This window comes from Schistocerca cancellata, chromosome 6, assembly GCF_023864275.1.
Source record: "Schistocerca cancellata isolate TAMUIC-IGC-003103 chromosome 6, iqSchCanc2.1, whole genome shotgun sequence".
Lineage (NCBI taxonomy): Eukaryota > Metazoa > Arthropoda > Insecta > Orthoptera > Acrididae > Schistocerca > Schistocerca cancellata.
In genome coordinates, this window is record NC_064631.1 from 324,522,588 (window position 1) to 324,636,194 (window position 113,607).

At 40.5% G+C, this 113,607-nt stretch overlaps 1 protein-coding gene across 1 annotated transcript; it reads right to left on the bottom strand.

Moving 5' to 3' along the window:
• Window positions 1–6,309: 6,309 nt before the first annotated feature.
• Window positions 6,310–108,452, bottom strand: LOC126191412 (uncharacterized). The gene is made up of 8 exons (XM_049932281.1): window positions 108,345–108,452; window positions 90,533–90,614; window positions 50,763–50,860; window positions 50,443–50,571; window positions 49,780–49,908; window positions 48,936–49,064; window positions 32,040–32,168; window positions 6,310–6,481 (listed from the first exon to the last, which is right to left on the bottom strand). Exons 1-8 carry the CDS (start codon window positions 108,424–108,426, stop codon window positions 6,378–6,380), a joined length of 882 nt encoding a protein of 293 aa, XP_049788238.1. The 5' UTR covers window positions 108,427–108,452; the 3' UTR covers window positions 6,310–6,377.
• Window positions 108,453–113,607: the final 5,155 nt, after the last annotated feature.

Below are 113,607 nucleotides of genomic sequence, written 5' to 3' on the forward strand. Positions count from 1 at the left end.
ATCTTACTGAGCCCCCTGTTTCTACAAAACAGTTACGCCACTCATTAACTGTAGGCCAGTGTACTTTCCATACAAAGTACGCTGAACTGTTGTCACCGACTTCGATTCTTCAAATCAAAACACACAGATAGCATGCTCAGGACTTTGTGTGTCCCCACTCCATGGACTGTAATTTTGTCTCGCAATTGACATGTTTCACCCAAGTCTCATCACCGGTTATGATTCAATCCAGTAATGAATCACCATATTTGTGGTGGGCCTCCAGAAATGTCAACGTTGCCCCAATTCACTATTCTTTATGGTGCTCTGTAAGCATTCTGTGCACCTATCATGCACAAAATATGTGGTAGCCTAGCTTTTGAGTGACAATTTCAAACAAAAAAGTCCATGAAACTTGTGGAAAAGAAAGTGAAAGCTCCGTTATTGTGAAGCGACAGTTTTCATGAATTGTTTCATCAACTTTAGCAACAAGATCGTCAGTCAAAAAGCTTGGGCGTCCACTCTCTCTTCATCATGAAAGTTGGTTCAGCCATTTTTAAACTGAATGCACCATTTTGAGACAGAACATTCACTCATGTCATTGTTTCCATACACTTCGCAAAGTTCACAATAAATTTCTATAAGTTTTAGGTTTTTTGCCAACAAAAACTGTATCACAGACTGCACCTCACAACTGGCGGGATTGTCAATTGCAGTGCACATTTCAAATCTGAATATCGGAAAAACAAGACAGGCAGAGACATTCCCACTGTCATGGATGGAGGCCGACTGAGCTGCCATGCAGGCACATATGTACCAAAATATATGCAATCGGTGTGTACCTAGCAGCATCAAATGGGAACATTCCCTACTTTCTGAACAGCCCTCATATATGAGATGTGTTCAAAAAGAACCAAATTTTTAAAATAGTGTGCCAAACAGCAGGGAGAGTGTGCTGTGGCTACAAAGTGCAACTAGTGGCAGGTTTAGACAACAAACTGCCATTTGTCTCACATCACTCAGACAGTTAGCAAGCAAACCATAGCCACTGAAGTAAGCTCATGTACACCCTGCTTACCAGATTAGTGCAATGAAGGAACTTGAAAAACAATGTGTGTGTGTGAAACTTTTCTACAAATTTGGGAAAACTTTCAGAGAGATATGTCAAATGCTTAGCCAAGCATATGAGGAGGAGTTTATGAGTTGCACACAGTGCTACGAGTGGTTCAAACGCTTTCAATAGGCCAGAATGCCAGTCTGTGATGATTTCAAGTCTGGACGTCCATCCACATCAACAGATGATGGCCATATTGATAGCATTCATTCTATGATTCATGGAAATCATCATTTAATTGTTCAGGGAGTTGCTGAGGTGGTGGGCACCAGCATAGGATCATTCCATCAAATTTTGAGTGAAAAACTTGAGACGCATTGTGTCAGTGCAAAATTTGTACCATGTTTGTTGATGAAGATCAAAAACAGACCCATGCTGAATTGTGAGAGGAATTGCTTGCTGCTGTTAATGACAATGAAAACTATCTTAAGAACATCATAATAGGCAATGAGATGTGGGTGTATGACTGTGATGCTGAAACAAAGATGCAGTCATTGCAGTGGGTGGACAAAGAGTCACCTCCTCCAAAAAAAGTGTGTGTGAGTTGGTCAAAGATCAAGGTGGTGATGTTTGTGTTTCCTGATTACAAATGCATTTTCCATCATGAATTTGAGCCACATGGTCAGATGGTAAGCAGGGAAGTCTACCCCAGGGAACCCTAGTGTGCACGAGGGATGCTGTGTGCAGGAAGAGGCCTGAATTGTGGGAAAACCAGAATTGGATGTTGCATCATGACAATTCACCAGCTCGGGAGTCACTCCTTGTCTGCAGCTATCTAGCAAAACACCACATTCACATTATGCCCCATCCACTGTATTCCCTGGACCTAGGCCAAGCAGAATTTTTCCTGTTTCCCAAACAGAAAAACATGCTGAAAGGACATCATTTCCAAACCATAGAGGACATACAGGACAATGTGACAAGAAACCTGCATGTCATCCCACAAAATGAGTTCCAGGAGCCATTCCAAAACTGGAAGAAACGATGGGAAGGGTGTGTTGCCAGTAGAGGGGGCTATTTTGAAAGAGACCGTGCTTGAAATGTTATACAATACACAATAAAGCTGATTCAGCAAAAGTTTGGTTCCTTTTTGAACACACCTCATATGGTCAGATGCATGTTGAGCACACCATCCAAGAGGAGAGCCTCATTACGACCAGTTATGGATGACCCAGGACTCTGGAAATCAGAAATGTAACACATTCCATGGTACTGTGGCAAAATGTGTGTTGGTCAGACTACCAGGGTGGTACAGGAAAGCTGCACAATGCATTAGCATCAATGGATAAAGAACAACATACAGTCAGTTGTTTTATATTGAGATCTAGGTATACAATTAACTTATAAATAAAGCTGGCAGTCTCCATCTAAGTAAGGTATGGGTCCTACATAAGTGTACTCTACGCATTATGCCATTGTGTTGGAAGATCTGCTCTTACCATACCAACTGAAGAGGTAAAGGCACACCACAAAGATGAGCCTAGTCTGCATCAGCAGCATCCTGATGAATGCCTGTGGCAGTGGTACAGATACTGGTGACTGTGGCTCATGTCCCAATGATGTATTTTCCCCTCCATCTCACCAGAGAAGCCACTCATGGGCACTGAATGACCAGACTGATAACAGAAAGGAAGGGATATAAAAACAGTATCCAACTGAAGGCAATAAGTTATCAGGATTGCCTGAGAATGGTAACAAGTCAGATTTCCTAAATATTTCACAATCTTGGTGAAAAGAAGGAGTGTTGCCTGAAAAACTAAAATTAGCCATTGTTAAACCTCTCTACAAAAAAAGGTGATAAACAACTAGTAGAAAATGACAGACCACTCACTTTAACTTCTGTTTTTAGCAAATTAATTGAAAAAATAATTTTGAAATATATGTTAGAGCATTATAATAAGCACAACATCCTGGGGGATTTTCAGCATGGTTTCAGAAGTGGTCGTAGCACCATGACTGCAACACTTCAATTTATGCTGAAAGCTCTTGATAAAATTGATGAAGGCATGCAAGTAGCTGGAGCTTTCCTAGACCTATCAAAGGCTTTTGATAGGGTTGATCATAAGGTACTTCTGTCAAAACTGGCTAGAGATGGCATAAGTGGAAAACTATTGCACCTCATCACATCATATTAAAAAAAAAAAAAAAAAAAAAAAAAAAACAGAATACAGTGTACCTCAATCTCACACATTAATGGAGAAACATTAAAAAGTTATACATCAAGGGCCAGGAATATTAAATTTGGTGTGCTTCAGGGATCGATAATTGGTCCCTTCCTTTTTATATGTTACGTTAATGACTTCCCAAAGATAGTAAAAAATGATACCTTCATTACAATGTTTGCAGATGACACTTCAGGACTTTATTGGGGAAGTGATATTCTTAATCTCTGCTTATAGGTAAAAAATTTATAGATATTGCAAAGGAAAAGTTTGAAAATGACTATCTAAAAGTCAACTTACAAAAAACAGATATAATCCCCTTCAATGTTGGTGATTTGCAAACTTGTATTGATTCTCAAGATAGTAATATTTTAAGGGAAATCTGCAGTGAGTGTAAATTCCTAGATATATGCATAGATTGCAAACTACTATGGACACAAAAAATTGACAATGTATGTGCAAGGCTATCATCTAGCTTATATGTTTTAAGAAGAATAGCTCCATACATCAATACCCAAGCAATGAGGATGATGTATTTAGGTTTAATACATTCATTTCTAGCATATGGTGTTGCATTGTGGCGAGGGGTTTCCAAAACTCATGTAGATCAAGTATTTAAACTCCAGAAAAGAGCCTTGAGAATATTAGGCAAAAAAGATGCTAGAACATCATGTAAGGGATTGTTTATAGAATTTAAAATTCTGACTATCTATTCCATGTATATGTTTGAAACAATATTATTAACTGTAGAAGATAAGAAGTATACATGTCATAATGCAGAAATTCATGATCACAATACTAGAAAAGTATAAAATTACCATATGATACATAGAAGACTGAAATAAAAACAGCAAACAGTCCATATATTGTTGTTGTTGTTGTGGTCTTCAGTCCTGAGACTGGTTTGATACAGCTCTTCATGCTAATCTATCCCGTGCAAGCTCCTTCATCTCCCAGTACCTACTGCAACCTACATCCTTCTGAATCTGCTTAGTGTATTCATCTCTTGGTGTCCCTCTACGATTTTTACCCTCCACGCTGCTCTCCAATGCTAAATTTATGATCCCTTGATGCCTCAGAACATGTCCTACCAACCGATCCCCTCTTCTAGTCAAGTTGTACCACAAACGTCTCTTCTCCCCAATCCTATTCAACACCTCCTCATTAGTTACGTGATCTACCCACCTAATCTTCAACATTCTTCTGTAGCACCACATTTCGAAAGCTTCTATTCTCTTCTTGTCCAAACTATTTATTGTCCATGTTTCACTTCCATACATGGCTACACTCCATACAAATACTTTCAGAAACGACTTCCTGACACTTAAATCTATACTCGATGTTAACAAATTTCTCTTCTTCAGAAATGCTTTCCTTGCCATTGCCAGTCTACATTTTATATCCTCTCTACTTCGACCATCATCAGTTATTTTGCTCCCCAAATAGCAAAACTCCTTTACTACTTTAAGTGTCTCATTTCCTAATCTAATTCCCTCAGCATCACCCGACTTAATTCGACTACATTCCATTATCCTCGTTTTACTTTTGTTGATGTTCATCTTATATCCCCCTTTCAAGACACTGTCCATTCCATTCAACTGCTCTTCTAAATCCTTTGCTGTCTCTGACAGAATTACAATGTCATCGGCGAACTTCAAAGTTTTTATTTCTTCTCCTTGGATTTTAATACCTACTCCAATTTTTTCTTTTGTTTCCTTTACTGCTTGCTCAGTATACAGATTGAATAACATCGGGGAGAGGCTACAACCCTGTCTCACTCCCTTCCCAACCACTGCTTCCCTTTCATGTCCCTCGACTCTTATAACTGCCATCTGGTTTCTGTTCAAATTGTAAATAGCCTTTCGCTCCTTGTATTTTACACCTGCTACCTTTAGAATTTGAAAGAGAGTACTCCAGTCAACATTGTCAAAAGCTTTCTCTAAGTGTACAAATGCTAGAAACGTATGTTTGCCTTTCCTTAATCTTTCTTCTAAGATAAGTTGTAAGGTCAGTATTGCCACACGTGTTCCAACATTTCTACGGAATCCAAACTGATCCTCCCCGAGGTCAGCTTCTACCAGTTTTTCCATTTGTTTGTAAATAATTTGCGTTTGTATTTGGCAGCTGTGGCTTATTAAACTGATAGTTTGGTAATTTTCACATTTGTCAACAGCTGCTTTCTTTGGGATTGGAATTATTATATTCTTCTTGAAGTCTGAGGGTATTTCGCCTGTCTCCTACATCTTGCTCACCAGATGGTAGAGTTTTGTCAGGACTGGCTCTCCCAAGGCCATCAGTAGTTCTAATGGAATGTTGTCTACTCGCGGGGCCTTGTTTCGACTCAGATCTTTCAGTGCTCTGTCAAACTCTTCACGCAGTATCGTATCTCCCATTTCATCTTCATCTACATCCTCTTCCATTTCCATAATATTGTCCTCAAGTACATCGCCCTTGTATAGACCCTCTATATACTCCTGCCATCTTTCTGCTTTTCCCTCTTTGCTTAGAACTGGGTTTCCATCTGAACTCTTGATATTCATACAAGTGGCTCTCTTTTCTCCAAAGGTCTCTTTAATTTTCCTGTAGGCTGTATCTATCTTACCCCTAGTGAGATAAGACTCTACGTCCTTACATTTGTCCTCTAGCCATGCCTGCTTAGCCATTTTGCACTTCCTGTTGAACTCATTTTTAGACGTTCGTATTGCTTTTTGCCTGCTTCATTTACCATATATTAATGGAGCAGAATACTTCAATGCACTGCCAAATGAACTGAAGGTAATAACTGGAGAGACATTCAAGAAACATCTAAAATCGTAACTCTCTGAGCAGTGCTTCTGTAGCCTATTGTAGAAACTAATATCTAAAGTATTATTATGTCAAATGATTTGGACTACATTCTTAAGTTCATATTATAAAATAAAATTAGATTGTATACTGTTGTATTGTACTACCAATTGCTATGCATGTAATTACATGTTTCATGGAAATTAAATTACAAATTACCATCTGGCTGAACACCAAAGAACAGTTCAAAATCATCATGTGCCAGGAAAATCTAAACTCACACAAAAGAGCAAATCCTGTGCTGCCCACATTCAAAAGAAGTTGTTTATTTATTGTTTTTAATCAGAGTTATATGTAACCTGCAAGACGTAACTTTCACTAGCAACCGCCACTTCATATGGAGGTGGTGCGACTACTTCATATGGAGGAGGTGAATCTGCATCTGCAATTAAAAAATAAATTCATCACTACACAAATAAAAAACAAAAATCGCAAATAATGTGTACATGGTAATAATAAAGAGAACTACACCAGCATACAGAGGTTATCATCCTTAGTAACAAAGACTTAGTTCTAACCAATATTTTTGACTTAACTCTGTTAACACTAATATTCCTAACAGTTGCACAAATGACTACAAGAAATGTGAAGCTGAGTAGAAAATCAGGAACTACTGTGCACCACTGACCCAGTGATACAAATACAAGGCAAAAAATATATTCATTATGATAATTTCAACACTATGAAAAAATTATCACAAGTCAATAAAATTTTGTCTAAATGTGATTTATTACAATACTAAACTGAAATTAAATGTACTGAGCAATAAAACACATTCAAAATCAATTCTGGGAGAATTGGTACCTGATGTGATCAGACTCAGGTCCCAAGATCAACTTTATTCAGTACCAGTTAAATATCATTCATAAACTGCTAAATTCTATTCATGTCCATTAGGGATATCACACAGGTATTTGCAAGGAAAGGAGGTGGCAGTATCCATCAACTGAAGACATAAAGTCTGTTAACAAGTACTTGATTATGTTTTGCACTTCATTCAAAGATGTTTGAACAAATGGATGTGGCAGTAAAAGCTAACAAAGCATTGCCAAGACAGTTCACTACAAACATAGTTACACAAAAAATATAAAAGATCTTAACATTTGAATTGCATCAGGCTGTAGTCATAAAAGCCAATGACAGCAATATTGGTGTAATAATTTATAATGACATTCAAAAAAAAAAACTGAAAATTTTTCTGCAGATAATAACATAGTTCAAATCAAGAAAAATCTTGTAAATGAATTTCAATCAGAAATAAGGAAAAACGCTGACACTAGTTGTGTTCTGTTTGCAAATAAAAAAGAGAAATATAAATGAAAAATGATGAATCTGTCTATTCCAGAGCTATTATTTATTTATTTATTTATTTCTTGTTCCGGTGATCCATGTAGTGACAGTATCACAGGATATGGAATGTGTCAGAGATCTATGGTAGCACATAAAAACAAAACAAAATGATTTCATATTACAGTAACTTAGGTTCTACTACAGAAAATCAATTTTGAGAGATAAGTAAATATGATAATATAATAAGTGTTACAGACAATAAATATTGCTAAATATGTGTTCACAAGGAGAATAGTCAGGATTACTAATGTAGATTTGGGCACTTATTTGCATTTAACAATAAAAGAAATGCTAAACATTGTAGCTCAGGAACTCTTCTATCATATAAAATGATCCTTGTAATAGGAACTGTCTTAAAGTTTTTTTAAACAAGAGCTCATCTTCTATCAAACACTTAATTCTTGAAGGGAGGGTGTAAAAAATCTTGCAGCCAGTGAAATGGACTCCTTTCTGTAACATACTTAGATTTGCCTGTTCATAATGGATATCATGTTTTCTTCTCGTCTCATGACTATGATATTCACCATTCAGTTTAAAAATTGATTTTTCTTTCCTTATGAAGCACATCAAAGAGAATATATATTGTGCAGTGGATGTAAGGATTCCAGAGATTCCTGCATGTGGCTCTAGGATGGACTCCATACATGATCCTTATGGCTCTTTTTAGTGCACACAGTAATTTTTTAGCCAGTGACTGATAAACCCAAAATATAATTACATATGTCATAATGGCATGAAAATAACCACAATAGGATGAATTCATACTTTCCACACTTCTATAAGAAGAAACAATGCATAATGCATAAGTAGCTGAACTCAATCTTTTGCATAGGTCCAAGATGTTGTATCTGTACCACCGTTTAGGATAAGGAAAGTCAGTTTTGTGCAATATTCAGAGTATGAGTTACAGCCAGGTGCAGGACGGATAGCAGTAAGTTATGCATACCAGCAGTTGCAAAGACAAATAGAGGCCACGGTGGCATAGAACTGCCAGAGAGGGCGCACACAGCAGTTTCCATGGCACAAGTCACAGGCAAAAGAGAGCCACTGGCCAACATAAGTGTTATGCATACGTGATCCGAAGCGATGCACTTGGCAAAACAGACACCCACAGCCGAGTATAAACAGGTGCCGTTTTCTAATGAGATTTATTCAAGTGTGGCAGTTCTCGTGGATGGCGGGGCGTGTCACACCGCCGGGCTACACGCAGCAACAGATAGGGTGACAGCCTCCATGTCCACGGTGGGTTGTTTGTTCGACCCTCAGAGGCTGATGCGGGGTCCACAGCCAGCCAGCAGAGGGCCACTCTTCGACTCGCTACCACGGGCAGTCGTCTTGGCTCCTGACACACGCCGGAGACTTCTGAGGCGAGGGCCGCAGATTCGGGTGCCAGATCGCAGGTGGTCATTGCCGCCACATTCTCAGCTATGCCACCAAGGAGTCAACGAGGATGGCGGCCACTGAGTCAGCTGCTGACGCAGCCATCCTGACATCATCCGAACTCAGCGGCCCAGCCAAGGCCAGCAAACATGGCGTTGCATTGCACAGGCTGCTGGGGTGTTTCCTCGGCATTGCGGGGCCCTGTGATGCAGACTGTGGTGAACAGAGCACTGTAGTCTGAGCAAATAAATCATTTGGAAAGTTCTCATTGAGTTTTAATGTGGCACCTCCTGGCACCCACCCACTACATTTGTTGTCTTCCCCCTAGATTTGGTCATCCTGATACGTTCAGTGGCGGAAGCCGCCACAACATTTGGTGTCAGAATAGCAGACGTCGTCTGTCCGGTACAACGTTTGAGCCCACCGCCTGCAGTACAGTTACAAGATGTGGTGAGTGCTGACAAAATTGTTCTTTTTGAGTGTTGGACATATTCTTCTTTTTTGTTTTTTTGAGTACACCTCCTGGCAAGCCACATTTTAGATGTTTTGTGTAGGCATAGTTTTTTTTGTTGTCAGAATAAGTGTTAGTGTATTTGGAGCAGTAAGATTTATTATTTTCTTTTTCATGTCATTTAATTACTTTTGCTTGGGTTGGGATGATACTAGTATGATGATACTGAGTTGTAGGAAGTCGGGTTATTCTTGTACTAATATATTTGTTTCTGGACTAACTCGGAACAAAAGCAACACAGTGGCAGAGTGTCAGAACCAGAACGGTATGGATTTTGATTGAAAAGATAGCACAATTAACAGCAGACAATACGCAGTTGAGAAATGAATTAACATCTAGAAGTGAGCGGGAAACCGCATCTGATCAGTCATTGTTGCCTAGTGAGCAGGAGATTGATCCAGTTGCCGTGAGTCTGATTATTCTGTTTTCTGGCAAGGCATCTGAGGATGTATATTCATTTGTGGAGGACTTGGAGACTTCAGCAGTGATGAGTGGTTGGTCTGATGAACAGTTGTTACATATAGCCAAGATTAGATTAACAGGTGAAGCGGAAACATATGTAAGGTGTTCTGAGGTCTTAAGGAAGGCAGAGGAGTTTTAAGCGAAAAGGAAAGACCAGTGAATCTGTACATCAACTCACAAGGAGAATTTGGGATGTTTGGAAATGGGTACAAAAGGCGAATACAAATGCTTTGGAAAGGCAGTAAGACACAGTAAAGGGGAAAGGAAGTTTACCACAGTATAAAGTGGGGCAATGGGTAATGCTGTCCAGCCCCTATTAGCAAAAAGGGAAAATGAAGAAGTTCCTCACGAGGTATCAAGCGCCATACCAAGTTGTTGAAACCACATCTCCCATTAATGTTAAGCTTCAGATGACAACTAGAACAAGGATAGTACACATTGGGCAGTTACGGTGAAAGGGTTGCCTGGACGTGATTCCAGGCATGTCACAGGAAGGATAGAGGGAGTATTGTAAGCCTGCTGGGGACAGCAGTCTTTTTGAAGAGAGAGGAAGAGTTATGGTGATCCCTGTTCTCAGGTCACTGAAAAGAGAAGTGTAGTGTCTGACGTATGTGGAGTGTTGTTGGAGGAGAAATCAAATGCAGTTCTGGAGAAATAAATGCATCTGCATAAATTTTGCGGCAAAGATGTAGTAAATATGTGTTGAACAATGTCAGTCATACAATTTCTTGTTTAAATTTTTTGTTATCTACAGTGTTGGAACAGGAAAGTCATGTTTATTGCACCAGTTCATATAGTGTAAATTTAAGGGTGAAAGTAGTCACACAATCATTGTTGTGTTTGGATCAAAAATAGTGAATGCTGGAGGAAAATCTGTGAAACTACAAATATGGGACACATGCACGGTGCAGTTATTTTTAGCCAGGGGAACAGGAGTAGACTGTCCTAGGGACATCATGGAGCCAAAATTGAGCTTGCAACGGGTTGAGGGGAGTGAAATTTTAATCAATGGAATGAAGTTTAACATAATAGGACCAACCTTCCATCTGCCAGCATCAATTTCAGGAGTTGCGCAATTGAATGTTACGCAGCCACAGCTGTACTGGCCAGAAGCCACTTTACAGTTTTTGCCAAGGCAGAAACCTTGTTAAATCAAACTCTGGAGCCAGGTCTGTTGAGATCCATAAACCAGTTCATTTTAGAGCAAGAGGGGTGCATATCAGCCGAACAGCTTGTGCAACATGTTGCTCAGTATAGGGAAAGGCAATGGCATATTGAGCACCTCTGTGCCAAGAGTCATCACCACCTTAACTTTGTTATGTGTTGTTTTCTTTCTGATCAGGTGGAAAGCTAATTCCAAAAGGGAACCATGGATAGTCAAAATCCCAGTGGATTGGATACTGAGGGTGTGAGCTGAGTAGGTAAGGGGTTGATCGAGCAGTGGTCATCCAGTAAGGAATTTTTACATTCTGTTTCATGTCATGGTTTAAGAGGGCATTAGACCACATTTCAGTTTTCTAGTAGTAAGGAAATATGCCATAGATGCCGACCCAAAGAAGTTAAGAGCTAGTTATGGGTCAACCCGGGGACCAGGTCTTTCCGAAGGGGGGAATAATGAAGCGTCACCACTGTTTAGGATAGGGAAAGTTAGTTTTGTGCAATATTCTGAGCACAAGTTACAGCCAGATGTGGGTCAGATTCCAGTAAGTTATGCATTCCAGCAGTTGTGAAGGCAAATAGAGGCCATGTGGGCATTGAACTGCCTGAGAGGGCGCACTCAGCAGTTTCCATGGTGCATGTCACAGGCAGAAGAGGGCCACTGGCCAACCTAAGTGTGATGCATAAGTGACGCAAAGCAATGCGCTTGGCGAAACAGAGGCGCACAGCCAAGTATAAATAGGTGCTGTTTTCTAATGAGATTTATTCAAGTGTGGCAGCTCTCCTGGATGGCGAGACGTGTCACACCGCCATGCTAAGCAACAGATGGGGCGACAGGGTCCCAGTCCACGGCAGGTCATTGGTTCGACCCTCTGAGGCCAACGCCAGGTCCACAGCCAGCCAGCAGAGGGCCAATCTTTGGCTCGCTACCGCAGGCAGTTGTCTCGGCTCCCAGAACACGCCGGAGACTTCTGAGGTGAGGGCCACATATTCGGACGCCGGATCACAGGCGGTCATTGCTGCCGTGTTCTCAGCTACACCAGCGAGGAAGAAGTAGCAGCGGGATCAGCCTATGGTTCCCCGTGGAACATCGTGGAGAAAATGAGGACAGTGGCTGCTGAGTCAGCTGCTGGCACAGTCATCCCAACATCATCAGAACTCAGCGGGCCAGCCAAGGCTGGCACTACACAGCGTTGCATTGCACAGGTTGCTGGGGTGCTTCCTCAGCGTTACGGGGCTCTGTGATGCAGACCGAGGTGAATGGAGCACTGTAGTGGAAGCAAATAAATCATTTGAAAAGTTCTCGCCGAGTTTTAATATAGCACCTCGTGGCACCCACCCACTGCATTTGGTGTCTTCCTGCTACATTTGGTCATCCTGATACGCCGCCACAATAATTTTGAGGTATCCACTCTGGTTATTACCTGCTCACCTATTTTTACTACTATTTCCTCATCTTTGAATGTTGTGTAGAACTGAACATAGTTTGCTTTAGTGTAATTTATAGAAAAGCCATTAATGTTAAACAAGTTCACTGTTTCACTTAAAACATTATTTCCTGTTTCCTCAAGTTTATCTACTGAATTATCAATTAGTAGTGTAGCGTCATCTGCAAAAATGATGAATCTACAATATTCCGTACAGAGAAGCAGATCATTTAAAAAGATAACAAAAAGTAGGGGGCCCAGAACTGAGTCTTGGTACACTCCACATGTGATGGTACCCCATTACAAAAATAATGGTACTCCATTTTAACTATCCATTACAACTTTCTGTTTCCTGTTTGACTGGTATGAGTCAAGCCATTTCCCTGATGAACCACTTATACCGAGATGTGCAGCTTTTTGTAAAAGAATCTGATCACTGACAGAGTCAAACGCTTTTGTTTGGCCACAAAAAATCCCAGCTACCTTTTTTTTTTTTGTTGATAGATTCCAAGACTTTGCCAGCAAATGCAAATATTGTGTCTTATGTTGACAAACATTTCTGAAATCCAAACTGACTTTCGCTGAGGATATTTTGATCCCTGAGATGTTTAATGAGGAAAAAAAATATTTTTATCATGTATAAATGAATGGATGAAAATGGGGAAGAAATGGCTTTAAATATTTTAGTTATTTACTCCTTCAGTACGAACTTTGTTGTAGAACCCCTTTTTTTACGTGTGGTAATAAATATTCATTTTGACAGAATTAAGCACATTTAAAATTACGTGAACTTTAGCAACCCTCTCATGCTGATAAATTCAAACTAACTGATTAATAACATTTATGACTTTGAAAATTATTTAAATTAATTTTTTTTTATGTATTTCAACCTTGGCACATATTTTCTAGATACAGTGGGTTTTTAAATATTTAATGAATTCTTTCCCGGCGTTAGCTATGGAACACAAGACTGTCTCTGTTAGCATAAAATGGTTAAATATTGCCAAGCCAACCTGAACATTTAATTATCATTGACAAAACACACTTCACTATACGTTTAAGTTATTTGTTTTAGAAATTGAATGAACCAACAGATTAACAACTTCAACATTAATTATCTGCCTATGAATGCACAAACGTAAAACCAGTAATAAATTCAGTCAGCCTCAGGATCGCTGTAAAAGAAAAATATTTCATAATTCACTGCTAATTTTACCTGTTCCTGATTTACGGGTTTGGTTAACTTTATAGCGGAACAATTTTTATTAAATGTGACGCTGCTGCAAATCATTCGGTCGTGGCACAGCCCAGCAACACCAACGATAATTGCTAAAAATGCTGAAAATTCTTTAAAGAAATATTATAGATGACACGGGCAAGCTAATTTACATTAGTAATACACAATTTTGATAAATTATAATCTATTTAGACCATAACAAAAATTAAAATTACACACCTTTATAATTTCTCCTCTAATGGCGGCTAAAGATAGATACAGACAAAAGAAGTCTACTCATTCATATAATGCTACGTTACAGGTTCCTCTCTCTCTCAGCTCTTGAGGAAGACAACAAAGAACACACACCATGCAGTGCTATTTATATTACTGCTGACCATTAACATCTCTTTGTAATCCTACAACATTATTCTCCTCTGTGGCTATATTTTTCATTTTTTTTTTCATCGCAGATATTAACATATTTCGTAATTACATTATGAGTATAGAAACATTACAACATACGTGTGAAGCTGGCCATTGGCGTGTGACGGAGCACTTCCTTTCACGCCGATCACCTGCCGCCCTACCTAAAATCTCTTTCCTCATTACCTTAGCCAAATTCATCCTGACCCACAACTTCTTCACTTTTGAAGGCCAGACATACCAACAATTAAAGGGAACAGCCATGGGTACCAGGATGGCCCCCTCGTACGCCTTCTTGGTTACCCAGACCTGCCAACCCAAAGTTTGGTACAGATTTATTGATGACATTTTCATGATCTGGACTCACAGTGAAGAAGAACTCCAGAATTTCCTCTCCAACCTCAACTCCTTTGGTTCCACCAGATTCACCTGGTCCTACTCTAAATCCCATGCCACTTTCCTTGACGTTGACCTCCACCTGTCCAATGGCCAGCTTCACACGTCCGTCCACATCAAATCCACCAACAAGCAACAGTACCTCCATTATGACAGCCGCCACCCATTCCACATCAAACGGTCCCTTCCCTACAGCCTAGGTCTTCGTGGCAAACGAAACTGCTCCAGTCTGGAATCCCTGAACTATTACACCAACAACCTGAAAACAGCTTTCGCATCCCGCAACTACCCTCCCGACCTGGTACAGAAGCAAATAACCAGAGCCACTTCCTCATCCCTTCAAACCCAGAACCTTCCACAGAAGAACCCCAAAAGTGCCCCACTTGTGACAGGATACTTTCCGGGACTGGATCAGATTCTGAATGTGGCTCTCCAGCAGGGATACGACTTCCTCAAATCCTGCCCTGAAATGAGGTCCATCCTTCATGAAATCCTCCCCACTCCACCAAGAGTGTCTTTCCGCCGTCCACCTAACCTTCGTAACCTCTTAGTTCATCCCTATGAAATCCCCAAACCACCTTCCCTACCCTCTGGCTCCTACCCCTGTAACCTCCCCCGGTGTAAAACCTGTCCCATGCACCCTCCCACCACCACCTATTCCAGTCCTGTAACCCGGAAGGTGTACACGATCAAAGGCAGAGCCCCGTGTGAAAGCACCCACGTGATTTACCAACTGACCTGCCTACACTATGAAGCGTTCTATGTGGGAATGACCAGCAACAAACTGTCCATTCGCATGAATGGACACAGGCAGACAGTGTTTGTTGGTAATGAGGATCCCCCTGTGGCTAAACATGCCTTGGTGCACGGCCAGCACATCTTGGCATAGTGTTACACCATCTGGGTTATCTGGATCCTTCCCACTAACACCAACTTGTCAGAACTCCGGAGATGGGAACTTGCCCTTCAGCATATCCTCTCTTCTCGCTATCCGCCAGGCCTCAATCTCCGCTAATTTCTAATTTCAATCTGCCGCCGCTCATACCTCACCTGTCTTTCAACATCATCTTTGCCTCTGTACTTCCGTCCCGACTGACATCTCTGCCCAAACTCTTTGCCTTTACAAATGTCTGCTTGTGTCTGTGTATATGCGGATGGATATGTGTGTGTGTGCGAGTGTATACCTGTCCTTTTTCCCCCTAAGGTAAGTCTTTCCGCTCCCGGGATTGGAATGACGGTTGCCTCGGCAGGAAAGAGGGAAGAAGAGGGAAAAACAAAAGGATTTGGGTTTTAAGGGAGAGGGTAAGGAGTCATTCCAATCCCGGGAGTGGAAAGACTTACCTTATTGGGAAAAAAGGACGGGTATACACTCGCACACACACACACATATCCATCCACACATATACAGGCACAAGCAGACATATACAGAGGCAAAGATGATGTGACTTACCAAACAAAAGCGCTGGCACGTCAATAGACACACTAACAAACACAAACATACACACAAAATTCGAGCTTTCACAACCCCTGGTTGCTTCGTCAGGAAAGAGGGAAGGAGAGGGAAGATGAAAGGATGTGGGTTTTAAGGGTGAGGGTAAGGAGTCATTCCAATCCCGGGAGTGGAAAGACTTACCTTAGGGGGAAAAAAGGACAGGTGTACACTCGCACACACACACATATCCATCTGCACATACACAGACACAAGCAGACATTTGTAAAGGCAAAGAGTTTGGGCAGAGATGTCAGTCGAGGTGGAACTAAAGAGGCAAAGATGTTGTTGAAAGAAAGGTGAGGTATGAGTGGAAGCAACTTGAAATTAGCGGAGGTTGCCCTCACCTACCTAATCCTTTAATTACACATCAACTCAGCCAATGAACACACCCGTCAACTCCTATCCTTAATAAAAGTCCTCAATCTTTCCTCTCCCACATCCACACCAGCTGTTCAGAGCATCCCCCTACAGGTCAACTACATATTAGAACAGCATGACACCCTACGCCTTAAAAAAACTATCCAATCTCCTTGTTTCCCACCTCTGGAAAGGCAACTCACAAACCCTTCACAACCTTTCCAGCAAACCTCAACCTCCTCTCGTTGCACACAAACCCAGTCTCTCCCATCTACTCAATCTCCCACTTCCAGCTCCACTCCCTCCAAAACCTCAAAATTCCAATCAACACAATCTGGAACCACAACACCCTAATTCAGTAGTTAACCTTTCCTCCAAACCTCTCTCCCAATCCGAAACCTCTGTCCTATCCAAAGGCCTCACCTTCAGCCCCACTCCCAGATTCAACCAAACAGCCCTCGTCAAAGATTTACTGTCCTACACTCATACTCTCTGCTGGAAATATCACTTTGCCATGAAGAAAAATTATCCTAATCCTTCTCCTAATGATCCAGCTCCCCAAGACACTATCCAAATTGAACCCTGCCTGGAACAGTTCCGTCCTCCATCACCGTGAGACCCACCTCCTCTTCCTCAAAATCACCCCCTCCAAACCTTCCAGGAATTTCTGACTTCCAGCCTTGCCTCTCAATCCTTCATAAAAAACCTTAATCCTACTCCCAACATCACCACTGCTGAAGCCCAGGCTATCCGTGATCTGAAGGCTGACCGGTCCATCGTCATTCTTCCGGCGGACAAGGGTTCCACAACGGTGGTACTTGATCGTCGGTAGTATGTGGCTGAGGGCCTGTGTCAGCTTTCAGACAACACCACATACAAAGTTTGCCAAGATAATCCCATTCCTGATGTCCAGGCGGAGCTTCAAGGAATCCTCAGAACCTTAGGCCCCCTACAAAAGCTTTCACCTGACTCCATCAACCTCCTGACCCCGCCGACACCCTGCACCCCTACCTTCTACCTTCTTCCTAAAATTCACAAACCCAATCATCCTGGCCGCCCCATTGTAGCTGGTTACCAAGCCCCCACAGAACGTATCTCTGCCTACGTAGATCAACACCTTCAACCTATTACATGCAGTCTCCCATCCTTCATCAAAGACACCAACCACTTTCTCGAACGCCTGGAATCCTTACCCAGTCTGTTACCCCCGGAAACCATCCTTGTAACCATTGATGCCACTTCCTTATACACACGTATTCCGCACGTCCAGGGCCTCGCTGCGATGGAGCACTTCCTTTCACACCGATCACCTGCCACCCTACCTAAAACCTCTTTCCTCATTACCTTAGCCAGCTTCATCCTGACCCACAACTTCTTCACTTTTGAAGGCCAGACCTACCAACAATTAAAGGGAACAGCCATGGGTACCAGGATGGCCCCCTCATATGCCTCACTTAGAGGAAGCCTTCTTGGTTACCCAGGCCTGCCAACCCAAAGTTTGGTACAGATTTATTTATGACATCTTCATGATCTGGACTCACAGTGAAGAAGAACTCCAGAATTTCCTGTCCAACCTCAACTCCTTTGGTTCCATCAGATTCACCTGGTCCTACTCTAAATCCCATGCCACTTTCCTTGATGTTGACCTCCATCTGTCCAATGGCCAGCTTCACACGTCCGTCCACATCAAACCCACCAACAAGCAACAGTACCTCCATTATGACAGCTGCCACCCATTCCACATCAAACGGTCCCTTCCCTACAGCCTAGGTCTTCGTGGCAAACGAAACTGCTCCAGTCTGGAATCCCTGAACTATTACACCAACAACCTGAAAACAGCTTTCGCATCCCGCAACTACCCTCCCGACCTGGTACAGAAGCAAATAACCAGAGCCACTTCCTCATCCCTTCAAACCCAGAACCTCCCACAGAAGAACCCCAAAAGTGCCCCACTTGTGACAGGGTACTTTCCAGGACTGGATCAGACTCTGAATGTGGCTCTCCAGCAGGGATACGACTTCCTCAAATCCTGCCCTGAAATGAGATCCATCCCTCATGAAATCCTCCCCACTCCACCAAGAGTGTCTTTCCACCATCCACCTAACCTTCGTAACCTCTTAGTTCATCCCTATGAAATCCCCAAACCACCTTCCCTACCCTCTGGCTCCTACCCTTGTAACTGCCCCCAGTGTAAAACCTGTTCCATGCACCCTCCCACCACCACCTACTCCAGTCCTGTAACCCGGAAGGTGTACACGATCAAAGGCAGAGCCACGTGTGAAAGCACCCACGTGATTTACCAACTGACCTGCCTACACTGTGAAGCATTCTATGTGGGAATGACCAGCAACAAACTGTCCATTCGCATGATTGGACACAGGCAGACAGTGTTTGTTGGTAATGAGGATCACCCTGTGGCTAAACATGCCTTGGTGCACGACCAGCACATCTTGGCACAGTGTTACACCGTCCAGGTTATCTGGATACTTCCCACTAACACCAACCTGTCAGAACTCCGGAGATGGGAACTTGCCCTTCAGTATATCCTCTCTTCTCGTTATCCGCCAGGCCTCAACCTCCGCTAATTTCAAGTTGCCGCCACTCATACCTCACCTGTCTTTCAACAACATCTTTACATCCACCTCGACTGACATCTCTGCCCAAACTCTTTGCCTTTACAAATGTCTGCTTGTGTCTGTGTGTGTGCGGATGGATATCTGTGTGTTTGTGAGTGTGTCCCTGTCCTTTTTTCCCCCTAAGGTAAGTCTTCCCGCTCCAGGGATTGGAATGACTCCTTACCCTCTCCCTTAAAACCCACATCCTTTCATCTTTCTCTCTCCTTCCCTCTTCCCTGTCGAAGCAACCAGGGGTTGCGAAAGCTCGAATTTTGTGTGTATGTGTGTGTTTGTTTGTGTGTCTATCGACCTGCCAGCACTTTTGTTTGGTAAGTCTTATCATCTTTGTTTATATATATATAGAGGGAAACATTCCATTTGGGAAAAATATATCTAAAAGAAAGATGATGAGACTTACCAAACAAAAGCGCTGGCAGGTCGATAGACACACAAACAAACACAAACATACACACAAAATTCAACCTTTCGCAACCAACGGTTGCCTCATCAGGAAAGAGGGAAGGAGAGGGAAAGACGAAAGGATTTACAGGTTACAGGACTTCCTGTAACCCGGAAGGTGTACACGATCAAAGGCAGAGCCACGTGTGAAAGCACCCACGTGATTTACCAACTGACCTGCCTACACTGTGAAGCATTCTATGGGGGAATGACCAGCAACAAACTGTCCATTCGCATGATTGGACACAGGCAGACAGTGTTTGTTGGTAATGAGGATCACCCTGTGGCTAAACATGCCTTGTTGCACGGCCAGCTCATCTTGGCACAGTGTTACACCGTCCGGGTTATGTGGATACTTCCCACTAACACCAACCTGTCAGAACTCCGGAGATGGGAACTTGCCCTTCAGCATATCCTCTCTTCTCACTATCTGCCAGGCCTCAATCTCCGCTAATTTCTAATTTCAATTTGCCGCCGCTCATACCTCACCTGTCTTTCAACAACATCTTCGCCTCTGTACTTCCGCCTCGACTGACATCTCTGCCCAAACTCTTTGCCTTTACAAATGTCTGCTTGTGTCTGTGTATATGCGGATGGATATGTGTGTGTGTGCGAGTGTATACCTGTCCTTTTTTCCCCCTAAGGTAAGTCTTTCCGCTACCGAGATTGGAATGACTCCTTACCCTCTCCCTTAAAACCCAAATATATATATATATATATATATATATATATATATATATATATATATATATATATATATATATATGGTTATAATAGAAGGAAACATTCCATGAAGGAAAAATATACCTAAAAACAAAGATGATGTGACTTACCAAATGAAAGTGCTGGCAGGTCGACAGACACACAAACGAACACAAACATACACACAAAATTCAAGCTTTCGCAACAAACTGTTGCCTCATCAGGAAAGAGGGAAGGAGAGGGAAAGACGAAAGGATGTGGGTTTTAAGGGAGAGGGTAAGGAGTCATTCCAGTCCCGGGAGCGGAAAGACTTACCTTATGGGGAAAAAAGGACGGGTATACACTCGCACACACACACATATCCATCCACACATATACAGACACAAGCAGACATATTTAAAGACAAAGAGTTTGGGCAGAGATGTCAGTCGAGGCAGAAGTGCAGAGGCAAAGATGTTGTTGAATGACAGGTGAGGTATGAGTGGCGGCAACTTGAAATTAGCGGAGATTGAGGCCTGGTGGATAACGGGAAGAGAGGATATATTGAAGAGCAAGTTCCCATCTCCGGAGTTCGGATAGGTTGGTGTTAGTAGGAAGTATCCAGATAACCCGGACGGTGTAACACTGCGCCAAGATGTGCTGGTCGTGCACCAAGGCATGTTTAGCCACAGGGTGATCCTCATTACCAACAAACACTGTCTGCCTGTGTCCATTCATGCGAATGGACAGTTTGTTGCTGGTCATTCCCACATAGAATGCATCACAGTGTAGGCAGGTCAGTTGGTAGATCACGTATGCCAACCTATTCATGGGTCGCTTAGAGGAAGCCTTCTTGGTTACCCAGGCCTGCCAACCCAAAGTTTGGTACAGATTTATTGATGACATCTTCATGATCTGGACTCACAGAGAAGAAGAACTCCAGAATTTCCTCTCCAACCTCAACTCCTTTGGTTCCATCAGATTCACCTGGTCCTACTCCAAATCCCATGCCACTTTCCTTGATGTTGACCTTCACCTGTCCAATGGCCAGCTTCACACGTCTGTCCACATCAAACCCACCAACAAGCAACAGTACCTCCATTACGACAGCTGCCACCCATTCCACATCAAACGGTCCCTTCCCTACAGCCTAGGTCTTCGTGGCAAACGAATCTGCTCCAGTCCGGAATCCCTGAAGCATTACACCAACAACCTGACAACAGCTTTCACATCCCGCAACTACCCTCCCAACCTGGTACAGAAGCAAATAAACAGAGCCACTTCCTCATCCTCTCAAACCCAGAACCTCCCACAGAAGAACCACAAAAGTGCCCCACTTGTGACAGGATACTTTCCGGGACTGGATCAGATTCTGAATGTGGCTCTCCAGCAGGGATACGACTTCCTCAAGTCCTGCCCTGAAATGAGATCCATCCTTCATGAAATCCTCCCCACTCCACCAAGAGTGTCTTTCCGCCGTCCACCTAACCTTCGTAACCTCTTAGTACATCCCTATGAAATCCCCAAACCACCTTCCCTACCCTCTGGCTCCTACCCTTGTAACCGCCCCCGGTGTAAAACCTGTCCCATGCACCCTCCCACCACCACCTACTCCAGTCCTGTAACCCGGAAGGTGTACACAATCAAAGGCAGAGCCACGTGTGAAAGCACCCACGTGATCTACCAACTGACCTGCCTACACTGTGATGCATTCTATGTGGGAATGACCAGCAACAAACTGTCCATTCGCATGAATGGACACAGGCAGACAGTGTTTGTTGGTAATGAGGATCACCCTGTGGCTAAACATGCCTTGGTGCACGACCAGCACATCTTGGCGCAGTGTTACACCGTCCGGGTTATCTGGATACTTCCTACTAACACCAACCTATCCGAACTCCGGAGATGGGAACTTGCTCTTCAATATATCCTCTCTTCCCGTTATCCACCAGGCCTCAATCTCCGCTAATTTCAAGTTGCCGCCACTCATACCTCACCTGTCATTCAACAACATCTTTGCCTCTGCACTTCTGCCTCGACTGACATCTCTGCCCAAACTCTTTGTCTTTAAATATGTCTGCTTGTGTCTGTATATGTGTGGATGGATATGTGTGTGTGTGCGAGTGTATACCCGTCCTTTTTTCCCCATAAGGTAAGTCTTTCCGCTCCCGGGACTGGGATGACTCCTTACCCTCTCCCTTAAAACCCACATCCTTTCGTCTTTCCCTCTCCTTCCCTCTTTCCTGATGAGGCAACAGTTTGTTGCGAAAGCTTGAATTTTGTGTGTATGTTTGTGTTCGTTTGTGTGTCTGTCGACCTGCCAGCACTTTCATTTGGTAAGTCACATCATCTTTGTTTTTAGGTATATATATATATATATATATATATATATATATATATATATATATATATATGGAATGTTTCCTTCTATTATATATATATATATATATATATATATATATATATATATATATATATATATATAAAATAGAGGGAAACATTCCACGTGGGAAAAATATATCTAAAAACAAAGATGATGTGACTTACCAAACGAAAGCGCTGGCACGTCTAAAATGTTCCTCCTGACTGATCTCTGTCACAATTTAACACTACAAATAATTGCACTAATCAGGTTATGTGTGCAGACATTTAGAGCATGTTTAAGCTAACACTAATTAAAAAGAAGACATAACACAAGTAATCATAAACAAAAGAGAAAGTCAATCATATTCTTATAACTAAATACTTCTACACTAGTACATTATCTCTACAGATAACACATCATTAATCTTCATTCATTTCCAAAAGAATGGTGTACCTTTTTACACGTAACGCATAGGACTATTAGTCAATTACTGTAGGAATATTTTCACATCCTTACGTGGATACAGTCCCCGTACTCTCCCTGATTGGGGATCTGCTAAGAGATAGCTACTATTTCCTTCTTGGACCAAGGAATGGAGTATGAGGCTCGACAGTAGGTTTTGTGAGGCTTCACCTCGATATTGTATTGATATCCCTTAACAATTCCTGGTCGTTCTGAAAATACATCTGCATAGTCAGATAATAACTGTACCAAATCCTGCTGTTGCATTGAGTTCAAGTTTTCGGACTGTGATACTTTGTTCACAAGTGCGTCCACATTTGCTTTTAATTGATCAACTTGTACGTCTTGATAATAGAGATTTTGTCTTAGAGAATGATTGTCTAAATGTAGTATCCACTGATTCCTACATTTTATGTTAATAGCATTACAATTAGGCACAGGTACCTCTTCAGATCTGAGCATGGACAATTCTATCCTCCTACCCGTCTTCATCAAACTTAATTTTGGTCGATTATTGCGTCCCTTTCTCTCAAAAAATCTACCCCCAAAATGCAGGCTACCTTTAAACCCTTTAGTAGCAGGAACGAGCACACTATGGCTTCTCCCCCTATATACATCTCTACCCGCACTTGGAGTTTAATTATTTGTCGCTGTGCACTGATGGCTCCAGTGACTTTGCAATTGTTCACAGGAAAAGTCAGCATACGCTTTTCTTTCCCCAGTACTCTGAATAAGTCCATATCATGACACTGACAGTAGCAGCTGTATCTACAATTGCTTGCACATCAGTATTGTTGATTTTGATCTCTATTATCGCTTGTACTTTGTCTTTGTGCTCCTCTATGCACGAGGGTGGTTCAGTTATTAATTCATGTCCCATCTGTACCCCGTCATTATACCTGAGGATACAGATTTCCGAAGTTTTGTTCTGTGTCGGGCTGCTCTCACTCCAAACCTCAACCGACGATGGAGAGCATATCTCGGCTGAATCTAGTTTGTTGGATTATTACTGGTGGATGGGTGTGGCTGCTCTGTGCCGCTGACCTCCACTATGTGTAAGTTGTGTTGCGTCGGCCACCACGGTTGTGCAATTGGAGCATTTTGTGGTGGCGGTCGGTTATTGTCATATTTTTCACTGTTTTGCCGGTCCGGACTGGGCCTCTGGTTCTGTGGCCAAGTTCGGTTTGCATCATTATAGGTATTGGTGTTCCACGGCCCCCTGGCATTTTTCCATCTACTATTGCTTGGTGAGCCTGTTTCATATCGGTCATCGAACCTCCTTTTCCGGTCATTGTTCACCGGCGGACTATTGCCATTCCAGTCTCTACCTCTATTCCCATTTTGTACATAATCTTGTCTCCTATTGTTACCTCCACCGTTTCCATTATTTTGTGGAGGCGTGTTATTTTGACCATTTCTGTAACTGTTTCCGTTACTTCTAGCCTGTTCAGAGGCTGCCTTAACATCCTCCTGAATCAGGTCAATTGAGTCTAGAACAGACAAGAAATGTTCCATGTCGTTCTCCGGTATGTGTATAAGTTTTTCCTTTACATGTATCGGCAAGTGTGATTTCAAAAGTCTGATCAAATCCCAGGATGAAATCTGCTCGTCCCAGTAATGGGTCTTATTAATGTATTTCTCAAAATATTTTCGCAAATTGCCTAATCGTGGAGAATACGGCTCTGGATTATATACCTCTTTCTGTAATCTCTCCTGAATACATGTTGACCAATATTTGGCCAAGAATACCTTTTCAAATTGCTCATATGTGTTGCAACTGTCAGCTGCTTCAGTTGCCCATAATGCAGCATCTCCTTGTATGTAAGACATAACGTACTGTATTTTCTGTGTATGACTCCAAACACTAGGCAAAATGTTTCTAAATCCCTTGATAAATACTACAGGGTGAACAGATTTCTTCTCCGTTGTAAAGATCTGAAATTGTCGGTTTCTAATCAGGCTTCCTTCAATCACTATTTTGGAGTGACATTTGTTTGTTTCGCTAACATTGGTTGCCTCTTCTGTCTCGCAGTCACAATTTTACACTGCTGTATTTATATGCCTATAATTGTTGGACCTGGCTGGAGTCACACACGCCTGTGTGTCGCCGTGCAACAACTGCTTTCCAGCTCCGCAAGACGACAGTTGACATTCCGCTGCCACAGCGGAATCTCAGTGTGCACCGCCCTTCTTACATCCTGCACTTCCGCACTCAAGCCCAAGTCATTGGTCCCAATCGCGGCGTGCGCCTTCTCATCTATTTTTTGATTAAGTTCGGTGTCTTTTGCCTCTAACCAGTTCGTAAATTCCTTTTCAATTTTGTTCGCCTGTTCGGACATTTTCTGCTCTATTGCTTGACTTATGTAAATTTCTAATTTTTCTATCCTGTTAGCCAGTACACTGATTTCATCTACGATACTGGCGTTAGCCACCTGGATATTATCTACTCTTTCGCTCAGTTCTTGCACCGCTTTGGGTATGGTTTCATAGTTTTGTCTCAAACTAACAATCTCACTTTGCATAGCTTCCAAAGATTGCATTAACTGCAAGTCCCTCTCATGCTGGCATCGATCATGCTCTGCTTGTTTAGCATCATGTTCCGTTTCTTGTTCTACATGCATAGCATCACGTTCTCTATCATGCTCTGCTTGCATAGCATCACGTGTTCTGCTTGCTTACGTGCAAATTCAGCTACCAATCTCTGGTCACGCTCTGCTTGTTCATGCAAAAATGTAACTTGGAAACTGAGCATGCGCTCGAACATAACTCTTAATGATTGCACTTCTGACACCTCACCACTCTCTTGTTCGTGTCTAGTGCATGTGGGTGGCACAGTGTTTCTACTTTCAACTGAATCACTGGCTGGCAGTAGCAACATTTCTTGCCCTTCTGCCCCCAGATTCTCACATTGTACTTCCTGAACTACGCCACTAACATTGCTTTGTGCCCCACTTTCTAACTCGGTATCACTGCTTGCTAACTGTTGTTCATTATCCATGTTTATATTTTGCTGACTACGCAATCTAACCATAGTCAACAAAAGAAACAAAATCTGAATTAAATATCCTAACACTCAGGTTTCACTGACATAATCACGCAAGAAATAGTCATTTGTTGAAACACACTTATTATATACTATGATGACTAACTACTCAAATATCCTGTTATTTTTTAAAAAAACACTAACAACAAGCACACCACTAATGATCGGAGAACACCGCATTGAGGCTACTTTACTATCCACAGGACAACTCCACTGTATCTTTACTTTTTGGTGATCTATCTTGGGTGCAGCTGCCCCCTGGTATTGTGGTAGGTAATTAATTTTTTGATATAATGAGCTCTCTTCTTCAGCTTGCCTCTGGGTATATAGTGTTCTCATGCAAAAAATCATATACAGGTATTACCACACAATATTGGTTAGGCAATACATACAATACACAAAAAAATTATTAATTGATCTCCAACAAAGTTCGACTACAATAATTCCCTAATTATCTCATGGGTATTTTGTAGCCACTACTTATTCAGGCCCCGCGTTGTTGGGCGCCAGTTTGATGAGAAAAAAAAATTATTATGTAAAAAATGAATGGATTAAAATGGGGAAGAAATGGCTTTAAATATTTTAGTTATTTACTCTTTCAGTATGAACTTTGTTGTACAACCCCTTTTTTTACGTGTGGTAATAAATATTCATTTATCTATCGTACAGAACAAAAGTGCTCGCTGGTCGATAGACACACAAACATACACACAAAATTCAAGCTTTCGCAACCAACGGTTGCTTCGTCAGGAAAGAGGGAAGGAGAGGGAAAGACGAAAGGATGTGGGTTTTAAGGGAGAGGGTAAGAAGTCATTCCAATCCCGGGAGTGGAAAGACTTACCTTAGGGGGAAAAAAGGACAGGTATACACTTGCACACACACACATATCCATCCGCACATACACAGACACAAGCAGACATTTGTAAAGGCAAAGAGTTTGGGCAGAGATGTCAGTCGAGGCGGAAGTACAGAGGCAAAGATGTTGTTGATAGACAAGTGAGGTATGAGCGGCGGCAAATTGAAATTAGAAATTAGCAGAGATTGAGGCCTGGCGGATAACGAGAAGAGAGGATATGCTGAAGGGCAAGTTCCGATCTCCGGAGTTCTGACAGGTTGGTGTTAGTGGGAAGTATCCAGATAATGGACATTCACATGAATGGACACAGGCAGACAGTGTTTGTTGGTAATGAGGATCACCCTGTGGCTAAACATGCCTTGGTGCACGGCCAGCACATCTTGGCACAGTGTTACACCATCCGGGTTATTCATTTTAATGAATGTCTCTCAATACATTAGTCCTTTTGACTGCTTTTTATACATTAACTCATCAGCTCTACCACTCCTTAAGTGATGTTGAGTTTAAACATGACGTCTGGGTTTTATTCAGCACTATTGATGAGCTGACTCATTAAGAGTCACAGTAAGGATAAATCATTCGACACTAACATAAGTGATAACTCCTCAACAGACTCTGATTGTGACAGTCTTGAGGCATAGATCAACAAGTGTAACACAACAGTCTCACATTTCAGCATGAGATTTAACTGATAGTTTTTTCAGCATCTGAAGTATCTGAAAGTGATAGTTATTTTTAGAATGGGTTGCCAAAATTGAATCAGAAACTGTTGAAGGAAAAGCTGTCTTAAATCTCTCAAATTTGTAAAACCATTAATTTACAGAGGAGCTTTAACATCAGAAATTTATTTTTAACCACATAGCAATTTTCATCTTGGCAGTGAAAAATCTTAGAACAACTGAAAGAGACATCACAGAAAGCACACCAGAAATGCTCAGCACAGAGCAAAGCCGGCTGCTTGGCTAACCCCAGCCGAGGTTGAAACCAACACAGTCCACATATTGCCATAAGATGCATTAGACGATAATGACACAGTACTCAGCTCAGCATGTAGCATGCATGTCTGCAGCAATCAAAAGATGGTTTTTGTTTCTGACAATAAAAATCAGTTTCAGCTGAAATGATGTTTGCACAAATACAATACCAAACACAAAAATAATTTTCACGTAGATTTTGTCCTTTTACTTAGGGCTCAAAATGGAATTATGTACTCTAGCAGGACGATATATAACAAGTTCCTGTAAGAAACAAAGAAAGTAGTTGCTAATCTGTACCAATGCAAAATAACTTAGTACATACCTAATTGTTAATACCATATATAGATTAATTTGCGTATAAAGACAGATAACTGCAACCAATCAGTTATGAAAACTTTTTTTTATTGGCATTAACTAGTATTTGAGCCTTTTCAGGGTCATCTTCAGATGTGGCATGCAGAAGTAACACAAATTATGCAACTTTTAAGCACTGTGAAAGGAAATTTAAAACTTCATTATGTGGGACATATACAGAAAGACAACACACACACCATAAACACTAGCACCACAATGCAACCAATGTCTGAAGTTACTGACAATCAATATTAATTAGCAACAGGTGAGCAAGTAGCATTACCTCTGTCCCATGTTGTTTAGCAAAGAGAGAACAGATTCTCAGCAGAATTTAAGCAAAAACCACCAGCACCCATTATTACACTACAAATATAAATACATTACAATGAGAGAGGGAGAAACACACAGAACTGATCTTCTTGATTACTTCATTTATGTTTCAACTCAGTTTTAATTTTTTAGCCAACTGGACCCTAAGAAATTAAATGCACTGTGTTTCTAGTTATTTATTTTATTTTTTGCATTAATGATCATCCCGTTACAGGAAAGTCATGTCATTTCAGAGTGAGGGAAGGAGTCTGAAGGGGTAGAAGAAAAGCTGACTTCATCACTGGATATGCTTAGCCTTTATGATAATGTCAATCATCTAAGGCAAAATCCAAACAAGACCCAGATTGCACATTTCATTAATGGAATAGAGAAGCCTGGTGAGAATTGGATGTCACATGCAAGGTAAATGACTTCAATATCGCCTGACACCAGTATATCTGGGTGTTGCTCTTGACTGTAAACTGTCCTACAAAAAGCATAGGCATGACACAAAGCTGACGGTTAATGCAGCAAAAAATATTTTGATGAAGCTCTAGCCACTACCTGGAGCACTAGTCCTCACATCTTGAAAACTTCCCCTTTTTCTGAATGTGTAACAGATTCAGAGTACACCATGGCTGGGTGGAGTGCATCTGCTCAGCAGTTCAACACTGTAGTCAATGAGACTGTCCAAATCCTGTTTGAAAATATGAACCCAACTCCTGTTGACAAGCTCTACCCAACTATTGGAACACCTCTCCCCCTTGAATGCCAGAAGGGCCATCATTGCTGAATGAGCAATGATCCCCACCATACATTGTATGAACATTGAGGTATAATCTGTCATTTGAAATCTAAGAAGAGCTTCATCAACATGACTCAAGCATGGGACAGAACACTGGAGCCTAACCACATCACCTAGTGGATGAGTAAGCAGCTGCTAGATATCCCTGCAAAGGAAGAGCTAGCCTGAGAAAATGAACTGTACTTCCCCTTATGGAGATTACTCAGTCATCTACTGTGGACATCCCCCACTGCAAGGGCAACATTGAAACTGGGTAACCTCTTTTGATGCTAGTCAATTATCAGGATGAGCATTACTGCAAAGGGCATTTGATTCTAAAGCATTATGTAAGGGTGAAAAACACTAAATAAATTACTTTTTCTCTCTTAACAACATGTGGGCAGGGTGGATTCTTCCTTGGTTCGGGTATGAGGCAGAATGAAACAGCATTTTACATAAGATAACTCTTATTGAAAGATTTGTACAATGGTTTCCTTACTGGATTGTTCTGGCTGGGAGATCAGCAGCTGTGTCGTTTGCAAAGCCTTCTGCTGTGTGAGCGGTGGCATCTGATTACGCCTGGCGGTGTGTATCTCATGTCACTGTTTCGCCCAGTTGACTGGAGACGTGCATCTTGAGGTGGCCCGTTTAATTATTGAGAACAAAGTCGTGAATCTGATGGTGATACCTTGGATGTGGCGTCCCAATGTTTCTCTTCTCCATGCGGCCACGTGTGTCAGTGTTGTGCGTCGGCCAGCGGAGCGGTCTGGCGGGGGAAGGTCAGTGTCCTGGACTCGAACAATGGACTCCAGCTTGCCAGTCTTCAGCTGTCAGATCTTCATCACCACCTCACAGGTGACTGCTGATGTGAGGCCGTCTCCTTCCCATCCTCACGAGTCACCCGGGTACATAAAAATCAGACTTCAAATACCTTCTAACTTCAGTCCTCTGGCAGCGAGGCTGCTGCTTGCTATTCCATTACAGCGGCAGACTTGGTGCTTCTATGTACGATGTAGTCTCTTCCTGCATGAGGGTCTTCAGCACTGACTGAACTGTACTGGAACTGAACTCAAACCGAAACTGAACTACTGTCGGGCCCACTGCATCTCGCATATTTATTTACTTCAGTTCACTGGAGGTGAACGACTTCACGGTCATTGCCTCTTCTGTCACATTGAAAAGCTTCTCGAAGAATCTTCTTAACGTCAGTCATTGGCTCTTGGAATGTAGGCGAGGGCTTTTGATCACATGTGACAATTGAGAAACATGTGAGCCGGTCGGGCAATGCCCTGATGGCTGAATCGACAGCTTCCGCTTATGTGGGGAGGGCGATGGCTTCTCCTGAATGTGCTGACTTGCAAGCACTGGCCGTTGCCACTGCTGCTCTGCCTGCTGTTTGCCAGTGTGTCACTCTTCTAAACTAAACTAAGTTTTTCATTTATTTTCTAATTTCTACTTCACTTCACATTGATTTTACTAATTTATTTACCTATCTTAAGTACCATTCAACAACATGAAAAAATGGGTCATCCTTCCAGCTGATGGAGACATGTCTTGTGAGTGTGGATCTCATAAGATCAGACAACTTGCTCACGTGTCCTCTACTGAAACAATCTTGCACTATGCAGATCTTGGTTGGCAAATAAAAAACTCACCAGAGTCGCTAAGTTCTAGAAATCCCAACCAGACATGGAAACAAATGAACTAATGTGCTAACAGGTCATTACTGCTTGTATGAAATCACAAATTATAAACTTATGGGGGGTTAAGACTTAAACAGTTAGCTGTTAACCTACCATCTGAGATGTGTCTATTGTGGTTGAGTTTAAAACATTCATTAGTATACTTATGTCATCAAAACAAAGTACAGTTTGTGTATCACTTTTTAAAGTTAGTTAATTAGTTAGTCATTCATTCATCTACAGATCATTTATAAAAATTTCAGGCATGTCAACTTAATTGAAAAATAATATGTCCAACATGGATAGCAACAACTCAAGATTGCCAACCATTTCATAGAGGAAGCATTGAGTCACAGACAGGTACAGTGAAAAGGCCTGCAAAAGTATTGAGCTTTTGAACAGAGCCCCCCTCCTGCCTGCATGAGCTATTAACAATACACAAAACTCAGTGTCGCTAAGGACAAGTGCATTCACATGTGTGTGTCAGTGTGTGTGTGTGTGTGTGTGTGTGTGTGTGTGTGTGTATGTGTGTGTGTGTGCACATGCGTGTTTGAGGGCCATTGTGTGTGTTGGTTGGTTGGTTAAGTTACTGTGCTGTTATGAGGGTATGCAAAACTCACCATTCAGTTCTACACTAGTTGTTGCCTTTTCTCATTTTGTTTAAAGTGTAACTTTTGCACTTCAGTTTCCTGTACATCAAACACATATAATTAATTATCAAATTAAATAATAGCAGAGATGTTAAGTCGCAGACAGGCACAACGAAAAGACTGTAACATATAAGTTTTCAGACAACAAGGCCTATGTCGAAAAAAGATCACACACACACACACACACACACACACACACACACACACACACACATTCACACAAATGCAACTAACTCACACATAGCTGCAGTCTGTGGCAGCCAAAGCCACTGTGGCTTCAACTGCGAGAGACTGCAATCATGTGTGAGTGAGTTGCATTTGAGTGAATGTGTGTTTGCGTGTCTCTTGTCTACTTTCAACAAAGGTGTTATTGGCCAAAAGCTTATTTGTGACAGTCTCTTTGTTCTGCCTATCTGTGAATCTGACCTCTGCTATATAGTGAGTAGCAATTTTCCTTTTGTGATATTGTTACATTCCACCCTGGATTTTCCATTGTTCAAATTATTAGGAATCTATCTCTTGGATCACCTGAACAGTGAGGTGCTGTAGGTCTTTCTGGACAGCCAACAACTGGAACTGGCGTTAGTGTTGACTCAGACTGCCACAGACCATGAACATTCAGCTGAATGAGCTGCTGACTCATTAGTTGCATATCAGCTGTAACCAAGTAATTCAAAACAATACATTAAAGATAATGAAATAGTGAATGAAGCAGCTGTAAACAACATTGATGTGCTGTTGTCCTTTCTGCTAATTTCTCTTGTGTGTAATAGAGGAGTAGGAGGAGATGTGTATAGAGAGGGGGGAGGAAGAGATGGACACAGAGGGAGGAGGAAGAGATGGAAAGAGTGAAGATGGAAGGAGGAGGACGTATGAGGCATGTGGAAGGTGGAGAGGGATACTCGGCAGGTGGAAAAGGAAGATGGACCCAGGTGGCAAGTGGAAGAGGAAGAAGGTGTGGGGTAGAAGAGGTAGAGGGTGTGAGGAGACAGGTGAAAGTGGTAGAGACTGTAGGGACACAGGTGGAAGAGAGACAAGATGTGATGGAGTAGGTGGGAGAGGAGAGAAAGATATACAAAGGACAAGGTTGATCAGGTAATTTGCATAATATATTTCTTAATTTGGATACTGCACTTATTAATTTGGAATTATGTATACACATGTCTTTGTTGAATGATTTATAATTTCTGAATACATGTAACTGAAATTTATTCAGTATTACAATACAAACAAAGTTAATTTCTTTCCCCTCTCCATTAGAAGACTGGAGTAAATAAATGCTCAGGCAACTTGGGTATTCTACTACTAATATATCTTCCTAACATTCAGTTCACAAATAACACATCCAGGAACATATAACTCTGTCAGCTTCACTAAAGAGTGTTGTGAATCTAGAAAAAGAATGTTGAAATGTAGTAGCAGGTTTTGTCATGGATGATTGTGCTGTCAAATTATCAGTACAACTAAAGTGAAATAATATTAAGGAGTAGATAGCTTTGTTAAGAAATTATATTTCCATCCAACACAATGAATGAGGAATTTAAAGGAAAATACTGGTTATATCCTCATTTTTGGTTAAGTGGGAACACTTAAATCTATTTTGCAACATCAAATCACCAAATTTCACATTTTCTAAATGTTGCGCTGAATTTCACTTGCTATAGTAGAAAGAACCACAATAACAACACATTTAATCAATTCATGTTTGGAAAAATAGGAATTCATAAACGTATAGACAAATGATAGAACATTAATTAAACACAAAAGTGATGTGTGAATTCAGGAAAACACATATATGATTTTTGCCATCTAAAAATAGAATTACAATAAGAACAGGTAACATTTCAAAAATCACCTTGATAAATGTTGCTTAAGTGGAACAGTTTGCCAGATGTAAGAGTTGGTCAGTTAGTATCACTCAACCACGCAAGTATGAATTAGACTTTTGCTTGTGAATGAAACGTTTTGAAAGTAATTAAATCAATAAATATTGTTTTCTAATTGATATAACAAGCCAGTCAAATCAAGTATTTGTTACAGAGGTGAATCTAAGGAAAAGAAAAACCAGCAAAATATGTTTTAAAACTACAATGTTTCACCTGAAACAATAGTTCACATAGATAAAAGGCAACTTTACATCTTTCACAACTGAACTTTCATTTGATGCATATAAATTTGTTTCTTATGGAATAAATATGCACTCAAGCCAATATTCTCTTTGAGACAGAAGTGATGTGGGAAGTTACTGCATAGCAAATCACAGGATTGTAAATGTGAGGGTGAGGTTACAGGACTAGGTAGGGTACTAGCAGAGGATTATGGAACAGGAACTGCGAGAAAGAAGATATGCTGACCAGCACTTCTCACTGACATAATACAAAGTAGTTGTTAGTGGGAGAGTGGTGGTGAAATGTTTGATATTGTTTCAGTAATGCAGCACCTAATTCATTTATAGCCATCTACATCTATACTCTGCAAACCACATTACTGGTTTTGGTGGAGGAAACTTAGTGTACTACTGTCACTCCCTGCTTTCGCTGTTCCCACTGTGAACAGTTCTCAGGAAGGACAATTTCAGTAAGCCTTGAATGTCAACAGTTGGCATCGAGGAAGGTGGCTTGATGGGTTGAGTAGGACCAGGTGAAACAAATGTGGGAGAACATGTTGAGGTTGTGGAGGAATGTGGATAGGGTGTCCTCACCCTTGATCCAGATCACAAAGATGGCATCAATGAATCTCAACCAGGTGAGGGGTTTGGGATTCTGGTGCTTAGGAAGGATTCCTCTAGATGGTCTATGAATAGGTTGGCACAGGTGGTGCCATGTGGGTGCCCATAACTGTACACTGGATTTGTTTGTAATGTCTTCAAAGGAGAAGTAATTGTGGGTGGGGATATAGTTGTTCATGGCGACTAGAAAGGAGGTGGTTGGTTTGGAATCCGTCGGGTGTTGGGAAGGTAGTATTCAATAGCAGTAAGATCATGGGCATTAGAGATGTTAGTGTTAAGAGGGGTGGCATCATTAGTGATGAGCAGGGAACCATGTGGTAAAGGAACAGGAACTGTGGAGAGTTGGTGGAGGAAATGGTTGGTATCTTTTATATAGGAGAGCCTTGAATGTCTCTCATTTTACCTTGATGGTCTTTCTGACTAATATACATAAAAGGAAGCAGTGTATTGGTTGACTGTTCTAGGAATGTACTCTCTTAAAATTTTAACAGTAAACCATGTCATGATGCAGAATGTGTGTCTTGCAGTCTGCCACTGGTACTGGCTGAGCATCTCCTTGATGCTTCCCCTATTACTAAATGAACCTGTAATTAAACACACTACTCTTCCTTGTATCTTCTCTATTTCCTCTATCAGTCCTATCCAATTCTGATACCCAAGCTCAGTCCAATACCCAAGTATTGGTCAAATGAGGGTTAGGTAAGCTACCTCCTTTGTGTGTTTGTAGGACTGTTTGATATTTTTAAAAATACCAGGAATCCATATAACAAAGGCCATATTTACAAAGGCCTCACCTTTTGCCCCACCCACAAATTCAATCATGCAGGACTTATTAAAGACTTTCTCTCATTCTCCTGGTCCCTACAGTGGAAACACTTTCTCGCCACCAACCCTACCAATCAGACAAAACCTAAGACCAATGTTGAACCCTGCCTGACTCAGTTCACTCCTACATCCAACCATGATCCACCCCCACTGCCCCCAGATCACCTTCTGTTAACTTTCTACAATTTCTTAACCTCAAATCTTGCCTCACCATAATTTCCCAAATCCCTCAACATGCAAACCAATCTTACATCCGCAAAAAGATCCACAATCCACCACCTAAAAACTGATCCTCACCTTATAATCCTACCTGCTGACAAATGCTCCACCACTGTTGTTTTGAACCGCAAGGATTACCTGGCATAAGAACTCCAGCATCTGTCAAATTCATCCACCTACAAACCATGCCACAGTGACCCCATTGCAGAAGTCCAGTAGAATCTCCAGTCTCTCCTCAAACTCCACCCCATCCCAGAACCTCTCCCTGGAGTCCATCTCTCTCCTAAACCCTACCATTCCCCACGCTCCTACCTTCTACATGCTTCCTAAGTCCTTAACCCCAACCACCCAGGATGCCCTATTGTGCTTGGTAACTGTGCCCTCAATGAGAGAATCTCTACTCTCATAGACCAACACCTTCAGCCTATTATCTGCAACCTACTCTCCTATATAAAAGATACCAACCATTTCCTCCACCAACTCTCCACAGTTCCTGTTCCTTTACCACATGGTTCCCTGCTCATCACTAATGATGCCACCCCTCTTAACACTAACATCTCTAATGCCCATGATCTTACTGCTATTGAATACTACCTTCCCAACACCCGACGGATTCCAAACCAACCACCTCCTTTCTAGTCACCACGAACAACTATATCCCCACCCACAATTACTTCTCCTTTGAAGACATTACAAACAAATCCAGTGTACAGTTATGGGCACCCACATGGCACCACCTGTGCCAACCTATTCATAGACCATCTAGAGGAATCCTTCCTAAGCACCAGAATCCCAAACCCCTCACCTGGTTGAGATTCATTGATGCCATCTTTGTGATCTGGATCAAGGGTGAGGACACCCTATCCACATTCCTCCACAACCTCAACATGTTCTCCCACATTTGTTTCACCTGGTCCTACTCAACCCATCAAGCCACCTTCCTCGATGCCAACTGTTGACATTCACCTCAAAGATGGCTATATCAGTACCTCTGCCCATCTCAAACCTACCAACCACCACTGATACCTCCACTTTCACAGCTACAACCCATTCCATACCAAGAAGTCCCTTCCACACAGCCTAGCCACGTGTGATGAGCAGACCCTCTCAAAAAATACTGAGGGTATAACTGAGACCTTTACAGATCATAATTACCCTCCAAACCTTGCACAAAAGCAGATCTCCCATGCCTTATCTTTCCAGTCATTCAACGCCTCCTAAAGCCTACCATCCATCCACAGAGGAGCACTCCCCTCATGACTCAGTTCCACTCAGTACTGGAGCAACTGAATTACATTCACTTCCCGGGTTTCGACTACCTCTCATTGGACCTGAAATGAGAAATGTCCTACCCACTATCCTTCCCACTCCTCCCACAGTGGTATTCTGTTGCCCACTGAACCTAAACAATATATTCATCCATCCCTACATAACCCCTGCTCCCAACCCGTTGCCTTAGTGCTCATATTCTAGTAGTAGATCTAGATGCAAGACCTGCCCCATACATCCTCCCACCACCAAGTACTCCAGCCCTGTTACAAACATCACCTATCCCATCAAAGGCAGGGCTACCTGTGAAACCAATCATGTGATCTACAAGCTAAGCTGCAACAACTGTGCTGCATATATGTGAGCATGAGAACCAATAAGCTGTCTGTCCACATGAATGGCCACCAACAAACTGTGACCAAGAAACAAACTGGACCACCATGTTGCAGATAACACTGCCCAACACAACATCCTTCATTTCAATGACTGCTTCACAGCCTGTACCACCTGTATCCTTCCCACCAACAACAGCTTTTCTGAATTGTGCAGGTGGGAACTCTCGCTGCATTATATGTTCTTGTAACCCTCCTGACCTTAACCTTCGTTAGTCATTGTTCTTCCCCATCTAGCCCTTCCCTGTTCCCATTCCAGCACTACACAGCCCTCTATTCTACCAATATACCCAGTCTTTTTACTTCTTTCCTTTTATGCTAACCCCCCTCTCCCCCCACACACCATCTATCTGCCTGACTGCACCTAGCTGCCCCACTCTCCACCTTGTCCCTGCATTTCCCAGTAGCACTTTACTGTCTCCCACCCGTACCCTGCTATCCCTCCCCCTCGCCACCCTACCCTCCTCCTCCCCCCCCCCCTTCAGCTTCCACTCCTGTAACATCCTGCTTCTCGCAGTCTGGCTCCAGCTGCTGGAGATTGTGGTCATGTGTGTGTGAGTTGCATTTGCATGAGTGTGTGGGTATGTGTATGTTGTGAGTAGCAACTATCCTTTCCATTATATCGTTTCATTCCATCTGAAAATCCTATATATCGATACATAAAATGTATCACTATCAGCCCTCAATATATCAAAAAAAAGTATTCATGTATAGACAGAAAAAAAATAACAGTTTAAAGAAATATAAAAATATCAGCTGCACATTGTAAATACACTTCCAGTTTCATAGTTGTATATTTACTGCTTATTACACTTAGAACAAGAACTGAAAGGAAAATGATGCACATATAACCACTTTGCTAACGATGAAAACTGCAGGTAAGTGGCACAATAAAAGGTGTCCAATGGGTCTGTTGTTCGGTTTTGTCACATATCTAATTTATCTGGAACGCGTCACATTTTCTTCTCTGATTTTCATTTCTAAAAACACCAGCGACCTAGAAGTTTTAGTGTTAGTTTCCATTGGTAGTGCCAAGGGTCCAATTATGTCAGCATTTCCCACTCACACATCACTGCCCACCACAAGGACCAATTTTGTCACTTAGATATTTGTTCATCATTTTCAGTAACAATTCTTGAAGAATTCTGATGTGAAGAAATAGCACACCATTTGTGTTAAAAATTGTTTTTAATACAAGTAGTATGCTACCTCTTCACACTGAAAATCTTGTTATTCCCCCTCCCCATCCCAATTTTGCCAACTATACTTCTTTGACACAATCAAAGGGAAAGACTGGATGTGATTGAAAGATCAAAAACTAGTAAGATTCCTGCACTGCACACCATGAAAGTAAAATTATTTTCTACTACAATTTTAAAAGAACAATTCAAAATATTCACTGAAAATTATGAAAAAATAAAGTATAAAATAAAAATATTGGCACTCGATATTGCCATTTTGATATCAATATATCGGTATATAAGGGAAGAAAATATTGCTGATATATGTGAATATTTTTTGAAAAAAATATTGATAGATGAATATAATGATATTTTATCAACAGTCCTATTGTGGACAATACTTCCCAAGAATTCTTTCAATGAATCTCAGTCTAGCATCTGCCTTACCTACAAATAGTTTTACATGGTTGTTCCATATTAAATCATTCCATATGCATACTCCTGGGTATTTTACGGGTGTGACTGCTTCCAGTTATAGTTCTGCAAACTCATAGTCATACAATAATGGGTCTCTGTGTCTATCTATGTGCAATAAATTACATTTGTTTATGTTGAGGGTCAGCTTCCAATCCTTGCACCAAGTGTCAATTCTCTGCAGGTATTAGTGCATTTCACTACAATTTTACAGTGTTGTGACTCCTCTGCATACATCTCTCTCGGTTGAGAGTAACATGCTGGTACAGAACGCAGCATGCTAGAAACTCCTCACTCCAACCACATAGTTGGTCTGACAGTCTGTATGCTTGTATTTTGTTCATTAGGCAGCACTGCAGAATTGTATCAAACATCTTGCAGCGGCCAAGGAAGATGGCATCAATCTGGAAATTGGTCTCTAGTGCTATCTGGGTCTCATAGACAATAACAGTGAACTGGGTTTTACACAATCATTCTTTTCAGAACCCATGTTCTACAGAGAAGCTTTCCTTCTTCAGAAATGACATAATACAAGTTCGTAAAACATGTTCCAAAGTTCTACAGTAGACTGCTGTCTGATAATGACCTGTGCTGTTCCCAGTCTCTATGAATGTTTCATTCCTACAGTGACATACGGTACATTGCTGCTAGATGAGGAGCATGTTCTTTCACATACCGTAATCTCTATAGAGTAATTTTCCCTGGGTCACATATTTCAATACACATGACATTCGCACAATGATTTAAAGGAGAAACTACAGTATGATCATGCTAAGTGAAATAGTTTCGGAAAAAAGCATTTAGTATTTCAGCCTTTTCTCTGTCACTCTCCATTTTGATGCTATTATGGATAAAAAGAGTGCAGACAGATTGCTTTGACCTGTTAACTGATTTAACATAAGAGCAAAATTTCTTAGAATTTTCTCTCAGATTGGTAGACAAAATTTTACTTTAAAATATGTTGAGCACTTTACACCCGGCTCTCCTTTTACTAACTTCGGTTTTGTTTCATTTTTATTTGCCTGTGAGGCTTTGGCTGTATTTAAATATGCAGTGAATCTCTTTTAACTATTGTAGCAGCTTTCAAACACAGCTCTGAAAAACAATGGCAGGTCGTTCCCATATCTCACAACCTTGCCATTCAAGATCAACATTTTCAGTTCCAGAGATGTATTTTGGTTGTTGATTGCTGAGTGTTAATTTACTGAATTTTACACTCAGGTAACATGAAATCCATATTTTGTCACTCTTGCTAAGCAATATTTTCCTACCTTTTTTACATTCCTATTTACAACCATATTGAATGATGGTGTACTGGCCTTATGACCACTAACTCCTTGTTCTACGCTAACTGAACTATAGAAATCATTGGTAGCAGTGTGTGCAGCATGTTCATCAGTTGGGTATCCTCAGTTTGGTTATGATGTCCAACATCTCAGGAAGTCCTAGAAACCAGTCTAAGTCACAAAGAAGGAAGCTAAGGTCACCTGACCAAGCTGTTGCTTATCACCATATAGCGGAGATGCTGAGTCACAGGTAGGCACAACAAAAAGAATCTCAATTAAACCTTTTGGCCATAAGCCTTCATCAACACTACACACACACACACACACACACACACACACACACACACACACACACACACACACACACACAAATGCAACTTACACACATGCCTGCAGTTTCAGGCAACTGTGAGAGTGTTTTGTTCTGCCTGTGATTCGGCATATTCGCTATATGGTGAATAGCAACTTTACTTCTCATAATATTGTTACATTCCACCCTGGATTTTCCATTGTTTGATTCCAGCTGTTGCTTAACATGTTGCACATAACAGCACCCTGATCCAATGTAAGAGAGGGCCTGATGCTCCTAATCGGATCAGATCAAATAAATAAATAACTTTAACTGCTGCTTCAGTGCCCATGTCACTTGGACCCTACTACCCAGTACCAGCTCCTGTGAACAATGTGGGTGGGTGGAAACTGTCTCTCAGCGTATACTCCACTCTTGAAATCTTCCTAGCTTAAAACTCCACAATCCCCCTTCCCAGTATGCAACATGGACAGCCTAATCTAACATTCACATTTTCTCTGCTGCCGTTTTCCTCACAAATACACCCCTGTCAAACCTTGTACTTTACTGACCCTTCATGTCAACTCCATCCCTTTCTCAGTTTTGTGAATGTCACCTTTAGTCCTCTTTTTGCTACTGCCACTAACCATGACTAGTCTCCCTGTTATTTCTTGCCCACCTGCTACCCCATTCCCCATTATAACACATAAAGGGTATCAACTTGGCCACAGGTAGGCATATTAGGTTGTATATGTGACCAGATAAAGAAAAGAGAAGTAGCTCAAAAGCTAGTCATGTCCCAGTGCTGTTACATGTTGACACCTTTGCAGTCAGCCATTTTGAGTGGTGAATGTTAAGAAGTATATATTTTTAAACTGTCATACAGTTTTCTATGTAAGCTGCCATACATCATGCTGCATTCAGTTTAAAAATATGAAAAAAATGTCACTTGTCTACAAATGGATGAAGTTTATTATGATATGACCACATTGTCATACTTCTTCACTTTAAATTATTTGTTGTTGTTGTTGTTGTGGTCTTCAGTCCTGAGACTGGTTTGATGCAGCTCTCCATGCTACTCTATCCTGTGCAAGCTTCTCCATCTCCCAGTACCTACTGCAACCTACATCCTTTTGAATCTGCTTAGTGTATTCATCTTTTGGTCTACCGCTACAATTTTTACCCTCCACACTGCCCTCCAATACTAAACTGGTGATCCCTTGATGCCTCAGAACATGTCCTACCAACCGATCCCCTCTTCTAGTCTAGTTGTGCCACTAACTTCTCTTCTCCCCAATCCTATTCAATACCTCCTCATTAGTTATGTGATCTACCCATCTAATCTTCAGCATTCTTCTGTAGCACCACATTTCAAAAGCTTCTATTCTCTTCTTGTCAAAACTATTTATCGTCCATGTTTCACATCCATACATAGCTACACTCCACACAAATACTTTCAGAAAGGACTTCCTGACAGTTAAATCTATAATTGATGTTAACAAATTTCTCTTCATCAGAAACGCTATCCTTGCCATTGCCAGTCTACATTTTATATCCTCTCTACTTCGACCATCATCTGTTATTTTGCTCCCCAAATAGCAAAACTCCTTTACTACTTAAGTGTCTCATTTCCTAATCTAATTCCCTCAGCATCACCTGACTTAATTTGACTACATTCCATTATCCTCATTTTGCTTTTGTTGATGTTCATCTTATATCTTCCTTTCAAGACACTATCCATTCCGTTCAACTGCTCTTCCAAGTCCTTTGCTGACTCTGACAGAATTACAATGTCATCGGCAAACCTCAAAATTTTTATTACTTCTCCATGGATTTTAATACCTACTCTGAATTTTTCTTTTGTTTCCTTCACTGCTTACTCAATATACAGATTGAATAGCATCGAGGAGAGGCTACAACCCTGTCTCACTCCCTTCCCAACCACTGCTTCCCTTTCTTGTAACTGCCATCTGGTTTCTGTACAAATTTAAATAGCCTTTCGCTCCCTGTATTTTACCCCTGCCACCTACAGAATTTGAAAGAGAGTATTCCGGTCAAAATTGTCAAAAGCTTTCTCTAAGTGTACAAATGCTAGAAACGTAGGTTTGCCTTTCCTTAATCAATTTTCTAAGATAATTCTTAGGGTCAGTATTGCCTCACGTGTTTCAATATTTCTATGGAATCCAAACTGATCTTCTACCAGTTTTTCCATCCGTCCGTAAAGAATTCGTGTTAGTATTTTGCAGCCGTGGCTTATTAAGCTGATGGTTCGGTAATTTTCACATCTGTCAACACCTGCTTTCTTTGGGATTGGAATTATTATATTCTTCTTGAAGTCTGAGGGTATTTCGCCTGTCTCATACATCTTGCTCACCAGATGGTAGAGTTTTGTCAGGACTGGCTCTCCCAAGGCTTTCAGTATTTCTAATGGAATGTTGTCTACTCCTGGGGCCTTGTTTCGACTCAGATCTTTCAGTGCTCTGTCAAACTCTTCACACAGTATCATATCTCCCATTTCATCTTCTTCTACTTCCTCTTCCATTTCCATAATATTGTCCTCAAGTACATCACCCTTGTATAGACCCTCCATATACTCCTTCCACCTTTCCGCTTTGCCTTCTTTGCTTAGAACTGGGTTTCCATCTGAGCTCTTGATATTCATACAAGTGGTTCTCTTTTCTCCAAAGGTCTCTTTAATTTTCCTGTATGCAGTATCTATCTTACCCCTAGTGAGATAACCCTCTACATCCTTACATTTGTCCTCTAGCCATCCTTGCTTAGCCATTTTGCACTTCCTGTGAATCTCATTTTTGAGACGTTTTTATTCCTTTTTGCCTGCTTCATTTACTGCATTTGTATATTTTCTCCTTTCATTAATTAAATTCAATATTTCTTCTATTACCCAAGGATTTCTACCAGCCCTTGTCTTTTAACCTACTTGATCCTCTGCTGCCTTCACTACTTCATCCCTCAAATCTACCCATTCTTCTTCTACTGTATTTCTTTCCCCCATTCCTGTCAATTGTTCCCTTATGCTCTCCCTGAAACTCTGTATAACCTCTGGTTTAGTCAGTTTATCCAGGTCCCATATCCTTAAATTCCCACCTTTTTGCAGTATCTTCAGTTTTAATCTACAGTTCATAACCAATAAATTGTGGTCAGAGTCCACATTTGCTGCTGGAAATGTCTTACAATTTAAAACCTGGTTCCTAAATCTCTGTCTTACCATCATATAATCTATCTGAAACCTGTCAGTATCTCCAGGCTTCTTCCATGTATACAGCCTTCTTTTATGATTCTTGAACCAAGTGTTAGTTATGATTAAGTTATGCTCTGTGCAAAATTCTACCAGACGGCTTCCTCTTTCATTTCTTAGCCGCAATCCATATTCGCCTACTACGTTTCCTTCTCTCCCTTTTCCTACTACCGAATTCCAGTCACCCAGCACTATTAAATTTTCGTCCCCCTTCACTATCTGAATAATTTCTTTGATTTCATCATACATTTCTTCAATTGCTTCATCATCTGCAAAGCTAGTTGGCATATAAACTTGTACTACTGTAGTAGGCATGGGCTTCATGTCTATCTTGGCCACAATAATGCGTTCACTATGCTGTTTGTAGTAGCTTACCCACACTCCTATTTTTTTATTCATTATTAAACCTACTCCTGCATTACTCCTATTTGATTTTGTATTTATAATCCTGTATTCACCTGACCAAAAGTATTGTTCCTCCTGCCACCAAACTTCACTAATTCCCACTATATCTAACTTTAACCCATCCATTTCCCTTTTTAAATTTTATACCCTACCTGCCCGATTAAGGGATTTGACATTCCATGCTCCGATCCGTAGAATGCCAGTTTTCATTCTCCTGATAACGACATCCTCCTGAGTAGTCCCCGCCCGGAGATCCGAATGGGGGACTATTTTACCTCCAGAATATTTTACCCAAGAGGACGCCATCATCATTTAACCATAAAGTAAAGCTGCATGCCCTTGGGAAAAATTACGGCTGTAGTTTCCCCTTGCTTTCAGCTGTTCACAGTACCAGCACAGCAAGGCCGTTTTGGTTAGTGTTCCCAGGCCAGATCAGTCAATCATCCAGACTGTTGCCCCTGCAACTACTGAAAAGGCTGCTGCCCATCTTCAGGAACCACGTGTTTGTCTGGCCTCTGAACAGATACCCCTCCGTTGTGGTTGCACCTACAGTACGGCTATCTGTATCCCTGAGGCACACAAGCCCCCCCACCAATGGCAAGGTCTATGGTTCACGGGAGGGGGGGGGGGAGGAGGGGGGGGGTTAAATTATTTATAAATGATGAAATAATTTCATCATTTAATTTATTTATAAATGAGGAAATAAAAAGAATTTTTAAATAAAAATATAAATTTGGTTTTCTTTCTACATAATTAAAACTACACTTGGCTGAAAGAAAGCTCACTAATGTCAATAAAATCTACAAAAATTTCTGGATAAAATGACATAATAAAAATAAAACTTTTAATATTATTCACAGAGATAAAATTATAGTAACTGAGCAGTGCATTACAGTCTGTCTTGTGTATGCAGTCCTGTATCACTTAACATTTGTGTTTTTAAGCAGAATATATTGTACGAAACCAAGGAAAAACAGTGTTGGTCTTTGTTGAGTCCCATATTCAGTAAGCGTACTATAAAACCTCTTACTGAGCTACTGTGATATTCAGTTTCTTTTATATGGGCTAGGCAAAGTAGCAGCAAGTTTAGATATAAATTGTTTACCTGAGCTCTTTGTTTTGGTGACAATTAGTTGACATAATGTTGCAGTGAAAAATAAATTTCAGTGTTCAATTTCAGAAGATCCTGCTGATGGCACAGGCTTTGTTCCGAGCACTTCATGAAGTAGATGTGGTAGCAGCTGTAGTGTTTCAGGTGCAAACATTTCAGTGTACTGTGTGTTTTCTATTCTGTTTTCACTTTCAATCAATGTACGAGCAAGACCTTCAGTGTCATTTTCTGAACCATTGCTGTTTTCACTAACATACTCTGTATCACTTTTATTTTCCAATAACTCACAAATTTCATTGTTGGACACATTTTTAAAAAATAAGTCACAAAAGCAAATGAATACATGAACTGAAAACATTAAGTAACAGAAAACATGACAGAAACAATATTAAATAATAACAGTGCAAAAAAAGACACCCTGTGAAATAACTAAATGAAAATGACTATCACAAAGCACAATGTCAACTAATGAACGATGCAGCAGCATAGTTATCAGTCAACAATATTTCACTGTAACAACAATCAAAAGTTGATAAATATCAACGTACTCATAAATTAAACAGATTATCAACATATTGGCACTCTGACAGTACTGGCAACAGTAGGGGGTAACAATAGATTGTTACCTGGACATTCAGAGTGTTAATGCACAGCATATCAGTTATTAATGGTGTCTGCCTCTCTTCATTTTTGTTTAAGGTGTAATTTTTGTGTACTCAGTGTCTTGTCCATTGAAGATCCACAGTTTATGAGTGATATACTTTCACTCATGACATGCCCAGTTTCAGATATCACACATCCATACAGTTGACAGGTCTGCTTACAGAGGCCATTTGGGTTGGCACCCTGCACACTCAGGTAAGCTGCCAAAGAAACATTATTATTTAAGTCATCACAAACGAGAGCTCAGCTCATTCTGTAACCTGTCTTTCTGTTGTCCAGACAATGTGTTCAATGCTATGAACAACCTGTACTTCATTGTACCTTAAGTGTTTCTCTATAAAGTACTACATTCCATAAATCATGTTTGTTCTTGCTATATCAGATTTGGTGATGAGTGGGGATTAGGTTTTTTTGTCACTGCTAGTGTCAGTGCTAAGTCACCTGACAAACATCTCGATGGAAGAAATATTCCAATGTCTCATTGCCCCACAGCAAGCTGTGAGTTGGCTGAAGATTGGAACTCCTACAAGGCACAGTTTTCATCAACATTTCCATGCATGCACAATGCAGACCTGTGTTGGGCTTTCTTTCTTTCCTGGCTTTCACAGCGAATTCATCAGGTGTTGTGCCAATTTACACCTTTGCAAGAACCAGCCAGCTTATCATTTGATGAAATATGCAAGTTTCTCTCAACGTATTACTGTGACAGAAGGCATGTAATTAAATTGTGTGTAGAATTTTACATTGTCAGAAATGCTCAAATCAATCTTACAAACCTAAGATGCAGAATTACATGGGTTGAGCCATTGTCGTAAATTTGCCATGAATCCTACACTCATCACATGGTGAGTGATGTTATTCTTTGTCTAGCCTCATATAGGGAACTCCATGAAAGAGCTCTTCAATGTGAGAATCCAATACTTACAGATGTGCTCAATATTTCACAATCCTTTCAAGTGTCACAGGCTACAGACATTCAGAAGTTGATCAGTCAACCCCTGTTAGGCACACTGTAGTACAACCTTTGAGTCAGCATTGCAAGGGGGAGTGTCAGTTCCAGCCACAACAGCAACAGGCTGCATCACAACAGAGGCTGCCTGTACTGTTTTGTCCAATATGAGCATACAGTGTGCCATAAGCATTGGTTGGTTTGCAACGAATGTCAAAAGACAGGCAACATTGGATCAGTGTGTAACTCCTCTTCTAATGTGGCAGATACAGTAGTATTGATGGACATAAACTGTATCTTTACAATGACTGTTTCACCAAAAAAATGTATTAAAACTGCAAGTGAACACAGGAGCTGCTGTGACTTTAACAAATGCACAAACATACGTGGGCTTGGGGGCCTTCCCATCACACTGGTTTCACAGAACTTGGTTAGTTGCAATAACCAGCAGATTCTGATCCTAGATCAGTTCGCCACTCCTGTCTCTCATTTGCCCTCTCACCTCCCCCTTGTTGTGGATCATTCCCATATTGCAGACCTGTTCAGGTTATATGTGTTTAACACTTTTGGTTTCTCCATTGTCGATGAGGTAAATTTAGTGCCAGATGAAGTTCCGTATCAGCAACTTGTCTCCCCTGGGCTTGGTTGTGCTACCAGTTTTCACACTCACATTACTGTGAAAGAGTCCACCTGCCCTTGGATTTCAGGCATGGCAGGTTGTGACATTCACCTGCTTCATTTCTTTGTTGATTGTCCTTGATGTAGACGTACTGCGTTGCTATACTGGCTGAAAAATAGGGGGGTGGAAGTTCAACACTGACTACTTTAAATGATGTAGCCAACAGTTGCACAGTTGTATTTCACAGTTCTTTACTTTCACTGTTCATGGCAAATTTTGATAAGCCTCATTAATAGGTTGCAGGCAACATCAGCATACTGCTACAAGAGTTTACTCTTGAACATCTACGAGCAGTAAAAACCTAACCACACAGTTCACAGCTCTTGGAGAATAATACCGTATGTAATGAACAGACACTCATTGTTTTAACACATGGCCTATTTGTGTTACACTTATTTCACAGTTAAGTTGATGCATTGTTGTCGATCTAACCAATATGTGTTCCTCTACTGAAACTGATTGACTGACTGACTCAAGACCAAAAATTGGGACTTTATATATCATCACAATAATAGGTATTGAAACTACACATTGTTTGATGTTTAATTTACAGAAATTACAATTAAAACAGAACTCATTAAATTAACTGAATATATCTAAAACTTCCTTCTTTTTAACAGTTTCTTATACTACAAGTGTTAAGCTGAATTATTTGCTTACATGATGAAATTAACAGATATAGTTATGCAAACAATACTTTTGACAAAACTGGTAATTACTTTGGAAGTAATTAAGAGCTGGCTTTGCTAACATGTTTTCGAATGGAGCCAAATAAATACTTAAAGAATGCCAGTGTTTTGTCTTCCACATGTTTATAATTAGTACAGAATTTATATTTGTTTATAAATCAACAATAGAATTTACGTTATGGAACAATAACAGATTTCACCCTATAATGAAAGATATTAACAAGGAAAAGTCAAAATAACTTAGGAAATCAATTTCATACCCAAAACTAAGCACAAAATTAGATCTGGTGTTACATTCTTTAAAACTGAGGGCCAAACTTTCTCTTTTATGAAAATGCAGATTATAGTCATGCATGTTAATGGTAATTAGTCAGAAATGAAAAAATGAATTTAAGGAGGCACATGGCAAAACAAGAGGGGAAGTAAAAAGATCCCAGCTTGCTTTGTCACAATGTGCCTCTCACGTTGCATGACCTGTCAAGAATGAATTAGACCATTTGATGTCACTCGATGTCATTCGACCTATTTCTTCCACTGAATAGGCTACACCACTGGTCATCATTAAGAAGCTGGTGGCTAAGATTCACCTCTATGATGACATCAGTGTTATGAGTAATGCACACAGTCTGTGACAAATACATTTTGTTCGCCCTCAAGAAATTTCACATCTTCTTACATCTCTCTAAGTTCCACTTAATCACATATCACGATCTATTGGTTGCGCTTTTTAACCCTTTGGCTACACAATTTCAGAGATCGCGTGTCCATACAGTTCATAGGCCCACTTACAGAGGCCATCTGGGTTGGCCCTCTGGCATGCTCTGGTGAACAGCCAAATAAACAGTATTATTTAAGCAACCACAAACAAATGCTTGGCCTATTGTGTAAGCTGTATTACTGTTGTCCAGCAAGTGTGTACATTGTTATGCGCAATCTGCACTTCACTGTATCTCATGTGTTTTTCTTCCTATAGAAATGAGTAAATGAAATATTATGAATTTTGGTTCACCTGGCCAGGGTGGTGCTGTGGGCCTTTCTGGACAGATAGGAATTGGAGATGAGGCTCGTGATGATACAGGCTGCCTTACATCATGTTCTCTCTGATGAGTGTGTTGGTGACTCACTAGTTGTGCAGTAGCTGCAACAAAGTTATTCAAAACAGTACATTAAAAACTGGAAACATTAACTTAAAAAATAGCACAAAAACAATATTAAATAACTATACTGCAAAAAACAACTATGCTGATGAAATAATGAAATGTAAACAACTACCACAAAGCACAATGCCAACAAATGGTTGGTTGGATGATTTGGGGGAGGAGACCAGACAGCGAGGTCATCACTCCCATCAGATTAGGGTAGGACGGGGTCTGCCATGTCCTTTCAAAGGAACTATCCCAGCATTTGCCTGAAGTGATTTAGGGAAATCATGGAAAACATAAATCAGGATGGCCAGATGCAGGTTTTAACCATTGTCCTCCCAAATGTGAGTTCAGTGTGCTAACCGCTTTGTCACTTTGATTGGTGTTAACAAATGAACAACACCGTAGCAGAGTTACTGATTGACAATATTTCACTGTAAAAATGATCAAAAGTTGATAACTATTGATGTACATGTAGATTAAATGAAGTACTGATGAATCAGCTTTCTGACAATAGTGGCATCAGTAGGGGGTAACAGCAGATTGTTACTTTGACATTGAAAGTGTTCATGTACAAAATAACAATTATTTAAATGTGGGTATTTGCCTCTCTTCATTTTTGTTCAGGGTGTAATTGTCTCAGTTCAGAGTCTTCTCCACTGGAGACCCACAATTTATGAATAAGTGAAACTATTATGAATCTTGGCTCACCTGGACAGGGACGTGCTGTAGGACTTTCTGGATTGGTAGGAATTGGAGATGAGGCCCGTGATGATACAGGCTGCTGTAAGTTACGTCCATTCTGATGAATGTGTCGGTGACTCACTAGTTGTGCAGTAGCTGCAACAAAGTTATTCAAAACAGTACATTAAAAACTGAAAACATTAACTTCAAAAATAGCACAGAAACAATATTAAATAACAATACTGCAAAAAACAACTATGCTGATGAAATAATGAAATGTAAACAACTACCACAAAGCACAATGCCAACAAATGGTTGGTTGGATGATTTGGGGGAGGAAACCAGACAGCAAGGTCATCGCTCCCATTAGGGTAGGATGGGGTCTGCTGTGACCTTTCAAAGGAACTATCCCAGCATTTGCCTGAAGTGATTTAGGGAAATCATGGAAAACATAAATCAGGATGGCCAGATGCAGGTTTTAACCATTGTCCTCCCAAATGTGATTGCAGTGCGCTAACCGCTTGTTACTTTGACATTCAAAGTGTTAAGGCACAACGTATCTCTTATTTATACATGGGTGTTTGCCCCTTTTCATTTTTGTCCAAGGTGTAATTTTGTAAACTCAATTTGTTGTCAATTGGAGATATGCAATTTACTAGCAAATGAAATTATTATGAATTTTTCATTCACCTGTATAGGGATGTGATGTAGGCCTTGCTGTATTGGTAGGTATTGGAGATGAGGCCCGTATTGATACAGGCTGCCGTAAGTTACATTCATTCTGATGAATGTGTTGCTGACTCACTAGTTGTACAGTAGCTGTAACAAAGTTATTCACAACAATATATTTTAAAAAACTGAAAATTTAACTAAAAAAATAGCACAGAAACGATATTAAATAACAAAACTGAATAACAAACAACTATGTTAGATGAAAGTTATGCAAATCACTATTTTAAAAATTGTGAAACATCAAATGAAGCAGCTACAAACAATACTGATGTACTTACACTTTGTTTCGTCTTCAAGACAACATTTCACACAGCTCACACAGATAATTACTCCCAATATAAATGCAGCAAATCCCATAACTATCCATTCTACAGGTCTGGAAATGAAGTAGCAGTTTTCAGGATTAAACATTAGAGGTTCATTAGCTCATTAAGTGGCTTACAACAGTTTAATTTCACATATTACTTTTCCACAGACACAATAAAGAAATGTAAAATTCATAAAAATGCCAACAGTTTTATTATAAGAAACAATTAAACAATGGAAAATCCATGCAGGAATATCAACAATATAGGAAAAAATAGATTTATACTTACCATAAAGAAGACACATTAAGCTGCAGACAGGCCCAATTAAAAGACACTTACACAAAGCCTTTGGCCACAAGTTTCATCAGCAAAAGAGAAACATAGAAACACACACCATTCATATGCACAAGCAAGCACACTTCATTCACACATGGCTGCCAACTCTGGCAGCTCAGACCATAATGTTGGAATGCATTCTGGTCTGAGCAACCAGAAATTATGATCATGTGTGTGTCAGGTGTGCTTGCTTGTGCGTAAGAATGGTGTATGTTCCTCTTTTGCTGATGAAGGTTGTGGCTGAAAGCTTTGTGTAAGCATCCTTTAATTTTGCCTGTCTGCAACTTAACATGTCTTCTTTACAGTAAGTAGCAAGCTATGATTTCCTACACTGTTTATCTCAAACAACTCATCAGCATCGGTAAAATTAGACATAGCTCCATCAAATGTATATGTTGTCCTATAGGACATGGTTAGTTAGGCAAACAAAAGGAACACATATTTTCCCCTTCCTTTCCATTAACTCAAAGTAACTGTGAACTTATTTCCTCACACTTTCAATGCCAAATAGACACTGATTACCGAAGACTGCACTTCGTACATAACAAGGTTTATTATGAGAAGTCAAGAAGCCATTCCCCAATTCATCACTCTGATACATCACCCTCACTAGATGCTTAAAGAAGAACAATAACGGTTACATTAGATTTGCTGAAATGAAATGAATCGATGATAGGAATAAATTCAGTTAAGATGTGATGACAAGAAGTGATATCAGCAGACACATTTCATAAATGCTGAAGCCTCAAGGTAATGAAATATGTCATGACTACTGAAAATCTGTGCCAGAACAGTAAGAATGCATTTGCATAAATCTGAATAAACACAACACTGAGAAACACATACAATTTAACAAAAGAAAAATATATTAAAATATTTTAAAAATTCTATCGAAGATGCTCAACAGAAACAAGTTCAGAACCCCGTGAATGCTGCAGACCTGAAAATGTGTGTAAGCACTGAAGCAGTAGCACAGCTTCAAAAAATTTGGTTATGAAAAGTGGAGCAGCAGAGAACAGCCAACCATCACAGATAATAGTTGCTAGAAAAATATCCATAAATTGAACCCATAAACAAAGTAGAAAATGAGAAATCATTAACCTAGTCAAGAAAGCAAGAGGAAAATTCATACCTTAAACAAAGGAGACAAAGGTCATACAAAGATATCTGAATAACTGATTCTTTGTACATAAACGATACATTTCTGTCATATTGCTGGGGCACCCTTCCTACAAATTATATATATGAAGATAGTAACTGTTCCTGAAAGAACGGATAGCATTCATGACTGTGCAGCTTCTCTAGACTAAATGATAATTAATTGGAACCCTCAGCTGCTGGCAGGTGTTGTTGATATACCTTGATGGGCACAGATACAAAAGTGTGCCCCATCTGGGACTTGAACCCAGGATCTGCTTACATGGCAACCACTCTATCCATCTGAGCCACCGAGGACACAGATGCATAGTGTGATGCAGGGACTTATCCCTTGCATGCTTCCCATAAGACCCACATTCCCAACTGTCCACAATCTACATACATAAGTACCTAATAGATATTTGCCCATCCACTTATTACTTGCGCACAATCAGGTGACGATTTGCGTAAGAGTTTGGGTAACCTGTGCTCATTCGCACAGACAAAGGTCAATGGCTGGGTAGCCTTTAACTATATATATGAAGATAGTAACTGTTCTCAAAAGAACAGATACCATTGATACCCATGCAGCTACTCTAGAATAAATGATTATTAATTGAAACCCTCAGCTGCTGACAGGTGTTGTTGATATACCTCGATGGGGACAGCTAAAAAAGTGTGCCCCATCTGGGACTTGAACCCAGGATCTTTTGCTTACGTGGCAGATGCTCTATCCATCTGAGGCACCGAGGACACAGATGAATAGTGCGACTGCAGGGATTTATCGCTTGCACACTTCCCATGAGACCAACATTCCAAACTGTCCACAATCTACATGCATAATGTATCTAATAGATATTTACCCATCCACTCATTAGTTGCACACACTTGGCTGACAATTCCCCTAAGAGCTAGGGCAGCCTGTGGGCATTTGCACAGACTAAGTTCAATGGCTGGGTAGCCTTTAACTATATATATGAAGACAGTAACTGTTCTCGAAAGAACAGATACCATTTATTACCATGCAGCTTCTCTAAAATAAATGATAAATAATTGAAACACTCAGCTGCCGACAGGTGTTGTTGATATACCTCAATGGGGACAGCTGACAATGTGTGACCCAACCAGGACTCGAACCCAGGATCTCCTGCTTACATGGCAGATGCTCTATCCATCTGAGCCACCGAGGACACAGATGAATAGTGCGACTGCAGGGACTTATCCCTTGCACACTTCCCATGAGACCCACATTCCCAACTATCCACAATCTATATGCATAATGTATCTAATAGATATTTGCCCATCCACTCATTACTCGCGCACACTTAGGTGACTATTCCAGTAAGAGTTTGGACAACCTGTGCGCATTCGCACAGACAAAGTTCAATGGCTCGGTAGCCTTTAACTATATATGCAGTCACGCTATTCATTTGTGTCCTTGGTGGCTCACATGGATAGAGCGTCTGCCATGTAAGCAGGCAATCTCAGGTTCGAGTCCCAGTCGGGACACACATTTTCAGCTGTCCCCATCGAGGTATATCAACAACACCTGTCAGTAGCTGAGGTTTTCAATTAATTATCATTTATTCCTGTAAATTGGACACATCACACCCTGCTTATTGTGTTGTGCCCCATGTGAACAACTGAAAGTCTTTTACTCAGAAACCAATAACATCTCTGCACTTCATTGGAGGAATTGCCACTGGTGGATATTATATCCCTCTTCCTTGTAACTAGCACATATACCAATGGTGACAGGTGATGGCCAATTGATACTGAAATTCTTGCTCCAACTAGTTGTACTTCATCTGGACTGACCAACTTGGCCAAGATGATAATAATGGAACCCAGCACTCTACAGACTATTGGGTACTGCTTGGAATTGCCTCTGGCAGATTGGATGCTGGTAGTGTCTTAGATGACAGAAAAGACTCTTTATTTGTTCTGTATAAGCCTTTAAAAAATGCTGCATCTGGTTATGTGGTGTTAATTCATAGTGCCACTGCAGCTGGGACAGAGATAAGCGTGAGGGTCCCGACCACATAGGTGGGAATGCATTCTGTCATGTTAATCATGGCCAGTGCTGATTTCAGTGTTTCACCAGCTAACTGTGTCCAGTGGAAAATTCAAAAAGCTGGTGCTTCAAGTGATTGGTAACCATGCTGTGTGTCCATTCCAGGTGCCTGCAAAGAAGCAAGTACCAATTTGGAGATGTGCACTGTCTTGGCTCCAGGCTCACATTTTTGGTTGCAGGAGGTTAAACAATGCAACATTTGGTGTCTGCATATGTGCAAAATTTATGTTCTGCTACATTAATTGACCACCCACCTGGACTGATACACAGAGAGAAACTGCTTTCTGCTTCCTTCAAAAATGTTTACATTACTGTTGTCCTTACCTGTGTTTTAAATGTCCTGATCATGTGTGCCACCTCAGAATTTGATGATGAGAGGAAGGTCTTAGACAGGTGCTCTATTCCACTGTGCTGGCAAAAGAGCTAAATGCAGATGCAGTAAACTGGGAATCATTGTTGGTTGCTATAGTGTGTGGAGCACCCTCTGATTTTGAAATAGAGACAAAGTATCAATTGTAGTGATCAACATCCATGCCACAAAAGAGAAGTTAGAGAATATGTTCCCCACAAGTAGCCACATTGCTTCCAGTTTGTGTTTTGGCCAGGGAGATAAATGTTTCACAGGGGCTGACAAGTCCTGTGCACAAGTGTTAAAGGCTCAATTGGTGTGCTTGACCATAGTGCCCCTTCTTTGTCAATAAATGTGACTTCAAGTTCTCACCTTTGTCATGGCTATCCCCACGGCAAAGCATGGAGAAAATGGCACTTTGTGGGTAGGATAATTTACTCAGCATTCTTGCTCTTTTCAGTAGTGAATAAAAAAGTACTGATTATGATATTCAGATAGAGCCAAAGTGAAAAGAATGTTCTGAGTCTTTCATCTGTTCCTTTTGGATGATACTCTAGCCATCCCCACTGAAATGACACAACCTACTAATGAAGTAGGCTGAAGTTGTTTTGTGAGCAGTAATTATGATTTCATATAAGACAAAGTATATGGCTTCTTGCTTATCAAAGTCAGTATTATGTCCCATGGGACAAATTTCTGCCAAGGAATTACTGTCACTCTTAAAACATCTCTCAACACAGGCAATTTGTTAGTGGTGTCCACATGCTCTGACATGGGATTGAGCCCAAACTTACCAAATATGTGTCCTTGGTATTTTTATGATGCTTGGCTCAAAGAAGCTATAAATGTCAACTAGGCAGTTGGCTCAGTTTAGGATATCACACATTAATATCTCTAGAGCTCACTTGAAAAACTGCAGGAGCACTGGCCACTCTGGACAGAATCTGTTGTATAGTTATGCATCTAAAGCCACATTTCATACTGGTATGTTCCTTGTTGTGTCTAAGAGGAGCTACAAAAGTTTGTCAAGATCAATCTGCAAAAAATGTAGGCGTGGTCCTGGATGTACCCTGCAAAAACATGGCTGTCCTGATCATTTAGGTACATTAAAATTTTTGCACAGCCTGGTTTGGGTTTTAAACAATTGATGATATTCAATGCTTAGCTTGTTTAGAGTGCCAAACAGCATTACAGTTGATGCTATTGATGCTTCATTATAAACTTTAAAACAAAACTGATAAAAATGTCCATCAAAAGTATTAGTTGTCACCAGCACAATGGTTACAAGAAGATATAATATTATTGCTACATTTTTTCACCTTCCTTTGACTTTGATTTGGTCTCTTAGTGAAATACCTTGACCATTGTAGATGTCAATGTGCTGCTGAGGTTGCAGCAGTGACAAGGAGCCAACACAATGCTAACTGTGCAATTTAATTAAGCCCATGTAGACTGAGAACTGCACCTTATGAATATTAGTGACCAACATGACCTATATTCATACTCAATAAACCACTATCAACAGCATGACAGAGGGTACCATTCATGTACCACATATTATGGTTCCTTCCCATTTCAGCTGTGTATGAAGTGTGGGGGAAAATGACTGCTTAAATACCTCTGTGTGTGCTATAATTAGTCTAATCTTGCCTTTCTAGTCCATATAGGATCGATTCATAAAGAACTGAAATATAATCCTATATTCCTCATTTAATATTGATTTTTGAAACTTCATAAATGAGCATTCACTGGATAGTTGACATCTGTCTTCAGGTATCTGCCAGGACAGGTTTTTCCGCATTTATGGGAAGAAAACAAAGCAAAAAAGGTACCTGTGGCCTTTGTACTGTCCTAAAGTGTTCACTATTGCTGTCAGTACTATTTGGTATGGGCAGTTTTCTACATGAATCACACAAGTGTTTAGTAAGCAATCTCATTTATAGACAGCCTGTGTTTCCCAGTATCCTAGCAATTAATCACAATATGCCACCAGCCGTATCAGCAACAGTACCATGCACAACTGCTCTGCAACACTTTTTGGATGCCTGCTGAATGAGGAACACACTGGCAAAGTTAATTATACATACAACAGGGGAAGCAGTTTGCATCACATTTTTTTGATGATGGCTCTAATCAGTGTTATGCATAATCTATTATCAGGTTGATCTGATTGTTAGATACAATGATTAAAGTCGAGTCTTGTAGCCCAAGATATTATTCGGCTAACTATAATGGCCAGAAAGCAGATCACAAATTTCATGCAGCTAGGATCAGATAATGGCCATACACTTTAAACTAACTCATATTCTACTACTTGAAGAAAGCTGCCACCAATTGAGTTTGTTTCAGTAGCTGTATCAACTGGCAATTCTAGCTCTGCTGAAAATGCAGCATTACTAGTGTTGCTCTTGATGTTTGGTTAATCACTCCTGCACAGTCTGTTCTACTGCTACAATTCCAACTAAAAAACTGTGAACATACATTAAAAAAGTCACTGTACAGAAGGAATTGATTCAGTTCCCACTTATCTATTGTGCTTGATAAAAACTAGTTTGGGACTGAGTTGTGAATGTTCCAAGCACTGAATTAATATTAGAGCTACACAAGTTTGGTCCAGAGCAGCAAAGTTGAGAGAACAGTCTACCAACATGGCTGGTAGATGATAGTGAAATAGTCAAACATGAATTCAGAACCAAATTGTAACCAAAGCAGAAGCCAAACAGTCATAAGCCAAGTCAAGAATCAAGAGTAAAATCAGAATCATAAACAAAGGAAAACGAGGTTGTATGTATGTGTCTGAATGACACTTACTGAAGTCTTCAAAAACAAATTTGGTAGGACCCATCACACCACTTGGTTAACATTCATGTTCTGCTGAGAACATCACAGGGTTGCCTATTATATGAATTGTATATGACCCATGTGAGAGCGTATAGTAGCATTTTATGAGGCCAGTATTAGCATCTCTGCCTTCCTCCAAGTCAATATTAGGATATTGGAATGTGCTCTACTTTGATTCTCAGTCACAACTGTTTGAACTATGATTTTAATCATAAAATCTTTCCATTTCTGAAGCAGTGTGATGTACTTTGACCAAAACAATCTTTCTAAATTGGACATATTTTTTTTACTGATACAGAAAGCTACTGCTATAAAGCATCCTGCCATGCATTTACAAACAAACAGATGTAAATGCATAAAACTTTTAGTAAGTGCAATATCCATCACATTAATATTTTAGTATCCTAGAAATAACAGGATTGTGTTGAAAATGGGCTAAACACAATAAACTGACAACACTATACAACACCATTGCTTAACAACCATTACTAGAAATGTCAGTATGAAAGGACCAAATTTTATTGTAAATAGATTTCATATTTGCGTGAGATGAAAACCGAGGACATTTTAGATGACAGTCAATTTGGCTTTGAGAAAGGCTGATAATGGAAGCAAGACTAAAGAAAAATCAAGACACATTCATAACATGTGTCTACCTGGAATAAGTGTTCGACAATGTAAAATGGTGCAAGATGTTGAAAATCCTGAGAAAAATAGGGGTAAGCTATAAGGAAAGATGGGTAATATACAATACATACAAGAACCAAGAGGGAACAATAAGAGTGGAAGACCAAGAACAAAGTGCTCCCATTGAAAAGGGTGTAAGACAGGGGCACCCCTGCTGTTCAATCTGTATGTCAAAGAAGCAATGACAGAAATAAGAGAAAGGTTCAAGAGTGAGATTAAAAGTCAAGATAAAAGGATATCAGTGTTAAGGTTCACTGATGATATTGCTATCCTCAGTGAAAGTGAAGAAGAATTACAGAATCTTTTGAATGGAATGAACAGTCTAATGAGTACAAAGTATGGACTGAGAGTAAATTGAAGAAAGATGAATGTAATGACAAGTAGCAGAAATGAGAGCAGCAAGTAACTTAATGTTATAATTGGTGATCATGAAGTAGATGAAGTTAAGGAATTCTGCTACCTAGGCAGCAAAATAACCCATGATGGATGAAGCAAGAAGAATGTAAAAGGAGACTATCACTGGCAAAACAGGAATTACTACCCAAGAGAAGTCTGCTAGTGTCAAACATAGGTCTAAATTTGAGGAAGAAATTTCTGAGAACATATGATTGGAGCACAGCTTGTATAGCGAAGAGACATAGACTGTGGGAAAAACCAGAACAGAAGAGAATAGAAGCATTTGAAAGGTGGTGCAACAGAAAAATATTGAAAATTAGGTGAACTGATAAGGTACAGAATGAGGAGATTCTTTGCAAAATGGGCAAGGAAAGGAGTATGTGGAAAACACTGCCAAGAAGAAGGAACTGAATGATAGGACATCTGTTAACTCATAAGTAGTGATGTTATACTCCATCTAAGTGATTTACACGAGTAATGTTAGGTGGTATTTAAGACATCTGTCTCTATTACATATTTTTCAATGTTGCTAAAGGCAAAGGTCTTAGAAGAATTTATTTATTTATTATTCATAAATGCAGCCTATTATCTGAAAAGGTAAAATGGCTGTACAAATCACATTTCCTTCATTAATAATAAATTATGTATTAACTATCCATTTCTAATAGTTAATTTAAAAAAAAAACTAACACAGCTCTTACTACTACAAAGCTACAACGAAACCCTTAACCAGTTACCCAACTACTAATCTACTACAGGTACTACAGACTTTGTTCTGTGTCTGTTCATTTATTTATATAATAGAGGGAAACATTCCACGTGGGAAAAATATATCTAAAAACAAAGATGATGTGACTTACCAAACGAAAGCGCTGGCACGTCGATAGACACACAAACAAACACAAACATACACACAAAATTCTAGCTTTCGCAAGCAACGGTTGCTTCGTCAGGAAAGAGGGAAGGAGAGGGAAAGAGGAAAAGAATGTGGGTTTTAAGGGAGAGGGTAAGGAGTCATTCCAATCCCGGGAGCGGAAAGACTTACTTTAGGGGGGAAAAAGGACAGGTATACACTCGCACACACATACACACACATATCCATCCGCACATACACAGTCAAAAGCAAACATTTGTAAATGCAAAGAGTTTGGGCAGAGATGTCAGTCAAAGCGGAAGTACAGAAGCAAAGATGTTGTTGAAAGACAGGTGAGGCATGAGCGGCAGCGGCAAGTTATCTGCCAGGCCTCAACCTCCGCTAATTTCAAGTTCCGCTCCCGGGATTGGAATGACTCCTTACCCTCTCCCTTAAAACCCACATCCTTTCATCTTTCCCTCTCCTTCCCTCTTTCCTGATGAAGCAACCGTTGGTTGCGAAAGCTTGAATTTTGTGTGTATGTTTGTGTTTGTTTGTGTATCTATCAACCTGCCAGCGCTTTCGTTTGGTAAGTCACATCATCTTTGTTTTTAGATATGTTCATTTATTTAGGTGCGCTTAGCTTGTACATGGTTGTTTCTACTACTGGATCTGCCCTCATACCACCCCAATCAACAAGCAATGTCTGCTGGATTCATTAGGCATCGGGCAGCACATCAGCAGCATTTTCACTGTAGCAAGTAATTCCACCAATCACTGTTACATCTTAAAGTCCACACTTCTGTGATTACTTGCACAATTGCAATGTATATTCTTGGGACAGTACTTCATTCAGTAGTCACTGACTTCAGTTATGTTCTCTCCATCTATAGAGTATGTTGTCTAGCCCAGATGTCAGCATGGTGACTTATGGTTGAATGCCTCATGAAGTCTTCCTTGGCCTTCCTGGATGCTATGGCTACAGCATTGTCCAAGGTGCACCAGGTCGGCTCATCCCATAGAGCTGCTTTAGGATTCAACATCTTTAATACCTAATGTCCACTATCTGCTGCATCTTCATAGAGCATGCAGTCCCACAATGTGTGTTCTTGTGTGCCCACACTGCCACACAGGCACAGCTATCATTCACCCATCTTCTGATTTTGTATACATATGTAGCATAAGGGACATGGCCAGTCAGGTAATGTATCAATCCACTTATTGTGTTAATTTGCAATCTCTCCTTGATGTTAGGGAGATATTCATATATTCTCCTGCCTGTACCTGAAATGTCCCGTTCTTTTTGCCACTGTTGTGATATGCAATAGGCACCCATTAATCTTAGTAGCACTGCTCATTCAGCTGTTCTCACTAATAAGCCTGGCTTCACTAGCTGCAAACTACGAGCCCAAATGCTTGCACCATATCCTATGACTGGTGAGAATTCAGATTGGTGGTATACTCTGACTGTTTTCAGAGGAAGCCAAAATTGCCTACTTGTAATGGTTATAAATTCATTCATCATGTTTGTACCTTTTTTGCCTGCTTCATCTACATGATGTGCGGAGTTGTGATGTTCATGCAGAAACACCCTAGATATATCATTACTGCACTTCAGCTAATTCTTACATCATTTAATTTTATTTTACGGTTTCTTATTAGGTTCCCTTTCAGCAGAAGGTACATTGTTTTGTGAGATATCAGTGACAATTATACACTTCTACACCAGCCCTCGAGTTTGTGGAGTGTTGTATTGCATTTGTCTTCTATAATTCTTCTGGAGCCACCACTTACAAAGAACAGCATGTCATCTGCAAATGCCATGGGTCCATTTATATTACCACTGTCAGATAACTTCTGTAGTTTGGTCTTCGGTGCTACATCCCAAAACTCTGGACTACACACTGATCCCCGCAAAGAGACTTTTTTATTATGTTTGTTATTTTCTTTCCTGGGCATGTTAAAGAAACATGTAACCATTCGCAATAATAACTCAGGCAGTTGTGCTTCTGGACACTCCAAATCTCTAGGTGACCAAATGAAGTTAGCCACCACAGGTTATCAAAAGTGGCAGCAGTATCAATAATCATCCCTACAGTGTATGTGGAATGAGTTACCTGTCACTAGAAAAAATGTCTTTTGCATCTTCAGTTGACTTGCCTCTTTGAAACTGTACTTATGAGGGCTCATCCCATGTAGCAGTCTGTGCTCTTGTAATCTTTTGCATAGTAGTTTTTCAAATGTCTTGGTGAGAATGTTCAAAAGACAAACTGGTCTGTAGGACTTGGGTATCACTGGATCCTTATCTTGCCCTTTACTAATTATTATGAGTGATCTTCCACAGTGCAAGGACCATTCCTTGCAATACACACCCATTGTACAGTTCACACAAATAACTATCTAATTGGTCACACAGGGCTTGTATTACTTCAGCAGGGACCCCGTCTGGTCACGGAGGATTTTTTTTTTTTCTTTTTTTTTTTTCCTGTCTTAAAATTGTTTGCCTTATGGAATGGGTACACAAGTTTATTGATCTGTAGTCTTCCCATAACATTTTCTGTAACCTATGCTGATCATCTGTCTTGCCTTCATCTCCATCATATGTGGTTCCATTAGCAGCGCAACTGGCTGTTTCAATTTTCTGTTACTGTCCCATCATTCCTTTTAAGCTTGGGTAATGCTGGTGGTGATCATATTTTCTTGCAGACTATTTCATATGGTACACCCCCATGACAGTTTCTAAGATAGCCTCCACAAATTTCTTCTATCCTTCCATTTTTGTTTTCCCTAACTGTTCCTTAAAACACTGCTTAACCTACCTGAATCAATGCAACTTTGGACTCTTTCTTCTTGGGTCATGCTGCTCTGGTGTAGCTTCATGGCTCCTCTTGTTTCACTTCTTAATTTCTGCAGCACCTCTGTCCAGATGCAAGGTACTCCTTTAGAATGACCTCTGCTGACAGGTATTGATGGCTCCATTGCTCTATGAATAGCCACCGCCAGTTCTTGGGCTTTAACATCTGCATTATCATCCAGCAATGGACTTTCTGGACACTAAAACACCCTCATTAGTTTTTCCCAGTTAGTATCCTTGATCTTATACTTTATCATTATGCGCATGTTTACTGTGGCATCTTATATTTCTCTTCCAGTGATGGTATAGTCAATGATATTGTAGTCATCAATGTCATTCCATTCTCAAAACTTCCAGCCTTTCATACAGCATGCCGCTGCCATATTTGCTTAACTGACATCAATATTTGACAATGCTCTGACCTTCCCTTCATAGGTTGGCAGGTTGCGAGGTGCATTCAATACCCGTAGGTTGAGTTCCATAAAGGCTTATTCTTGTTGTCTTCCACGATCATCAGTCAGGTGGCTATGCTGCAATACTGGCTTTGCATTTGCATCAATGGAGTACACAAGAGGCTTAGTTCATTTTAGGTGACTAATATCCTTTAGTCTTAGGAGATAATCATTCTCACCAATAAATCTAAAATCCATGGAAATAAAGATGCAACTCTCCCTTTTGGTTAAATTTCCACAAAGATTACATGTTCTGAACAGCATTGTGATATTTTTATCACTGTTAGGTCATTGTTAAGTACTATTATTGCTGCCATAGAACATTGCCCTTGTGTGACTATCTGGGCAGTTATTGGCATACTGGGGATCTTTCATGCCTTTGTGTACTGTTCTTGGAGGTACAATACATCTAACAGTGACTCTTCTGTCGCTCTTCTAACCTCATGCAACAGGCTGACACTTCTCAAGGTATTAAGCTGTCCTATCTTTATCTCCATTAGGGATGATGGATACATATTCAACAGTCTTGCCCTACTCACCTGTAATCCCATGCTACATGATTATCTTAAGTGTCTGGCTAAAATATTTGTGTGCTTTGCTGAAGCTCAGGGATTTGCTGGTGTGCAGGCCACCCAGCCAGCCAAGGAAGTATTACAAATTTTTATTTCTCACATAAATTTTCATCTGCAATGTTGTAATTAAGTTCATTGTGGCCCACATTCTTAGTAGGACTGTCATTTCAGTAAATATTGCTTTTTCCTGTGGAACCTGCTGCCAAACAAGTTACTGTACACTGCTGTAAGTAGCCAAGAGGGAGGATGGGACAGAAGTCATATGTTACCTGCTGGCCATCATCTGGAGCATCTTGTATAAAATGGATGCTTTCTCCCTGGTATCAGCTTTCAGGTAGTTATGACATGAACCACCTCCTCTTACTCCTTCTTTTTTAGACTTTGTTCCACGACTAAGACTAACACTTTTGTGCGACCACCTTGGCTAGCTAACAATATACACAGGCCAGTGTGGGCATGCCTACATATATTATGTCAAAAGAATATTTCAAATAAATTTTTAAATAACTCCTTTACTTCACAAGCTTCCTTTGGGTGCCACATCGTTCACTATCCCAGCCAGGAGCCACTCTGACCCTGTACAAACTGGTCTCAGAAGTGGGATAGCCCACCTTTTGGTCTATAAGGTAGCTGTAATTTTGTGGTAAAGTTTTCCATGAACAACAGCTGCATTGAATTAAGAATGAACTTGCAAATTATGTTTATAAATCTGCATCATCTCCACAATACTTCAGAACAAATGAAAATTTGTGATGGACTGGGATTAAAACCCAGACTTCCCACTTGTCAAAAGTGCCTTAACCATGTAGGTTATTCAAGCTTGTTTTCAAGAGTGGACTAGATCTCTATTTGTCCTGGTGTCTACTCACACCTGTGGCCACACTATTTTGCCATAATTCCCACCCATGGTGAATGCTGTTTTCTCTCATCATTGCCTTGTGGCATGAAATACTGCACTGCAGTATCTGAGACACTTTGTTAACAGTCAACAACCACATTCAATTAAGAATGAACTGACAAATTGTGATTATGTTTCCACGTTAGCTGTTTAATATTTTAGAACAAATGAAAATCTGTGCTGTAGTGGTATTAGAACCCTGTTCTGAAACATTCTGTAGCTGATGTGGAACCATAATCACAATTTGTGAATTGATTCTTAATTTAATGCAGCTGTTTATTGTCAATGCAGTGTCTCACACAATGCACTGCAATATTTCATGATACAGCAAGGCAATGATGAGAGAAAACAGTGTCACCCTCCTGGGCAGGAATCATGGTAATATCATCATAGCACAAGAGACAGTAGACACCAGGACAAATGGGGATTTGGGCTGCTCCTGAAAGTGTCCTTGGGTAGCTGAAGTGGTTGAGGTGATCGCTCGCAACAAGTGGGAAATATGGGTTCAAGTCTGTCACAAATTTTCAATTTTTTTAAGTATTCTACAGCATTTGCCATGTATTAAGCATCAAAAGCTAGCTGGCCTAGCAAGTGACAGTCTGAGTCCTGGACCAATAAACAGTCAGCTCACTATACACTTCACTGTTGCCTGCTGCCGTGTTGTCAACACATTTTACACTGTTCATGCAGCCGGTCTAGCTTGTCGCATACGTAGCTGTTCTTGTCTCCTTGCCTGAGACATTCACACACCACAGCATCATCATCACTTTAATGTCGAGATGACAATTGTTAAGTGTTGCTAAAGCACCTCTTTACAGCTGCCGACCTGTCCAGAAGAGGAGGCAACAGTAGCTGGGGAAGAGTATTTTTATGTTGATGCACTTTCAGGTGCTGAATCCAAGGGAGAACTCTTAGCACATTTGCAGGTTTATGTTTCAATTTTTCTGTGCAGGCCTTCTCACTAACGTCAGTGGGCAAAACACCTACAACTCACTCACAAATGGAATTTACTGCAAAGACAGGCAGTATTCCAGTAGCAGCTGCAAGCAAAAAAGGACCTCATCCAATCAGGAAGTAGGCTTAAAGATTCAGGTAACTATAGAGAAGCCTGTTAAGCATGCCAGAATTTCTTCTACTGTACTATGGTTCAGCATAGTTTTACCACTGTCATTTTCGTACCACTGTTCTTGGGAAAGACATCTGAAAATGCCACCACATTCCTGCATCACCCTGTGTGACCAATTAGATAGTTATTTGTGTGAGCTGTACAATGAATGTGTATTGCAAGGAATGGTCCCTGCACTGTGGAAAATCACTCATAATAATTAGTAAAAGGCAAGATAAGGATCCAGTGATACCCAAATCCTACAGACCAATTTGTCTCTTGAACATTCTCACCAAGACATTTGAAAAACTACTATGCAAAAGATTACAAGCGCACAGATTGCTACATGGGATGAGCCCTCATGAGTACAGTTTTAAAGAGGCAAGTCAACTGAAGATGCAAAAGGCATTTTTTCTAGTCATAGGTAACTCATTCCACATACACTGTAGGGATGATTACTGATACTGCTGCCACTTTTGATAACCTGTGGTGGCTGACTTTCTTTGGTTATTATTGCGAATGGTTACATGGTTCTTTAACATGCCCAGGAAAGAAGATAACAAACATTCAATGCCTGTGCTTTGGATGACAACGCACGCTTCGCCTGCCTCATGAACCATCTTCACGACCGCGTCGGTTTAATTTACAATCTGGTCAAAACATCCCCCCTAGCAGGGAAGTATGCTGTGGCAAAACAGACAATACTGGAGCACGTCTCAAAAACCAGGAGAGAAAATGTGCGACAGCTCATCTATGAAGAGCGTCTCGGCGACAGATCTGCGTCCCAGCTGTGGCGGTGCATCCATCTTCTCGTCCATGAGCAAGTTATGCCTGATGACACGCTCACAGAAATCTGGACAGAAAAGCTGCCTTTGCCTGTCCAGACTGCAATCTTTGCGTATGAAAATAGGCCAGTAAATGAACGTTTACGTGCCGCCGACAGAGCATACTCCGCCAGGCAACGTGAGCTCCGTGCACTGCATTCTGGACGTGACCGCACTAAGAAGCTTTCTGACACCACACCCTTGGCTGGTGCTGCTAATAACAAGTTTGTTAAACTAGCCGCCCTGCCTGCACCTTCCACTCCCCGTAACGACAGTGCATCGGACTCTGTGGAAGACTCTGGGTCACATACTCCATCACCTAGCAACTACCCACAGGAGCACATGTCCACCCAACCTTACTGTTTCTTCCACGCAAGATTCAGGGAGCAAGCCCACAACTGCCAGTCACTGTGTTCTTACCCAGACTCCAACCGCAGGTAGGCTGCGGTGCCACCTCCTTCGATGTATAGAACGGGCACCATCAAACGTTGCATTCCGTTTCGGATAACAACAGTAAGTGTGGTTGAGTCTATGTTTGCGATTTACAATCAGGTGTACATTTTCTGGTAGACACTGGTGCAGACGTCTCTTTTCTGCTGGTTCGCCTAGCAACCAATAAAGTGCAACCACACAAAACAGTACTTCGTGCAGTGAACTTGTCTACCCTACAGTGTTCGGGTTCTACTCTATATACAGTGAAACTTTCGCCCAAGTGCAAGCTGGAGTGGACGTTTTTAGTGACAACAACTGAAGAACCTATTCTTGGAATTGATTTCCTCAAGAACTATCAGTTGTCACTAGATTTTGTGCAAAATACTGTGTTTTACCCCCCACTAAACAAACATATTCCTTTCGCTCCGCCGAGTGACAGTTTGGCTAAAACTAAACATGTGTGCTGTGCTGAGAAGTGTTTAAACCTATCCTTGGAGCTGCAATCTTGGACTAACAAGTGGCTAGTGAAGTGTGCCAAGTCTTCAAAGTTGCGGATGGAACATATGGAAATGCTGCTGCATCTCCGCAACGTACACCACGAGTTGGCCTCCACACAACAACGCCTCATGACACAACATGCAGGCGACTCGTCGGCTACAGACAAGGTCAATCCATGCCAATCTGGTGTTCCCGTGCCCGCACACATAAACAACAATGTTGTGAACTCTGTAATCTGTGTCAGCACCCCCTCGTGTAATGACAGTGTATCCCCGAGTGCTCATGTTCCTTGCGTTCCGAATGGTCAATTAACTTCCCAAGCTTGTGGCAATGAACTACGGCCATCTGCTGTTCGGCCACGCCCATTCGTGCCTACAGCGCTCGTAGCGGCATGGTCCACTACCAAGAATCAGTGTACCAACCTCGTCCATGTTGACACGCGTGCGACCTTTACGCAGCCCACGAGCGGTTGGCACACCTGTACTTCCGTGCCCTCAGCGCCACAGCTTTGCCCGTCCGCCACTGCCTGCTCTGCTTCATGGACATCTGACTGTCATGCCATGCCACGTATTGCAGTAGTCACTAATGGCACAGTTCATCGGTTACATCTAACTGACAGGCCACCAATATCGCAACGCCCACGCCGCCTCAAGCCGGAATTTATGAAAATTGTAAAAGAACAATTAGATGATCTATTACAAAATGGAATAATTGAACCTTCTTCTGGTTGCTGGGCTAGTCGTATCCTGTTTGACCAAAAGCAACACGGTACTTGGCATAGTGTCGAAGACTATAGGCGTTTAAATGACCGCACCATCATTGATAAATACCCGGTCCCACACATTGCGGATTTCAATCATGTGCTCGCAGGTGCAAAGTACTTCTCTGTTTTGGACTGTAAGCATGCATTTCATCAGATTCCTATGGCTCCAGAGGATATTGAAAAGACTGCCATAACCACTCCCTTTGGGCTGTTTCAATACAAATTCAAGCCATTTGGGTTGAAAAACGCCCCCCAAATGTGGCAGCGTTTCATCCGTCAAACTGTATCCCATCTAGACTTCTGTTTCGCATACATGGATGACATATTGGTTTTTTCTTCTACTTTGGAACAGAGCGAGGAGCGTGTTCAAGTTGTGACAGATATTTTAGCAGCCGCTGGTACTGAACTGAACAATAATAAGACTCAACTGCACCAGTCATCCGTCACATTCCTAAGTCATGTTGTGTCGTCGGACGGTCTGACACCACCGCAGGACAAGATCAAGCCTGTTCTCGAGATGTCACGCCCCCAGACCTATTGGGAATTACGCAGGTTCATCGAAACAGTTAATTATTACCGTAAACATTTGCCAGCCACTTCTGCAGTGCAGGCTCCTCTCACAGATGCTCTCGCTGGCCCACAAACTTCTGGCACCTACCAAGTCCCATGGACACCAGACATGGACAAGGCATTTAACGAACTCAAACAGCTGTTGGCCTCCACTGCCACTATTGCTCACCCACGTGTGGACACCACAATGTTTATCACTACTGACGCTAGTGACAATGCTGTCGGCGCAGTACTGAGTCAGACATACAATGATGTTATGACCCCCCTGCAGTTTTTCTCAAAAAAGCTAAACAACGCGCAGAAGAAATACTCAGCATTCGACAGAGAATTACTTGCAGTTTACGAGGCCATAAGACACTTCAGAATTGATGCTGAGGCATGAGATTTCTATGTGCTCACTGATCACAAGCCGTTGGTTCCTGCCATAAAGAATCCTGTGGCTGATCCGCCCCCATGACGCTTTCGTCACATCGATTACATCTTGCAATTTACAAATGACATTCGCTACATCCGAGGAGCGGACAATGTGGTTGCTGATTTTCTCCCATGCGTTGGTGCTGTCACAACCTTAATTGACTTAACTGACCTACCTCGGTTGCAATCAGCAGACCCCAATATCATGCAGTTAATTTCAGACCACAGCTCCTCTCTCCAACCGGTATGCTCTACTTTCCCCAGCACATCTGACTTAGTGTGGTGTGATGAATCGACTGGTACGTTGCGGCAATTCATTCCCAAGCCCCTTCAACGCCAGGTCTTTGACAAATTACACACATTAACACACCCCGGTGTCAAAACTTCCACCCTTCTGGTACCTGAACGGTTTGTCTGGAGAGACATGCGCCGTGACTGTCAGTCTTGGGCCAGGGCATGCGTGTTGTGTCAACAGAACAAAGTTTCCAGGCACACTTCCCCACCCTTTGGCTGTTTTGCCCAACCACCAGGCCTGCTTCACCATGTTCATGTGGACCTCATAGGCCCTTTGTCCCCCACCGAGGGTTTCCGTTACTTGTTTACAGCTATTGACAGGATGACTCGGTGGCCTGAGGCTGTGCCTATTCTGAACATTACCTCTGAGACAGTAAGTCGAGCATTCTTAGATTCGTGGATCTCTAGATTTGGCTCACCTGTTTACCTCACCACTGACCAGGGACGACAATTCGAGTCTTCAGTTTTCTCCAACTTATGTAAAACGTGTGGTATTGTCAAAATTCATACTTCCGTATACCATCCCCACAGCAATGAGCTTGTCGAGCGATGGCATCACACCTTAAAGTCTGCCTTGCATTGCCCTGACTCACTATGGACAGAAGCACTGCCCTTCGTGCTTCTTGGCCTTCGTGCAACTTTCAAGGAAGACCTCAAGGTTCCATAGCCGAGTTTGTGTATGGCCAACCTCTGGTTTTGCCTGTAGAATTAGTCACTCCCACCCCACTTCCAAAGCCCTCTGAACTCCCTTCACTTTTCAAGTGAGTGCGCTTGCACTGCAGCAAAATTCAGCTGCCACCTCCGGTTACTCATACACATCTGCGCCTGTACGTACCGCGCACACTGCACTCTTGTGAGCACGTGTTTCTCAGAGACGACTCAATCAAAGCCCCGCTTCAGTCGCCCTACACAGGTCCTTACAAGGTCGTCAAACGCTCTGATAATAACATGGATCTCCTCATAAAAGACTCTGTAACCATGGTCTCACTCAACCAAGTGAAATCAGCTTTCATTGAGCCTCAGGTGAACCTCCCTGATTCTGCCCCTATTTCTCCCACTCCTGCTTCGAGCGCCCATCCATCTTCTCATACCATACATTCAGGTATTAATTCTCCACAGAGTGCTTCTCTGCTGAGCACTGCTTCTTCTCCGTGTTCATCTAATTCGAGTGGCCAATCTTTTCGAGGTTTCACTCCTCACAGCCCTCGCAGTCGAACTGCCAACCACTCGGATTCTACCATTGTGTTACCATCTTTGTGTGACAGCTCTTTGTCACGCCGTTCAATCCATGCTGGCTCCTCATTGCCTTCGGTCACGATCCCTCGTCCATCAGCTGATCACCCGAGGTTGTTGCCTGCGCAGTCCAGTGCACCTGCCACCCCCCTCTTCACAGATGCTTCCCCCTGCCATGGCTTTCCCACACTTCCCTGCCTCCCTACCATTGCTCATACAGGTGCCACCCAAGAATTCACAACACATGTACACCCTCATGACATACATAAATTATCTGTTGTCGTAGATGGCGATACGGTGTGTGTGGTACTCACGTGTGACAATGTTGAGGGAGGAAGTGCAGAAACTCATGTGGAGCGCTGCTTTAAATTTAGAACAAGTGCTGTGTGTGGCAATTTACATGCCTTTGTTAGGCCTTCTGGCAAGGTGATTCTCCGCCTGCCTGCTGACGAAGTGCTACACCTCCACTCCAGGACAGGACGTCCTCTACAGCCGCCGGCGTCGCTTGCTGACTTTGCTGTCGATGTACCGGGTTTCACACCCCCGGTCTCCTACCAGCTGACCACTTCCACTGGAAGAAGTGCTAATAAATCTGTATCTGAGAGAATTCTAGTTGTTTACCCACAACTATATCCTATTCCCTCGGACCCGTGGCATTTGCAGATGACATGCTGTTCTTTGTAAGTGGTGACTACAGAAGAATTATAGAAGACAAATGCAATACAACACTCCAAAAACTCGAGGGCTGGTGTAGCAGTGTTTAATTGTCACTGACATCTCACATAACAATGTACCTTCTGCTGAAAGGGAACCTAATAAGAAACCCTAAAATAAAATGTGGGCTTAATACATTCTTGGCCTGAGAGATTTCAGCTGAATGGTGTGCACTGACAGTTGACTGGAGACACAAAATCCTATGTGGAGTCAGTTGAATCATAGTTTGATGCATACACTAACAGATTATCTGACTGATACACTAACAAAAAGGGTAAAAAGTTTTGCCACAGCAAGCTGTAGCTGTCCACTCTCTGTCTATGGACTGGAAAAGATTTTGAGACTTTTGCAGACTGCATGCAATCCACTTCACATCATACTTACATTCTGGGGTCAGAGAAGGAAGAAATGATGTGCTTGTTGAAGGGGTGAGAGTTTTGGACACATTTATCAAGGGCGCAAACCCACAAATTGGTGAAGGGATAAAATTTGCATCATACCTCTCGTTTCAGGAGATAGTGCATTTTGCACTGCAGTGAGAAGAAACTAACCATTTTGTCTCACTTTCTTGTGGGAATGATTCTCACTTTGTATTTGTAATTGTAGGCATTGAAACCACTCATGGCATACATCCAGTAGCTGCTGTGTCCTCTGCTATTCTCACAGTAATGTGATTGGTGATTTAAGTGAACAGGAAAAGTAGAGGTCATGGGAGGTTCTGAGGAATTAGAGTTAATGGAAGATATGGATCAAAAAATGGGAGGGAAGCCAGTATACCCACTGCTCTGAGCTCCTATTAAAATCTGTTAATTCTATTAACTTGTAGTGGGACAGCACATATCCTTTGTAGTGATTCGAGAATTTCTGCTTAAATTCTAGAACCACTCGGTCTTCTACTGTCTCGAACACACAATATTTTAAATATAAGTGTGAGGCATCATATCTACTGTGCACCACCTGTCTTTGAGTGCAGGTCAGAAGTTTGCCATGAGACGACTGTAGACATAGCAGTCCAATGGCACCGACAAGTATTTGTCGGTAGGTCCATGGAAGTCGTAATGAAAGCGCACGGCAGTACCAAGGAATTTCTGTGTTATTCTGTGCTGTTTTGTAACTGTGACTATTGTTAGTGATGAAAAAATAATTGATCTGGAAATATTTTTAGTAACTTTTGACAAAGACTTGCTAGAGGCAAGACATGTTCACAATTTCTATGGTTGTTAAACCAACTATGCTGTAAATGTATCTTAATTGTGTCTAATGTGAGATCACACAGTGACTTACAATAAGTTGAATATTTATGTGAGAAATGATAATTTTGTTCTTTATGGAAGTTGAGATATACCGATGGTGAACTAAAAGTATTCTTTGAGTACCTACTTATTTCACGAATAGAGAGAGAGAGAGCGAGTCTTAAATGTTCCTTTCACTAGTATTATTCTTCAGAGAAGAAGTGTTTTAGAGGTTGATGTAGCCAGCTATCCAGAGAAGAAGATGGGCTGTGCATATCAATTAAGTCTATGTGTGTAAAAGAAGTAGGAAGGTTGCAATCCAACTTCACACATTCATGTCATCAAAAACGTTAGAATGTTGTGACTGGTGTGAAAGGACCAAAGGAAAAATGGAATTTTTAGATGAAAATGAGAGAAAAAGCTATAAGTGTTGCCATAGCAACTGAGCATAACAAGACAAGAGGACCATTTCACAGAACTGGATTCTGCCCAAATATCCGATGGAGAGAATCTGTAAATGCAAATAAGGGAGAAGAAGTGAGAAAGTCACAATGTGGAAAACTGGAGAGAAGATCTCAACATATTAGACTAAGAAGAGATATGCCTAGAACAACATGACTAAGAAGATTTGGTGTGGGGAGTGTACAGCTCTCACATACCATGGGTACACAGATGCAGAAACCAACATCTGATGCTGCTGGCACCAGTTGCTGTTCACTGGTGCTGACCTACTTCCACATCCGCTCACTGACACCTATGCAGAAACCAACAGCCCATGCCACTGGCACCAGTTCCTGCTCACCGGTGCTGATCACACATTCGCTCACTGGCGCAGCCCAAATTCTATGCGTGAGCGTAAAACAGATCGGTAAGTAAATACCACTGGAAAACAGTGAAGGATTAAATGTGAAATTGCTTCACAAAAGCAGATTAACGAAAATGAATTCTTTGTTATTGGCGATTCTATACTAAAATATGTAGTTTCACCAAAGTGTGAAATCAATGTTCGCCCTGGTATCCGACCTCATCAGCTCAACAAACATTTTAAAAATCTCTTAAATGCAAAACAGTTTACAACTAAAAATGGAAATGATCCAAATACCAATTACAAAGGTGTTTTTATTCATTCTGGGACGAATTCAATACGGAGGAGCAGTCAGGAAGGAATTGTAAGTGAGACGAGAAACATCATTCGTTCAGTCAAAGCATTGTACACAAACTCAAGACTGGTTATAAGTGGAATTCTGCACAGAACTTGGCACAATATTCATTGACCCCAACAAATTTTTAAGTGACAAATGCTTGGGAAAGGATGGCATGCATTTAAACAGACTAGGCTCAATGAATTTCAGTAAAATGATTACAGACATCTGTATAATCATTAAGAATAAGGGAAACTTATACTGTGTGAAGGAGGTGAAAATTCAAAAGTGAAAATTGAATATAAAAAACATCTTCCATGCAAAATTTCCATTGTAAATATAAGTACTAAGGGCAGTAAGTTTCAGAACTCGTGTTTAACTCCAAACCTGATGGTATTTCATCAAAATGTACAATCGCTATCCAACAGAGTAAACATATTTCATATTTTGTGAGAAATTGAGATGAAAAATACTTCTGTATTATACGAGGGCAGTTCAATAAGTAATGCAACACATTTTTTTTCTGAAACCGGGGTTGTTTTATTCAGCATTGAAATACACCAAGTTATTCCCCAATCTTTTAGCTACACAACACTATTTTTCAACGTAATCTCCATTCAATGCTACGGCCTTACGCCACCTTGAAATGAGGGCCTGTATGCCTGCACGGTACCATTCCACTGGTCGATGTCGGAGCCAATGTCGTACTGCATCAATAACTTCTTCATCATCCGCGTAGTGCCTCCCACGGATTGCGTCCTTCATTGGGCCAAACATATGGAAATCCGACGATCCGAGATCGGGGCTGTAGGGTGCATGAGGAAGAACAGTCCACTGAAGTTTTGTGAGCTCCTCTCAGGTCCGAAGACTTGTGTGAGGTCTTGCGTTGTCATGAAGAAGGAGAAGTTCGTTCAGATTTTTGTGCCTACGAACACGCTCAAGTCGTTTCTTCAATTTCTGAAGAGTAGCACAATACACTTCAGAGTTGATCGTTTGACCATGGGGAAGGACATCGAACAGAATAACCCCTTCAGCGTCCCAGAAGACTGTAACCATGACTTTACTGGCTGAGGGTATGGCTTTAAACTTTTTCTTGGTAGGGGAGTGGGTGTGGCGCCACTCCATTGATTGCCGTTTTGTTTCAGGTTCGAAGTGATGAACCCATGTTTCATCGCCTGTAACAATCTTTGACAAGAAATTGTCACCCTCAGCCACATGACGAGCAAGCAATTCCGCACAGATGGTTCTCCTTTGCTCTTTATGGTGTTCAATTAGACAACGAGGGACCCAGCGGGAACAAACCTTTGAATATCCCAACTGGTGAACAATTGTGACAGCACTACCAACAGAGATGTCAAGTTGAGCACTGAGTTGTTTGATGGTGATCCGTCGATCATCTCGAACGAGTGTGTTCGCACGCTCCGCCATTGCAGGAGTCACAGCTGTGCACGGCCGGCCCGCACGCGGGAGATCAGACAGTCTTGCTTGACCTTGTGGCGATGATGACACACGCTTTGCCCAATGACTCACCATGCTTTTTTCCACTGCCAGATCACCGTAGACATTCTGCAAGCGCCTATGAATATCTCAGATGCCCTGGTTTTCCGCCAAAAGAAACTCGATCACTGCCCGTTGTTTGCAACGCACATCCGTTACAGACGCCATTTTAACAGCTCCGTACAGCGCTGCCACCTGTCGGAAGTCAATGAAACTATACGAGACGAAGCGGGAATGTTTGAAAATATTCCACAAGAAATTTCCGGTTTTTTCAACCAAAATTGGCCGAGAAAAAAAATGTGTTGCATTACTTATTGAACTGCCCTCGTATTTGCTGAACATTGACTTGATAAAGAGAAACTTCATATGGTATGCATTCCAAATTTTGAATTGGGTAGTTATTTTTTTCAGAAATTGTATAAACATGGTGGTAGTTGCACTTATGTTAAAAATAGCATTAATTTTACATGTATGCCTCATGTAGAAAAATTATCCGTAGAGAAGGATATTGAGGTAAATGGAATTGAAATTTCAGGTGAAAAAATTGCTATAATTTGCATATACCGGGTACAAACTGGCGATATTAACATCATGTTAAAGAACCTTGAAAATATCTTACACAAGACTACATACAAAAAAACTTATTATATGTGGGGGTTTCAACATTGACTTTGCAGATGAGTCCAAACAAAAAACTGCTTTACTGAACCTCTTAGCAACTTTCAATTTAAAGGCTACTACAGAAACACCAACACGCATCACAAAAACCTCAGCCACAATCCTTGATCACACATTTACAAATGTGCTCTTGCAATATTCAACACAGCCCCACAATACAGGCTTTGGGGACCACACAGCCCAAGAAATTAGTATAAGATTAGGAAAACAGTTTGGTTCAACTGAATGTCGAACAACTACATCTAGGAAGTATAATGATCAGGATATACGACATTTCCTTAACTACCTGAGTAAAGAAACTTGGAAAGACATCTATGAATGTAAAAGTACAAATGATAAGTTCAACAAACTCCTAAATAGTTTTCGCTATTATTTTGAACTTTGCTTTCCACTCCATAAAAAGACAGTCACAAAAAAGGATCTGAAAATAAAATGGGTCACAACAGATTAATTCATGAAATATTTAGAAAGCTTACCACATCCCCAGAATTTGATTCCTCTTTTAAGAATTACAAAAAGATTTTAACACAAGCCATAAAAGAAGCAAAAAGAATGGCAAATAGTTCCTTCATAGCAAATGTACCAAATAAAATGAAAGCCACATTGGACATTGTAAGGCATGAAACAGGAGTAAAATGGAGAGAATACCATAATATGAAGCTGAAAGAAAACTCTTCTGTAATATCTTATCCCCAGCAGATAGCAAATAATTTTAACTCATATTTCTCTGAGGCAGGTGAGATTCTGGTGAAGCAAAAATCTCAATATGCTGCCACTGCAAATCAAATTAAAAATATCCCTAGTAACAAGTCTCTCTTCCTATACCAACAGGTGAACAGGAAATGCTAAAAATAATAGGGGAGCTAAAATCAAAATTTTCCTCTGGTACTGACTACATACCAGACCATATCATTAAAAAATGCGCACCCTTAGTAGTTAGGCCCATGGCAGACATATGCAATATTTCACTTTCTCACAGAACCTTCCCAGAAAGGTAAAAAATAGCTAAAGTGAAGCCATTGTACAAAAAGGGTGAAAAAACAGATATAACAAATTATAGGCCAGTCTCTCTACTATCTGTTTTTTCAAAAATAATTGAAACAATCTTTTATAAAAGACTCGAAGATTTCACTGAAAAAAATAAACTCTTCTCAGCTACACAGCATGGTTTCCGAAAATGTAAATCCACTGAGACAGCTATTATTGATTGAAACTTTAAATGCATTAGATAAAAAAGAACACATAGCAGCAATATTCCTAGATCTTTCAAAAGCATTTGATATCATTAATCATGGTCAATTGCTTAGAAAGCTAGAAAATGTTGGTGTCAGGGGCCCAGTTTATGAGTGGGTAAAGCCAAATCTGCAAAACAGACACCAAATAGTTGAAGTCTTGTACAAAGAAGGAAAACATTTAATTTCTTATCAATCAGAGAAACAGTGTATTAAATATGGTCTGCCACAGGGTTCTGTACTGGGACCAATCTTGTTCTTGCTGTTTGTAAATGACTTGGAACCATCCAGCTCTAACTATAAGTACATTAAATACGCTGATGATACAAATATAATTATCAAAGAAAAGACCCCAGAGAAGCTCCAAAATGAAATAAAAAAGAGCACTTCACATGTATCAGAATTGTTCACAATGAACAACTTAATAATAAACATACATAAAACAAACACTATGCATCTACACACAGTGCAGAATAAACAGCCTTCAACTGCAACCATAGAACTGTTAGGCAAAAGACTTGAAATTGTAAATAGCACCCAATTTCTGGCAGTTTGGATCCAAGATTACCTAAGATGGCAGAAACACACAGAACACCTATGTAGTAAATTAAATACCTTTTGTTAGGGTATAATTGTTCTTGCTGGATGCACATCAATGCAAGTCATAAAAAGTGTGTACTATCCCCAAGCAGAATCGCTACTAAGATATGGTTTAATATGCTGGGGAAATTCACCATCCGTCAAAAGCTGTTTTGTTGCACAAAAAAGAATTATAAGAGCCATGGAAGACACAGAACCTCGATCTTCATGCAAACCCTCATTTAAAAAGCTTAATATTCTTCTGTTACCATGCCTATATATCAATTCAATTCAATTCAATTTATTGGCATCCTTGTAGTACATCATCGAAATGACATAGGACTTGTCAATAAACATCACAATTTAAAATACATATACATGAAAATTTGTAATTGAATTTACTTGTCACTTAGACATTACAATTTTAATAGAACTTTTAGAACATTAACATAAAAATATACAAGTAGGATAACAACGTAAAAAAAAAAAAAAAAAAAAAAGTTAGTGATTCTCACATCAAAGATTATTTACATTATTACATTAACACTGTTTCACAATTTCATAGAAACAGCAAGTATTTAAATGTGAGCAATTACATATATTTATTATGTCAGGGAAATATTAACTGCGCTTTTATTGTCAACGATTCATAAACTCTTCAATACTGTAAAAACTATTGCTCGATAACATGTATTTTAATTCTCTTTTAAATATGTACAGTTTTGGTATTATTTTTAGTTCTTTGGGGAGAGCACTGTAGAGGATTTTGGGTTGGTATAATACACTTTTGTGGTACATAGCTGTTTTATGAATTTCTCTGTGGAAATCATTCCTATTCCTTGTTTTGTAGTTGTGAAATTCTCTGTTTAAAGTAGAAAATTCCTCGTGTTCTTTTAAGAAACATATGCTTTCATATATGTATAAAGATGGTAGTGTCATGATTTTTAATTCTTTGAAAGCTTGCCTACAAGAGTCTCTATATCCTATACCTTTTATTATTCTGACTGCCTTCTTTTGTAGTCTAAATGAGTGTTTTGTTAGACTGATGTTCCCCCAAAACTGTACACCGTATCTTAATAAACTGTGCATGAATGGGAAATAAACACATAACACTGTTTTAATATTACATGAGCTTTTAAGCATTCTAAGTATATAACATGTTTGACTTAATTTTTTGTTCAATGATATTACATGCTTTTCCCATCTTAAGTGTTCATCAAACCATACTCCCAAGAATTTAGTGTATGATGCTTATTCAATCTTACACTTACCCAGTTCTACTGTAAGGTTAGTTTTTATTTTATTTGTAATATGTCTGAAGTTGATCCACGTTGTTTTTTTGGCATTCACAATGAGTCTGTTTTCATTAAACCATCTGTTTGCTTCGTCTGTTGCTAATGTGACTTTTTCCTGTAAGTCAGCTTCACTATTTGCTTTTACAAACAAACTTGTATCATCAGCAAACAGTACTGCCTCTGCTCCAGATAGTTGACTTGGTAGGTCATTGATAAATATTAAAAACAGTAATGGCCCTAATACAGATCCTTGGGGTACTCCATACAAAACTCTCTCGAATCTTGATGAATATGTCCTATCTGCCTGACTTATCTCCACCTTCTGATACCTGTCTGACAGATATGATTCAAACCATTTGTGGACAACTCCACGTATCCCATATGCATATAACTTCCTAAGCAGTAACTTATGGTCGATGACATCAAAGGCCTTTGATAAGTCTAAAAACAATCCACAATTTAATTCCTTTCTGTTTATGGAATTTAGAACAAGTTGCAAAAATTGAAGATAGCTGTTTCAGTTGATTTATTTTTACGAAAACCATTTTGCACATTAACCAATATTCTATTCTTAATAAGAATTTTGTATAGTCTCTGATACATTATCCTTTCTATTATTTTTTAGATTAGATTAGATTTACTTTCATTCCAATTGATCCGTAGTGAGGAGGTCCTCCAGGATGTGGAACATGTCAGAAAAACAACAATACATGACAAATATTTACAACTAAAACAAATAAGCTAATGTACCATTCCACAGGTCCCAAGTGGAATGATCGTCATTTTTTAATGAACACTAAGAGTCATTTTACAAATACTAATGCACTGAATTTAAAATAAAAAAGTTTGTATTTATTTATAAGGTAATTAACATGTAATACAACTACTGTAATACTTATTTACAATGAACACATTACTGCACTGAAATGGTGCAGAGGTTAGATTATACTTACACACACACACACACACACACACACACACACACACACACACACACACACAAATTTTCAGTGAACACATTGCTGCACTGAAATTGTGCAGAAGTTATGTTGTACTTATATACAAATCAGTTGGTTTTACTAAGAAATTCATCAATGGAGTAGAAGGAGTCGGCCATCAATAAATCCTTTAGGCTTCTCTTAAACTGAATTTCATTGGTTGTTAAGCTTTCTATGGCTGCTGGCAAGTTATTGAAAATGTGTGTTCCTGAATAATGCACACCTTTTTGTACAAGACTAAGTGACTTTAAATCCTTGTCAAGATTATTCTTATTTCTAGTATTGATTCCATGAATTGAGCTGTTGGTTTGAAAAAGTGATATATTTTTAATGACAAATTTCATTAAGGAATAAATATATTGGGAAGCTGTAGTTAGTATCCCTAGTTCCCTAAACAGGCTTCTGCAGGATGTTCTTGAGTTCACACCACATATAATTCTTACTGCACGTTTTTGTGCCCGGAAAACTTTAGCTTGGCTTGATGAATTACCCCAAAAAATAATCCCATATGACATTATGGAATGAAAGTAAGCATAGTAAGCCAGCTTTTTCATTTTTATATCCCCTATGTCTAACAAAATTCGCATTGCAAACAGAGATTTGTTAAGACGCTTCAGCAGTTCTGTGGTGTGCTCCTCCCAGTTGAATTAATTATCAAGCTGTAATCCCAGGAATTTAACACTGTCCACTTCTTCTATCTTCTTGTCATCGTATGTTAGACATATACTCTTGGGACACCCCTTACAAGTTCTGAACTCCATGTAGTGTGTTTTTTCAAAGTTTAGTGACAAAGGATTGGCTAGGAACCAGTGATTAATGTCCAAAAATATTTTATTGGCTGATCTTTCTAAGACTACACTTGATTTGCTATTTATTGCAATGTTTGTATCATCGGCAAACAAAACAAACTTGGCATCTGGTAATGTTACTGATGAAAGGTCATTGATATACACAAGGAAAAGTAAGGGCCCCAAATTGGAACCTTGTGGGACCCCACATGTAATTAGTTTCCAGTTGGATGATGCCTGATAGCTTGATACATGTCTCTTTCCTAATAACACCCTCTGTTTCCTGCCAGAGATATAAGATTTGAACCATTTTGCAGCATTTCCTGTTACACTATAATATTCTAGTTTACTTAAAAGGATATTGTGATTTACACAGTCAAATGCCTTTGACAGATCACAAAATATACCAGTTGCCTGCAATTTTTTGTCTAATGAATTAAGCACATTTTCACTGTAAGTGTAGATAGCCTTCTCAATATCAGAACCTTTTAGAAATCCAAACTGTGACTTTGACACTATGTTATTTGAGATAAGATGGTTACAAAGACGACTGTACATTACTTTTTCGAAAATTTTTGAGTATGCTGGCAACAGTGAAATTGGACGGAAATTTGATGATATTTCTTTATCTCCCTTCTTAAACAGTGACTTAACTTCAGCATATTTCAGCCATTCAGGAAATATTCCACTGATAAACGACTGGTTACACAGATAGCTTAATATGTTACTTAGCTCAGAATCACATTCTTTAATTAACTTTGTTGATATTTCATCATACCCACTAGATGTTGTTGATTTTAAAGATTTTATGATGGACATTATTTCTGTTGGGGTAGTGAGGGTCAAATTCATATTATGGAAGTTACTTGAAATGTCTGGTCTAAGGTAATCCATAGCAGCATCTACCAAACCTGACAACCCCATCTTTTCAGTAACAGTTATAAAATGTTTGTTAAAAAGTTCTGCAACACTATACACATCTGTCACCAATGTATCATTTACTCTTAATGCTATTTGTTCCTCTTCATGTCTGGTTCTACCGGTCTCCTCCTTCACTATATCCCATATTGTCTTTATTTTGTTATCTGATATGACTATCTTTTCCTTGTAATATATTTGCTTTGAACAGTCTTTAATATTTTGCAGTATTTCATATAATGTGCTATAGCATCAACATTGGAAATGTTTCGGATTGACAGATACAGTTTTCTTTTTGTTTTACAAGATACCCCTTCTTTGTAGACTTTGCTCTAACCTTGGTAAGTTTTGGGGGAAAGCAGTGTTCAAATAAGGTAAGCACTTTATTAGCAAAAATGTTATATTTTTCATTCATGCCATGAGCACTGTAAACATCAGTCCAGTGAATGTCTCTGAGGAGTGTCCTAAAATAATCAATTTTTGGCTTACTGATTACCCTCTTGAGCTCAGATTTAACAGATTTTATATCCTGTTCAGTATTAACATTTAACAGAAGGAACTGCATGTCATGGTCTGAGAGGCCATTGACTATTGGTTTTGTAATATAATTTTTTTCATTGGACTTTTCTATAAAGATATTATCAATGGCTGTTTGTGAGCAAGTGGCTATCCTAGTGGGGAACTTTACTGTGGGAATTAAGTTGAATAATAGTGTTACTAACTCAAATAAGTTCTTATTGGGAGAGTCTTTAAGGAAATCTACATTGAAATCACCAGCAACCACTATTTCTTTGTTTTTGGTTGTTAAATGGGCCAGTACAGCTTCAAGGTGGTTTACAAACAGATTAAAGTTACCTGCAGGTGCTCGATACACACTTAATATTATGAAAGATTTTTTGTGAAAATCTAATTCCGTTGCACATGCTTCCATATGCTGTTCTAGGCAAAATTTATGAATGTCTATGTTCTTAAATTTATGACAGTTCCTGATGAATGTGGCAACTCCTCCTTTCTCCATTTCTGATCTACAAAAGTGAGATGCTAACCTAAACCCTGTAACACTTAAAAGTTCTATACCAGTGGTCACATGATGTTCAGAGAGGCAGATTATGTCAGCTGGGTTTGAAGACTCTAATTCATCTATGCAGATAGTTAATTCATCAATTTTATTCCTCAGTCCTTTTGAGAATCAGTTTTGAGAAACCTGACAACATTGATAAAGGCCTAAAGTTACTAACATCATATTTATCACCATTCTTGTAAAGTGGCTTTATAGTAGACATTTTAAGTTTTGATGGAAACACCCCTGTCTTAAAAGATTCATTTATAATTTCAGTGAGATGCGAGGCTATGTTTCTTGCACTTTGCTTAATGACTTTATCAGGAATCCCATCACACCCACATGACATTTTATTTTTTAACTTATTTATAGCATTTAGTACCTCTGAATCAGTTACTGGGTAAAGGAACATTGTCATGTCATTCATGGGGATTTTTACCTTGTTATTGGAATTGCATTTAGTTTTAATTAAATTTATGGCTATATTTGTGAAATGTTCATTAAGTATGTTGGCAGTCTGAAGTGGGTCCTTAACAGTTTTACCCCCACTTTTAATGACAAAGCTGTTATCTTTTCTTTTGTGTCTACCTATATTTTTATTTATTACCTCCCAAGTTGACTTCATTTTGTTGTTACCTTTCTAAATATAGGTATCATTATCAAGCTTCTTAGCTGCAATTATTACTTTCTTGTACAGGCTTCTATAACATTTCACATGTGCTTTCAGTACTACATTCTTCCTGGCTGATTTATTTAACTTTCTGAGAGTGTCTGATGACTTTCTAATCCCCTGTGTAACCCATGTTTTGGTTTTATGTTTAGTTTTGACTCTTTTTATAGGAAAGGCAACATCGAAGCAGTGTTTGTAGCTTACAAGGAATGAGTCAAACTTTCTGTTGACATCACCACTTGATTCACTATCCCAGTTGTTATTTTCCAGAATGTAATTAAAAATTCTTATGCTGTCATCATTTATAAATCTCCTTTCTCTGTAATTGTTATTGATAACAGGGTCCTTGTAAGATGTGACATTTAAACTCAATTTGATACCCTTGTGATCCGAGAAACCAGTGTCAATTACTTCAGTGTTATATTCACACTTGTCCTTGTTTATAAATACTTGATCTATTATAGTTTCATACATATTTCTGCATCTGGTAACTTCATTTACAGTTGCCATCATATTATGACACAAAAACAGATTGCACTGTTGCTGTTGTTTACTACAATCATTCTTAAAGTTAACATTAAAATCACCAAGAACAATTACATTATGTTTAAGTTCATTCAGCAGTCCCTCAAGGTTTTCCATAAAAATGGCAAAGTTGCCCAGTGGTGATCGGTACAAACACACAATAGTAATTTTTAATTTGGTTAGTTCATATATACTATGGTCAAAATCTTTTTCTATGCATTTTAGTTTACATTTAATTTCTCTTGATTCTACCCCTGTCCTAACATAAATACATGTCCCACCCCCTTTATGGTTGATTCTACAAAATTTGCTAATCATTTCAAAATTTGGAATAATTATTCTAGATGCTTGCATTTCTTTTACCCAGTGCTCACTTATGCATAGTATGTTAATGTCTTTTAGATAGTCAGTTAATAGAACTTCTATTTCAGCTAATTTAGTATCGCATAAACAATAACGTTTATAAGGAAAATCGTAGCTGAAAATAGCAAGATTGCTCCAAAAAACCAAAATATCCATTTATACAACACAAATAATAATCAAGATTTACATATGCAGTTTTCACATACGACACTAAAATAAAAAGGACCCTTGCAAGCAGGAAAAAGACTGTATAATAAACTACCTAAAAACATTAAGGCAATAACTGACATGCATAAATTCAAAACTGCAGTGAGTGACTACTTGCTACAGAATTGGTACTATACTGTCAATTCATTTTTATCTAAAATGTAAATATGTGAAAATTTTAAATAGTTCATACAATTAGGGCCAAAATAAGAAATAGATTTATCTGTGTATTATATGTGGTCTGTTACATACCAGGTGATCAAAAAGTCAGTATAAATTTGAAAACTGAATAAATCACGGAATAATGTAGATAGAGAGGTACAAATTGATACACATGCTTGGAATGACATGGGGTTTTATTAGAACCAAAAAAATACAAAAGTTCAAAAAACGTCTGACAGATGGCACTTCATCTGATCAGAATAGCAATAATTAGCATAACAAAGTAAGACAAAGCAAAGATGATGTTCTTTACAGGAAATGCTCAATATGTCCACCATCATCCCTCAACAATAGCTATAGACAACAAAACGAAAGCTGAAATTTTAAATTTAGCATTTGAGAAATCTTTCACGCTGGAGGATCGTACAAACATACCGCCGTTTGAGTCTCGTACAGATTCCTGTATGGAGGACATAGTGATATACATCCCTGCGATTGTGAAGCAGCTGAATGGGTTGAAAATAAATAAATCGACAGGTCGCGATGGGATTCCAATTCAGTTTTACAGAGAGTACTCTACTACATTGGCTCCTTACTTAGCCTGCATTTATCACGAATCTCTTGCCCAACGTAAAGTCCCGAGTGACTGGAAAAAAGTGCAGGTGACGCCTGTATATAAGAAGGGTAGAAGGACGGATCCTCAAAATTACAGACCAATATCCTTAACATCAGTTTGTTGCAGGATTCTTGAACATGTTGTCAGTTCGAATATAATTAATTTCCTTGAGACAGAGAAGTTGCTGTCAATGCATCAGCACGGCTTTAGAAAGCATTGCTCCAGCGAAACGCAACTTGCCCTTTTTTCACATGATATCTTGAGAACCATGGATGAAGGGTATCAGAGGATGCCATATTGCTAGACTTCCGGAAAGCGTTTGACTCGGTGCCCCACTGCAGACTCCTAACTAAGGAACAAGCATATAGGATTGGTTCCCAAGTATGTGAGTGGCTTGAAGACTTCTTAAGTAATAGAACCCAGTATGTTGTCCTCGAAGGTGATTGTTCATCAGAGGTGAGGGTATCATCTGGAGTGCCCCAGGGAAGTATGGTAGGTCCGCTGTTGTTTTCTATCTACATAAATGATCTTTTGGATTGGGTGGATAGCAATGTGCTGCTGTTTGCTGATGGTGCTGTGGTGTACAGGAAGGTGTTGCCATTGAGTGACTGTAGGAGGATACAAGATGAGTTGGACAGGATTTGTGATTGGTGTAAAGAATGGCAGCTAACTCTAAATACAAATAAATGCAAATTTATGCAGATCAATAGGAAAAAGAATCTTGTAATGTTTGAATACTCAGTTAGTAGTGTAGCGCTTGACACAATCACGTCGATTAAATATTTGGACATAACATTGCAGAGCGATATGAGGTGGGACAAACATGTAATGGCAGTTGTGGGGAAGGCGGATAGTCGTCTTCGGTTCATTGGTAGAATTTTGGGAAGATGTGGTTCATCTGTAAAGGAGACCACTTATAAAACACTAATACGACCTATTCTTGAGTACTGCTCAAGCGTTTGGGATCCCTATCAGGTCGAATTGAGGGAGGACATAGAAGCAATTCAGAGGCGGGCTGCTAGATTTGTTACTGGTAGGTTTGATCATCATGCGAGTGTTACGGAAATGCTTCAGGAACTTGGGTGGGAGTCTCTGGAGGAAAGAAGGCATTCTTTTCTTGACTCACTACTGAGGAAATTTAGAGAACCAGCATTTGAGGCTGACTGCAGTACAATTTTACTGCCGCTAACTTATATTTTGCGGAAAGACCACAAAGATAAGATAAGAGAGATTAGGACTCGTACAGAAGCCTATAGGCAGTCATTTTTCCCTCGTTCTGTTTGGGAGTGGAACAGGGAGAGAAGATGATAGTTGTGGTATGAGGTACCCTCTGCCATGCACCGTATGGTGGATTGTGGAGTATGTATGTAAATGCAGATGTCGTTGAGGAATTATGTTGTGAACAGCACTGTAAAGCATGTCCAGAGTTACGATGAGGCATTGGCGTCGGATGTTGTCTTTCAGCATCCCTAAAGATGTCGGTCGATCACAATACACTTGCGACTTCAGTCTGGGGACCTGGGAGGCCGAGCACGACGAAAGTGGCGGCTGAGCACACGATCATCACCAAACAACGTGCACATGAGATCTTTCACGCACAATATGGGATGGAGTGCCATCCTGCATAAACATCGTACTAATAAAACCCCATGTCATTCCAAGCATATGTGTCAATTTTTACCTCTCTATCTACGTTATTCCGTGGTTTATTAAGTTTTCAAATTTATACTGACTTTTTGATCACCTGCCATATGTGTGTATCCGATAACCAAGGCCGAAAGTAAGAAACGTGTATGTGTAAAAGTTATTTGTGTATTTGTGAAATGTTTTTCCCATATGTTAGACTTATATTGCTATATACTGGAAACCATACAGCAGTTTTCTGTTAAACTTACAATACATACTTGTCTAGGACAGAGTAGAAAATAGAATAACTTCACCTAATGCTGTGTTACCTAGTGAAGAGGTGATTATTTTGCAGTGGGGAGATTTTCAAACAAAATTTAATGAGAAGTGCTGGTCTGCACTTGCTCAAGTGAAGTTAATATCAGATCAATGGGATCCGGGCAGAGTCATATATCCCCAGGGATGTAAACGTTCTGAGTTAATGGGCAGAGTGACGACTGTCGGATCCCGAGTTGCTCTCAGTGTTTCTTCTATAGTAGTTTTCATGCACTGAATTCCTTCAAAATCTTAAAGTATTCTACCATCCCACACACAGATATACTATGAAAAAAAAGATCATACTCAATAGCATTTGTGATTACATCATTCACAATGGTTCCTGGTGGCTGACTTCCTTGTTCCATTCGGTCAGACTACTAACAACCTCTGGCTCCCTATATAATCTCTTAGAGGACTAAAGAACCTTCTGCATATGTGCTTCTGGTACTACTCTTATGTACTCTGCAAGAGCACGCATGAGGTATGAATTTGCACAGTGCATTCGCACCTGCCTGTCCCCAGTCTGGTCTTGTCCCTACCTTGCTCAACTGCAGCATGAGGTGTAAATTTGCACACCTGTTGTCTTCGATCTCCGTCATTTGGCACAGCTCAGGGACAAGATATATTAAGTCTGCGTGGTCAGCTCTTCTCTCCCTCGGTTTCGATCACTGCAGTCTCCATGTATAATTAGGTCATATTTTTGCTTGAGATGGTCTTGGTATGTAATCTCTTCACCAGTTTCTTTGCAAACCTGTGTGTAGAGATCTCGGTAAAATCAACATCATCAATTTTGTGTGTTCTATTGATATGAGGTGCCATTACAATGATTCCAACACTGAATTCTTGAAAGATGCCTGGTAATCCCTTTATTGGTCGCATATTTCTGGGTAAATTTGGAGAACCCTGTCCGGGAGCATAACTTTCAAAAAATTTTTTATTTCATGAAAATACTATTCTCATAATGAATGTAATATTATTGGTCCAGAGTTCCAATTTATACTTCCTGATGCATATTTTTCTTAATGAACTGAAGGAAATATTTAGTTAGCAAAACATATAATAGTGGGTGACTAATAAAACAACTGTGACAACATAGTATATAGATTTTCTACTTTTTATAGAATATTTTATACCTTTTATGAGATGTGATGTTTATGGGAGGGTTTATATCAGTTCTGTAAGGGGTGAGTATTGTGGATAAAAACGTGATTTACGAGAACACATAAATTATGACTAACGCCAAACACACATCACACCTTTCAAACAACCCTCACAAACAAGTGTGCCTGATTCTTCATCACTTACAATTTCCATAGGGTTGCTAGGGTTCCTTCAGGAACCTCAAGTGGGAATGTCTGTTCTGTAGGAAATGATTTAACACCAAACCTCCTCCGGTGTCTCGCTCAAGTACCTGTGAGGTAGGGATCCTGGGGAAGGGGGGGTGGGAAGGGTTTCCTGTCTTTGGGGCTATCTTCTTTCTGTTATATGATCTTAGCAACCATTTCTATCTACTTTCTTTCATACTACTCGTTTTAGGACATATCTATTTTTTCCCCTCTTTCCATATTCATCTACTTCTATTGCAGAAGTCCTTCCTGGTTTCCGTGGTTTCCAATAACCTACATCTTATCTTTCGATAAGAAGGCTGAAGAATCAGACTACTCAAACACACATCCGGAAAGGTATTACAATAGGTGAGAACAAAAGTTGATTATTCATGTGTCATGAACACCTGGAGCCTACGATTGGAAAGATAGAAGAAAAAAGAAAAAGAATTATATTCCTTACCCTTAAGCGAAATGCTCACCCTTTATTATTAAAGTAAAATGAGAAAAGAATAGGTAAGTAGTAAGCAAACGGCTATACTGTTAAAATGTGAATTGTTCTTATGTGTCATATTAATGTACATAATGATTATGTGTAAAATATTGCGTGTTCGATCTGAGGGGGGGATTCGAGAATTTCTGCTTAAATTCTAGAACCACTCGGTCTTCTACCATCTCAAACACATGATATTTTACATATAAGTGTGAGACATCTTATCTACTGTGCGTCACCTGTCTGTGTGTGCAGGTCGAAAGTTTGCCATGAGAAGACTGTAGACACGGCGGTCGAACGGCAGCGACAGGTATTTGTCGGTAGACCCATGGAAGTCGTAATGAAAGCGCGCACGGCAGAACCAAGGAACTTCTGTGTTATTCTGTGCTGTTTAGTAACTGTGACTATTGTTAGTGATGAAAGAACAGTTGATCTGGAAATATTTTTAGTAACTTTTAACACAGACTTGCTAGAGGCAAGACATGTTCACAATTTCTGTGGTTGTTAAACCAACTATGCTGTACATGTATCTTAATATGTCTAATGTGAGATCACACAGGTGACTTACAAGAAGTTGAATATTTATGTGAGAAATGAAAATTTTGTTCCTTATGGAAGTTGAAATATATTGATGGTGAACTAAAAGTATTCTACGAGTACCAACATATTTCATGAGTAGAGAGAGAGAGAGAGAGAGAGAGAGAGAGAGAGAGAGAGAGAGAGAGAGAGTGAGTCTTAAATGTTCCTTTCACTAGCATCACTCTTTGGAAAAGAAGTTTTTTAGAGATTGACGTAGCCAGCCATCCGGAGAAGAAGATCGGCTGTGTGTACTAAGTAAGTCGACACTTGTAAAAGAAGTTGGAAGATTGCAATCCAATTGTCATCAAAACCGTTAGACCTTCCTGGAGTAATGAAAACAATCTCAATACTGAAGGATGTGTGGCACTGACGGTGGCACAAAATGGGGCTATTAGAATGTAAAATAAATGTTAACCCATTGCATATCAGTGGAAACTTCTAACCAAATGTTTAAGTTACAAGAGTTTGACATTTTTGCCCAGTTTAGGTACTCCAAATTACAGTAACATTCATACTAGGGCAAGAGGCTACAAATGATGACATCTGCTTTAAAGTACAATAGAATTATAATTTTAATCTCACTATGCAGAAGGCAATAATAGCTATTTTTATTTTTAACTCATGCAGTTATTTGTAAACTAGGGTGCGAGAAAAATGGAAGGATAACCACCTTAATTAGGATATAGTTGAGATAGTAAGTAGCTAAATTTTCTCAACAAGTGCTGTTAAATAGTAATTATCTAGGAAAAGTTATTAGATATAATTACAGAATAATATTAATGATAAAATTAAAAATGTATAGCCTGCTGTAGTTTACAGATGGCAGAATATGTGAAGGCCAGCAATGATTAAATATGGATAAAACTGAGTACTCTTTGCAACTGGGTGTCTTCAAATTCGTTGTTCACAAATGTACCAAAAAACAGTATGTGGATTCAACATGTTAACATATGTACCTAATAATATGAGGACACTCTTCTGACTACAAAAGCTACTACATTTAGTTGTTGGATATTTATACTCTGCACAGTTACCTTGATATAACAACAAAATAAAACCTTTGGTATAGGAAGATGTATATGCTACCCAGACATACTTTTGGAGACCTACCGAAGTATTAACAATAAGGACTATTACTTACTGAACTTTTACATTGTGTTCATGTTGTACGGATGCACAGCACTCATGTATTGGAGGAAAAAGGGTTGAAAAGTGGACATCACCTGCAACAGTCCAATGAATAACAAAAAAGGAAAACATAATTTGTACCTGGCTCACATATTTCAAACAGGAGACCAATTTCTTAAACTGTATTAATTTTACTATATTAAATAATGCTCCTTCTGTTTCAGTTGTCTTTCAGTTATCAAACAGTAAAGCAGGAATGCTTAATAGTGTGGCAGGATATTTTAGTATTATAGATCAAATGGAATTGACTTCAGAATTGGATGAGGTTTTAAACTTTGAAGAACATTAAATAGTCAACAGCAAGGTTTCACTGTTACTACATTACAACCATATCACAGGATGTAACTTAAGCCCGAGTCATTAGTACCAGCACTGGGGAGCACATCAGATCAAAAATTGTGGAGGGAGACCAGTGGTCAATGTTCTATAAGGAGATGTGCTTTCGGCTGTAAGTATGTAAGCAGCACACAAGAGGAATAAAAAGTGATGTGGCAATGAGGGGGTGACACTATGACAAAATGCAGTATGTGAGAGTGCAGACTCTCCCAGCATATACTTTTGGTGAAAAGCTCTTGTGTTTCCATCCAGATGGCAGTGCTAAAGTACCACAATGTTTTGAAGAGTGTCATACTCGTCACCTTCTGGAATAGCGACAAGATATTACAGATGTCATAATATTTATACTAGTAGTGTGTCCCCCTCCACTTGGCTATGGGCAGGTGGGTACTGCCCAGCCAGAGATTGAAGTTGCTGTGGTGGGGGTAGTGGATGCATGTTCAGATGTCTGCTGCGCATTCTGGCAAGACAGACAGTGCTGGTGTGCTGTCGTTGTATTGCCACTAACACTGTATTCCGTGCTGCACTGCGTTGGTGTACTTCACCCCTGTTGACCAGAATTCTTGTGAATCCATATTTCAATGGATCCTTTTATAATAATGTCCCAATAGCCAGTTGCTTGGCACAGCACCTTGATGGTCTGAGAGTCAGAGCTGTGATCTTCCTTAATGCAATGCTTTTTTGTTACTGGTTTCTCTGTATGTACCAGTCACATATGCCTGATGTGCTCCTCGCAGCATTTCAAAATACAGTGTTGTGTTTGCCAAATGTATTGTTGGGGATACTTGCAGGTGATGCTGTAAATCCCAGGTACATTCAGTTTAAGTGGGTCTTTCTCAGAGCCAAGCCACTCTTTCATCATGAACAGTGGTTGGCAGACTAGAGGGATCACAAATCTCTGCATCAAGAATGCGCAGATTATGGCCAACGTGACACATGCAGCCCATGATTGATTTTATGGCAGCCTGCCATTGTTCTTGTAATTTTGTTGTTTTATGTTTTATTCCCTCCAAAAATGGAGAGAATGGGCCCTTGTAGAACCAAGTTCTTTTGATCCCAGTCCATCTGGCATTGGGGTAGGGGGACCACAATTCAGAATAACAACTTGCATCACGGTGTTATATTTCTGAACTCTCTAGTCCTTATGTAGTCACATTAAGAAGTTTTGCTGCCCAAGGTAGTAACAAGTCTGTACACCCCTGTTCTATTAGGTTGGTGTATAAGTTCTTAGGATTTCTATTTTGCATGCTGATTTTCCACTTGCTATGAGTTTATTTATTGATTATCATTTTTTGTTTGCAGTTCACTGATGCTATTTGAGTTTACATATTGTCATTTTGTCATTTGGAGATAGTGGATGGAGCTGTGGATGTTAGAAAATGGAGTGCCAAATGAAGAAATTGGAACATTCCATACAAATTCTTCTGTCTGAATTCAATAGAGGGGTGACAGTGGCAGAACCAGCCAAAAACATTTGCACCATGAATGGGGATAATGACATTGGAAATACCATGGCAATAAAATGGTTTTCTCATTTTAAGGAGGAATGTTTTGACATTGGTGACCCTCTACCTTCAGAAAGATCTTGGGAGGTTTGATAAAGATTGTTTAAATGGATTAATTCACAATTACGCGCCTCAGTGTACTCTAGAAACGGCAAATGTGATGAACTGTACTCTTTCCACCATCATGCAACATTTGCTTGCAATGGGGGAGGTTCAGAAATTTAGTGTACTGTTACCAAGCGCTGTAAGCAAAATCAGCAGGTGGCCATATGTGTGTCTCTGCTTGCTCATCATCAATTACCTCATGAAGAACACCAACCATTCCTATCTTGTATCATTGTTGGGGTGATGAGAAATGGTGTCTTTGTGCTAACATACTGAAAAGAAAGGAGTGGATGAGACCAAGGAGAGGAGCATCTGCCTTTACAAAGACTTGCACACATCCAGAAAAGATAATGTTATGCATCCGGTGGAACAGCGATGGTATGGTGTACTACAAATAGCTTCCCCAATGTGTAACCATCATGTTTTACATTTATTGTCAACAACTGAGATGTCTTGCAGATGCAGTCCAAGAACAATGATTAGGAAGACTGCATGAAGTGATACTACTCCATAATAGTGCCCGTTTGCTTTCTGCTAGGCCATCAAAAAACACTATATAGGGGTTGGGAAGTCATTCTGCAACCACCTTATTCACCTGATTCTTGCACCCTCAGATTTTCACCTTTTCCCTCTCTACCAAACAACCTTCAAGTAACTTCCTTTCCAAACAAAAATGAGCCCTGGACATGGCTCAATGAGTTCTTCACCTCAAAAACACACGATTTCTTCACTCACATAATCGGAGTACAGCAGACAGGGAGTGGATGAGTTTCTGGACCACCTAACAGTGTCCATCAAAACATTGCTTTCATTGTGGAAATAGATTAGAGTGGTTGTCTTCCTTCTTAGACATACTAATGAAAAGGATTGCACATGATACATTAGGCCATTCAGTATACATGAAGGAGGCCCACACAGACCTGTACCTGCATGCAATGAGCTGTCACGTCCAATACAATGGCAGACAGTGTTGATCATCATGGTACATAGGGTGCATGTCATCTGCAACAAGGAAAGCTTTCAGACAAACTACAACACCTGAAGGAAATGTTCTAAAAAGTGGGTACAGTGATGCACAGATTAGGAGGGCATTCAAGAACAGAAAAGGTGCAACAAACTGGGAACAGAAAGAGGAGACAAGAGACTCACTTGCCCTCCATACCTGTGACCATTCTCAACAACCAAAACTATAAGGCTACTAGAAAAGGATGAAACAGTGGCTTGGCTCTGTGAAAGATTGATTTAAACTGAATGTACAATAGATTTACAGCATCATCTGTGAATGTGGCCAACGACAGATTGGATTACCACAGCACAGTACTTCAAAGTGCTATAAGGAGCCATACAGTGAAATTAGTGATAGCAAAGCATAGCATCAAGGAAGACCTTAACATTGACTTTCAGAACACCGGGGTTCTATGCTGAGCAACTGACTATTGGAACAGCATCATAAAAGGATCCATTGCAATACAGATTCATGAGAATCTGGTCAACAGGGATGAAGGATAACAAATGAGTCCAGCATCAGCACTAGCCACAATATGACAAGAGCACACCGGAACTGTCCAAGTTCTAAGATCCACCCATAATGCCTAGACAAAGATGCGAACATGCACCCACTACCGGCACCACAGCAATCTCAGACCCCTCCCCACTTGCCAACTGGGCAGTACCCAACTGCCAGTAGCCAGCTGGAGGGAGGGGTTACACAACCAGTATAAATGTTATTGCTTCCGCAATATCTCAACACTTTGCCAGAAGATGATGAGAATAATACTCTTCAAAATGTTGCAGTAGTTTAATACTGCCATTGAGCTGGAACACTGAGGGAGCAGGTATAGGTGAAAGTAGCATGTTGAATCTCAATAGAACTGAAGAACAGATACCACAGACATGAAGGTGAGGCAGTGCCATAGGTGGTTTATCCAAGTAACACATATAACTCATGATACAACGGCCACCATTATCAGAGACCCAGCATCTACAGTGCCTGTTAGTATTGTATTGCTAATGGCCAGTACCAGCAATAAGACAATTAACTTTGTGACCAGCATATATTTCAATGACTTTCACCAGTTGTGGTGCACTGGCGCTGTGGGAGCCAGGTGTGGACAGTGGTGCACTGATGCTGTGGGAGCCAGGTGTGAGTTGTGGTGCACAGGTGCTGGGGAATCAAGTGTGAATTGTGCAGAGCCACAGGCTATTTAAGCAAGGTGCTCAGTATATCAAATAGTTTACTACAACATAAGTCACTATCATTTCAATCCATACATTGTTTGCTATACATGACCTCACTGTTGCATAGTTTTGCAATACAGCTTTATTTATTTATTTTTTTAAATTAATTTCTGCCACATTGAATACACATCTGCATTCTCCAGAAACAATCCCTAAATCAGTTTTCCCAAGTTTCTGCAGGGAGTAAGGCACACTCATTGTCCCAAGCCCTCAGGAGGTCCTCATCACTGGAAAACTACATTCCTTTCAGCTCTATTTTCACATGCAGGAATAGCACAAAGTCACAAGGTGCAAGACCTGGACTGCAGGGAGGATGTTCAAGAAGTTTCAGTCCTGTAACTCACACATATTCAGTGCATGCTTTGGCACGGTGTGCTGGAGCGTTGTCGTGAGGGAGGAACCAAGTGTCCATTCTTGACTTCGGTCACAGGTTCTTCAAAGACTGGATGACTTTGGACAGGCACTGCTCAGTGTACCACTTATCTGTGGCTGTCTTTTGTGTGTCCAAAACAACACGCTACACAATTCACTTGATATCAAAAGAAAAGCTATCATTTTCTTCTTTACTAATCGAGATTTTCTGATAGCTACAGGTGTGTCGTCACCTTCAAAGACCCAAACTTCTTTTTGAATATTAGTCAGCACCTCATAATAGTAGAGCCAAGTCTTGTCACCTGTCATGATGTTATTCACTTATTGAGATTTCCCATTAGAAAACTTCTTTGACATCTCCATGGACCAAGTCACACGTCCTGTCATCTGCCCATTCGTCAGTCTACGCTGCATCCAGAGACGACAAAGTTTCTTTACTTCCAAATGATCATGCAGAATCCAATGAATTGCTAGTGCATTTAGCACTAAGGTATCCTCTACCTGCTTATGGGTGATTCACATGTCTTCGTCTAGCATTCTCCTCACAGCATCAATGTTTTCCTCCTTAACTGACAGTCCTGGCCTTCCTGTCCTCTCAGCGTCCTCCAGAATGAAATTTTCTCTTTGGAATTCTCTGTACCACCTGACCATAGTTGTACAATGTGGACACATGTCACCAAGTGCAAGAGCCATTTCCTCAAAGAACTGGTCTATGTTTAAACCACACGTGAAATTGTACTGCAAAACTTCCCAAATTTCACTTCGTGATCACGATGCCATACCAAGCACTTCAGAGTAACCCTACTAGAGAACGACTGCGCCCACAGAGTTGACACAGTGGCTACAATGAGAGTATGAAATAATCTCAGAACAGAGCAACAATCAGCCTCCTGTGACTTATTGTTGCGTCGTATTGCAAAACATTCCTATTACCCTTTGTATTTTAGACTTTAACTGGATCTTTTGGGCTGTTCTACATTGACATCTACATACATACTCTTCCACAATTGTGAAGTGCATGGCAGACTCAGCATAGTACCACAAGTTAGAGTTTCTTCCTGTTCCAATCGTGTATTGGGCATGAGTAGAATGACTGCTTAAATGTTTCTGTGGATCCTGTAATTAGTTTAATCATGTAAATGTGAGTGATACATAGAGAGCTGAGGAATTCCTCTAGACTCTTCCCTTCCTATTGGTTCTTGAAATTTTGGGATTAGGTTGCCAAGGGATAAATTGCACCTATCTTCGAGAATTTACTAATTTAACAATGGAAAATCCGGGATGGCATGTAATGGCCTCAGCAGCCATAGACTGTGGTCATGTGTGTGTGAGTTGTGTCTGCAGGAATGTGTGTGTGTATATTGTCTATTTCTGATGAAGGCCTTGTTGTGCAAAACCTCACTTTCTGACACACTTTTTGTTATGCCTCTCTGTAACTCAGCATCTCTGCTATACTGTAAGTACCAACTATTCTTTTCATAAATAGTTTACCAATTTAGGTTTATCAACATGTCAGTTATGGTCTCCTGCAAGTGAAAAAAACATGAGGACATCCGTGCCATCCTTCTTTGTATTTATTCAATATCCCCCGTCAATCCTATGTGGTACGGGTCCCACAGTCTACAGCAATATTCAAGAATTGATCACACAAGTGCTTTTTAAACAGCCTCCCTTGTAGACAGACTGCATTACCCCAGCCACCTGCCCATGAACTGAAAACTGAAACTAACCTACCCATGACTGCATGTAAGTGATCATTCCACTTCACATATCTAAAAAGTGTTACACCAAAATGTATGTACCAGCTGACTGATTCTTCCTCTAAATTACTTGTATGGTAGTCAAAAGTAAGTATTCTATTTTTATTTGCTGAGGTGCATAAGTTTGTGTTTCTGTACATTTAAAGCAAGACCCCATTCTTTGTCCAACTTTGAAATCTTATCACTATCTGACCGAATATTTCTGCAGATTTTTGTAGATACAGTGTCATTATAGATAACTTTATCATCCGCAAAAACTATTGTGGTTACAATTAATATTTTCTACCAGCAATTAATATGTGAGGGGTGATCAGTAAGTAATTCACAATTTTTTTCTCAGCCAACTTCAGTTGAAAAATGCACAGTTTGCTGTGAGGCATCACTGAATATTTCCACTTCAGCCCCTATAGTTTCATGAAGTTCAGAAAGGTTGCAGCACTATACACAGCATTCAAAACGGCGTCTGTAATGGAGGTGCATTCCAAGCAGGTAGCTGTCATTAAGTTTCTTTTTGTGGAAAACCAGAGCATCGCAGATATTCATAAGTGCTTGCAAAAGTCTACAGAGACCTGGCAGTCAACAAAAGCAGGGTGAGTAGTTGGATGAGGCATTTGTCATCATCACAGCAAGGTCTCATCTCCTGTGGGTTGGCCAGCCGTACACAACTGTGATGGCTGCAATGTTGGAACATGTGGACACTCTCAATTGAGTTGATTGATGGGTCAAAATCAAACACCTCGATGCACAACTGGATGTCTCTGCTGATAGTACTGAAACGCTCATCCACCAGTTGGGGTACTTAAGAGATTTGTGCCTGTTGGGTACCAAACGACGTGTCACTTCAAAGCTGAAACAAAATGGCAATCCATGGAGTGTTGCCACACCATCTCTCATCTGAAGAAAATGTTCACAGCCACACCATCAGCCAGTAAAGGCATAGTCACAGTTTTCTGGGACTCTGAAAGGATTAATCTGTTTGATGCCCTTCCTCATCATGCAACAATCAAGTCTGAAGTGTATTGTGCTACCCTAAGGAAACTGAAGAAACTAATTCAATCTGTATGTTGCCACAAAAATGAAAACAAATTTCTCCTTCTCTATGATAACTGAAGGTCTCACACAAGTGTAGCAGCACCACCGTTAAAATAGGGAAAGTTAGTTTTGTGCAAAATACTGAGCACAAGTTACAGCCAGGTGCGGGCCAGATTGCAGTGAGTTACACATACCAACAGTTGTGAAGTAGAATGGAGGCCACAGGGCCGTCGAACCACTGAAAAGCTTAAATGCAGTGGTTTGCATGGCGCAAGTAACAGGCAGAAGGGGCCCACTGGCGCAACCTGGGTGTAGAGAGTACATGACTTGCAGCAGTGTGTTGGCAAAACAAGGGCACACAGCCGAGTATAAATAGGTGCTGTTTTCTAACGAGAGTCATTCAAGTGTGACAGCACTCCTGGACGGCAGGGCATGTCACATCACCAGCTACACACAGCAGCAGATAGGGTGCCAGCATCCCAGTCCAAGGTGGGTTGTCGGTTCGACACTCTGAGGCTGACACGCGGATTAGCCAACCGGTCAGTGGCGGGCCACTCTTCGGCTCACTATCGCAGGCAGTCAACACCAGATCATGGGCGCTTCTGGTCGCCGCAATCTAAGCTACGACAGCAAGGAAGGACGCAGTGGGCCGTTTGGCGGCTCCCAGTGGAGCAGTGCTGAGTCAACTGGGAAGAAGACTGCTGAGTCGCCTACCATCGCAGTCCTGACGACGCAGCCCTACCAGGCCAACACACAGCAGTGCGTTGTACTGGGTCCCTGAGGTGGTGGCCTCAGGATTGCGGGACCCTGTGACGCAGATCGAGATGAATGGAGCACTGTAGCGGAAACAAATAAATCATATGGAAAGCTCAGATGAATCTTAATATGGTGCCTTCTACCTCTTCCCACTACATTTGGCGTCTGACACCACTACATTTGGTGTCAGAATGGCAGACGTCTTCTCCAGTATGATGTTTGAGCCCATCACCTGCATTACAGTCACTAGATGTGGTGAATTTTCACCAGTTTTCTTTTGAGTATTGGACGTTTTCTTACCTTTATTTGGTTGTTTTTTCGAGTATGGCTCCTGGCAGGCCACATTGTCAATGTTTTGCGTGGGCATAGTATTTTTTTGTTGTCAGAGTAACCGTTAGTGTATTTGGGGCAGTAAGGTTTTTTTCGTTTTTTTTTTCGTGGCATTTGATTACCTTTGTATTGGTTTATCATGATACTGAGTGTGATGATACGGAGCTGTAGGAAGTCGGGTAGTTCTTGCACAAATGTATTGTTTCGGGACTAACTGGGAATGAAAGCAACACAATGGCAGAGTCAGGGACGCGAGGTGTGTCTGAACCAGAAGCGGTACACATTTTGTTCAAGAAAGTAGCACAGTTGACAACAGACAATATGCAGTTGAGAAATGAATTAACATCTAGAAGTGAGTGGGAAACCGCATCTGATCAGTCATTGTTGCCTAGGGTGGACGAGATTGATCCAGCTGCCGTAAGTTCGATTATTCCGTTTTCTGGCAAGGCATCTGAGGATGTGTGTTCATTTGTGGAGGAGTTGGAGACTTCAGCTGTGATGAATGGTTGATCTGATGAGCAGTTGTTACACGTAGCCAAGATTAGATTAACGGGTGAAGCGATGAAATATGTAAGGTGTTCTGAGGCCATAAGGAAGGCAGGGCAGTTTAAGCAGTTGAAGGAGGAGCTTTTACAAAGGTACAAGAAACAGAATAGCGTTCGGTACTTTAGGAAGAGGGTGAGTACAATGACGATGAGACAGGGGGAGACGGTAGGGAAATTTGCGAACAGAATAAGAGAAATTAACGAGTATACTTAGGAGTTGGGTCAAAGCGATGAGGCGAATGGTGTTCTGTTGCAGGAGACCGAGCAAAGGGCACTTGATGTATTTTTGAGAGGGTTACCGGCGCTTATATCACAGAAAGTGCGTGACGGGGATCCAAAAGATTTGTATTCGGCCATTCAGCTGGCAATCCAATGTGAGGAAATAGACATGGCAACAGGGGTACGTAAGAGGGGTACAGCGTTTGCAGTGGGTGTGAAATGTTTTAAGTGTGGTCGTGAGGGACATGTGCAGAGGCAATGTACCCAGTCACCGAGGAATAGAGGAAGGGGTGGAAATCAGCAGCATGGAGGATGGAGAAATGGAGATAGGAGAGGTGGACAAGCGTTAAACGGCTGATGCTACAAATGCTACAAATACATATGCAGAGCTGGAATGTCAGTGGTAAGATCCATAAGAACTAAAAAGTTAAAGATTTTGTTGGACACAGGGGCACACGTGTCAGTGGCTACTAGGAATATAATGGGATGAAGGAAGCTAGACCCACCACGTTATTCATTGCATGGAGTGGGGGATAAGGAGGTCACACCTTTGGGGTTGGTGACAGTTGACTTTCGAATAGAGAAAGTCCAATTTAATGCATGCATGGAGGTAGTACCATGGGTAAGCGAGGGCTACGACATGATCCTAGGAGTAGATTTCTTGCATCAACATCATGCCAAATTGACCTTGAACAACGAACTGTGGAACTTGGTGGAATGTTATTCCAGCTAGGGGAAACTGGTGTCAATACAGAGCTGTCATGAGGGGCGTTCAACGTAATGAACAAACCAACTGAATCGTATACATTAGCACTAAGGCTTAATTTGCATGAGTGTGTGTCTAGTGGCACGGGGAAGTCACTTTGGGCAAGTGTGGAGTCAGATCTACCTATGGGTACAACCAATGAAATTCAGTTTAAGGGAAGCCTAAAGGATTTATTGGTGGCCAACTCCTTCTATTCCATTGATGAATTTCTCAATAAAACCAACAGATATATATAAGTACAATATAATTTATTTATTTATTTATTTCTTACACCATGGATCCAACTGTGACAATTTCACATGGATGTAGTGTGTGTCAATTTTTACATTGTCAATGACAAGTACTTGTACACTATGTTTACAGGTAAAGAATATAAAGTTACTTAACCACTACAATGATCCATAACACAATATAATGGAATGAGAATCCTTAGACCTACAGATTACAGGTATAAAACAAAGTAAATTAAACCTGAAAAGGTCATACAACCCAGACTGTTAAATATAAGCAGTTAACACTAAAAGAGTTACATATGTGACAAGTATGTTCAGCTTAATGTTCAATTTATATGATAATACAACTTATTTTAAGGCCGTTTCTCACTGTGTTTCATAAACTCTTCCAAACTGTAAAATGACATGGCTAAAAGAAATTGCCTCAGAAGCTCTTTAAATGTAGATTTGTTGGCAATTTCACATTTGATTTCTGGAGGAAGAGCATTAAATATCTTTATACCAGAGGACTGTACACCCTTCTGCACAATCTTCAAATTTTTACCTTCAGTGTGGAAATCATGTTTCCTCCTTGTGTTATACTGATGATATTCACTGTTACATTTGTATAAATCAGTGTTTTTACTTATGAAACACATAAGTGAGTATATATATTGAGAAGTAGTTGTAAGAATTCCCAGATTCCGGAATAGGCTTCTGCAGCTGCATCTAGGATCTACACCAGACATCACTCTTACAACACGCTTCTGAGCAATGAATATTTTCTTTGCAAGAGTTTGATTTCCCCAGAAAATACGTCATTTTTTAATGAACACTATATGAAAGAGCCATTTTACAAATACTAATGCACCGAATTTAAAATAAAAAAGTTATTTATTTATTTATAAAGTAATAAACGTATAATACAACTACTATAATATTTATTTACAATGAACACATCACTGCACTGAAATGGTGCAGAAGTTAGATTGTGCTGACACACACACACAAACAAACACACACACACACACACACACACACATTTACAATGAACACATTACTGCACTGAAATTGTGAAGAAGTTATATTGTACTTATATATATCTGTTGGTTTTATTGAGAAATTCATCAATGGCCTATTGGTGGCCAACTGCTTCTATTCCATTGATGAATTTCTCAATAAAACCAACAGATATATATAAGTACAATATAACTTCTTCACAATTTCAGTGCAGTAATGTGTTCATTGTAAATGTGTGTGTGTGTGTGTGTGTGTGTGTGTGTGTGTTTGTGTGTGTGTGTCAGTACAATCTAACTTCTGCACCATTTCAGTGCAGTGATGTGTTCATTGTAAATAAATATTATAGTAGTTGTATTATACGTTTATTACTTTATAAATAAATAAATAACTTTTTTATTTTAAATTCGGTACATTAGTATTTGTAAAATGGCTCTTTCATATAGTGTTCATTAAAAAATGACGATCATTCCACTTGGGACCTGTGGAATGGTACATTAGCTTATTTGTTTTAGTTGTAAATATTTGTCATGCATTGTTGTCTTTCTGATATGTTCTACATCCTGGAGGACCTCCTCACTACAGATCAATTGGAATGAAAGTAAATCTAATCTATGTGTTATTGAACCATTGGAGGATAATGAAGTTTTGGGTCCATTGGGTTGTTTTGTGAAATGTAGTGTTGTACGCGTACAGGAGGGAAATGACAGGCGAGTAGTTCTCGTGAATGTGGATAATTTTAGTGCTGTAGACGCGAATTTGAGGAAAGGAGTTTTAGCAGCAAATTTGGATGTGCCAGATGACGAAGACGTGTTCAAGAGATAGGCAAAACGATCAACCACTAACTGCCGATAGAACCGCATTGCGTGACAAAATTAAGCATTTGAAAGGAGGAGAATATGGAAGAATTATTGTGGGAATTCAAGGATTCGTTTTTCCACAATGGCTGTTACCAGCAACTCCATTAGTTCAACATAGGATACCAACAGGGAATGAAGCACCTGTTTACTGTAAACCATACAGAATACCGAGGTATTTTCAGCCGATTGTGGAGCATTTCATTGATCAGCAGCTTGCAGACGGCATTATAAAGCATAGTAATAGTTGCTGGGGATCGGGCATAGTCGTTGTGCCTAAAAAATCTACGGATGGAACTAAGAAATACAGGTTCTGCTGCGACTACCGATACCTCAATAATAACACAGTAGCGGACACATACCCCATTCCAAACATATCGGAGACTTTGGATCACTTAGGACAGTGCCAGTACTTTTCTACGATGGATTTGACACGTGGTTATCACCAGTAAGTGGTAGCTCCAGAGGTTCATCCAAAAACTGCTTTCTCTACACCAGGAGGCCATTACCAGTACTTTAGATTTCCATTCGGTTTGAAAAACGCTCCGGCAACGTTTCAGAGGTTGCTAGACAGTGTCCTTAGGGGTCAGAAACCACGGCAGTGTCTGGTCTATTTGGATGACATTATACTGTTTTCAAGTAGTATGGAGCAATATAGACAGCGGTTAAGGGAAGTCTTTACGAGGTTTAGAGCAGCTCGTTTGACGTTGAGCCTGTAGAAGTGTCATTTTGCATTAGAAGAACTAAAATATTTGGGTCATATTATCAGTAAGGACGGAGTGAGAACAGATCTGACGTTGGTACAGGCTGTAAGGGATTTTTGGAAACCGAAAACAGTTAAGGAAGTGCAGTCATTCATCGGAATTTGCAATTTCTATCGAAAGTTCGTGAAGGGTTTTGCAGATTTAGCACAGCCGTTGCCGCGATAGTTACGGAAGGGTGTGAAATTTGAGTGGACAGAAGAGTATCATCAGAAATTGTTTGACAAAGTGAAAGAAGTGTTAACATCAAGTCCGGTTCTTGTGTTTCCAGATTTTGAAAAGGAGTTTATACTAAATGCGATGCATCGAATCAAGCATTAGGGTGTGTTCTTAGTCAGGACATTGATGGGAAAGAACATCCTGTAGCCTATGCGTCTATGCAGTTGAATGCAGCAGAGAGGAACTACTCAACAACTGAGAGGGAGATGCTTAGCGTAATCTGTGGAATCACATATTTTAAATGTTATTTATATGGGAGAAGATTTCGGGTAGTGACAGATCGTGCTGCATTGAAGTGGTTGTTGGGGTTGAAGAATCCGTTCACTAGACTCGCTAGATGGGCTGTGAGGCTTAGTGAATTCAACTACGAGGTGGTGCGGTGCACAAGCCTGCAAAGAAGCACGGTAATGTGGATGCACTAAGTAGGAAAGTGGCAAAAGTAGAAGCCATAGGTTATGAACTAGCAGTATGGCAAGAATTACAGGACACGGGCAATGATTGTAAATTGCATCGGACACTGCCACAATTTAATATGTACGATGGTCTTCTCTGCAGGGAAACGAAGTTAGGGCCAAGGGTAGTAGTGCCAGCGAAGTTGAGGAATGAGGTTTTATAGGAAGCACATGACCATGTGTTATCTGGTCATGGAGGGTGTAGAGCGACGAACAGGAGAGTGGTGGAGAGATATTGGTGGAAAGGTAGGAAAGTGGATGTGGATCAGTATGTCAAGAATTGTATACCATGTGCACAGAGAGCATATTTGAGCTGGAAACAGATACAGCTACAACGATTGCCAGAAGCGACATGTCCATTTTCTTTGTGGGGATCGATATCTTAGGACCTTTTAGGCAAACATCATCGGGGAACAGATTCGTTCTCACAATAATAGACCATTTTTTGAGGTACATGGAGATGGTGGCTATGCCAAATCAACAGGCAGCAATGGTCGCGCAAACGTTAGTAAACAACTGAATTTTGAAGTTTGGTGTACCGGAGACAATAATTACTGACCAAGGGACCAACTTTATGTTGGATTTAATGAAGGAACTGTGTAAATTGTTGAATGTAAAGAAGTTGAGGACGTAACAACAATACAAACCATATTTCTAACAAAGGAAAAATAGTCTATTATGAACTACACACTTTCTATGCGGATGCATCCTGGCGATTCTTCAGTAACACAATCACTAAATCCGAAGCTAAAACCGCGCAGTATGTTTAAAATAACAAATTCTAGGTGTAAATAAAACATACCGAACCGAACAAGAGGGCCATACTGAAATTTGAAACCTCTTGGTACAATTGTCGAAAAATCGGCAGGAGGACTGATCGGTATCAGGTCTCAGATACTTACTAAATAGGAACTTCCGATAAAAAACCGAAATTGACGTCACTACCGAAGCTAACGTACTGGACCGATCCGTATGAATAGGCCCCCGGTTTTACGAAAGGGAGGCTGGGCTTACTCGCCCACTACGTTCCTCCCTCCTCGGGCCGCTCATGTTCACGCAGCAGCGATCGCTACAATACACCTTTCAAGATTTGGCTGTTAACAGCGTATGTATATATTGTAAACTATAGCTTATATACATTGGTGTACTTTAGTTTCGGATACAAAATGAAAATGTTTTTTAGTATTTTGCTTTTATAAGAGAGCGCATGTAATGGTAGATAAGCTTTCTTTTTACTGGTGTACTTAAGCTTCTGATACAAGGATGGAAATGTTTGTCAGAATTTTACTGTTGGTGCCAGGGACTACATGAATCGGGAAATATAATTAAGTATGTAGGTGTGCTGTGGCTTCCGAATCCGTTTATTGGTCGTTTTTTGTAATGTTTTTGTTATCCCATTTCAAAAGCCCCATATTTTCGCTGCTCTCCCAATAGTTTGTTTAAAGAGGAAAGAAAATGTCAGGCTATCTGGATTTACGTGAGGTTGGCATAGGAAGTGATGATAGTAAGGTAGCAAAAGAGACCCTTGTACTTATGGCCTCAACAATAAAAGAAACTGTAAATGTTGTAGAAATGAAATGTTAATCAGCTATCTTGCCTCTTTAAGTCACTACAGTTATTAAGTTACCTGTGTAAGTTAACTATCGCATGTAATTTTTAGAAAATATTTTCGTCTGTGGTGAACTGGCTTCTGAGTCTGTTACTGCACAGTACACCTAAAATGCCAACGAAAAGAGAGAATCAGACCCTGGCTCTATTACGTAACTACAATGCATTTCGGTGGTTACTGCGTAATCCTCAGGTGGTATATGCCCAAATTACACTGGTTTACATTTCTTTTGCCTGCAACAAGTAAAGTCACCGTGATGGTTTGAATCTTCTTACAGTTTTTTTTTTCTGCAGTGGAAAGGTTATCCATATACAGGGTGGGTTTTCCACCATGTACAAACTCCAGGGATTGATCAGTGAGAGTATAGGGAACAAAAAAGGTCTGATGAATTTATGTCCGGAAATGCATGGTTTCCATGCTAGAGGCCATTTATTCAATCACACTTTGTTGCAAATGCTGCGGTCTGATACCCCTAGATGGTGGTACCGTTCCTCATACGTCATGCTCTAGTGCCCTCTTCTGCCACAGTAATTGGTAATGTTGTGTCCTATACACTTCTCTTGATGACTCACCTTTTAGTAGATGAGATACAGCGTTGTACATAATAGTTCTGTATTCGTAACGAGAGCTTGCCCATATTGTGTTTACTTACGCAAAGGCAAATGGCAGCGGGCAGCATGGTTGTATCAGGAAACCTATCCCCGCCAAAAACATCACAGCATTCAATGTTTGCAACAGCATTTCGGCGTTTGTCTGAGACGGGGTCGTTTCGGGAAGCAGGAAATCGTGAAGGACGCAGCCGAAATATTCGGACACCAGATTTGGAGGAAAATATGACTTACACTGTGGAAGGCGACTGCCGTGTCAGTAATAGACAGTTGGCCCACCAATACTGGGTAAGCTAGATGGCCGTGTGACAGTTGTTACTACGCTTATCACTTACATCGACTGCAGAGCTTACTAGCGAAAGACTTTGCACATCCGGAGCAGTTTTGTCACTGGTTTCTTCACCAGGCAACGACGATTCTGCGATTTGTTTCATCCATCCTATTCACAGATGAGGCCACATTTACGCGGAGTAGCTCAGATGGTAGAGTACTTGCCCGCGAAAGGCAAAAGGTCCCGAGTTCGAGTCTCGGTCCGGCACTGAGTTTTAATCTGCCAGGAAGTTTCATTATCAGCGCACACTCCGCTGCAGAGTGAAAATCTCATTCTGGATTCAAAATGCTGTCATAATCTACCCATTGAGAGATGTAACCTAATGTTAGAAGTTTAACACAATAAGGCAACTATAGTAAGAAACAGTGCATTTGTCTCGAGGCAACGTAACTGATGGCGCGCAAATACCCGGACTTTATTCATCCAGTGTTTGATAATGAGAGCACGCAAGGACTTCCGACAAATTTTACGTAATTTGAAAGCTTTTAGAAACTTTTTCTTGCTGGTAGCCTCCACAAAATTACGAAAGGAAAAAGTGTCTCATAACAAAAACGGCCTCGATTCTATCCTGAAACAATTTTAAACCGGTTGCTGTAACAGCCTGCCACGATGGAGTGGGAAACTGAAAGGAAAAAGTTTATTGCTTACTACATTTCCGCTGTCTATGTAATAAAACATCAGCATCAGGCACAACGTTTTAGTTTATTATTTCCTTACTACTAACTGTATTGGTAATACACCTTGCAGGTAGTATCTACGTGTGTCACTGAATGTACCTGCAAACTTACATGATTGCACGACACACAGTTCAGGAGACATCAGACTAAATTCATTTTGACGCATGAAAAACTAGCGCAAATTACCCAGATTATATTCATCCAGTATTTGATAATGAGAGCACTTAACGACTTCCAAAGAATTTGAAGCAAAATTTCAAACCTTCCCCAAGATGTTTCTCATTTACATGTTTAAGGTCAAATATTTAGGTCATTGACTTAGATGTTAAGTAATCACATGTTGAGAAGCTGGTTTATAGATGGAAGTTTGATTCTTTCACTGGTTTTGCACTAAAACTTTGTTACTGACACTGGGCACAGAAATCAACAGTGTTTACTGTTTCACAAGGAATAGACAATGCTAGCATGAGCTATGGAATTTCAAGTTAATGAAAAGCAATGAGATAGGATTTTCAGGGGGGGGGGGGGGGGGTAACTAATGAAGCAAATGGCAATCTTAAGTTCACTAAGCTGCAAATACATCGAGCCAATGAATGAAATTTTTTCTCGTTGCAGCAGATATTAAATGCACATAATAACTACAAGTATACAGTGACTACAAACACAGTACACAGACCTAAATTTGATATGCAGTACAAACCACATACGGCATTTTATGATATCTGCTATAGTGAATTTATTGGTGGATTATGTAAGGTCAATAAATTAATGTTTTAAGCTGTTTTTGCCCTCCATATTTATCGATGTGAGCTCAAAGCTAGGCCCACCCATTTTATAATCTAGCCCACCCAAGTGAACAAACTGAAGCCGCCACTGCAACCAGTAGATCGATCGGATATCTACAAGCGAAAAAATAAGTCAAATTTTATGTAACATTTTGCTTCTTTATCTGTGGTGCAAACGTATTACTTGTACACCTGACGTGAGGCTCTCGTAAGAATAATAACTTACTACACTGTCGAGAATGGTAAAAAAACGATGAACGACACACTACTTACCTAAGGTCGGATGTAGAATAAGAAAAAACTCTAACGCCCCAAACAAAATGTACAAACAACTCATCTTTTTCAACGCTAGCATACAGATGTTTCCGAGAAATGACGGTCTGTTCCTCATTTCCAGATTAAATTATTGCACGATTCATTTCCACGTGATATGATTATCGCAGATAACAGTTCGTGCCGGTACTTGGGAGCCACTTCAGCAGTGTGCATTGACGAACTTGTGCAGTCGGCTATTTTTATATTTATCATAGAGCGTCACAAGATTGTTGAATAAATAACAACGGCGAGAGCCGATTTATGTAGGGGCACGACAATGGTGCCATGCTTGCCGCAATGCCACCTGGGTTTTTTATTATTTATTTATTTATTTATTTTAACAAAGTGGAGCTGCTCCACAAGTCTACGAGTTTAACGACGTACTGGAGAGGAAGCAAACGACGCCTAACATGTGGACCTCACTCATTTGGCTCGTCACGGCATTACAGTTACTTCGTAAAGGCTACGGGACACAACATTGCAGTGCTGGATTGCCATTGTTGGCAGTGGCCAGACAAAAAACACGTATACCTAGGGTGACCATATTTTCTTCGGACAAAAGTGGGACTTTCATACATTTTCTTGGCCAAAAAGTGGGACAAATTTTACTTCTCGTTAAATATCACTTTTAATGCTAACATTTTTTCTTCCTCTGCAAACATAGCCTTCACTGATATTTGTGTGTGTGTGTGTGTGTGTGTGTGTGTGTGTGTACAAAACCAAACAAAGAATGGAAAGACTGGAAAGAAGTACATTTCAAGTTTTCAGAAATTTACTTATCAAGAAATGTAACATTTATAACACAGAATGCAGAAAGACATACAGTAACAATCACTACAAAAAAAGTTCTTAGTGAACACAAGGAACTTATGGTTTTGTGGATTTCACACTGCAATCATATTTCTTCGAAGATGAAATTTCATTCAGCAACTCAGGTTTGCCTAATAGGTATGAATAGAAGTCAGTGTAACTGTATTTACTGAAGTTTAAACAGGTCAGTAAAATGCACTTAACGCTCCTCACCGTAAATCTATTCCTCTCATCTGTCCACTGTAACGATAGTAAGCTGAAAACTCTTTCAGCATTTGCATTGTGGGCAGGGTGTGAAACGAAGTGCTGCGCTATATTAAGCGATTCTCTGAACTGTTCATTACATTGGCATGATCTGAAAAACCTACACCATTTCTCATGTGCCATCAACTGATTCCATTGTTCACTGTCTGTTTCCACTTGTTTTACAAATGACTGTATATGAACTATTTCATCAAATAAGAGGCTGTCATTTACTAGAATGCCCTTTTCATTTAGCCACATTAAAGTATTTTCAACTACTGACCATTCTGGTAATTCTGTGAGCATCATCCATGAGAATACAGAAAACTCAGCTATTCCCTGTAACCATGAGGATAAATAGCCTACTGAAGCATCATAAAACATTGATACTGCTATGTCAAATTTCTTAACAGACTGGTCATCACAATCATTCAGCAGTTTTTTACACTTAGTGGTGCAAAATGTTCATGTTTCCTTGAATTTAGACTTGTCAAAGCTTTATTTAAGACTGCTAATACTTCACATATGGAATTATTCTGTTTCTCAATGGTCAGAATGGATTGTTGGAAAACATTCATTTGTGAATGTACAAAAAGTAAATAACATTCATTTATAGGATCACTGAAAAAACTCTAAGATTGCAAGGCACTTTGAGTTAGACTGTTAGATTTCAAAGGTTCATAAATTTTCAAGATCCTTTCTATGGCTGGCAACAATGGAAGCCACCTTGTTTTGGAAAAGGAAAGTAAATTTTTGTGGCACCAACAAATTCACAGAATTCAGTGAGTTCTGCAACACGAATAGAAAAAATATGAAAATGGTTGTACAACTTCATGACAATACAGTCAATGTCAACAGGTAAAATATCACAAGCACTTTGAAGTGTGTTATTTACAACATGTGCTGAACAACCTATGTTAGAGTTTTTTAATTTTTCTTTCAGATGTGTCAAAACATTGTTACCCTCTTTCTTCATTAACCCCCCAAAATTACTGTTAGTATTGTCTGCACCAAATGCAACACACTTTGGGATGATACTGAATGACTGCATAACATGAGAAAGATAATTGAAAATTGTTTCGGACTTTTCGTTCTGCAATTCATCAAGATCAAGCAATTTCGTCTGCAGTGCACCCTCTTTTACAGAAAAATACTGAACTATCACAGGAAAAATTTTCTGATGCCCATGGTTGCTAGCATCAGTAGATATTGAAAAGTATTTTGCACTGTTTACAGCAGCTATTACCTGTTTCTGGGAATGCGGAGCTATAACATTGTTGATAATTGCTTCACACTTTGTTCTTCCACACGAAACATTTTCTGCAATCTTAGAATCAGGAAAATACACTCCTGGAAATGGAAAAAAGAACACATTGACACCGGTGTGTCAGACCCACCATACTTGCTCCGGACACTGCGAGAGGGCTGTGCAAGCAATGATCACACGCACGGCACAGCGGACACACCAGGAACCGCGGTGTTGGCCGTCGAATGGCGCTAGCTGCGCAGCATTTGTGCACCGCCGCCGTCAGTGTCAGCCAGTTTGCCGTGGCATACGGAGCTCCATCGCAGTCTTTAACACTGGTAGCATGCCGTGACAGCGTGGACGTGAACCGTATGTGCAGTTGACGGACTTTGAGCGAGGGCGTATAGTGGGCATGCGGGAGGCCGGGTGGACGTACCGCCGAATTGCTCAACACGTGGGGCGTGAGGTCTCCACAGTACATCGATGTTGTCGCCAGTGGTCGGCGGAAGGTGCACGTGCCCGTCGACCTGGGACCGGACCGCAGCGACGCACGGATGCGCGCCAAGACCGTAGGATCCTACGCAGTACCGTAGGGGACCGCACCGCCACTTCCCAGCAAATTAGGGACACTGTTGCTCCTGGGGTATCGGCGAGGACCATTCGCAACCGTCTCCATGAAGCTGGGCTACGGTCCCGCACACCGTTAGGCCGTCTTCCGCTCACGCCCCAACATCGTGCAGCCCGCCTACAGTGGTGTCGCGACAGGCGTGAATGGAGGGACGAATGGAGACGTGTCGTCTTCAGCGATGAGAGTCGCTTCTGCCTTGGTGCCAATGATGGTCGTATGCGTGTTTGGCGCCGTGCAGGTGAGCGCCACAATCAGGACTGCATACGACCGAGGCACACAGGGCCAACACCCGGCGTCATGGTGTGGGGAGCGATCTCCTACACTGGCCGTACACCACTGGTGATCGTCGAGGGGACACTGAATAGTGCACGGTACATCCAAACCGTCATCGAACCCATCGTTCTACCATTCCTAGACCGGCAAGGGAACTTGCTGTTCCAACAGGACAATGCACGTCCGCATGTATCCCGTGCCACCCAACGTGCTCTAGAAGGTGTAAGTCAACTACCCTGGCCAGCAAGATCTCCGGATCTGTCCCCCATTGAGCATGTTTGGGACTGGATGAAGCGTCGTCTCACGCGGTCTGCACGTCCAGCACGAACGCTGGTCCAACTGAGGCGCCAGGTGGAAATGGCATGGCAAGCCGTTCCACAGGACTACATCCAGCATCTCTACGATCGTCTCCATGGGAGAATAGCAGCCTGCATTGCTGCGAAAGGTGGATATACACTGTACTAGTGCCAACATTGTGCATGCTCTGTTGCCTGTGTCTATGTGCCTGTGGTTCTGTCAGTGTGATCATGTGATGTATCTGACCCCAGGAATGTGTCAATAAAGTTTCCCCTTCCTGGGACAATGAATTCACGGTGTTCTTATTTCAATTTCCAGGAGTGTATTTTTTTGTTTAGTTGAACACTGCAGTCATTAGAACAATAGCTGTGGTGGTGTTTAACAACATGGAATGACAGGGTTCCTTCTGCTGCAGCTACGTTTTTCTGTTCCTGTGTATTTGAAGTTATAAAATATCTCGTCATTTTTTGCGAGGAACCTGCCGATCGAAGATTCTTCCTGTGTTTCTCTGATTCCATATGATGCTTGAGATCTGCAGCACCACCATGAGACACGGATACAGCACAGTTACATTTTGCTGAACAGTCATTGTCTGTAGAGTGAAACAAGGAAATTTCCTCTGAAGCTCTTCCGAAAACTTTGATTTTCGTTTAGTCATCGCCACGATGTGCTAGCACTTCACAAAACTGATTGGTTCAAATGGCTCTGAGCACTATGGGACTTAACAGCTGTGGTCATCAGTCCCCTAGAACTTAGAACTACTTAAACCTAACTAACCTAAGGACATCACACACATCCATGCCCGAGGCAGGATTCGAACCCGCGACCGTAGCGGCCACGCGGTTCCAAACTGAAGCGCTTAGAACCGCACGGCCACACCGGCCGGCCACAAAACTGATACTGAGTGCTGACAACAATGACAAGCAAAAGCAAAGAAAATAAGAGTACGCAACAATTATAGTGCTTAAGCTGTACATTATCAGGTGGTACCAACGTACGGAATGTCAGTTTCAATTGAAAGTTTATAAAATCGACACTCAGAAAATATTTTAACCACTTTGTAAGTGTCTGAAAACTATCCTTGAAAATCGGGACAAATAGCTTGTTTTTTTAAAAAAAAAGTCGGGAAAAATTTTTGAGCCTCAAAAAACGGGACAATCCTGATTAATCGGGACGTATGGTCACCCTACGTATACCGTTTTCGTCATAAGAATAAACTTGACATAAACATTACACCATGTATTCTTCCGCGTTTGCTTGAATTTCATTGGGTTCCGTTTCACGTGGTGCGGGAGCCAAGTCGCGTCTGGTATATCTTAGCGCCTGAGAAAAACATTTTTGTTCTGGGACTGTCACCTGCTACGTTGATAAGGAGTCGATCAACAGAATTCACGAAGCCACCCAGGCACCGCATTTTCTCCTCGTCTTTTATAACGTGACGTTCTATACCCCGACAGCGTCCGACGTCCGACGTGTAAAAGCTGCCTGCAATAGTTCCAGCTCATCTTGTACCTTAACGTTCTTGTTATTTCTCGCAACAAATCCCTTAACTTGGCTCGAGATCAATCCTGTTGGGGTCATATTGTAATGGTACAATAGCAAATGTAAAAATGCAGCATCTGTATAAAGCGCTCCATACTGTGAAAATAATTGTTTTCATCTTTCTGCAGCACTTACCACTCTGAATTGTGAGACTATATGTGATATAAAACAATGGACATTGT

Excerpts from the sequence above, each read along its gene's own strand:
- LOC126191412 (XM_049932281.1), bottom strand. The coding sequence starts at position 108,426 with ATGCTAGCGTTGAAAAAGATGAGTTGTTTGTACATTTTGTTTGGGGCG. Across the intron at positions 90,615-108,344 it reads TATTCTACATCCGACCTTAG|GTGATGTCCACTTTTCAACC; the intron begins GTAAGTAGTGTG and ends GGACTGTTGCAG. Across the intron at positions 50,572-50,762 it reads TCTTGAAGACGAAACAAAGT|CTACTGTACAACTAGTGAGT; the intron begins GTAAGTACATCA and ends ACTTTGTTACAG.